This window comes from Hyperoodon ampullatus (assembly GCF_949752795.1).
Source record: "Hyperoodon ampullatus genome assembly, chromosome: 14".
NCBI lineage: Eukaryota > Metazoa > Chordata > Mammalia > Artiodactyla > Ziphiidae > Hyperoodon > Hyperoodon ampullatus.
The window spans coordinates 63,534,155-63,676,570 of record NC_136927.1 but is presented as its reverse complement, the minus strand read 5'-3'; the positions used below and the strand labels follow the sequence as shown (position 1 = coordinate 63,676,570).

The window sequence follows — 142,416 nt, the reverse complement described above, 5'->3', positions numbered from 1 at the left end:
CTGGCTTTGAAGCCTGACTCCGTCACTTACTGGCAGAGTGACTTAGGATGGGTCACTTCACCTCTCTGTGCTTCAGTTTCTTCACCTGGATATACTGAAAATGCCTATCTCTAAGGTTGTTATGAGAAGTAAATAAAGTATTGAATGTAAGGCACTTAGCAGAGTACCCAGCATATAATAAATAGTAAATGTTAACCTAAACATTCTTCAGACTTTTCTGAATTTTCTAATCTTACATTGGGTATATGATACTTTTATATGGAGAAAAAAAATAACTAATAAAGATTATTTTAAAAAATAAAGACTGGAATAGAGTTACCATATAACCCAACAATTCCACTCCTAGGTTTATACCCAAGAGAATTGAAAACATATGTTCATACAAAAACTTGTACACAAATGTCCACAAAAGTATTAGTCATAAAAGACAAAAAGTAGAAACAACTTAAATGTCTATCAACTGAAAAAAGGATATTCAAAATGTGCTATATCCATACCACAGAATATTATTCAGCAATAAAAAGGAATAAAGTACTGATACATGTTACAACACAAACAAAAACATTATCTCAAAAGACCACGTACTATATGATTCCATTATTAAATGTCCAGAACAGGTAAATCCATAGAGTCAGAAAACGGATCAGTGGTTGCCTGGGGTTGGGAGTAGGGGTGTGTGACTACTAACAGGTATAAAGTTTCCGGGGTGATAAAAATGTTCTAGAATTAGTGTGGTGATGGCTGTGTAACATTATGAATAGATTAAAAACTATTAAAGTGTACACTTTAAAAGGGTGAATTTTATGGTATATGAATTATGCCTCAATGGAAAAAAAAAAGGCTGTAGTCTTAAATCCCCATAGGTAGGTTTTTAGACCCTAGGTCTTCTCAGAGGAGTAAGGATGCTTCCTGTGTCTGGTCCCTTCATTATACAACCCTTGAGAGGTGGGCTTCCTCCCCTGGGCAAGCACCATAACGGCCCAGTAAGCTGGCCCCACCCAGGCAGAACGGATGGGGAAGCTTGGTCCATCATGGTCACATGGTAGCTCAGAGCAGCCGAGGCCCACTCCTGTCCCTTTCTAGGCAGCACCAGTCAAGGCTCACGACTAGAGTCGGTGTTGCCCGCCCACCCCGACCCCTGCTCCCCGCCACCCACCTACCTGCTCGTTCTTATGCTGGGTCATGTGGGACTTGAGCTGGAAGTAGGTACTGAACTTGCTGGGGCAGAACTGGCACAGGTAGGAGCTATCGATGAGGACCACCTGCTTGGCCTCCAGCTTGTCCCCCTCCTCCTCGCCTGCTGTGGGCAAGGCCTGGGGCTGCGGGGCGCTCGACAGGGTCTGGCCCAACCCTGTGGAGAAAGCCAGGGAGGGAAGTCACTGAGAAAGGCAGAGGGAGAGCCAGGACAGAGCCATGCCCCTCGGGAAGGACTCCCAGGGCACTTCCTGCGGGCTCCCCTGCATTCGCCCCGCCACCTACCACGAGCTCGGGGTTGGATGCTGTACCTGAGGCCCTGCACTCCCACTCAGCTGGTGCGCACAGACACAGCCAGTCCAGGGACCAACATACTGAATACTTACATTCCAGAAGAGCTATGCCTCAAGGCTCCCCTCACAGGCCTTCCCCTTGGACACTCTAGACCTCTCTGTGGTTGTTAACGACACTGACCGCCACCCTAGCTGCACCCACGATGCCTCCCAGCTCCTCGTTCCAGTTACAATCATTTGTTTAGTTGTCCTTCCCTCACTCTCCCTGAGGACGGGGGCCTCTGACCTCATGTCCTTAGGCCCAGTGGCCTGGCACACAGTAGGCCTCCCTCCATAAATGTTTGCTCAATGGTGGACCCTCTGGTGCCAGGCACTGTAGGAATTTTGAAAGAAACGGTTTCTCCTCTAGAGCTCACAAGAACTCAGAGGGCACACACAGGATGGCTAAACAACGCAGTAGGGTAGTTCCGACTGGCAGGTCATGTAAAAGTGGGCATATGTTGCTTGCACATTAGCTGCCTGTGGCTGGCGCTGCTCACCCCCAGGGCTGCATAGGGAGGCTCCAGCCAGACAGCGCCCAATGGCCACTTCTACCCACCTGTGCTATCCTCATCCTCCTGCCTGCTGGGGTTCAGGGCCATGACCTGTACAGTCACAGAGTTGCGAGAAACGGTGCCACCGCTGCGTCCTGGAGGCCACACCTTGTGGGTCTGCATGTGTTTCTTGACATTAGACTTCTGGGCAAAGGCACGGCCACATGCAATGCACTGGAAGGGCTTCTCACCAGTGTGGCTGCAGACACAAGGCTTGTCAGCACCTGCGTGTCGGAACGGGACTGTGGCCTCAGCCCGGGAGCTCACAGCCACCAGGAAGATCCAGGCAGAGCGTCCAGATGCTGCTGGCCACCATCCTGACACCATGAGGACAAGTCCTCTTGCTGAGGCAGGCAGACCAGAGACAGACAGACCCTGGGCTCTCGGTGACATTACTGAGCTGCTGAATCAACCAGCCCTGGAGCTGACCTTCTCTGTGGCCATCTCACATTGTGAGATAAAACATTTCCTAATTGTTTAAATAGGGATTTCTGGTTTTTGAAGGAGAAGACATCCTAGCTGTCACAGCACAGCACTCGTACCATTATTTAACATTTTCCTTCAAATCAATGTACTTTTTAAAAACTTAATAATTTAAAATGAAGTTTCCTGTTGTTATTATATATGGAAAACCACTTATAAACACAAAGTAACAAAAAATGCAATTATTTATAAAACAATATTATTAAGATTTATAGGTGCACCATCCAGTAAGGTAGACACAAACCACATGGAACTATGTAAACTTATTAAAGTAAAATAAAGTTAAAAACTCAGTTTCTCAGTCATACTGGCTACATTTCCAGTACTCAGTAGCCATATGCTTACTGGCTACCCTATGGACAGTGGCTATTGGGGCCTTTCCTTCTTTGCAGAAAGTTCTATTGACACACACTAGTGTAGACCAGTGGTTTTCAACAGAGATTGACTTTGCTCTCCCGGGACATTTGGCAATGTTTGGAGACATTTTTGGTTGTCACAGCTGAGGAGTGAGGGGTGCTACTGGCATCTAATGGTTAGAGGTCAGGGATGCTGCTAAACATTGTACCAAGCCTCAGGCAGCCCCCAGAGAAAAGCATGATGTGATCTAAAACATCTCAATAGGCTGGTAGACCCTGGTCTAGAGAGAAGCTGCTGCACACCGTGGCTGGAATCTCAGGCTCTCTCTCTCTCTCTGTTATAAAAAATGAGTAAGTACGTGAGAGGCATTAAAGACAGACTACACCAAACTGAGGCTTTCTCCTTTGCCTGAAAGAAACTGAAAAGATAATTTTCTCACTATGTCTTTCAAGTCTTTTCAACACCAATATCCATAAACCACCTAAAATCATCTCATGTCCCAATGTGCCACTCTGTGAGAAACACTGAACAAGTCCACCCCTCCACTTCACAATGGAAAACCCGAGGCCCAGAGGGGCTCCTTGCAGGTTCTTGGGACAAGGGGTGTCAAGGTTAGTGAGCAGAGAGCTTGTAGAGGCATATTCACACAGCATGGCTGTCCTCGAGGTCAGCCCTTTCTGCAGAAGTGAGACTGAGGCACGCCTCCCACCCACAAAGCCCCTGTCCATTCAAGTAAATTCCTCCCCCACCTCAGCCCACTTGGACCTTCCCCATCACAGTAGGCAGGCCCCACAGATCCTTCCCACTGCTCCTGAGAAAGAAAAGGGAAAAATCATCCTGAGCTAGACTGAAGGTCTGAGAACCATGACAGACCAGATGGGGTCTTGGTCACCACCCAGACGAAGGGGCTGAGAAAGGAGCATCGCTTCCATGTGAATCCCTCAGCCTACCTCCCCCCGGGAAACACCTGCCACACCATGCCTGGGTACCTTCGGATGTGCTGCTGCAGGTCGAAGTTTTTGGTGAATGACTTGTCACAATACGAGCACTTGAGTTTCTGAGCCTTTGGCTTCCCTGCAGCTGACCAAAAAAAAAAAAAGACAAAGAGGGAAGAAGGAGATGGTGAGCCTGAGGACAGAACTGAAGGTGCCAAGGGCAGCTTCCAGCCACTCTACCCCCTGGACTTGGGGCCAGACAGCTCAGACCCTGGGAGGTCTACACCCATGGACCGGCAGGGGAAGCAGCACAGGTGAGTCTCTCACAGTGCCTGGGGGAGAAAAGCCCAGGACACGCTCTGGCTGGGAGAGTAGAGCGAACCCCTCAAAGGCTCCCTTCTGCCCTAGGATAAAATTCAACCTCTCTGCTGTGGCCTATGGGGCTCTGCATCCTCTACTTCCCTCCAACCTCATCATTCTTACCATATAGCTGCAGCGGACTCCTTGCTAACCTTGAAAGACTTTAAACATGGTCCCACCTCAGGGCCTTTGTGCCTGCTGTTCCCCCTTCCCTAAAATGCTTGTCTCTCAGATAGTCACAAGACTGTTTCCTTCTCATCCCCAGATAGATAGGCAGCATCATTTTCCAGCCTCTCCCCAGTATTCTCATAGTACTCTGTTAATCTTCTTCCTAGAGTGACCCATAAATATTTATTTATTCCCTGTCTCTCCCATTAAACTGTGAATAATTAAGGGTAAGGAAATCATGGCCCAAGATGCTAGAGTTCCAGTTTGTTTGTTTGTTTTAATATTTATTTATTTTATTTATTTACTTGGCTGCACCAAGTCTTAGGTGTGGCATGCGGGATCTTCTTTGTGGCATTTGGGATCTTTAGGTGTGGCATGCGAACTCGCAGTTGTGACATGTGGGATCTAGTTCCCTGAGCAGGGATGGAACCCAGTCCCCCTGCATTGGAAGTGTGGAGTCTTAGCCACAGGACCACCAGGGAAGTCCCTAGATTTCCAGTTTTTGACACCAAGCCTAGCACAAAGATGCTCAACACGTTTGTGAAAGGAAGGAAAGTTGACTGAAACCCCCTGAAAAATTCTGAATTCCTCTGCCTTTCCCCACTATCACCACTTTTTGACATTGCCCCTAACCCCATGCTTACCATCTCCGAAGGGGTGGCAGACATCACTGCTTGCCTATTAACCACTCACCCCTTCTTCTTTCTTCATAAATCCCCTACGTAATGGGAACATCAATGTTCCCGGAAAAAGAGACATTTCCCAGCTTCCTTTGCAAATAGATATGGTCAAGTGACTAAGTGTTGACCAATGAGATGTAAGCAAAAGCATCATGCAGAACGTCTGGGAGTGGCAGATGCCTCTTTTATCCTTCTTACTTTCTGGAATATGAAACTGATGATTGGATCTCCAGCAGCCATTTTACATGATGAGGCAGCCTGAGAACAAAAGCCATGTTCTAGGGATGGCAGAGCAGAAAGATAGAAGAAATGTGGGTGCCTGGTAATTATATAGGCACACGATCTCCAGATTGCCTGCCTCTGGACTTAGTTCGCACAGAACAACAAAATTCTATCATTTTGAAGTCACTCTTATTTTGGATTTTCCGTTACATGCAACCAAACTTAATCCTAACTATCAAAAAAGGGAAGCCTGGAACTAAGCAGCCTGTGGCTAGGCCCACGCTGAGGAAAGATGCCATGGCAGGCTGTGGGCCCACCTTCGGGGAGTCCACTGGAACCTTTGGTCCGTCGGGTCTTCAGAGATGGTGGGGTGTCAAAGGTGGCCACTGCGCCCCTGGTGGCGCTGGTCATGGGGGCAGCAGAGTTTGGTCCTTTCGGTTTGAATCCTTGTTTGCCAGGACTGTACACCTGGGGGGTGGGGTATACTGGAGCCTCCACACACTGGTTTGGCACCTATAAGGACAGAACAGTCAGGGAGAGTGCCCTGGGAAGGGAGGGGAAGACCTGCCCCAGCCAGTGGGACCCTCACTGTGTCCCTGGCTGATCTTAGCCACCCCCAATCTACATCACCATCCTAACTCCTCCACCTTGCTCAGTCACCCCAGTCATTCCCAAGACCCCTTAGAACTTCATGATGCCAGCAGGCTAAGAAGGAGCTTTGGAACCAGGCTGCCTGGGTTCAAATCCTGACTCTGCCACTTATCATTTAACTGACCTTGGGCAAGTCTTTTAAACTTCTGGCTCAGCTTCCACATCTGTAAACTGGGGCTAATCATAGCACCCCTCTCACGGGGTTATGAGGATGAAACGAATTAACAAGTAAAAAGCTTAAAACAGTGCCTGGCATATAGTAAGTACCCAATCAACATTAGCTGTTGTGATTGCCATTATTAGTAGTAGTAGTAGTTTGCTTGCACAGGAGAACTAGGAAGTCAGAAGGGTCTATGCCCTCACCAGCAACTCCACTTCTTAACTGACTCCACCTGATGCCACACCAGCACACATCCCTCGGCCAAGAATTGACACTGAAGCCACAAGAAAATTACCAAATGAATTCTGAGCCACCCAAACTCAGTGACCACTAAGCTTACATCATGACACTGGGGTGTGAAGAGTTCATTTACTCATTCATCTATTCAGCATTCATTGGTCTTCCTGGGCTAGCCTATCCAAAATTCCATTTCCTATCCTTCTCTGCTTTATTTTTCTCCTTAGACATATCATTATCTAATAAATTGTACATTTTACTTACTTATCTTGTCTATTATCTGCCTAATTTTGTGAAGGCAGGGACTTTTGCTTTGCTTTTGTTTCTTCCTCTACTCCCAGGCCTAGAGCAATGCTTGGCACAGGGTGGGGACTCAATAAATATTTGTTGAATGAATGAATTCATTTACGTACGTATTGGGCATCTAATATGGCACCAGTAGGTGCTTCTGCTGGGTCTTGTCTGTCGGGCCTTGGAACCATTCCTACACCTGCCCATGCTCTCCCCTGAAATGTAGAGGTGGGAAGCTGGGAACCACATTCCCAAGCATCCTTGCCAGCACAGTTCTGAGCACAGATTAAGTTCTGCCCATGAGAAGCATCTGCATGAGATTTGGAAGGCAGAAGGGAGGTAGAGACCATTCTCCTCCGGCAGCTGTGCTGGGAGACAGGTGGGTTTGCAGTCATGAGTTTCGGAGTGGCTGGCTGAACCCTACGTTCCCCTCCTGACCACTAGCCCCAAGGACAGCAGGGCAGCTGGAACCTCAGCAACAGAATCCTACAGTTTCCTCGCCTCTGGGTACAGCAGCAGTGTCCTGGTTCTAAGGGCCAAGGAACACCAGCGACGCTGAAAATGAGTGGTGCTCAACAACCCTGACTTTGGCTCCTCCAGCCCTTCCATCAGCTTTGTAAGCACCCAATTTACTGTATTAAATCCCTTTGCCAGAAATACCTAGAGTGGTTTCAATTTTCCTGACCAATATGGAACTCAATAAATATTTGTCACAGTGAATGAATTCATTCATCGTTCAAGTCATTACTGAGCCATTACATGACTGCCACTGGGTTAGTTCTCATTATCCTCACAGCTCTGTAAGGGGAGTTCCCATTCTAGAGGAAAGGAAACTGAGGTCAGAGGACCCTATTTCAGATACCTCCTGTAGGTGTACCACAGGCCAGGCACTCTGCCAGGTGCTAAGGATGCAAAATCAAAGATGACTCAGGCTCTGTCCTCAAAGAGCACCCTCATCTACATGGAAAATAAACAATGGCAGCTACCCCTGTGCTGGCCCCCTCTGCCTATGAGACCACCACCGTCCTCTCAGCATCTCACTGACTTAATTTTTTTTTTAATTGAACAAGGTCCTTTTGCGTTATTCTCCCAGGCTAGGGAAAATCCCCCTGCAGGCTCTTATAACATCACATGGCTGGTGGAGGAATTTTCCCACTGGTCTAGCTCTCTTTCCATATAGATGCTACCTTACGTGGAATGTCTACATGGCTGGATTCTAGAGTGCGTCTGAGATAATGTGACCTCAAGTGCAGGTAGTCTCTTTATATCGTAACCATGCCCCCCAGCACGGGCGTCTGGCATGGTTCTGAACTCTTAGTGCTTTGAGAGTAGACTGCTTGTAGCTCAGAGCTCTTTAGCCGGGAATTAATATGGTACATATGGAACAGGCATACCTTGGAGTTATTGTGGGTTCAGTTACAGACCACTGCAATTAAGCGAATATCGCAATAAAGCAAGTCACACAAAAATTTTGATTTCCCAGTGCATATAAAAATTATGCTTACACTATCTTGTAACCTGTTAAGTATGCAACAGCATTATATCTTTAAAAAAACAATATATATACCTTAATTTAAAAAACTTTTTGACTTAATTGCTAAAAAATGCTAACCATCACCCATGCCTTCAGCGAGTCATAGTAATAACATCAAAGATCACAGATCACCATGACAAATATAATAATAATGAAAAAGTTTGAAATATTGCAAGGATTACCAAAATGTGACACAGAGACATGGAGTGAGCAAATGCTGTTGGAAAAATGGCGCTGACAGACTTGCTTGACACAGGGTTACCACAGACCTTCAATTTGTATAAAAGCACAATATCTACAAAGTGCAATAAAACAAGGTATGCCTGTACATTGACTGAATGGCCTCAATTCTTTACCTCTTCTAGTACCCAGGCCCTTTACAGTGTGACTTGCAGCTTTTCCCATCAAGAGGTGGCACCTATTTCCCTACGTCTTAAATCTAAGCTGGCCTTGTGACCTGCTTTGACCAATGGAAGTGACACTGTATCACCTACAAGCCTAAGCCTCAAGAAGTCTTGAGCATTTCTGCTTGCATTACTGCATGTCCACCACTGTGGTGAGAACAGGCCTGGCTAAACTGCTGGAGAATGAAAGATGCATGCAGCAAAGCCGGGTCACCCCACCAGACTTATCCCACACCGGGCCATTCTAGAGCAGCGGATGCCAGCCAACAGACATGTGGGAGAACCCAGCCAAGATCAGCAGTTGCCAAGCTGACCACCGTAGACATGAGAAAAATAAACACTTTTTCCTATATACCACTGAGGTTTGGTGGATATTTCTTACAAGGCTATAGCTAACCAATATACCTAGCTTGTTAAAAAATATGAGACACTCACATATGTAATTTTTTGGAATCTTTTCCCCAAAAGGCAGGTATTCTCTTGACTGTCCTGAGCATTCCCTGAGGGCAGCTTGTATTTCTGCTACAACCTCTACTTCATTCCAGTTTCTCGTGGTTTGCATTTTACATTTATACGTGTAACGGCTTGATCTGGTTTTGCCCTCCACGGTATCTTTAGCAGTTCTGGCACACAGCTGGTGTTCAGAAAAGGTTCAGGTTACCCATGATGACCATGACCAGTTTCTCCCCCTTCACCCCAAGCCCCAGCGTCTGCTCACCTCCAGGGGTGGGTAGGGCTGCATTCCCAATGCCTGGATCTCCACCGTTCCACTCCCAGTCAGGGGTACTGTGGCACTATACACCTCCACCACGCCATTCCCGCCAGGGTTGGGACGCCCGGGTGGACCCAGGCTCTGGGATGGGGTGGGTGGAGGCTGGGGGGGTGGAGGTGGAGGCAGTGGTGGAGGGGGTGGAGGAGGAGGTGGAGGCTGGGTGAGGTAGCTCGGCGCGGAATGCATGTTCAGGCTACTCTGAAATCAGAAGAGAAAATTAGTGTCACAGCCTCTTGATACCAGCTGTCTGATTTATCAGTGGGGAAGGACATTTGCCTTAGCCAGCCATGCGGAAAGAACAGCCACTCATAGGCAGCTCAGAGGACGGGGCTGAGAGGGGGCATGAAAACAAAGTCGGCATGAAAACAAAGTCATGGGAGAATTCGAGGAGCCATCAGTCTGGTGTTACTATCCCTTTTCTCCATGCAGTCAGCAAAAGTGGCCCAGCTTGTGCAGAAATGAGCTCACAGAGCAGGCCTAATGTTGTTGTCTTTAGAAGGGCTTGCTTGTAGGGCTGACTCTGAACTGGCATCTGAGAACGTGCCTTGTAGAAGGTTTCCTATGTTGATAAGGCTATTTTGCCCACCTGGGCACTGACCCTACAACAACACACCTAGACTGTTTGCACAAACAATGTGATTTATGGTGAACCCCTCCTTCCCACGTCGGGGTCCGGAATTTTGGTTTGTGGCTGGGTGCCTAGGTGACTGGTTCCCAATAAAAGCCCTGGCCTTAGAGTCGTAGGTGTGCTTCCCTGGCAGAAACACTGTGCACGTGTTGCTGCTCTTTTCTGCTGAAGGAAGATGCGTGCTGTACGCAGCCCTGCCACTTCCCTCAGAGAGAACACTTTGGAGACTTGGAAGAATGTCAATTTTCTCCAGACTTCAGCTGCTGGGTCTTTTTTCCTTGCTGATCCTGCTGTGTATCCTTTTACCTAATAAACCACAGCCATGGACACAACCATCCTGAGTTCTGGGAGTCTTTCTAGAGAGTCACCAAATGTGCTGGTGGCATGGATCCCCGAAACACAGCCAATGACTTCTAGAAATTGATTCTACAAAAATAATCAAGCAGGTGGGCAAAGATAACCATACGTGGATGGTATTCCAGTAGTTTTTATAACAGCAAAAAATGGCAACGACCTAAATGTCCTTCCATGGAAGCCTGGCTAAACAGAGGATGGTCCATCCACATGGAATGGAACAGAACCCTTTGTGGTTGTTAAAGTGATGGTGCTGATCAATATTTCATTAAAGGGTATCTCTCTTAATTGCTGTTCCTTGGGTTCCATAGTCATATATGTCTAGAGAAAAATTTGGGGTGACAAAATCAAAAGTATTTCTTTACTGCAGGAAGAACCCAGGGACAGAGCAAGGGAAGAGGCAGAATGCCTCCCTCACAGCCTGGTTTGACCAGGGATCCTTTTTCTATTGGAAAATCTCAAGGAGCCACTGTTCTAAGGAACACTTTGGGAATACTGATGTAGGGTTGTAGGCACAGAGAGAGAATGATGTTATACAAAAGGCAAAGTAAGAAAAGCAAGTTCCAGGGCTTCCCTGGTGGCGCAGCGGTTGAGAGTCCGTCTGCCGATGCAGGGGTCATGGGTTCATGCCCCGGGCTGGGAAGATCCCACATGCCGCAGAGCAGCTGGGCTGGTGAGCCATGGCCGTTGAGCCTGCGCATCCGGAGCCTGTGCTCCACAACGGGAGAGACCACAACAGTGAGAAGCCCGCGTACCGCAAAAAAAAATTTTTTTAAATAAAAAAAAGCAAGTTCCAGAACAGTGCATATAGCCTGACCCATTTATATAGATGTGTGTATATATATAGATATGTACGTATTTTTTTAAATTTAATTTTAATTTTTGGCCTCGTTTGGGTCTTTCGTTGCTGCATGCGGGCTTTCTCTAGTTGCGGCGAGTGGGGGCCACTCTTCGTTGTGGTGCACAGGCTTCTCATTGCAGTGGCTTCTCTTGTTGCGGAGCACAGGATATAGGGCGCGTGGGATTCAGGAGTTGTGGCGCACAGGCTTAGTTGCTCCAAGGCATGTGGGATCTTCCCAGACCAGGGCTCATTCCCACGTCCCCTGCATTGGCAGGCAGATTCTTAACCACTGCACCACCAGTGAAGCCCGATATGTGAACTCTTAGTTGCGGCATGCATGTGGGATCTAGTTCCCTGACAGGAATCGAACCTGGGCCCCCCACATTGGGAGCGTGTAGTCTTATCCACTGGAATGCCAGTGAAGTCCCTCTATGTGCATTCGAAGGTCAGGAAAGCCAGACACCAAAATCTTGGCAGTATTTTCTTTGGGTAGAGAGAGTAAAGGTGATTGACTGATTGATTGATTTCCCAATTTTTTCTTTTTTTTTTTTTTGGCAGCACCGTCTGGCTTGTGGGACTTTAGTTCCCCAACCAGGGATTGAACCCGGGCCCTTGGCAGTAAAAACATGGAGTCCTAACCACTGGACCGCCAAGGAATTCCCTGATTTCCCAATTTTTATTCTGTAAAGTTTCAAACCTACGGAAAGGTTGCAAAAAGAATACAATGAACAGTCTTTATACTTCATCTAATTCACCAGTTGCTACCATTTTGCCACATCTGCAATGTCTGTGTGTGTGTGTGTACACACACATACGCATATTTGTGCTTTGTCAAGCCACTTGAAAGTTAGTCACAGACATCACGACACTTTATTCCTTAAAACTGTACTCAGATGCATCTCCTAAGAACAAGGACATTCTCCTATATAACCACAATTCAGTGATCGTACATGGGAAATTGAATATTGATATAATACTATTATCTAAAATATTCAGATTCCGGAACTTCCCTAGTGGCACAGTGGTTAAGACTCCGTGCTCCCAGTGCAGGATGCCTGGGTTCAATCTCTGGTCAGGGAACTAGATCCCACATGCATGCCACAACTAAGAGTTCACATGCCACAACTAAGGAGCCCTCCTGCCACAACTTAGGAGCCCATGTGCTGCAACTAAGGAGCTGGCGAGGCTCAACTAAGGAGCCCACCTGCCGCAACTAAAGACCCAGCACAACCAAATAAATAAATATTTTTTTAAATAAATAAAATAAAATATTCAGATTCCTCCAAATTCTAATCTCCCCAAGTGTCCCAGTAAGGCCTTTACTGCTTCCCCCACGCCCCACCCAATACAGGATCCAGCCAAGAATTGTAAATTCAGTCAGTTGCCATGTCTCTCTACTTTCCAGGTTAAGAATAATTTAAAAAAAAAAATTTTTTTTTTTTTACTTTTCTATTGTGTACTTTCTAGTGTTTTTCTAATGCACATGGAACACTTCTGTTAAGAATAAAAATAGGAGTCAAAACAACTGGACTGTGGCTATGAAACCCCAAAGTCATGTTCTGGGTCCCAGCTGAATGTGGCAGCTTCCCCAACCACAGCAGGGCTGGCCAAGGGGAAGCTGACAGTCCTCCTTAGCTTGAGGGAGAGCTGGGGCCAAGCCCCCTTCTCTCTACAAGATTCTGAATCTGCAGGAGTCAACATGCAGGCCTAGACTCAAGATCCCGTGAGGAAACTGGCCACCTCCTTACCTGCACAGGCGGGGGGCCCTGGGGCATGGGCTGGTCCAGGGACGTGAAGGCCGACATGGCAGACATGAGCACATCATCGCTTACCAAGATGTTCCCCTGCACCAGGGTCTGGATCAGTGGGGATGGGGGCACGGTAATGTACGTGGAGATCTGGACAGTGAGAGGAGAGAGAGAGAGAGAGAGAGAGAGGAAGGGAGAGAAAGGGAGAGAAAGAACATGTCTGAGGCTGTGGAAGGAAGCAGATGGCATGACGCAAAAGATCTGGGTTCTGGAGTCCCACAGACCTGGATTCTATTTCCACTTCTGCTACTGCTCCCTGCCATGTGACCCTGGGAAAGTCACTCACCTCTCTCAACCTCCATTTCCTCGTCCATCAAATGAGGAGAATAAGTCACACCTTCGTGTAAGGCATATACCCTGTGACCCAGCAACAATCCTTCTGGGCCTCTATCCTAGAGAAACACTCACACCTGTCCACAGGGAGTTCACAGAAAAAGAGTACTCTGCACAGCCTTGTTTCTAATAGTGAAAAACTGGAAATAACCTTGATGTCCATCAGTAGGAGAATAGATAAAAAAATACAATATAGTCATGGATAGAATACTATAGAGACCAAGTAAGAGGTATTGCATGGAAAATCAAATTATATAATAACATGTACATTATATATTCTCATCTTTAAAAATCTAAAACAATACTACTACGTAATTCCTGTGCATACTTAAATAAGTATGTGAAAGTATAATAATATGCTCTCAGGTTAACAGCAAGGATGAAAGGCAGACCTTACAAGAGGGTGTCAAACATGCAGTGACTATTCCTGTCAGCAGATGTAAAGCGTGTTTTGTTTTGTTTATTTGTTGCCTTTCTTTCCTGGCATCTTCCTAAGTCGTCTGTCTGGAGGACCCCTGGGAACAGCAGCAACTGGGTCCCTGAACCCAGAGTCCCTGCTCAAACAGGATGTCCTTGCCCTCAACCAAGCAAGGACAACCCAGGCAGTTTAGGGACACACCCCATGTCACGGCCAGGAAAGGCAGTGACACGTATTTTTACAATGTCACATGCATTAGGCTGAGACAAAAAATGGGAAATCATTTTCACGTCCATCCAACTCACTTAGGCAGAGGGATTCGTGTCTGCCCATTACCAACTGATTGTGTTCTAAAGTTTTTTCCTTGCCCAGGACTGGAAGAATTTCCCTCTCTCCTACTGGAAAAAAAAAAAAAAAAAGGGAGTGGGGGGAGAGGGAACATTTTTTACTAACAAAACTCATAATCAAGGAGTGAGAAAACGACTGTTCCGTTAGAAGATGTCTATGGTAACTAGAAAAGTTTAAATGTACATGTCCTATGGATCTGGAGGTGAACGCTTTTATCTTGATGGCAGGAATTATGTCTATACAATGGGTGAAGATAATGTTTTAGAGGAATAAGGAGACAAGAGGAAGCCAGAGGGAAACCTGACCCCGTGACCTGGCATCCTGGGACAGGCCCAGCCCCCTTTATGAGGAGTCTTTAATCCCTCTGAGGTCCCACCCAGGGTGTCTTTGCTCCAGAACTGTGTTCCTGACTGAGAACTCTGCAAGCTTCTCCAGATACCCCCAGCCTGCCCTGTGACCTCCAGACTTGTATATCTGTCTGCATCTTCACTGCCTCCACTTAAAGGTCCAATGGGCATCTCAAATTCACCATGAGCAGCTGAACTCCTGACATCCCCCCGCAAACCTTCTCCTTGTTGTTTTCCCCACTTCGGTTAATGGCAACTCCAACTCTGGTCATCCTTGACTCCTCTTAATCTCACACCCTACATCCAATCCATCCACAAGCTCTGTCAGCTCCACCTTCAAAATATTTCGAAAATCTCACCCCTTCTCTCCACCTCCACTGCCACTATCCTGGTCAAGCCACCACCACCCATTGCCTGGATTTGTACAGTAGCGCCCTAATCAGTCTCCTGGATTTCTCTCTTGACTCCCATCAAAATCTACTGTCTACAGCAGCTACAGTGACCTAGTTAAAGTGTAAATCAGACTATATCCCTCTTCTGCTCAAAACCCTCCAATGGCTCCCATCTCATGCAGAGTAAAAGCCCATAGACCGACACGATTTGCCAGGATCCCCCTATTGCCTCTCTGACCTTATCACCTCTCACCCTCCTCACTCACTCACTCAGCTCTAGCCACTCTCACCTTCTTGCTGTTCCTGGAATAAAGCCAGCACGCTTCCACCTCAGGGCCTTTGCACTTGCTGATCTGGCCCCCTGGAATACTCTTCCCCAACGTAGCTTCATGACTATTTCTCACCTCCCTAGGTCTCTGCACAAATGCCACCTCTTCACAGAGCTCATCCCAAAGCACCACATACAAAAGGGCAAAACCTCCCATCCCTGTCTTGACATCCCCTATCTCTCTGCACTTATCCTGGGAAAAGTAAATCTCTACACATCTGTTTGGGTACTATCTATCTCACTCAATGCCATGAAGGCAGTGACCTGGTCTGTTTGTCCACCCCTGTACCCCCAGTGCCCACACAGTGCCTGACACACAGTGGGTACTCAAAAAAGACTTGACTAGATAAATGAACAAACGAATGGATAAATACCTGGCGATTGGCAGGAGGCGGGGCCTGCTGGACTGCTGTGGGTGCTGCCGAAGGTGTGTAGATGCTGTTGGTAGCCAGTGAGACTGTGGCCAGGGGTGGGGCACTCCCCTGGCACTGTTCCCGTTTGTGGGTCATAAACGCCGGCAGTGAGTTGAACTGCTTCTTACACTTCCCGCAGAGAAAGACATCCTCATCATCTAGGGGTCATGCCCACAGGGCAGCAGAGGGAGGGAAATAATGAAAAAAAGCAAGAAAAAAAGAGGGGGCATCACAGTGGGAAATGGTGAGGCCCGTGGCTGGACCATGAGAAAGGCAAACTAACGGCATTCCACGACTCAACGCGTGAGGGTCAAGCATCAACTCTGTGCTTCTTATGAGCTTTCAAACCATGCTGGCACCTGAAGGAATATCCAGCCAGGTTCGCCCAGGAATCAAAAAATTAGAAATCAGGAAATCGTAAGGTGGGTTTGCTTCAAACGTTGAGACATTCAGAATCTTTATCCTGCCTGAATTTATTCACCAGTCCCCAAATGGGCTGCATGATCACACTCCTCAGTGCCCTTGCATCCCCTGTCCTCCCTGCCAAGCTGCCTCTCTCAGAACAACTCATTCTGCAAGGCTCAGCTCAGATGTCACCTCCTCCAGGAAGCCCTCCTCAAGCAGTGTTCACAGTTCCTTCCTCTGGGCAAGTCTCTCTTATCACATTTTTCCCATCACCACCATATTTCCTAAGGGAAGGAAATATCTCTTATTTATCACCATAACTACAATATTTTCTGGGCACATAGGAGGCCTTCAGTGGATGTCTGCTGAATGCATGAAAAATTAAATCAATGATTAGCTACAGTTAACACCATCCATTATTGAAGGCCCACCACAGGCCACGCACTGTGCCAAGCTCTTGATATGTTGTGGCAGAAATGTCTAATTGTCATTCAATATTCACTCTTCCTTCTTAAAAAGTAATACAAATTTTAGTGAGAAACATGGCCATCTAGTTAAAGACCATATTTCCCAGACTTTTTTGCAGCTAGACATGTCATGTGACTGAATTCTGACCAATAGGAGAAGAGGAGAAGTATACTATCTACACAGCTTCCTCCTAAAAGGAAGGGGTATGACTTCTACTTCTTTCTTCCCTTCCTGTTGGCTGGAGTGTGGAAATGAAAGTGGGAGGTTGGAGCAGCCATCTTGGACCGCATGCTGAGAGCAGCAGAGCCATATGAAAGAAGGGGTCTGAGTCATCAGGACTTATGCAACAAAGAAATAAACTTTAATCTTGTACAAACCACAAGAAACTTGCACTTCTTATTTATGACAGCTAAAACCAAATCCCAAGTACCCTCACAAGATTCCTCTGAGGTAGGACTATTATCCCCATTTTACAGATGTGGAAACTGAGGGCACAGAGAGGTTAACTCACTTGCCCAACGTCACAGAGCCAAACTATGGGAACAAGGATTCAAACTCAGGTGTGTGTCTCTCTGTCCCCAGCATGGTTCCCAAGTACTCAAAAATCTTTGTAGAATGAATGGATGAACACACAGGCTCACACAGGGCTGTAAAGGAAGTTCCTTGCCCTCTCTGTGTCGCAAAGGCCTGGGCTGTAAATTGGAGAGATTCATGCTTAGCCTCATAGAGGGGAAGCTGAGAAATGACTTTGGGTCGAAGGTACAAGCATTGCTAAGCATCGGGGCTCCTAGTCATTCTCTGTCATGATCCCCACATTCACTAAGTGACTGAAAAAGACTGTCCTCAGAGCTAAGCAGAGAAAAGTCTGAGCCTGAAGATCCAGGCTGGGAGGAAGGGGAGAGGCTTCAGACATGAGAGGACAACCTGGGAACCACAATGGGCAGTTCACTCCCACACCCCCTCATCAGCCCCACCTGTTTTCACAGGAAGTTACTTACCCTTCCCACTGGTGAACCTGAGCAGATACTCACCCAGTGGCTGGATAGCAGGGGGTGCATTGACGCTCTGGCCTGTTGGATCAGGAACTGCTCCTTGGCCATCCAACAGTGACTGGACAGCTAGGACAGTCTGATTGTCCATTCCTGAAGAAAGAAAAGCAGCCTTTCTGGAAGGTGGGCCCAGCATCCCACTCTGACTTCACCCTTACAAGCCAGACCCATTGCAAGGTCCCCATGGCAAAAATGTGTGTCTGTGCCCTGATATGCTTTCTCTCCAACTTCTATTGCAGTAGAATCCAAGATTTTTGGCTGGGAACATGACCCCAGAATAAAGATTACACTTCCCGGCCACTCTTGCAGCTAGAGAATGTCTAAGTTCTGGTCAACGGGAGCTTTGGGGAAGTTTTCTTAAAAGCTGCCTGGCGAGGTGCCCTGGTGGCGCAGTGGTTGTGAGTCCACCTGCCGTTGCAGGGGACACGGGTTCGTGTCCCGGTCCGGGAGGATCCCACGTGCTGCGGAGCGGCTGGGCCCGTGAGCCATGGCCGCTGAGCCTGCGCGTCCGAAGCCTGTGCTCCGCAACGGGAGAGGCCACAACAGTGAGAGGCCCACGTACCGCAAAAAAAAAAAAAAAAAAAAAAAAAGCTGCATGGCATGTGACCCCCTTCTTTGTCCGATCCTCCATCCTGCTTCCTAGAACAAGAAGATGATGGTGGGAACTCTAGCCACCATCCCAGATCATGAGGACAAGGGCACTACAGGGCAAAAGACTGGAAAGATTCTGGGTCTCTGAGGACTTTGTAGAACAAAGCCACTGTCACAGCTCTAGACTGACTTTTTCTGGACTCCCACATGAGAGAAATAAACTTCTAGCCTGTTTAAGCCACTGCTAGGTGGGCTTCTCTCTTACTCATGGCTGAATCTAATCCAAAATGCAACAACCCCTCTGGAAATCATGTTACTAAGTCTTCCCCATCCACACCCCACAAATCCCACAAATCTGTTTGCACTTAGGCTTCTCTTGTTTTCCAATGTGTGCTTATTTTTTCAGTTCCTCAGTAAACAGCGTAATCTGGATTGTGGTCGGGGGGACTCTTGAGAAGCTGACCATGTCCATGTTTTCCAACCAGTTGTCACTGTTGAGGTTCTCAGTAGTACACTGTCCAGCCGTGTCACCAGCTGGAAGACAGGCCTTCTCACATCTAAGTGGCCACCAAGGCACACTGCCTCCCTCCCCAATAACCCAGAGGGCGCCTCCTTCTCTCTGTCCTCACAGCCGACCTCTCACCTGGACACCTGCCCCAGCTTCTAACTGAAAGGCAACTAGAACCATTAGCTCCTGCAGCCAAACTGAGTGCATACTTTCCCCGGTCACAGGGCAGGTTGTGTGCCTCCTGAGGCCAGCCCTTCTCTCCATCTGCTCCAGCTCCTTCAGAAGCCGTTCTCCACCAGCTGGCCCATCTCACACTGTGCCCACAACTTCTCCTTCCCAGCAGCGGCTACACACACTCAGGTTTCTCTAGAATGGCCTCCCTCAAACTCATGTTCTCATCTCTCCTCCCTTCAACATCAAGCATCCGATGCGAGTTGGCTACACCCTCCATCTCCTCTGTCCACCTCCCAATCCTCCTCCACCCACTCCAGTGGGGCTTAAGCCCCCATCATTCCACCAGAATCACCAAAGACCACCTGGCAGCAGCAGACATTCTTTCTTGAAACACTCCCTTCTCGGGCTCCAGGGCACCACCCTTCCTGGGTCTTCTCCTACCTCTCTGCTCACTCTTTCCCAGCCTCCTTTACTCTCTTCTCCTGTCCATCCCTTAAATGTTTCTATTTTTGAAGGCTTCCTTCCATCTGGCTCTCTCTCCTCTCCCTCTTACACTCTCCCTGAGAATCCTCACTCGCCCTCATTTAGTTCTCCCTCATATCTGGAGTTTCAAACCTGGGGTTCATGCTCCTCCAGAAGGAGCTTCCGTAAATCTTCTATCATCTAATGCAAAACTGTATGTCAGCATTTGTGTGCAAATCTGTACATGAATGTTCATAGCAGTTTTATTCATAATAGTAAAAAACTGGAAACAAGTCAGATGTCCTTCAGTGGGTGAACAGTTAAACAAACTGCAGTGCATCCATACCACAGAGCGCTGCTCAGCAATAAAAAGGAGCAACCTATTGATACAAGCAACAACTTGGATGAATCTCCAGGGAATTACAAGGAGTGAAAAAAGTCAATCTCAAAGGTTATATACTTTATGATTCCAATTACATGACATTCTTTTTTATAAATTTATTTATTTATTTATTTATTTTTGGCTGTGTTGGGTCTTCATTTCTGTGTGAGGGCTTTCTCTAGTTGTGGCGAGCGGGGGCCGCTCTTCAGCGCGGTGCGCGGGCCTCTCACTGTCGCAGCCTCTCCTGTTGCGGAGCACAGGCTCCAGACGCGCAGGCTCAGTAGTTGTGGCTCACGGGCCCAGTTGCTCCGCGGCACGTGGGATCCTCCCAGACCAGGGCTTGAACCCGTGTCCCCTGCATTGGCAGGCAGACTCTCAGCCACTGCGCCACCAGGGAAGCCCTACATGACATTCTTGAAATAATAGTATTTTAGAAATGGAGAACAGATTAGTGTGGTTGCCGGACATCAGGGATGGGGAGCAGGGGAAGGAGGTGGGTGGGGCCATAAAAGGGCAACATCTTGTAGTGACAGAACTGTTCTGTATGTCGACTGGTTATAATACTACAGGATAGTTTTACAAGATGTTACATTGTGGGAAACTAAATAAAGGATAAATGGAATCTCTCTGTATTATTTCTACAACTGCACGTGAATCTACAGAAAAAAAAGTATTTCAAAATAAAAAGTTTAATTTTAAAAAAATATTGGGGGCTTCCCTGGTGGTGCAGTGGTTAAGAATCCGCCTGCCAATGCAGGGGACACGGGTTCAAGCCCTGGTCCGAGAAGATCCCACATGCCGCGGAGCGACTAAGCCCGTGCACCACGACTACTAAGCCTGCGCTCTACAGCCCACGAGCCACAACTACTGAAGCCCGCGTGCCTAGAGCCCATGCTCCACAAGAGAAGCCACCGCAATGAGAAGCCTGTGCACCGCAACGAAGAGTAGCCCCCGCTCCCCGCAACTGGAGAAAAAGCCCACGCAGCAACGAAGACCCAACGCAGCCAAAAATAAATACATAAAATAAATAAATTTAGTTTTCAAAATATATTGGGACTCCCTGGTGGTCCAGCCTGGGTAGGACTCCATGCTCCCAATGCGGGGGGCCAGGGTTCAATCCCTGGTCGGGGGAGCTAAATCCCGCATGCATGCTGCAACTAAGATGCTGCATGCTGCAACTAAAACCCGGTGCAGCCAAAATAAATCAATGACTATTTTTTTTTAAATAAAATAAAAAATACTGCCTGTCAAAACTATGGAGACGATAAAAAGATTAGTGGTTGCCGGGGGTGGGGGGAGGGATGAACAGGCAGAGCACAGAGGATTTTTAGGGCAGTGAAGCTACTCTGTACGGTAATATTACAATGATGGATATATGTCATTATACAACTGTCCAATAGAATGTACACCACCAAGAGTGAAACTTAAGATAAATTATGGACTTTGGGTGGTTATGATGTGTCAATGCAGGTTCATCCTTGGTAACAAATGTACCACTCTGATGAGTTATGTTGATTAAAGGTGAGGTTATGAATGTGTAGGATCAAAGGTATACAGAAAGTCTCTGTACCTGCCTCTCAACTGTGCAAACCGAAAAGTGCTCTAAAAAAATTAAGTCTTTGAAAAAAATGCTGTCTATGTAAAACTCAAACCAAGTGTGTCATTCCCCACCCCTAAGTTTGCTCCTCTCCTAGTAACCCTCATCAGTAAGAAAAGGGTACCACTGTCCACCCAGCTAAAGCCCCTGGGGCACCCCTTAACCTTAAGGGATGCTTCCCTTAACCTATCTCCCTTCACACCCTGACTTCCGGTCCTTCAGCAAGTCTAGCCTATTCTGTCTCCCAAATATCTCTCAGATCCACTTTTCCTCCATCCCCATAGCTGTCCTCAGAGCCCAGGCCACCATCAGTTCCCAGCAGGACAGCCACAGTGGTCTCACCTCCCCATGGCCACTCTGACCCCTCCTGTCTGTTCTCAGAGCAGCCAGGGTGAACTTTATAAAACATACGTTAGCTTGTGCAGCTCTCCTGCTGAAAACCCTCTCTTAGTTCCACACTGATGCCAAGATAAAGTTCAGAAGCCTCATCTCTAGCTGCTCACATGAACTTCTGTGAATCCTAGACCTCTCTCCCCACCAGGGCTTTGCAAATGCAGTCCTCACTGCCTGGGTCATCTCTGGACCCCCACAGTTCTGCTGTCCTTCTCCTAGCCCAGGACACAGTCCCGGGAACTGATTTTTCCTTTACGTTCTTCATCACTCAATACAGGAACACATTCTTGGAGTGAAAATTCAAACACTGAGGAAGTCCATGAACCTAGAGAGAAAGCAGGCCTCACACCATCCTGTTGGCCTCCCAGAGGGAGCCACCAATGACCCTGGCCTTCCATATCCATCACCCATCACAGCACTGAACACCAGCTGAGGTTATCTTTACTGTTTACCTTTTCTATAATTCTATAATTTCTACATCCCTTACCGAGTATTCCTGAAACTTAACCTTCCCAGATGTGGGGAGGATTACACATTTCGTGGTGAGAGAGCTGATCCTCCAAGATGTTAAGAGACACAGCTGAGACCTCCTGGGGAGTTGCTGGACTCAAAGCCTCAGCCACATACCACTAGTCCAGTCTACTTTGTTTGCACTCATTATGTGTATACTCATCTCATCCCTCCAAGAGCATTCTTGGGTCTCTATCCCCCTAGCATCAACTCTGTGCCATGGCCCTGAATTCTCTGAGGCTTCCTTTCCAACTCCTAGCAAGTGTACATGGAGGCTCTCAGTGTTTGCCTGTCTCCAAAGCTCACAATTCCCAGAGCCTGAGGACCATTCACATCCTAGGATCTCGCAGAGCATGCGACAACCAGTCGGTGCGGTGTTTGCTTCTTTGGGTCTGGTAACTTGGCGTCCCGGCCAACCACACCGTTGGCACCCATCCTTTCTTGGTCTGGGTTTATAATACTCTGCACCCCATAATGGTGCACAAAGCAGTCACCCCGTGTTTTCTGGTTTCCGTCCAAGGCCTGGCCTTGCACACAGGTGGCGCCGATCCTTTCCTGGTCTGAATTGAAGACACTATGTCAGAGCGCGAGGCACACATCTGGCGCTCAATACAAGTTCTTAATGGTCAGGACCCCTGGCTCAGCCCGTCTCCCCCGCAGCCGCTGCTGCACCACGGTCCCCCTGGATGCAGCCCTACGCAGCCCTACGCAGCCCTCGCGTCCGCGGTGTAGCCATGCTCGCCTCGCGGTTCCCGTCCTGGCTTGCACACCATCCCCCGGCTGTTCCCTCCAGGAAACTGCCCCCCAGCCCCAACCGCGCGCCGCCCGGGCCCTCGCGGCGGCAGCTGTTCCGGTCCGAGGCTCCCCTCCCGCTGCGCCAGCCGTCTACGGCTGTTCCGCTCTCGGTGCTCTCCCCCAGGGCCTTCTCTCTCCCGCTGTGCCTGTCCGGTTGAACGCACCACCCTACCCCCCCACCCGCCGCCGGGCCTAGGCTCCCGCGGCTGTTCCGGTCCCGAGATGCCCCCCCCCCACCACTGAGCCTCAACTGCGCTTCTGTTCAGGCCTCACTGCTCCCCAACCCCTGCCGACCTCCGCTCCCGCGGCTGTTCCCATCCGTGGCCCTCCCGCCCCGCTGGCTGTTCCGGCCCGGCGCCCTCCGCCCCGCAGGCGCCACGCGCCCTGGGCCCCGCGCTGCGAGTTCGCGGCGGGAGGGGGCGCAAGGCGGAACAGCCGCCTCCCCAGTCCCCGCCGCCGCTCACCCTCCAGGGCCTCGAAGATCGTCTGCGCCATTTTGGAGCCGCCGCCGCTGGAGTCCGAAGCCGGGCTGCGCGAGCATTGTGGGAGCCGTGGTGGCGGCGGCGTCGGGGCCGCCAGGGGGCGCCCTCCTTCCTCCTCGGAGCCCCTCCACCATCCCGGAAAACCAGGAATGGCTCGCGGGACCCCCAGCATCGCGGGGCTCCCCCAGCCCCACCTGGATAACCCAGTTATTGGACACGTGGACCCCTATCTCTGCAGCATTTTGATACCAGCCAGGGTTCTTGGCTTTCCCCAATGAATGGAAGTTGACTAGAGGCCAGATAAGAAATTCAGTCAAGGCTTTATTGGGGCCCTTGCTGCAGCAGGGGGGAGGGAGAACAAACGACAGTTTCCCTTGCTTGCTTGTTGAGGGGGGGGCAAGCTTGTTCCTTATATGGGGTGAAGGTAGGGCTGTGTCCAGGGGTCAGGCAGAGGGGTGGCTTAGGTGTTTTGTCCACCCCTTAGGTGGTATTGTGTGCAAGGGGACATGTGCAGTACCCTGCTTTTGCTCCCAACACCCCCAGTTTTTGTTCCTGGTTCTTCACAAATGGCAGTTGGGTTTTTTTGTCTTTTTGTATCTTCTGGGTCCAGAATTTGCCCCGACTGTGCGTGCATGCACAGTTATTTTTAGTCCCATATAGTTTCTTTGTATTTTGTTGCTCAGGGAGACGGGTGTCCAGTTGCAAGCATTGCAGCATTGCAGCAAAGGGTCCCAGGTCCCAGTCTGTCTCAATTTGAACCCCTAACTTTGTGCACTGACCCCATCCCTGTTGCACACAGGCACCTCCCAACCCTGTTTTCTGGACCTCCAGCCCCACCACACTGAACCTGACTCCAACTCTGTGATACAGACCTCTGTCCAATTGCCTGAGACCCCCATCTCTGCAACAGGGACTGAATATTTCCACTGTAGACAGAGTAACAGGGAAGAGCAAAATCTGACTCCATGTTGGATCTGTTCTTTTACTTTAACCTTTGCTTTTGGATGCTTTTGTTACTATCATCACTAAGAGGATGCTGTCTATAGCTGTAAGCATACATAATGGCTTACCTCGGGGAACCCTGCCCCTCTGCCTGAATGTTAAAGTGCCTTTGTTCAGCTCACAGGAAGACATTCAGACCCTACCCCCCTGTGAATGGCTGCAGAAAAGAAGAAATTAACACATCCCCTCTCCAGTTCTGGCCAAGCCATGAGATAGTTTGAGTTTGCAAGACTTATGGCCTTTTTACTTTACTTTCTCACTCCCTCCCCCTCTCTGTTCTATAAAAGAAACTGGCATACAGACCCTGATAAGATGCTATTCTGGGATGTTAGTGTGGTGGTCCGAGTGCGGGTTGGAAAACAATTTCCAGACACAAGGCAGAATGTAAGGAAGGTAGAGTTTCTTAGAAGGGTTGCTGCAAGAACAGCAGTCTGACTTCCTGGTAGCCAGGGAACGTCGACAATGAGCATGGGCTGCCTGTCTGTTTTTATAGCCAGGGAACCTACAAGTCATCTGCTAACTGCGCAGAGTATGTGTACCTTCAGTGTGCTGAGCGGGAGAAAAATGGGGCAAATGTCTTTCCTTATATGGGATGGGAAAGGGACACGCTGCTTGGGAGGGCTCTGGGACAGTGCAATGGTCACATTGTGACACAGTGATAGGAGTCCTGTAATTCTTTGTTCCGGCAATATTGGCCCTTTGAGTTTATCTTGTTCTTTGTCCTTGGAGCACACCACATTCCCCCCTCTCTTTATTTATAAGGCCAATTTTTGGCCCTATTGGATATCCTGCTCATGTCTACCTACCTGCCTAGCTCCTTCTCAGGCGATCGGGAACCCTTTTAGTAAGGAGAAGGGGCGACGATCTCTCTGGCTGCTTCCTGCTGGGTGGGAGCTTTGTAGGGGCCCTGGGTTCCCGATGCCTGCTCTCTGTCAGGGTGTATTTACGGAGGGAGGTGAGAGCCTGCGGAATGATAAGATGGCTTGTTCCAACGTAGTCTGTGTGCCAGTTGGCTGGTACGCTTGTTGTAGCACCATCTGGAATTGAATCTTTTGAACCTGTCAGGAGATGAACTTAGATAATGTGCTAATAATGCAAGGGCCAAACAACAAAACAAAGGCTATCAAGATTAATGGTCCCAACACGGGCAACAATGTCCATATCTGGATCCCCATAGAGGAGAGGAGGCTGGAAAGCCAGCTGGGGCCCTGTCCTGCTCTCTGTTTTAAACCTTCTATGAATTTGATGTTCTTCTTTAGAATCTGAAGGTCTTCTTCAACCTGGACGGGGTATTAATATAGAAGCAGCATGTCTCATTTAGTAGGGCACAGACACCCCCTGCCTCAGCTGTTATAACATTAAGGGCCCTCCTATTTTGTAAAGCCACCTCAACCAAAGAGCCTAGGGCTGACTGCTCTTCCTTAATGGCTGCTACCGTAGCCTTCCAAGATTCCTGGACCATGATGGTGAGATTGAGAACGCTCCTCTCTAAGAGGGGTATGCCTGCAAACCAAAAGAGACTTCTAAAGACACAATGTATTATTTTGGGCCAATCAAGAATTGGGTTATCTTAAAAAAAAAAAAAAAGGGACTTCCCTGGTGACGCAGTGGTTAAGAATCCACCTGCCAATGCAGGGGACACGGGTTCGAGCCCTGGTCCAGGAAGATCCCACATGCCGCGGAGCAACTAAGCCTGTGCACCACAACTACTGAGCCTGCGCTCTAGAGCCCACGAGCCACAACTACTGAGCCCACACGCCACAACTACTGAAGCCCACATGCCTCGAGCCCGTGCTCCGCAACAAGAGAAGCCACTGCAATGAGAAGCCCGCGTACCACCACAAAGAGTAACCCCTGCTCACCGCAACTAGAGAAAGCCCGTGCACAGCAACAAAGACCCATCGCAGCAAAAAAAAAAAAAAAAAAAAAAAAGAATTGGGTTATCATAAACTTGTTGCCCCCAATCAGTGGTTCATTTTTGTCTCTCCCGGACAGGTCTTAAGGCCTCCTCGAGGAAGTACCCAAGGTTGGGAATGCCTCCTGAGGAAGCTAAATCCTTTATAGTCATAATGGTCATCTCTGGGACCACAGCAATAATTGTGCAGGAGCCCCTTCTAAGTGTGGGAAGATCCAGCTAGACCCTGTTACCTCATAGAAATGAAAATCTGGTGCCCCTCAAGGCTACCCCCATTGTGGGTCCCCAGAGCCAGGCCTTTTGGGAGTTTTCCTCTAGAAATAGACTGGGGTCCATGGCCTAGGATTATATTGGGAAGGCCAAACTCCGAGGAAGTAATCAGCTATACATAAAGGGGAGAATCCGGGCTCTGACTGATTATGAGTGTGATGGGGGAATCAGTATAACAAATTTCTGAATGTTAGCTGAATTATGTTATATTTTGGAGGAGGATCTTTCTGGGCGGTTAAACTAAGTAAGTGTCCGGTGGTCACACCGATCCCCACATATTTAGTTCCCAGGGCTGAGCTGTTTATGGGGATATGGTCTTCATAAATATATTTCTTAGTCGCATTTTTCCTTGAATTTCCCCAGCACAAAGTGAAATTACCTTCATGTACATCATATTTATTTTTGTCTGACCAGGGATTCCACTCCAGGCTAGTCTGATTGAAATTGAGGGTGTAGTTACAAAGAGAGTCATTTAGCCAGCCCAAAATGGGTCCCCATCCATCCAGGTTTTGGAAACAGAATTCTGCCTCATCTGCCCAAGCATGGGCTAATGTCCATATCCTGTTTTTCTCTTCATGAATACAACAAGCGGTCAGAACTACATGAATGTCTTGCCAGGTCAGGTCAAAGGCTATAGTGAGAGCCTGAAATTCCTTAATAAAAGTGGTGGAATCCTGACTGAAGGAACCTAATTTGTTTTGAATTTGGGAAATGTCAGACATGGGGAAGGGAACATGGACTGTAATAGTGCCCATGTCTCCATTTGCTACTTCCCTCAAGGGAGGCATATCAGAATCTGTTTCCTGGCTTTGGGCGGTCCTCGATCTTGTGTGGGGAGGGGAGAGGGGGCTTTCGCCCTGATAAGGGGGTGCCTGTCGGGGAGCTGTGGGTTGAGGTGGGGGGCGGGGGCTGAAGCAAAGGGGGTTGATGGGGTGGGGGCCAGGAAAGGTCGAGTAGAGGGTCGTCTAGGAGATCTGCTGGAGAGGGAGACACAGGGGGTCGGGGGGAGAAGGCGGCAACAGAAAGACACAAGCGGCATGAGTCCCTGAGATCCGGATTCTGACTAAGGGCCATAAAGGTCTGGACATAGGGAACCTCTGAGTCCTTTCCTTGTTTCTGGCAAAAGAGATCAAGTGGGAGGATCGTGTTATAAGTTAGTGAGCCATCAAGGGGCCATTGTTCTTGGGCCCCCAGTTTATACTGGGGCCAAGCCATGTTACAAAAGAAAAGAGGCCTCTTCTTTTTGAGATTTTCAGGGTCAAATTTTTTCCAGTTCCTGAGGATACAGCCGAGGGATGAGTCTGAGGGAGGCTCCCGAGACGTACCAGAACCCATTCTTAGCCCATATGCCGTAGAAAGGGGGTACTGAGAGTCACCGGCTGACAGAAAGGCGTCCCCTTTGTCCCAGTGATCTCTCCATGCGACTAAGGCACAAAATGGGCCGACTGTCCCAACAATTGCGTCCAACCGTGAGCGGTGACCCCTGAGCATGCGATTGAGGCACAAACCTGTGTGACTGAGCAACACCTAGGCTCCTTTAAGTCAACCTGGACTGAGAAAAAAGTGAAAGTAACAGAGAAGACAGTCTGAGGAATTTTGCCGGGAAGGTGGCGGCCAAGGGGAGGGAGCTCAGTGTTTTGCTTGAACCAGTATGTGCCTCACGGTGCACAGAAGTTGTCTTGCTGGGAGCAGATGCTCTAACAGCCTGATCTGCTCCCTGACCCCCTTATCCTTTCACGGGAGTCTTCAGGCAGCAGGCGCCCTAATGGCTTTTAAATGCCTGATCTGCGCCTGCATAATATCAATTGGCCTAGTCCTCAGCCAGAAGGAAGACAGAGGGACCCTCAGCCGTTCTGGGCGGCAGTTACTGGGGTGAAGTGAGCCTTCGGAACACACCAGGGTGTGTGGCCCTGGCCAGAGTTCCTCTGTTGCTCTCCTGGCAACTTGCCTGTTCACAGAGGGTCCCAAGAAATGAGGAGAGGAGGTGGGGGAGGAGATCCCCCCAAGAGATATCCCCGTATGGGCCACCAAAATGTCATGGTCCGAGCGCGAGTTGGAAAAGAATTTCCAGACACAAGGCAGAATGTGAGGAAGGTAGAGTTTCTTAAAGAGAAGGGTCCTGCAAGAACAGCAAGCTGACTTCCTGGTAGCCAGGGAAAGTCGACAATGAGCACGGGTTGCCTGTCTGGTTTTCTTTTGTTTGTTTGTTTTTTTTGCAGTACGCAGGCCTCTCACTGTCGTGGCCTCTCCCGTTGCGGAGCACAGGCTCCAGACGCGCAGGCTCAGCGGCCATGGCTCACGGGCCCAGCCGCTCCGCGGCATGTGGGATCTTCCCGGACCGGGGCACGAACCCGTTTCCCCTGCATCGGCAGGCGGACTCTCAACCACTGCGCCACCAGGGAAGCCCATGTTTTTTTTTTTAATAATTATTTTAGCCTCATCCAAAGCAACCATCACAAAAATCACAGTTTTCATTTTCTTATATTCACTACATATATAACTCCTAAAATTAAAAAATATATACCTGTTCCAATAAGCTCCACTGTCATTGTAAGACACTGCTAGCCACTGTTCCTGATAAATTGCCTCAAAGGCCCTCTGCCTAAAGGTGCATTTCTACCAGGAACCCCCCATCCTGTTCTGAACACCACTCCCCCCCTCACCAGCACCCTTCCCCTCCCTATTCCCCCCCTTGCACAGCTAACTCTGAGCAAATGTCCCCCACAGAGAACCCAACCCGTCTCCCAGACTCCATGTCCCACCTCTTTTCCTGAGAACCTTTGAGACCCAGGGCCCACTTTGATCCTCCCTTCCCATTGCCCCTCTGGCAAGAGTAAGGTTAGGGTTTCCTCCTTCCTGTCTTCTTTTAACGTCCCCATTGATCCAATGGCCACAGATTCTCATCATGTCTTCTCGGCAAGAGTTTCTCAGTATAACTTTCTTATGTTTTTTAAATTATTCAAGAAATATAGTAATACATTCACATTCATTTAATTAACTTAAAAATAGGTACTGAGGACCTACTGTAGGCTAGACACTGTTCTAGATGCTAGGGATGCAACCATGAATGAAAAGACAAAAATCCTTGCCTTCATGGAGTCATAGTCCAGCAAGTGAGATGGGCTATAAGCAAGAAAAAAAAGGAGACATGTTCTATGACTTTAAGTATTTTTTTCTGGGAGGAGGGGAAGCTACTTTAGGCAGGTCAGGGAAGGCTTCTCTGAGGAGGCAGACCTGAAAAATGAGATGGAATCAGATGGACAAAAGGGAACAAAAAGGCAGAGTTTATTAGCTTTATTATCTTGGGCAAGTGCAAAGGCTCTGAGGCCAAAATGAAAGGAAGCCAAGGACTGTAAAGGGGCAACTGAGGATAATAAGCAATGTATGGGTACAGGAGGATGAGGTTGGAGAGATAGACAAGGCTGCTGTGAGGGTGTGGGTTTTTTAATTTTTTTTAAGGGCTAAAGTATCATGTATTTCTCTGGCTGTAATACTCTCACAAATTTAAGTATGAGTCAAAATGATGTGTCTTTTAGAATTACTTTAGGTTACTTGTGAAAACTTTGTAACCACTAAAGGGCTGACATCCAGATATATTCACATTAAGTATAGAGATGTGGGCTTTGATTAAAGTTTCTTGAGTAGAAAGAGAAAATAATTTATGATCCTTTTTTTTTGACATTGGTTACTGCTTTTACTTTACATAGTACATGACTGGTCTTGCAGAAATATAACCGTGAAGAGGCCTGGTCTTCACATAGGATACCCGAGCTGTTCTGCATCAAATGTCCTCCAAGAAATTCTCTAATCATTATTCCCCTCCCTTTCAATATGTTATCTATTATTATGTATTTATTCATCCCTTACTGTGGACTAGACACTGTATCAGAGGGTGTGGGTTTTATTCTGAGGGTGATGGATTAAAAGATTCCACTAATCCAGACCTTGGAAGCTTTCCATGTACAGACAGTTCTTCACCTGCAATGGTTCAACTTATGATTTTTTAACTTTACAATGGTTTGACAGTGATATGCATTCAGTAGAAAAACTTTGAATTTTGATCTTTTCCCAGGCTAGCGATCTGTAATGATGCTGGGCAGCGGCAGCGAGCCACAGCTCCCAGTCAACCATGCAGTCACAAGGCTGAACAACCAATACACTTACAACTATTCTGCTCCCAGACAACTATTCTGCTTTTCACTTTCAGTGCAGTATTCAATAGATTACATGAGACATCCAACACGTTATTATAAAATAGGCTTGGTGTTAGATGATTTTGCCCAACTGTAAACTAACATAAGTGTTCTGAGCACGTTTAAGGTAGGCTACGCTTAGCTATGATATTCATTAGGTTAGGTGTTTCGACTTAATGATATTTTCAGCCATCGATGGGTTTATCCAGGTGTAACCCCATCGTAAGCCCAAGGAAGGGCAGGGCTGTATTTTGATACATCCAGGTGCATATACACATGTTGATTTTTATCCACTCTTCAGGCCTTTGCACATGCTGTTCTCTCTTACTAAAATGCTGTTCTCCCACCCCTACCCCTATCATGTGATACTCTTCAGCCATTGGAAGTTCCCCTTTTCTCTACCCCCTCAATAGGGAGCCCTCTAAGTGGAAGTGCTTCACCCATTCTGGTTGGATGGAGGCAACCATCAGAGCTTGGCACAGAGGCAACCTGGGAAATGCTTGTTGACTGACTACTTGACGGATGGAACAACTGAATGAGCTTTCAGGGATATAGACCCTACCTCCAGCAGGCTCTCCAGTCAGGCTGCCCCCTGCTCCAAACTTTCCACTCACCTCCATCTCTTCCTCCACCAAAATCTATCAGTCCTATGTCACATTCCCTTAGGACCAGCACCTTGGCACTGAACCGAATCCAATCATAGTTTAGAGACTCCTGCGGTAAGTAATGTGACAATTCCAGGGGTGGAGCCAAGCAGAGAAGAGGGAAAGTCTGGGAAACGCCCAGTGTTCCCATTCACAGTGAGTGCACCATCCACCCCAGAAAAGTTAACTTCTCCATGGTGAGAGGAGAAATTATGAGCAGCTTCAGCTAGACTCCCAGCCTTAAGGGGAAGAAACTAAGGACACACAAAGCAACGCTGGACCCTGACATCTTGTTAGGTTCATTGGTTTAGGTAGGAGGCAGAAAAGTGTGGTGGTTGTTATGGGATGAATTGTGCCCCCCACCATTCATATGTTGATATCTTAATCCCTACTACTCAGACTGGGTTTGGAGATAGGGCCTTTAAAGAGGTAATTAAGGTTAAGTGAGGGCACATAGGTGGGCCTTAATCAATATGACGGGTGTTCTTAAAAGAAGAGGGGATTTGGATGTACACAGAGACTGAGGGTTGACCATGTGAGTACACAGTGAGAAGGCAGCCATCTGCAAGCCAAGGAGAGACGCCTCAAAAGAAACCAAACCTACAGACACCTCGATCTTGGACTTCTAGCCTCCAGAATTGTGAGAAAATAAATGTCTGTCGTTTAAGCCACCCAGTTCATGGTATTTTTGTTATAGAGGCCCTAGCAAACGAATACAGTGGATAAGATCAAAGATTCTGGAGCAAGGGGGCTGAATTCTAATCCGGGATCCATCACTTATTAGCAAAATCATCTTAAGCAAGTTACTTTGTTTCTCTGCCTTAGTTCCCATCAGTTAAGTGGGCATAATTATAGTACTTACCTCATACGGTTGCTATGAGAATGAAAGGTTAATAAAGCGCTTAGGAAACAACTCCTGACACACAATGAATAATCTGTAGGCGCTCATTAAATAAATAAATTCAATTTCACTGGGCAAAGGTGAAGAAATAGGCCAAACCCTGAGGAACTCAGTTGTGTACCATTAAAAAGGGTCACCAGGGGACTTTCCTGGCAGTCCAGTTGTTGAGACTCCACGCTTCCAATGCCAGGGGTGCGGGTTCAATCCCTGGTCAGGGAACTAAGATCCCACATGACGTGAGGTGCAGCCAAAAAAGTATTAAAAAAAAGCCGGGGGGCACCAGGCAATGGTAAGTGTTCCCATATGGTGACTCTTTACCCCGGGTTCCCTTAGGGCAGAAATTTCTTAATATCTATGAGAAAGGGCTTAGCAAAAGAGTGCACTCAGGAAGTACTTGCTGAACCAAATAGTTTCCAAACACCCTTTCCTAATGCTGGGCCATATATCAGGGATTGCTGATTGATTCTTCATGGTAGTATCAGGTGATGTTTCTAGAAGCTCTGTTTGGTTCCTTTTCAAATTTTCCATGTTTTAAAAAAATAATTTTCTGTTTTCTGTAGCTATTTTCTAACTTTAAATCTTTTTTTTTTTTTTTGCGGTACGCGGGCCTCTCACTGTTGTGGCCTCTCCCGTTGCAGAGCACAGGCTCCAGACGCGCAGGCTCAGCGGCCATGGCTCACGGGCCCAGCCGCTCCGCGGCATGTGGGATCTTCCCGGACCGGGGCACGAACCCGTGTTCCCTGCATCGGCAGGCGGACTCTCAACCACTGCACCACCAGGGAAGCCCTAACTTTAAATCTTGTATGCACAATTTTTTAAAACCTGTGGCTGTGAATTACAGTACCTGAAGTCTGTGTTTATCTGTTCCTCCCATCTGTTGTATCTATTTTTTCTTCATGAAGGAACCCTTCTTGGGTTCCTAGTTATCTCTGACCGTGTGCTGGTTTCACCTTGAAAAATTATTTGTGGTGGTTCCCTGAAGGCAAAGATATTGATACATGTGCCCTCTTCAGAGAGACTTTGCATTTGCTTTTGTCAAAGGTTTAGGGGCACTTCCAGTCACTTCCAATGATAACTAGGGGCAATCCAGTTACTTCAAACTAGGTTCCCAGTTTATGGCTTGAGAATTCTTGGGCTACTGGGCTCTACTCCCTGGGGCACAAAAGGACTCATCAATGGTCACAACTCCCTAAGAAAGGGCTTTAAAATATTCCCCTTTCCTTTCCCTTCAACTGTTCTGCTCAGTATCAAGGCAACCTTTTCTGAACTCCCTTGGGGCTCGTGGTGTGGAGTGTGCAGCTTCATATCACATTAAACTCAAGGGTGAGACCCTTGGGGTCTCAGCCTAATGTGAGGAGATTCTTCTATTAGACTCCCCACCTTGGACAGGCCCTGGAATTTCACTTCTGTCCCTCTTGCCCTATGTGGTTGATGAACTGGAACCCACAGGTTCAATATTAGCAAAAGCCCTCATGTCATAAGTAGCTTTGGTGCTCCAATATTCCAGTCTTCTTGTTAAATATCTGGTTACCAGCTTTCACCTAATAATTGGTCTGAGCATTCCCCAGGCTTTTAAGCATTTCAGTGTTTTTCAGAGGATATTCTTATATTTTACCTAATGTTGCTATTTTCAGAGGGAAGATTAACTGAATAAATTAGTCCACCATTACCCCCCCCAAAAAGAAAATCCAGTTGTAATGATAAAATAGGCCCAGCATAATTCCTCCTTACTGACCTCTGACCACATCCTCTGACAATGACCCAGGCAATAATGTCACAGATAAATACCAGATGGCCCATGTACCAGGGGACACCCTCACAAATCACAACCACCACTCAGTGTGTAACTGTTATCCAGTACCAACTCCACACAGTGACATCATACATAAATGTCACCCCTCAGTGTTCTGGGAGATAATCCAGAACTATATTGCTCAACAAGCCTATGTTGGGCACCTGCCATGTGCTAAGTACTGGAGTTACAGCAGAAAACAAGACAGACAAGGTTTCTGCCCTCATGGAATTTACCATCTGGTAGGGGCAGTGGACAATGAACATGTAGCAAATAAATAATTTCAAAGAGTATAAAGTTCTATGAAGAAAATAAAAGAGGATAATGAGTCAGAGTGGGCAGTGCTACTTTAGATGGGATATCTGGGAAGACCTCTCTGAGGAGGTGGCATTTCAGCTGAAACCTGAACGTTGAGAAGGAGCCAGCTATGGGAAGAACTTGGGGGTGACGCATACTAGGCAGGGAAATAGAAGTGCAAAGGCGCTGAGGCAGGAGCGTCACGCTCGAGGAACAGCAAGGAGGCTAGTTTTGCTGGAGAGGAGTGACCTAGGAGGCAAGTGACGGGAGGAGGGGAGAGTGGGGGAGTGAGGTTAGAGAGGGAAGCAGGGGCCAGATCGTACGGAGTCTTCTCTTGGCGGGCCGTGGGAAGGAGTTTGGTTTTTAAGAATAAATGGAAACCCAAAGGGTGCCAAGTCATTTATGGGCTGAGAAGATCGCTATGATCAATGTTAACCAATCAGAACTGTCATGTGTGAAGATAAGGCCTGGCTCCCCGCAGTGCCACCCTCCCAACTCTAGGGAGGGTGGCTCTTCTTTCAGGAAACTTCCTTCCAAGCTCACAGGTGACACACCTCTCTCCAAGCCCGAGAGAAACGTGCTTTCTGATTGGACAAATCCAGGAGCATGTTTCTAACCTTCTTTAGGTCGAATCGGGCGGAGCCCACTGTGACTGATTACAAGCTCTCCCTCTCTTCCAATCAGACTGCTATTCGGGAGTGTGTTTGCGTCCCATTCCCCTGGTGAGATGAGTGAGTCCTGTGATTGGCTCTCCTTGTATGAGTGACAGCAGACGCATCTTATGGGCGCAAAGACGAGGCTGCGATGCCTGGCACTGTCCGGCGCTGAGGGTTGTGCAGGAGGAACCCGGAGCTGTCAGGGCGGGCGTCCTGCTCGGTGCCCGCCACCCCGCGCGCCGCCCGCACTATGGCCGCCCCGCCGCAGCTGCGGACTCTGCTCCTTGCGATCAACGCACTGTTGCGCAAGCGCCGCTACCACGCAGCGTTGTCCATGCTTAAGGGCTTCCGGAACGGGGCTGTGTAAGTCGGGCGGTGGGGCGGGGCAGGGGCTGAGGGATCGATCAGATGGGGTCGGAGAAGCGGGTTCCGGGGCCGGCGCCGCCGCGCTGTGCGCCCCTGAGCAGCCCTAGTGTGTCCCTAGGTCTCTCGGTGTCCAGTATCGGTGCAGTGGGAGCTGTATTTTGGGTTCCGAGCGCCTTCTGAGCCGGGGCTCCCACTACGCTGTTTCTGGGTCTTCCGTGCTTTGCAACCTGGACCTCTTGCCTTGACTGCCTCCCATGCAGCCCCTGTCTCCCTTCATTTGGGCCCAGTTTCCCCTCTCCCGCCGCTGTGTGCCCTTGGGTCTAATGGGAAGCTGGACTCTGGCCTCTAGCCAGCCGGCGGCCCTGCCTCTCTGTGCTCACTCCATTAAGCTGCGCGTGGGCTTTCATCCCGCTTCTCAATTCTCTTTTGTAAGTCCCTTCTGGCACAGGGGACTCCTGATAAGCCTCAGTCGTGATGTAAATGAAGCTGCAAATATTTGCTGAGCAAATGAAGACCTGCAGAAGAGGTCTTGGGGTCATTTCCCCTGGCTGGTGCCAGGACGGGAGCTCAGCTTCCTTTAAACTTCATGCATAACAGCTATCATTTATTGAGAGTCTACTGTGCCAGATCTGGGGACGCATCAGAGAACAAACGGAAGATCTGCGTGCTCTTGAAGTTGGCATTTTAGTGGCAGCATGGCATGGCTGTGTGGATGTGACCACCTTGGTTTGAATCCTGGTGCCCCTTACCTGCGTGATCTTGAGCAAGTCTTTTAGCCTCTCTAAGCCTCAATTTCTATAAAATGGGGCTGATAATAGTACTTATACTGTCAGAGGCTTGAGTCAGTATGTGTGAAATGCTTAGCACAGTGCCTGGTATGTATATAACTGTTGGCTGCTGTAATTGTTGTTCTATTCACATGGATGTCTGACTGGCTCACTCCTTCACCTGGTTCAGGCCTCTGATTGTCACCTCCTCAGTGAAGCCATCCCTGAACTTCCCACCTCCTTCCCTACTGAATTTTTCTCCATAATACTTACCACCATCTGACACTAAGTAGTTCACTTATGTATCCTGTTTTTCTACTGTCTTTCTCACTGGAAAGTGAGCTTCATGGTGATGCCAAAAATCTTGGCTCTCTGTGCACCAATGCCTAACAGAAACAGAGACAGAGATTTGGAGGAAAAGAAGAAGCTTTATTCTTTGCCAGGCAAAGGGGAAACACAGCCGGCTAGCACCTCAAGAACTGTGTCCCCCATCTCTGGGGAATAGGGCAAGGTTATATAGCCGGGACTGGTGGTCTGGTAGGTGATAAGGCTCAAAGTAATTAAGGTCTTGCATTATCGTTATTTCCAAACAGTTACAGCTGGCCTCAGGCAGCCTGGTAATTGGGTCTGTTTGGTAATTGGGTCTGTTGGCCTCTGGGTTGTAGGCCTGCGACCTTCTTTCTGAAATGCAGACGTTACAAGGGTTGATTTGCTACAAGGGAGTGCAGGGAGTGTAAATACCAGGTGGATAATGTAATTCACACGGGATCAGAGAGTGTTGGGGCAGGGTGTAATTCACACAGAGTAAGGGAGTGATAGGTACAGGATGTAATTCACATAGTGTCAGAGAATGTTAGAGGTTAGCTTTGTGAAGGACAAATCTAGTTACAGACACTACAGATTAGTAACAGTTAAAATAAAATAGGATTGATTAACTCTCTCAGGCCTGTTTATGCTGTTTCCCCAGGCTGTTCATTGTTACTTTATTTTCCTTGTCTATCAGAAAAGTCTAGTTTCTATTTTTGCTGCAACAATGGGGACAGAAAGTTTAATCTATTTTGTTCCTTGCTATAGTTCTAGTACCTGGTACATAGTAGGCTCTCAAATATTTACTGAATGAATGAATGTGCAAGGTAGGAATTGCCATTGTCCCCATTTTCTGGATGAGAAGACTGTGGCTCAGAGAGGAAGATTCATTGCTCATGGCCAAGTCACTTAGTCAGGGTCGGAGCCAGGATTCAAACCCAAGGATACCTGATCTCAATGCCAGGCTCTTGGCTTCCCTGGGCACCCAGAGTCAGGGAGACGGTGGTTCCCCCTGGGTCTGGCCAGATCATATCAGTCATGCTTTGGTGTGACCAGGGTGGGGTGGGCCCTGAGATAACATCAGTGGGCCCAGGCCCATCTGTAAGGACCTGGAGTCAAAGTGGGGAGACTGATGATTAAATTACCATGGCAATACCAGATGATCAGGAATGCTTTACAGAGGAGGTGATGGTGCCATTTTGAAGGCTGAGTTGGAATTTGCTGGGGGTGATAAGGGCATCTCAGGCAGAGGGAATGGTTTGAACAAAGGCCTGGAGGTGGAAAAGAATGTGCTGTTTGTCAAGAGAGGCCATCCATTCAGGGAGGCCGACTTGGATGACTGAGAACTGAGACGTATGAACTGTGTGAAATGTAACTCATTTTGGTGCTCCACTCCTAAATATATCAATGTGCATCTCTGAAAATCAGAGCATTTTCCTATATGGCTAGAGCATCATGATTACATTTAATAAATTAATCATAATCCTATAATATTGACTGCTGTCCAGTTGATGGACCAATGGTTCCAGTTGTCCCCCAAATGTCCTCTATAGCAAGTTTGTCTAGACCAGGATCTTCCAGGGTATCACACTGTACCTGCATATCCTTTAAATCCTTTTTAATCCAGGGCATCCCATTTTTCAAGATGCAGAGTGATCCTGTGAGCGGTAGTAAGTGGTTCCCACCTGAGTTTGAGGAGTTTGGGTAGGGGGCCAAGCAGATGTAGGGAGTTAGGGGCATTGTTCTGCTTGTGTCTGTGGTATAAGGAAGGACCCTTTTAGCCCTGACCAGCTGGAGGAGGCCGAGGGTCTCTTTATTCAGGGGAAGGAGTCATGACTTTGGAGGAGGTGGGGTAGGGAGCTTGCTAGGGCCAGGATGAGGGCCCTGCCCACAGCTAGGCAGTGAGAAAATAAGCCATTCAGTGTGGCCACCACTACAGTAACACTGCTGTCACTTGATCACATTTTTTATTTGACTTATTTTTTGAAAATTAGGTAGCATATTCACAAAAGGCATAAAAAGTTAGAACTTTTTAGAAGGTTACCTTGCTCTAACCAAGCATAGAGCACATATAGAGCCACCTCGTTCTTGTACAGCTGTGTGGTATTCATTCCACTGACTGCTGGGTCCATTATTTGTTTTCCCAGTAGTCCCCTGTGGATGGACACATGTTTGCTCCCAGTCTTCTGCTGTTTCAAGCAAGCCTCACAGATACTCATATGACAACAATCAGGGGCTCATGACAGTTGTCTCGAGGAGGCTGCCAAAGATTTTTAGACCTTGTAGCCTGGTAAGACTGGGGCCAGACAGCAGGAGAACTTGGTGGGGCGAGGGGAAGTCCAATAAAGAAGAAAAAGAAAGGCAGAGACACTAATATTGGTTGAATTAGGAACTTTTACATGCGCTATGTCCTTAACTGCCAGAAGCAACTCTGAAATGGAGAATACTTTTAACTGATGGGAGAAGGGAGGCTCAGAGATGTTAAATGATTTATCCAAGTGTATACAGCAAAACAGGGCAGGGCTTTGGCACCAAATATTATTTCCTTTGTACTACCCACTTTGGTTTGGTTTTTTTTTTTTTGGCCACGCCGCGTGGCATGCGGGATCTTAGTTCCCCCACCAGGGATCGAACCCGCACTGCCTACATTGGAAGTGTGGAGTCTTAACCACTGGACTGCCAGGGAAGTCCCTGTACTATCCACTTTGAACCCAGATCTAACTTGAAAGCCAGCATTATTTTCCCTCCCCAAATGATGTCAGCATTAGGGATGGGGAGGGGGCACAGGGAGTCAGAAAGAAACTGTGATTCAGTGGTGCTGTAGTAACTGTTTGCTTTTGTTTCTACAGCTATGGAGCCAAAATCCGGGCCCCTCACGCACTGGTCATGACCTTTCTCTTCCGGAGTGGCAGGTACCCATCCCCTCTGCACACCCTTCAAACTGGGAGAGAATGTGGTCACTCCTCAGTGCCAGGACTGTTGCAGTAGCTTCCTAGCCGGGTCTAACCTGTCTGCACCACCACCTCCTAAAGCACAAGTCTGATTCTATTATCCCATCTCGAAAATTCCCCTGACTCCTCGCTGTCCTCCAGAGAAGCCCAGCTTCCAGGTGTGGCCTTCAAGGCCCTCTGCAGCCTGACCTCAGGGACATCCCCCCTACTCCCCCACGTCCACCCTAGGGTGCTCTTGGCACCAAGACTCACTGCCATTCATTCATGTGCCACATGTGGTTCTACCTCCTTATGTTTCTCATGCAGTACCCCCCACCAGGAATGCCCTTTCCTCTTCCACCCCACCTTTATTTCCTTCCTAGCCACCCATACCAGTTCTCTGAGGATCACTTTTTCAGGAAAACTGTTCATGACCTACCTTCTGCTCTTGTTCAGACTTCCTGGCCTTCCTCTGATCTCCCATAACTTCCCTCAAGAAACTTCTCAGAAATCACTTTGTGGTCTAGTTTTTAATGTATGTAGCCTCATCTGGAGCTTATAAGAATCCACATGGGGGACTTCCCTGGTGGCTCAGTGGTTAAGAATCTGCCTTCCAATGCGGGGGACGCAGGTTCAGTCTCTGGTCAGGGAACTAGATCCCACGTGCATGCCGCAACTAAGAGTTTGCATGCCACAACTAAGGAGGCTGCAGGCTGCAACTAAGGAGCACACATGCCACAACTAAGGAGCCAGTGAGCTGCAACTAAGGAGCCCACAGGCCACAACTAAGGAGCCCGTGAACTGCAACTGAGGAGCACACATGCTGCAACTAAGGAGCCCGCCTGCCACAGCTAAGACCTGGCACAACCAAAAAAAAAAAAAAAGAATCACCCGTGGACACCCTACTACTCAGATACTCAAATCCAGCTTGCAAGATTTTTTCTTTTTTTTTTTTTTGGCCGTGCTGCACAGCATGCGGGATTTTAGTTCCCCCACCAGGGATCAAACCTGCGTCCCCTGCAGTGGAAGCATGGAGTCTTAACCACTGGACCACCAGGGAAGTCCGTGTAAGATCTTTTCTTTATGTATTTTTCCTTTTTATTTATTTATTTATTTTTATTTATAATTTTTGGTTGTGTTGGGTCTTCGTTGCTGCGCACAGGCTTTCTCTAGTTGCAGCGAGTGGGAGTACTCTTCGTTGCAGCATGCGGTCTTCTCATTGCAGTGGCTTTTCTTGTTGCAGGGTACGGGCTCTAGAGTGGGCAGGCTTCAGTAGATGTAGTGCGTGGGCTCAGTAGCTGTGGCTCGTGGGCTCTAGAGCACAGGCTTAGTAGTTGTGGCGCACGGGCTTAGTTGCTCCGCAGCATGTGGGATCTTCCTGGACCAGGGCTCGAACCTGTGTCCCCTGCATTGGCAGGCGGATTCTTAACCACTGCGTCACCAGGGAAGCCCTGTATTTTTCCTTTTTCAAATTTATTTTTTTTTTTTTTTTTTTTTTTTTTTTTTTTTTTTTGCGGTATGCGGGCCTCTCACTGCTGTGGCCTCTCCCATTGCAGAGCACAGGCTCTGGACGCACAGGCTCAGCAGCCATGGCTCACGGGCCCAGCCGCTCCGCGGCATGTGGGATCTTCCCAGACCGGGAGACGAACCCGCATCCCCTGCATCTGCAGGCGGACTCTCAACCACTGCGCCACCAGGGAAGCCCTCAAATTTATTTTTGTTTTAGTTTTTGCCCTCCGAATCATTTTTTTAAATTGAACTCATTCATTCATTCATTAAATACTTATTGAGCATGTGCCAGACACTCAAAGATTATTATTATTTTTTTAAATAAGTTAATTTATTTTTATTTATTTATTTTTGGCTGCACTGGATCTTCGTTGCTGCGCATGGGCTTTCTCTAGCTGCGGCAAGCAGGGGCTACTCTTCGTTGTGGTGCACAGGCTTCTCATTGCGGTGGCTTCTCTTGTGGCGGAGCGCAGGCTCTAGGGCGCCCAGGCTTCAGTAGTTTTGGCATGCTGGCTCAGTAGTTGTGGCTCGTGGTCTCTAGAGCGCAGTTCTGGTAGTTGTGGCTCATGGGCTTAGTTGCTCCGCAGCATGTGGGATCTTCCCGGACCAGGGCTGGAACCCATGTTCCCTGCATTGGCAGGAAGATTCTCAACGACTGTGCCACCAGGGAAGCCCCCAGACACTGTTTTTAGGTGCTGGGGATACAGCAGTGAAAAAAAACAGAGAATGATCACTTCCCTTGTAAAGCTTGCATTCTAGCAAGGAGTAGCAGAAAATAAACATAATAAGGAAAGTATATGGTATGTTAGAAAATTGTATGGGCTAGGGAAGGCCTCAGTGAGAAAGTGACATTCGAGTAAAGACTTGAAGGAGATGGAAGAGTTGGCCAAGTGGGTATCAAGGGAAAGAGTGTTTCAGGCCAAGGGAACAGCCAGTGCAAGGGTCCTGAGGTGGGATCATGCCTGGTGAGTTTGAGGAGGCTGCAGCAGAGGGATTGCAGGGGAGAAAACAAAGAAGGGAAGGTCACAGGGGTAACCTAGGCCCATCCTGTCCAGCTTTAGGTCATAGAGAGGAGTTTGGCTTTTCCTTTAAGTGAAACAGGAAATTGTTGTAAGAATTTGTATAGGGACATGCCACTATTTGACTTATCTTTTAATAGTGAGAGAGTGAAGGGTTTGCTGCTAGGGGTCAAGGGCAGAAGTAGGTGTAAAGTAGGAGGCTGTGGCAATAATCCAGTTGAGTAACTGTGGTGGCCCAGACCTTGATGGTGGCAGTGGAGGTGAGAGGTGTTCAGATTCTAGAAACATTTTGAAGGGAGGATTAGTGCCAACACTTGACAAGTGGGAAATCCAGCTTGCCTTAGAACCGTCAGCGCTGGGCCCATGTTCCTATGGGGTGAGAACCAGCTGACTCCTGGCTCTCCCCACTCACCTGGCAGACTTCCACAGGTCCCAGAAGACACACTTCAAGGTCCTTCTCCAGCCTTCAGGGCCCTTGCGTTTGCCGGCCCTGAACTGATCTCCCAGAATACACTGCTCCTCTCCCTGGTTCTCCTCACTGCCCCCTAGTGGTTTTTTAAAGATAAATCAAATCATCTGTCCTACTTAAATGTTCGCTTCTCTCAGGATAAAGAAAAAACTTAGCATGGCCCCGCCCCTCCCCCACAGCCTTTGCCCCACACATTTTCTGCTCAGGCCTTAATGGTTTCTCTCTGTTCCTTTACTCCCCATTCTCTGTCCCTCCTCGGGACCTTTGCATGTGCTGATCCACCGCCTGGGATGCAATTCCTCTCCCTTCCTGACCTCACTGACTCCTCATTCTTCACACCCCAGGATCATGTCTTGTCAAGGTCAAAGTTTGACCTTTGTGTTGTGATTATTCATTTCATAATTCCCTCTCCCATTAGATCATAAACCTCATGAGGGCAGCAAGCAGATCTCTTTTTTCTCAGACTTGTATCCCCAGATCCAGCACATAGTACATACTCACTCGCTCATTCATTTCTTCACATCTTCACTCCAAAAAAAAATATTTATTGAGCACCTACTATGTGCCAGGCCTTGTACTGGGGGCTGAGGATGAACAAGCCAGATGTAGACACCACTCTCTTGTAGCTTCCACTGGGATGGGGTGGGAGTGGGGCGAGATAATAAGCAAGTATATAAATGTCAGGTGGTGATAAGAGCTATGAAAGAAAAGAAAAGTTGGGTAAGGGAACAGAATACGATGGGCGTTCTTTTATGTAGAGTGGTCAGGGAAGACCTTTCGGAGGAGGTGGCGTGGAGTCAAGGCTGGAATCCAGTGAGGGAGCAGCCCCAAGGACATGGAGCGTAGAGGCCCGGGGTTGAATGAGCATCAGCCCATGAGCTCCTTGCCTGGGTCAGTTTTGCGTGCCAGGTGGGTGAATGCCCTGGGGGCGGCTGGGCCTGCACTGACGGTGACTCCCTGTGTTTGTGCAGCCTCCGGGAGAAGCTGTGGGCTATCCTGCAGGCCACGTACACTCACTCCCGGAACCTGGCCAGCTTTGTGTTCACTTACAAGGGACTCTGCGCCCTGCAGTCCCACCTCCAGGGCGAGACCTACCAGGTGCACTCATTTGTGGCTGCCTTCCTTGGGGGCGTCCTGGTGTTTGGAAACAACAATAACATCAACAGCCAGGTAAAGGCCCTCTCCTGGATGTGGGTTGGGGAAAGGGGTGGAGGTGAAGCGTGGGACAGGATTCAGGTATAGAGTTGGGGATGGGAGTCAAAGAAGACAAGCTCTTGGTTCCCTTCCATGTCCGAGGGTCTGTGGTTCACCAGTCCCTGTGTGACCTTGGGAAGGTCACTACCCCCTCAGTTTCCTGCTCTGTTAACCAGGTCCCTTGTTGGAATTCCATGATTCCCAAAATCAATGTGTGTGCAGCTCTCTGGGGCAAAGATTTAAAAAAACAAAACAAAACAAAACAAAAACACAAAACACCACTCTGCAGTGACGTGAGAAAAAACCATGACCCTGGAGTAAGATTTTCATAAAACAAAACTTACTACATTCGAAGAATTGTCTCTTATTCTGTAACTTGCCCTTTTTTCTGGGTTAAAGTTCTGTTTTTTAATGAGGTGATGAAACTAAATGCTAATCGTTGCTGCTGCTCCTGTTTTAGCATCCTTCTTGGGCATTATGAAAGTTGGCAGTCTTTCCAACTTGCCTCCCTCAAATTTCTTAAATATTCTTAAATTGTAAAAGTGGGGGCTTCCCTGGTGACGCAGTGGTTAAGAATCCGCCTGCCAATGCAGGGGACACGGGTTCGAGCCCTGGTCTGGGAGGATCCCACATGCCACGGAGCTACTAAGCCCGTGCGCCACAACTACTGAGCTTGCGCTCTAGAGCCCGCGAGCCACAACTACTGAAGCCCGCGCGCCTAGAGCCTGTGCTCTGCAACAAGAGAAGCCACCACAATGAGAAGCCTGAGCCCCGCAACAAAGAGTAGCCCCCGCTCACTGCAACTAGAGAAAGCCTGCGTGCAGCAACGAAGACCCAATGCAGCCAAAAATTAAATAAATGAATAAATAAATAAATTTTTTAAAAAGAGCACAAAATCTTTCAATAAAAGGTGATTTTCTTAAAAATAAATAAATAAATAAATAAAAGTAATACTTTCTTTTCACATTTTAAATAATGCAAACTAAGCACCCCCTATGTGCCTGGCACACTTCTGGGTGCTTAGGATACATCATGATAAAATTAGAAAATAAGCTGGAAAGAAGTTCCTGGGGCTTCCCTGGTGGCACAGTGGTTGGGAGTCCGCCTGCCGATGCAGGGGACATGGGTTCGTGCCCCGGTCCAGGAAGATCCCACATGCCACAGAGCGGCTGGGCCCGTGAGCCATGGCCGCTGAACCTGTGCGTCTGGAGCCTGTGCTCCACAACGGGAGAGGCCACAACAGTGGGAGGCCCGTGTACCACAAAAAAAAAAAAAAAAGAAGAAGTTCCTGTCCCCCACGAACTGTCCAGCCACTGTCCAGAGATAGCCACTTTTTTAAAATTAATTTTTATTGGAGTATAGTTGATTTACAATGTTGGTTTCTGCTGCACAGCAAAGTGAGTCAGTTATACATATACATATAGACAGTCACTTTAACTGTGTATTGTATAGCCTTTCAGAACTTGTCTGTGCTTGTGTCAGTGTACATAGTAGGAGTTTTCCACCAATGAGATCATACTACGTTTTTTTTCATGTAACAGTGTATCTTGGAGGCCTCTCTTGTCAGTCCCTTATCCTTTATAACATCAGTAGAGCCCTCTGCTGATGGGATGGACCAGCCTTGATTTCACAGTCTCCTCTGGATGGACATTTAGGGGCTCTTTAGCCTTTGACCATCACACACACACACTGCAGTCTACATCTTTGTTCAGACATCTTCCTGTACTTATGTTAGTCTCTCTGTAAGTTCCTAGACATGGAATTGTGGAATCTAAGGATATGAGCATTTTGTATTTTGGGAAAGTTTCCCCAATTTTGTTTTTTTGATAGAAATTTCACTTGTCTGTGAACTTCCAAAGTCTAGGAATCCTGGACACACCCATCTCCTTCCCTCTCCCCTCCTTTCCCTGACCCCTGGCAACAGCTGCTCTGACCTCCATTTCAAAAATGTTGTCATTTCAAAAATGTTGTCATTTCAAAAATGTTATATGATAGACATTTCTCCAAAGAAGACATACAGATGGCCAACAGGCACATGAAAAGATGCTCAAGCTCACTAATTATTAGAGAAATGCAAATCAAAACTATAGTGAGGTATCACTTCACACCAGTCAGAATGGCCATCATCAAAAAGGCTCCAAATAACAGATGCTGGAGAGGGTGTGGAGAAGAGGGAACCTTCCTACACTGTTGGTGGGAATGTAAATTGGTGCAGCCACTATGGAGAACATTATGGAGTTTCCTTAAAAAACTAAAAATAGAGTTACCATATGATCCAGCAATCCCACTCCCGGGTATATATCTGGAAAAGACGAAAACTCTAATTAGAAAAGATACATTCACCCCAGTGTTCATAGCAGCACTATTTGTAAGACATGGAAGCAACCTGATGTCTGTCGACAGATGAATGGATAAAGAAGATGTGGTATATATATATACAATGGAATATTACTCAGCCATAAAAAAGAACGAAATAATGCCATTTGCAGCAAAATGGATAGACCTAGAGGGTATCATAAGTGAAATAAGTCAGACAGAGAAAGGCAAATACCATATGATGTCACTTATATGTGGAATCTAAAAAAATGATACAAATGAATGTATTTACAAAACAGAAACAGACTCAGAGACATAGAAAACAAGCTTATGGTTGCCAAAGGGGAAGGGGTGGGGGAGGCATAAATTAGGAGTTTGGGATTAACAGATACACACTACTGTGTATAAAACAGATAAACAACAAGGACCTACTGTATAGCACAGGGAACTATATTCAATATCTTGTAATGACCTTTAATGGAAAAGAATCTGAAAAAGAATATATATACATATATATGTATATGTGTGTGTGTATAGCTGAATCACTTTGCTGTACACCTGAAACAAACACAACATTGTAAATCAACTATACTTCAATTTAAAAAGATGTTATATAGGGCTTCCCTGGTGGCGCAGTGGTTGAGATTCCGCCTACCGATGCAGGGGATACAGGTTCGTGCCCTGGTCCGGGAAGATCCCACATGCCGTGGAGCGGCTGGGCCCATGAGCCATGGCTGCTGAGCCTGCGTGTCCGGAGCCTGTGCTCCGCAATGGGAGAGGCCACAACAGTAAGAGGCCCGCGTACCGCATTAAAAAAAAAAAAAAAAAAAGATGTTATATAAATGGAGTCATTGTAATATGTAACCTTTGAGGATTGGCTTTTTTCACTCAGCAGCATTTCCTGGCAATTCATCCAAGTTATTGTATGTATTAGCTGTTCATTCCTTTTCATTGCTGAGTGGTGTTCCATGTTATGGATACACCTGTTGAAGGACACCTGGGTCGTTTCCAGTCTTTGGCTATTAGGCATGCAGCTACTCAGAACATTTTTGTACGTGTTTTTGGTGAACGTAAGTTTTCACTTCTGGGGTAAATACCCAGGAGTGCAATTGCTGGGTCATATGGTACATACATACTTAGTTTCATAAGAAACTGCTGAAGCATTTCCAGAGTGATTGTACTGTTTTACATTCCTAACAGGAATATATGCGTGATCCAGTTTCTTCACATCCTAGCTGGCATGTGGTTTATTACATTTCAAATTTTAGACATTTTGATAGGTGTATGGTGCTATCTCACTGTAGGTTTTTTTTTTTTTTTTGCGGTACGCGGGCCTCTCACTGTTGTGGCCCCTCCCGTGGCGGAGCACAGGCTCCGGACGCGCAGGCTCAGCGGCCATGGCTCATGGGCCTAGCCGCTCTGCGGCATGTGGGATCTTCCCGGACTGGGGCACAAACCCGTGTCCCCTGCATCGGCAGGCGGACTCCCAACCACTGCGCCTCCAGGGGATCCCTCACTGTGGTTTTAATTTGCATGTCCCTGATGGCTAGTGAAGTTGAACCTTTTTACATGTGCCTGTTTTCCTTCTGTGTAACCTCTTCAGTGAAATAACTGTTTGTGTCTTTTGCCCATTTTCTAACTGGATTGTTTCTTTCTTCACTGTTGAGTTTTGAGAGTTTCTAAAAATATATTCCATGTACTAGTTTTTGTCAGATACGTGTTTGTAAATATTTTCTCCCAGTCTAGCTTTTCTTTTCTACCTCTTCACGTGGGCTTTCACAGTGGGAAAATTCTGAGTTTTGATGAAATCCAGTTTATTAATTTTTTTCTTTTATGGATTGTGTTTTTTGTTGTCGAGCTACCTTTTAGTTTCGAGCCGTGTAAATATATTCATTTTTCAGATTTTTTAATGAAAAAGAATAATAAAGCCATAAACAGTCACATTTAAATGCCCGCTACGTAACCATTTCAAGTCACCCGGTGCGCAGGCGGCGCCCCAGGGTGGCAGAAGGTTCCCGGTGGCTGGGCCCACCTGTAACCCCCACCTCCCTGTCATTCGCTCCCTCAGATCAACATGTACCTGATGTCACGCCTCCTGTTTGCCCTGTGCCGCCTGGGCGTGGGGAAGGGCTACATCCCTGAGCCCAGGTGGGACCCGTTCCCGTTGCTCACCGGGCTAGTGTGGGGGCTGGTGCTGTGGCTCTTCGAGTACCACCGGCCCACGCTGCAGCCCTCTCTGCAGTCCTCCATGACCTACCTGTACGAGGACAGCAACGTGTGGCACGACCTCTCGGACTTCCTCATCTACAGCAAGAGGCGCCCCTCCGAGTAACTTGGCCCCAAGGTGCTCATGGAGGCTCCCGCACCCAAGTCACCATCGGCGGGCTCAGCTCGAGATTGGCTCCATCAGCGAATCATCCCAGGGGATCCGGCCTTTTCAAGACCCGGGGTCTCAGACTCTAACTTTTAGTAGCCCGGGGTTCCATTTGCCGAAGCGAAAGCACTGATTTTCAGACCCCATTAGGTACTCTTGAATGGTGGAACGAGCCCCCAGATCAGGCTGAGGAGCCTTGGGCGCGGTAACAGCTGTGCTGCTGACTCTGTGAGACCAGGGAAAGTCACACCCCACCCTGGGCCTCAGGGGTCATCGCACTCAGAGGAGGGCACTGAAGTCTCTTTCTGGTGGGTATGTTTTCCGACTGTTCTTCTGGAACCAGAGGGCTCCTGGCTGGTGGGCAGTGGGTTGCAAATGCGTTTTTAGAAAATATTCAGTTCCTCGTCTTAGGTGTTCTACTGGAGAAGCTCTAGCGTTTCCACTGTCCAATAGAAACACGATGTGAGTCATATACGTGATTGAAATTTTTTTAGTAGCCACATTCCAGTGGTTAGAACTCCGAGCTTTCACTGCCGAGGGCACGGGTTCAATCCCTGGTTGGGGAACTAAGATCCCACAAGTTGTGGGGTGTGGCCAAAAAAAAAGGGAGGGGGGAGAAGCAGGTGAGATTAACCTTAATCACATCTTTTAACCCAGTATTTCTAAAATATTATCATTTTAACATGTAATAAATGTAAAAGTTATGAGATATTTTACATTCTTTTTTCTTGTAGTAAGTCATCAAAATCAGGTGTGTGTTTTACACTTACAGCATTTCTCAATTTCAACCAGCCGCATTTCAAGTGCTTATTAGTAGCCACATGTGGCTAGTGGCTACTGTTTTGGATAGCACAGATATAGTATGCTCTACCCTCGCAGAAAATTCTAGTGGACAGTGCAGATATAGAGCTAGAAGACATGGGTTTGAGTCCCCACTCCACCACTGTGTAACCTTGGGGAAGGTTCTTAGCTTCTCAGAGGCTCAGTTTCTAGTAAAGTGAGGATAATCATAGTAATACCTGGTGTCCACATTGGACTTGTGTAACTACAGCAGCTGCTTCTACTAATTACATCCATGTAGTGAGCTCCTACTTCCTCTTGGGTGCTTTGCACTAATTATTTTTAACCCATTCAAAGACCTTGCAGGTATGTATTTTGATCTCCATTTCACAGATGTGGAAACTGAGGATCAGAGAAGAGAAGTTACTTGCCCAAGGTAATACAACTAATAGTATGACAGCCAAACCAGTGTTTGAACCCAGATCTATGTGATTTCAAAGCTCATGTTTTTTTCAGTGCCTTACTTTAAATTTAGAAACCTAAACTATGCTATGCAATTGTTAGCTAGTTATAGGGGTGCAAACTCAAATGCCTATAGGGGCCTGGCAAGTGGTATAAATGATAATGTTCTGGGTGCTATGCAGTTGGGAGTGACAGGGATGTAGGGAACTGGAGACTCGTGTGCCAGACTGATTTTTGAAAACCACCAAGCTGGACAGATCAAACAGGTCTCCAGGAGATTTGGTCCATGGACCCCCAATTTGAATAGTCATACTTCAATCTCTTTTTATATTTTGAAAATTACGGACTTCCCTGGTGGCGCAGTGGTTAAGAATCCGCCTGCCAATGCAGGGGACACGGGTTCGAGCCCTGGTCCAGGAAGATCCCACATGCAGCAGAGCAGCTAAACCCGTGTGCCACAACTACTGAGCCTGTGCTCTAGAGCCCGTGAGCCACAGCTACCGAGACCGGGCGCCATAACTACTGAAGCCCGCATGCCTAGAGCTCGTGCTCCGCAACAAGAGAAGCCACCGCCATGAGAAGGCCGCGCACCGCAACTGGAGAAAGCCCTCGTGCGGCAATGAAGACCCAACGTAGCCAAAAATTAATTAGTTAATTAATTAAAAAAAAGAAAATTACTAGTAGAAATATCCACATGAGTCACTGACCTTATTAAAATGCAGATTCTGATTCAGTGGGGTCGGGGTGGGGCCTGAGATATCTGTATTTCTCACAGGCTCCTGGATGATTGCTGCTGCTGCTGTTCTGAGCTACACCTTGAGTAACAAGGTGGTAGGGAATGATATGGGGCCAACCAGTAGCCCATGTGACAAAGGAAGAAACTAAGTCACAGAGCTGTTAGGTCATCAAGGTGGGATTTGGTCTGATTCTAACTGCGTGTTCTCAGGCACAGTGTTGTACTGCAGGCCTAGAGGAGGGGATCTTGAAGTTTCCCTAGTTCACTCCGTGGAGGCTGAATGAGATCCCAAGGTTATGGGCAGGGGAAAGGGTGGCCATCAGCAAGTGGGCTTTGTCGCAGATGCTGCAGTGCCCCACCCATATCCTGTCTAACTTACCACTTCAGTGCACACCAGCCACCCAACTGCCACCCTGAGTCTTTCTGCCTGAGGGCTCCTCACTTGCTGTTGGCACCTGCTTTGCCAGCCTGCAGCAGACCTGCAGTGCTAGAGGATTAACACATCCTGGGAGCAGCCCTCAACCAGTGACTGATGACTACCCCCACTCCTGCACCCCTCACCCAGTTGTCACTGGGTGGGATAACTCTGAGGTGCCTGCTCCACACTGGCTCCCAGAATACCCCAGCAAGACTGAGCTCTGGGCTGCCCACAGTGGTCACTTGTGTGATGACACCTCCTCCTTGTCTCCCTTCCTCACGCCCCTACCAGCGCTTTGAACCACTCCCCACAGAAACCACTTGCACTCAAATCCTTGTCTTGGGGTCTGCAATTAAGGGAACCCAAACTAAAACTGGCCTCTGGTGCAGCGAGTTGAAAGGCAGCACAAGTGGTGGTTAAGGACATAAGCTTTGGAGCCAGAGTGTCTGGGCTCAGTTCCAGCCTCGCTGGTCCCTTGCAAGTGACTTAACCATTCTGGGCCTCCGTTTTGTCATCTGTAAAATAGGCATTCTAATAGCGCACACCTCATAGGGTGGTCTGGAGGAGTAAATGATGTGATAGCATATGAAGTAAGCACTCGATAAAGGTTTGCTTTTATTTCCAACATATCAACCAAATGTAAAAGAAAGCATGGCCCTGAGGACTGCAGACACCCTGCTTTTTTAGCCTGTCCTACCCCACCCTCAGCTGAAGGTAAAAGCCTTGGCTGCCTGCCCTCCTGACGTCCCCCCACTGCCGCTGGGGGTTGGCCAGCTCCACTACCCACTGTCTCTGCTCTGTAAGAATAGGTTCCCCTCACAGATGGCATCTCTCTGGATCCTGCCAAAGCATCTGGTGCCTCCAACTGCTCACTCCAGGGGGAAGGCGGTGTGGTCCTTGTGCAGGCGCAGAGCCCTGGCTCCTAGGAGGAGTCCCACTCAGCTCCATCCTAGCCAAGCCTCCATTTCTGCAAGACCTGGAAAATGGGGATTGCCGGAGAGCTTTTGGCACACAGTAGGTGCTCCATAAATGCTAGTTCCTGAAACAGCACAGTGTTTTAACGTGTATGTATTAAGCACCTGCTACATTCCTATGAGGTCTCTTGACGATGCAAAACTATAAACAAAATTTTTTATTCAATAATGCATACACATAGTGCAAAACTTAAGTGGTACAAAAAGTGTGTAACAGGGAAGAATCAAGTTCCCCCTGTATCCCAGCTCCACCTACCTGCCTCCACCCCAGCCAGGGGTGCCACCTGTCAGCACTTTCTAGTACAGCCTTCCTGAGACACTCTGCACAACCACCCATCTCTGTCTTCTAAGAAACTTGTACATTGCCCTGTCATCTCAAGAACTCTTGGACATTTCTTCCTTGTCCTCTGCATGTTTGGTTTTCCTTTGATCAATAATCTGACATGAAAGTGAGTCCTGGACTTCCCGGGCGGTCCAGTGGTTAGGACTCTGTGCTTTCACTGCCAAGGGCATGGGTTCAATCCCTGGTCAGGTGACTAAGATCCTGCAAGCCTTGCGGCCAAAAAAAAAAATCAATGTTAGTATCATTTAAAAAAAAAAAAAGTGAGTCCTTTCTTTGAGCCAATTCCCGCCCCCCACAGCTCCACCCTCCAGTCCCCAAATATCTTGGGCAGATCAACCTGAACCACCCTAGGTGTCCCCAGCCTTGTTGTAGATGACTCCCAACACTCAGGTCCACAGAACTCCAAGTGAAAGGGGAAGCACAAAATCGAAGTGAATTTGGGGCCCTTCTGCTGCTCCACTCCCAAATCAGAGGTCATTCAGGGAACCCATGTGAGAGCGATGATTCACAGGCCGAGGCGCCAAGAAGCCGCCTCCTGTGATGCTCGCGGCTCCCGCCTTCCACTTCGCAGGCTCCAGAAAGGATCCTGGAGATGGCGTTTCTGTCCACGTTGTTCGCTTCTCCCACTCCCGTGAGTGTGTTTTGTGTTTATGAGAATCAGGCTTTAAACCTGACACCCTCCTAAACCAGTGCCCCACCTCCTGGAGCCAACAGTCTGTGACTGCAGATGGGTTGCTTTCTGTGACAAGTTAGAGGGCATTTATAAAAAGAAATTTATGTTTTTTCCTCCCCTTGTTCCAGATTCATAGGGATGGGGGGTGTCTTGTTTCAGCCTTGAAAAGCATTTTGGGTGAAAGGGTGTTAATTTTAACCAGAGGCCTCCGACAGGACTCACTCTTGGGAGCCGGAGGCCGCAGGAGTCCAGCTAGAGGACAGAGGGAAAGCTGGGCTGTCTTCTGACTACTGCTTTTAGAGAGGGCTCCCTGCTTTCTGTTACAGGCCTGTGTGCTCATGATTTCATAAATAAGACGGGACCAGGCAGCACTGAAATGCAGGTCGTGGGGTCTCTGTCAGAAACCTTGCTCCCCCTGCTTTTCTGGCTCCCCCTTCCTCTCCTCGTGGGCTGGACATCAGCTGAGAGAGGGATCAAGTTCAGACCACGTCAGCTCTTTTTTTTTGGCCACGCTGTGCAGCTTGCAGGATCTTAGTTCCCTGACCAGGGATCGAACCTGGGCCCCTGGCAGTGGAAGCGAGGAGTCCTAACCACTGGACCACCAGGAAATTCCCCACATCAACTCTTTTAAGACACTCCTTTTTAGGGTGTCTTTTTTTTTTTTTTTTTTTTTTTTTGTGGTACGTGGACCTCTCACTGCTGTGGCCTCCCCCGCTCCGGATGCGCAGGCCCAGCGGCCATGGCTCACGGGCCCAGCCGCTCCGCGGCATGTGGGATCTTCCTGGACCAGGGCACGAACCCGTTTCCCCTGCATCGGCAGGCGGACTCTCAACCACTGCGCCACCAGGGAAGCCCTAGGGTGGCTTTTTTATGTGGGTCATGGACGCTTTTGGCATCTGGTGAAGCCTATGGATCCTTCTCAAGAATGGTGTTTTTATAAGCTGTGACAAAGCGAAAGAGCGGCATGGACATATATACACTACCAAACGTAAGGTAGATAGCTAGTGGGAAGCAGCCGCATAGCACAGGGAGATCAGCTCGGTGCTTTGTGACCGCCTGGAGGGGTGGGATAGGGAGGGCGGGAAGGAGACGCAAAAGGGAGGGGATATGGGGGAAAAAAAAAAAAAAAAGAATGGTGTTTTTAAAACCCATAAAATGAAATAGGATTACAAAAGACAACAATTATATTGAATATTGAAATAATTATCAAAATATTTTTTAAATTTGTGATTTAATAATGTATGTTCTTTTTCTAAAAATTTTAAAATATTTATTTATTACTTATTTTGGGTGCACCAGGTCTTAGTTGAAGCATGCAGGGTCTTTAGTTGTGCCATGCAGACTCTTAGTTGTGGCATGCGGGGTCTAGTTCCCAGACCAGGGATCAAACCCGGACCCCCCAGAATTGGGAGCATGGGGCCTTACCTACTGGACCACCAGGGAAGTCCCTTGTAATGTGTGTTCTTTTTTAACACATTAGATAACAAGATCTAGTGGCAGGTCCAAAGCTACCATGATTTCACAGGTGCAATAAGCATAAATAGTATCTCAAGATCCCTGCGGCAGCTGTGGTATGGAAATAGCTGTGATGTCTCTTGGAGATAAAGTCCCAGGTTGCTACTAATTGGCCTCTGGTTTGTTGCCTACATTTAAGATTGAAGGAAATGTTACATTTCAGTTAGAGACTAGTGAAAATATAGATGTAATTTTTTTTCCTGTCCAAGTTTATGGAACTTGGGTTCATGGATCACAGATTCAGAACTCCTCCTTGAGAGTGACCCTCCCAGCCTGCCCCTGTGGCAGCTGACATTGTTTACCAAGCCCTGAGCACAGGAATAGTAAAAATAATGGCTAATATTGACTGAGTTCTTGCTAGGTACTAGGTACCTGGTGATATTGGAGGCTAGGATGGATTGATTGATTTTTGGCTGCACGTGGGCTTTCTCTAGTTGTGGCGAGTGGGGGCTACTCTTTGTTATGGTGCACAAGCTTCTCATTACGGTGGCTTCTCGTTGCGGAGCACGGGCTCTAGGTACACGAACTTCAGTAGTTGCAGCACGTGGGCTCAGTAGTTGCGGTGCACAGCCTTAGTTACTCCGCAGCACGTGGGATTTTCCTGGACCAGGGATCAAGCCCGTGTCTCCTGTATTGGCAGGTGGATTCTTAACCACTGCACCACCAGGGAAGTCCAGGGAGGCTAGGATTTAGCAATGAAAGAAGCCAGTTCCTGCTCACCTGGGGCTTACCGTCCAGGGAGGGAAAACTGACAAATGAATATACAGATGTGGTCATTTCAGAGTGGTAGATGCCAGGAAGCCAGTAGTACAGGCACTGTAATAGAGCGACTTGGGAGGAGAATGGCAGGGTCTGCTTTCCAGGGAGAACGGCGGGGTCTGTTTTTCCCTCCTCTTCTCTGAGGAGGTGCTGTTTGCTCTGAGACCCAAATGATGAGCGAGCCATGCAAAGATGTAGAGGAAAGGTGTACCCCGCAGGGGATCTGCCAAGTGCACAGGCCCTGAGGGGGGAACAGCTGACAGCATCCCAGGGCCTGGCAGGAGGTCTGCGTCGCTGGGACAGAGTGCCAGGCGGGGGCTCACTGGAGTGTTGGAGATGGAGTCCTGGAGGCTGGTTGGGCCCATCAGGCAGGCTTCGTGGGTCAGAGTGAGGGCTTTGGGTTTTCTTCTAAGTGTGACAGGCAGCCTTTGGCAGGTTTCAGCAGGAGAGTGATGTGATATGATTTACATTTTGGAAAGATCCTTCGAGCTGTGTGCGGAGAACAGAATGTAAGGGGCCAGGCTGCCAGCAAGGATCCAGTGAGGAAGCCAGGCAGTGGTCCTGGTGAGAGACCATGGCAGCCTGGACCGGGGGCGGGGGCTGCGGGGTGGAGAGAAGTGGGCAGATCTGGGGTGTCATTTGGAGAGCACCTCAGTGGCCCAGGGCTTTTGGGAGGGGGGAGGTGAGAGAGAGGGGTGTAGCAAATGACACCCCCCCAGCTGAGAAACAGGCCCTGACCTCGCCCCCCCTCGCCTCTGCAGCCCCCTGCGGCCCTCCACTGCCCCTCTGGGGGCGGCCACCCGCCCACCGGGCCCCTGGCATGCGAGCTTCCCAGCTGGTCCCGATTGTTGCTACTCCCCAGGGAGTCATGGGAACACACTCCCCCTGCCCCCTCCGCCCCCCTCTTCCCAGACAGGGCCAGGCCCTAACAATGCCCCTCAGCCAGCCAGTGGCCTGGACACAATGCCGCTGTTTCGGTTCATTGCCAGCTCCAGGAGGCCTGCTGGGTTTCCTGGCCTGTTTGGCACATACATAACTCCGGCTTCCAGCAGGGATTTTTTTTGTTGTTGTTTAAAAAAAAAAAGGGGGGGGGGGAGAGAGAATATCTCTGGCTCCTGCTCTCTGAATATCTTAATATATGATAAAGAGCCTTTCTCTTCTCATCCTGAGCTCTCCCTACTCCCCTCCCTGACCGCATTTGCCATGTGCCTGTCAACCCAGAGGCCAAATGCAGGTCAGCAGGTGTCAGAGAGAAAACGAGAAAAAGAAAGAAAAGAGGCTCGCTCCACCATGGCCAGCCTCAAATGTGCTGGTGAGGCTGGAGGTGATGAGAACAATGAGGGCCTCTGACGGGGCCCCGGCCCTGCGCTCTTCATTCACCTTATCTCCTGACTTCTAAGACGCCATCCAAGATGAGGCACAGAGTTATCTTGAGCCCCTAAGAAAGAAAAGAGCTGCCAACTAAAAATGGACATGCCACTGATTGTGTGATGCCCTTCAACTTCAGAGATGTTAAATATGAAAAAAAAAAGTCTGAGAGAGGACTTCCCGGGCGGTCCAGTGGTTAAGACTCTGTGCTTCCGTTGCAGGGGGCACGGGTTCGATCCCTGGTCAGGGAACTAAGATTCCTGAATGCTGCATGGTGCAGCCAAAAAAATTTAAAAATTAACTAATTAAAAAAAAAAAGCCTGAGGATCAGTGGAATATGGGATTGTCTCATCTACCCACTTCATTGCCCTCCAAATGTATTTTTCTTCTTATCTTTGAACCTAATAGAGTTTGGGAGGCAGTGCAGGGATTGCTGCTTGAAAACTCTCCTGTTCTGCAGCCTAACAAGAATTTTTTTCTTTTCTCTTTTGGAAAAATCAGGAGGAGATGTAGGCAAGCTGCTCCAGTGATTCATCTTTCATTCTTAGTAACAGCTGACATTTATTGAGGGCTCTCTATGTGCCAGCTACTGCCCTAAGCACTGTAATAACTCAGTTAATGTCCCAACAACCCTATCAGGTAAACACTGTTATCATTATTATTACCATCCCCATTTTACAGATGAATAAACAGAGCCCCTGTGCTCTAAGGGCTCCCCACCTCCTCACTTCCACACTGGTCAGGGCAGGCATAGCCACTGTGTCTGGTTTTCTCCCCTCTCCTTGGAAAAGCATAATCTCTCCGCAGAGGCTGGAGTGATGGAGAGAAGGGAAGAGGCACTGGGCCAGCCTTGGAGAGGAGAGGGTTCCCCAGAGCGTGAGCTCATGGAATAACGGGGGCTCGAGGGAAAGGAGGCTCGCCTATCAACTAGAGGCCTATCCACTTCCGTTGACCTTGAACCTTCTGGCCCAACCCCACTGAACATATGGACCAGCTAATGGCCGAGGACTTGGCCAAGGCCACACAGCCAGGCAGCTGCTGGCTGGCACTAAGCCCTGTGAACACCCACTTTCCCTACTCTGCCACGTCCATATCTTCTCTTTAGCTACCCACAAAGCAGAGGAGCTGTGCTGCTGCTGTAATGATGTCACTAATAGAGTTAACATTTATTGGCTGCTTACTCTGTTCCAGGCACAGGCATCAGGGATTGCAAACCCAGGTACCCAGAATGGCAGGGCAAATCAGGTCACCGAGTGAGGCAATCCAGGCAGGGACGCTCGTGGCCTGGAGGGTCAAGGCTCTGGCTAAATGGGGGACAGCAACTGCTCAGCACCCTGATGGCCTGCCTGGTATTGCCAGATACTACTGGGTTTTTGTTAAAGCCAGATATTTGAATTTTTATATAGCATTTCCCAATTAAAAAAATTTTAAGACTAATTCATAATTCAGGAAAAAAATAATCTGGGTAAATTAAATCATACCTGTGGGCCAGTTTGCAAACTCTGCTTGTCTTGTTTTCTCATTTAACCCTGACACCCATTCCGTCAAGGAGCCTTTGCCCCTTGTTCTATGGATGAGGCAAGCAAAGGTCTTCAGTGGGGTAAATCACTTACCCATCTGGCCAAGCCACATGGTTGGGGTCTGCCTGACTCCCAAGGCTTGCTCCCATGTTAGGCGGCCTCCCGAATGGGTAAGAGGCCTGTGTTCAGACACAGCCAGAACTGGCACAGTGACAGACACAGCCAGAACTGGCACAGTGACGGTTTACTCCAGGGACAGTAAACCGTCAGTCAAACAATTCAGTGTAGTGACAAGGGATCATTCAAGATGAATGTAACGTTGCAGACATAAAACTCCCCACCTCCTTCTGCCAGAACTCAACAATGGATGCCTCTGTGCCCCTTAATAAAATTAAGTCACGACAGAATCATTTCTCCTTATCATAATGGGATATTCATGTTTGGAGATTTTTTTTTTAAGCTATGAATGTACGTTTAGGGGAGGTGGTGTATGTGGAATAAATAGCTTTGAACTATTCGTGTCGCTTGTCAAACTTCTTAATGAGCGTATTGTGCAGATACATAGAAATAATTCTGACTCTCCCACTGGACTGTGAGCTCCAGGTGTCAGAGATGAGTGTTTTGCTTCCAACTGTCTCCCTAGCACCTGGCACAATATCTGACACATAGTAAGTGCTCAGTAAATATCTGTGGATTGAATGAGTGAGGCTCAGAGGAAGTAATTGACTTGCCCAAGGTCACACAGACTCGGATTCCGGTTTACATCCACCTGATTTAGAAGCCCATGCTATCACTCCTCTACCATCCTGCCTCTTGGAAAGATGTGTTCAGGTGGAGGATTGTGGGTCCAGGAGCTTCCACTCCTTTGGACTCCTCTGGAGTAAGGAGTTGGTGATGGTGGTGATGGAGGTGAGCACCTATTAATTAAGCCACTATCCACCATAATATGTTTTGGAAACCATACATTATAATCTTGACAGCCCTGAGCCTGGTTCTGGGGTATTTACAGAGGGTGGTGTGTATGAAGGGCAGGCCCTGGGTTTTACAGTGGGGGACTGTTCAATTCTGCTGTGTGACCTTGAGTTGCAAGTGCCCCTCTCTGAGCCTCCATCCCGCACCATGTGGATAAACAGGCTTCACTTATGAGAGTGTCAGGTTGAAAGGAGATCATCAGTGGAAGTGGCTGCCCAGTAATTATGGATTTTTTGGAAGCCTACCAGCCTGAGAACTGTTGAGAACAGCCTTATCAGGATCTGTCGGGCTTGGGGCCAAGAGGCTCTATCTATCAGGCCTTTGCTGTTTTCAAGTGGGTATTAATAGATACAGAAGGCCTGTATCTCTTCCTGGATTTCACATTGGGAATTCTGCTCTTCACTCCTTTCTGCTGCAGCAGGACAGGAGGGATTGTGGGAAGGAGGGCACCTGCTTCTACCTGGGAGGTTGTGTACTTGAATACTTTGGGCAGGGCAGGGCTTTGAAAAACCCCTGGCTTTGGCCTCACGGAGCCTGAATAATAGCTTTCTCATCCGCTAGGTAAGCTCATGCCTTTTAGGTCTCAAGTTTCCTCATCATAAAATGGGGCAGTAGTATCTGTCTTCCTTCTCCAGCAACCAGTACAGTACTTGGTACATAACAGGTGCCCGAGAAATGTTTGTTGAATGACTATTGGGCATGAGAGGGCTTTATAGAGTGAATGTTACTGTTGTTGAGACCCTTTGGGAATGTGTGAAGGAAGGAAATTCCCTTTGGAGTGGGAATGTTGCTGGCTTCTCTCACCCTCTTGTCAGGATCTGGTTTGGCTATGTAGAATGAGACCTACCATTCTTATGGGAGCTTCTCTAACTAGGGAGAAAGGAGGGGGACAGGCCAGGCCCAGGGCTGGGAATCCATGTTGGCCAGATTCTATCACTGGCTGGCTTCACTTCTGAATGGGCCTCAGTTTTCCCTTCTGTACCATAAGTGAGAGGCTTATTTAGTCTCTCTGGTCCCCTCTAGTGCTGACATAGTCCGGGATTTGCGATGAGTAATTTCACAAAATGCTTAGGAAACTCCTGCTGCGTTCCTAAACCATCTCATAGTTTATGAAACTCTATACTTTTCATCCACATGGCAACCCTGGAAGGCGCCAGGGCAATAAGCGCCCCCCCCCTTTTTTAAAAATAAATTTATTTATCTATTTTTGGCTGTGTTGGGTCTTCGTTGCTGTGCGCAGGCTTTCTCTAGTTGTGGCCAGTGGGGGCTACTCTTTGTTGCCGTGCGCGGGCTTCTCATTGTGGTGGCTTCCCTTGTTGCGGAGCACAGGCTCTAGGTGCGCAGGCTTCAGTAGTTGTGGCACGTGGGTTCAGTAGTTGTGGCTCACGAGCTCTAGAGCACAGGATCAGTAGTTGTGGCACACGGGCTTCGTTGCTCCGCAGCATGTAGGATCTTCCCAGACCAGGGCTTGAACCCGTGTCCCCTGCATTGGCAGGCAGATTCTTAACCACTGCGCCACCAGGGAAGCCCAATAAGCCCATTTTACAGATGAGGAAACTGAGGCTAAGAAGTGTCCACAAGGGGCTGTAATTCGAGGCTGCCCCATACATTTTGGTTATACAGGAATACCAATTTGTTCTCAAATATGAACGTGCATAAAAATTACCTGGAATGAGGGTGGGGGGTTGCATGTGAAAATGAGGATTCCTAGGCACTTAGATTCTAAGTTGGCAGGGCTGGGGTGGGCACATAGTTAACAAGCACCCAGGTGATTCTGAAACCGGGGGCCTAAGGGCTACTCTTGGAGAACCAGGGCCTTCTCGTTGCATTCCAGGTAGCCTCTAGCATCAGCCTCTATTTCTTTAATAACCCTTCTCAGCACCTGCTCTGGACCAGGCCAGTGCTGGGAAGAGGCCCTAATGCAGCTCCCAGTCTGATAGAGGCAGATAGAGAAATCCATTGCACACTCATTGCTAGAACAGAGGCTAGGCTGGGCAATGGAGGAAGTGAGCTAGCTCCAACAGTGGAGGGCTCCCTGGAAGAAGTGATCTTTATGCCGGGCCTAGGGATCTCATTCTCGACTGCATCTTAGCTACTTTTTTTTTTTCTTTTAATGGGTCATCCCCACCAGATGGCAGGCAAGTTCATAGAAATCATCAAACCTTTCACATCTCTGCCCTCAGTGCTGGCACAAAGCTTGGCACAGAGGAGAGGACAATATTGGTCAAATCAGCTGAACTGAGCAATGAGAAACGGCTGATGGAGAGGTCCCAGGGCCTCTGGATTAAATGCATTTTCATGCTCAGCACACTCACCTTCTCCCTTTGTTAGATCTAACATGGAATTTATTTATTTATTATTTTTAAAAATTAATTAATTAATTATTTTTATTTTTGGCTGCGTTGGGTCTTCATTGCTGTACGCGTGCTTTCTCTAGTTGCCCGAGCGGGAGCTACTCTTCATTGCCGTGCACGGGCTTCTCATGGCGGTGGCTTCTCCTGGTGTGGAGCACGGGCTCTAGGCACGCAGGCTCAGTAGTTGTGGCTCGTGGGCTCTAGAGCACAGACTCAGTTGTTGTGGCCCACAGGCTTAGCTGTTCCGCGGCATGTGGGATCTTCCCGGACCAGGGCTCGAACCTGTGTGCCCTGCATTGGCAGGCGGATTCTTAACACTGTGCCACCAGGGAAGCCCCCTGGAATTACTTTAATAGTGGAAATTCCACATCATATTGTAAACATTTTTTACCTATTTCCCTCCTTCCCTTTTCACTAAACTGTGAGTTCCTTAGGGCCAGGAGTCAAGAATGGGGCACAGAGCAGGCTCTCAAAACGTTTGTTGAATGAATGAGTGAATGAATCCGTTTAAGCAGAAGCTGTGCATGGGGTGTTGAAGAGATTCCAGCTACAGGAGGGCTTGTAGAAAAGCCCAAGCTGCACTGAGTCAGACATCCCTCCCCATCTTCTGCTTGGACTCTGGGTGAGAGGGATAGGGTGGGTGCAGGATTTGAAAGTGAATGGCATTGGTGGGGCAAGTTGAGGAAGGGAGGTGTGGCTGGGGTTTTGGAGGTGAGAACCCAGAAAAGAGGAGGGGCAGTTTCTAGAGATCTGACCTGAGTGTGTTGGGGCCACAGGTGGGGGTTCTGGGGGTCACGTGAGGTCAGCTGACGGTGAGATATGCAGAACGGACATTCTAGCTCCACTTAGAGGCATCAGCAGGATGGGGTACGTCGGGGAGTGGTTGGCTGCCCCCCTCCTCGGACAGGGGTCATCCCCTCTGGGGGCGGGGAGTGCGAACGCGCCTGGCACCGCCCCGACAAAGCCTGCGCGCGCCCCGTCCTGCGATTGGCCAGACCGCCTCGCGCCGCCGCCCCGTCCCGCCCTCCGCCGCAGGTCCGGCGCGCTTCAGCCAATAGGCGCTGTCGCCGTCGCCTGCGTCACAGTCCGGATAGCCAATGGTGGCAGCGCTCGGCGGCTCGTGGCTCTTTCGCGGCAAAAAGGATTTGGCGCGTAAAAGTGGCCGGGACTTTGCAGGCAGCGGCTGCCGGGGGCGGAGCGGGATCCGGAGCGGGATCGAGTCCTCGCCTCGGCCTGCCGCCATGGGCCCGCGCCGCCGCCGCCGACTGCCACCCGGGCCGCGCGGGCCGTGAGCGCCATGGCCGTGGCCGGGGCCCCCACGGGCGGCCCTTGCGCGCCGGCGCTGGAGGCCCTCCTTGGGGCCGGCGCGCTGCGGCTGCTCGATTCCTCGCAGATCGTCATCATCTCCACGGCGCAGGACGCCAGCGCCCCGCCGGCCCCCGCCGGCCCCGCCGCGCCCGCCGCCGGCCCCCGCGACCCCGACCTGCTGCTCTTCGCCACGCCGCAGGCGCCCCGACCCACACCCAGCGCGCCGCGCCCCGCGCTCGGCCGCCCGCCGGTACGGACACCAGGGACACTGGGCCAATTGCGCTACCTGGACCCCCGCGCAGACCCTGGCGGGGCGCGGTGTTTGGCCCGGCGGCAGCTGGGGCGGAGGAGGGTGGGCTGACGCGCCCGGGCTGGGCGGTGCCGAGCCTGGGTTCGTCCTCCGGGCCCCGCCCCGGGGTGCAGGGTGACCTCGGGCCAGTCCTTGTTTGCTGCTCTGTGCTCTGGGCCTCAGCTTCCTCGCCAGAGACGCTCGAGGGTCAGACTCAGTGATAATAATGGCCCCACGTGTATTCAGCTATCGCTGACTGCATGCCAGGTCTCTGGCAGACTTCAAGGCAGCTAAAACTCACATCCATGCTGTGAGCTCGGTGTTGTCACTGTGCCCATCTGAACTGTGTCCAGGGAGGGGAAGTGACTTGCCCCCTGGTCACAAGGCTGCAAGTGAGATTTGAACTGAGGCCTGCTGGCTTCAGACCAGAACGTGTGGCTGGGTGGTGGGCATGGCTGCTTAGGGAGGTCAAGGGGGGCGTCCTGGGTCCAGACCGTGGAAGAGCCACTGAGGTGACCCTCCTTCCTGCCTCGATGCTGGGACTGCCAGGTGCAGGCCTGGCCCTCCGGGCCTCTGGGGACAGGCCGCCTGGCTGGGAGGCCTTCTCTGCAGGGGCGGGGTGGCTGGGCCAGCTGCTGATCCCCTCCCTCTGCCTGTCCTTCCATCTGCCATCCTCCACCCTCCCAGACCCTGGTTGCCATGGAACCTCATTAATCAGGCAGGCAGACCCCTGGGCCCCAGTGGAAGTACTGGGTGGGTTGGGCCTCTGGGAGCTGCAGAGGAGGCCCCCGGTGCCAGGAGAGAGTAAATGCCCCAGGGAGGTGCCTTGATAAAGTGCTCCCTGAGCAGCAAGAGGCTCAAGACAGTTCAGACTGGGGGGCCCAAAAGAAGCAGCTGAATTACAGGGGGAGAAGGGAGTGGAGCCCTGGAGCTTGGTCCTGTGTGCTCCAGGACAGGGCGTGGAGACCAGTTTGACTGGCACAACCTGTGGGTGAAGGTGAGGCACGGATGGGCAGGATGGGGTCTCCGCATAGGGCTTGGAGCAGGTTGTGGGAGGAGGCAGGGCCCAGGGCAAGGAGGTGGAAGCCGCCCAACTGCTCATGGCCTGGGTGGCAGCTGGTCCCTGAGGCATCCCGGCAAGGTTCCCCCAACCCCCTTGGCCCCTTGCCCAGTGTGGCCTTCCTTCCGGAATCACCGAGATGCTAATAATAACAATAGCAGGCACCATTGTTTTGAGACTGTATTGTGTATTAGGCCCTGTGCCAAGCACTTTACCCAATTAACTCATTTAACCCTTTCAACAACCTTCCCCTTTTACAGATAGGGAAGCTGAGGCGTAGAGATGTTAGAACATTCCCTAGTAAGTCAGCTAGTGAGTGCTGGGACCAATCCAGATTTCCTGAGTGGTTAACTGCTGGGATGCCTTGCATACTGGAGATGCTAATAGAGGTTGAAGGAAGCCCAAGGTCCCTTCCTCCTAAATGAGTGAGAGGGATGGAAGTTGTACCAGGGGTGGGCCACCTGGCTCGTCTCCTGTACCCCAGCAACCTGTCCCTGTGGGTCCCAGCTTGGAGCCTGGACAAGTAGCCTCCAGTTTAGCTGATTGACAGGTACCTAGCAGGCCCAGGGCTGTGGGTCCTGCCCTTGGGGAACTGAGCTTCAGGCTCAGAGGGACAGCCAGGGACTGGGCTGAGGACGTTTGCCCTCTGCTCCACCCCCAGTGGTGTCAGGGGCAGCCTCACTGGGCCTGAGCATTCTGTTCATTCAACAGTTGTTAGTGAGCACCTATGAGGTTCCAGGCACAGGCAAGTAAGGGGCCTCTGCCCTCACAGTACTTAAGGGCCCGTAGGCGTTTTCTGCCGTGGGCAGGGATGAGGGCTGGTGCGGTCTTGGAGCTGAAGTCCAGAAACATAGGCCCAGCTTTTGCCACCCAACACCCCCGAACATTGTACCTGTGGGTAGCCACTGGCCATCTGAGCTGTGGCCTCCACTGACCCTCTGCTCTAGCATTTGTTTGGGGCAGTCCTTGAAACAAGTGACAGGCTCAGCTTCTGCACGAGTGAGCATTCATTGAGTACCTCCTGCATACAAGTCTCTGTGCAATTCAGCCATTCCTCCTGGCCCTTCCTGTCCACCTCTACCCTGTTGTCATGGCTGTTAAAAAACAAACTAAATATAATACACATTTACTACAGAAAAAGAGTTAAAAGGCTAGAAAGTTGAGGGGGACAAGATCCCAGCCCCATCCATTTTTCCTTTTTTTTTCCTCCTGAGCCTGCTTTTGTTTTTAAGGTGGTTATGACAACTTTCTTTTTTTAAAGTTTTAGAAATTGAAGTTTTTCCTTTATGTCTGTGTTCCAACAGCACATCATCCACACTGTAGAGATAAGGCAGCATGGTCCTCATGGTCCTCCCTCCCATACAGAGGTCACCCCTGAAATGGATTCTATAGTAATAGAAACTGAACCAGAGAAAATGGTTTCATGAGCTCTTTGTCCTCAAAAGGGATCACATAAATGCACTGCGTTATGTTTTTCTTGTCAATGTGTCTTTGGGAGGCTTCTGTATCAGCCTGCCTCACTCCGTCTTGACAGCAGCGTGGTATTCCAGAGGCTGGATGAACCAGTTTTTGTGTCCCCTCCCATGGATAGGTGTTTGAGTCATCCAGATTTTTTCACCAATGTTTTGTTTGTCTTCACCCCTGCCTTTTGGGTCCCTGTGCCTGCATCTCTAGATGCAGCAGCAGAAATGGGCATCCATCTGCTTGAGCCCTTGTTTTAGAGTGTGGCATTGATCTGCCTTCAGGGTGGGCACCCCTATGGGGAGCAGGAAGGAGGCAAGGGGTGCGGTTGGCTGGAGCATACTAGGGTTCAGGCCCTAGGGGAAAGGCTGGAGAGGGGGTACGTTCTGGTTCGGCTTTAGGGGGCCTGGCTTCCGGACTAGCCTCTGCCCAGCCCACTAAGGTTTAGATCCTGACTCCACCTCTCACTATGTGACCTCTCCGAGGTGCAGGCTCCTCAGGAAGTGGAAGTCCTCAGAGCACCTGCTGCAAGATGGTTGGAGGGTTTGATGACCGCACGCAGGTAAAGCAGTTACCTAGTGGTGCTCGGTACGCAGGAGGCACTCAGCGCGTGTTAGCTCTTCTATCCGCGGATCCCTGAGGGAATCCATGAGTGTGTGCGTGAGAGGGAGTGTCGGGGTCCGTCAGCATGTGGGGTGGCTCATTCAGCAAACGTTTGTTGACGCCCAGACCCTGTGTACAGAGACTGTTCAGACCCAGTGCCCGCCTCTGAGGGGCTCCCTGTCTTCTGAGTGAGACAAATGCATCGCAGAAATTTGTAGCGAGAGACCATGTCGGGAAGGGTTGGGTTTGAGGCAGTTCTGAGGGAGGAGAGGCTCAGTTTCTCTTGTGGGATCGGAAAGGCTTAGCTTATGGGTAAGGTGCCTGCCCACAGAGGGGGAAGCGTTGGTGTGAATTAGGAGGGAGGGAGGCAAGGGCAAACCAGGGAGGGGACCAGCATGAGCTAAGGCTTGGAGACACAGGTTTGTGAAGAAAGATGTCTCAGCAGAAGTTCTTGTGGAGAATTGGTGGCAGATGAGGATACTAAGGTGGAGGGGGACAGATGGAGGCAGGGAGACCAATGGGAAGACAGCTGGTCCAGGTGGGAGGTGCTGGTGGCTGTGGTGACAGGATTTCTTGGCAGCTAGATGTGATGAGGGCAGCAGGTGGGGCTGAACCAGGTTCTAGCTCAGGAAACCCTGTGGGTGGGGGAGGGGAGGGTACATCAGGATGCAGTGGAGATGCCTGTGAGACCTCCAGGGCAATCTCCATCCTCGAGTGGTGTAACTAAATCAGAGGGCACCTGGGCAGGGCTCCTGGCTCTGCCACTTCCTGCCCATATGACCGTGCGCTTCTCTGGGTTTCAGTTGTTTCATCTGTAAAATGGGGCCATTACTGTGCTGCCATATTCACAGACAGTCAGAAACCAGAGAGAGGCAGTGACTTACTCAGAGGACCTGTTTCCTAGTGGCTTAAAACAACAAACATTTATTATCATACAGTTTCTGGGGGTGAGGCATTCAGGGCTTACTTAGCTGGGTGCTTCTGGCTCAGGGCCTCTTCTGAGGTTGCTGCCAAAATGTTGGCCCGGCTGCAGTCGTTGGAAGGCATGACTAGGTTTGGAGGATTTGCTTCTGAGCTTACCTGTGTTGCTGTTGGGGGGAGACTTCAGTTCCTTGCCACTTGGGCCTGTCCTTACGGTGCTTGAGTGCCTGCGTGACATGGCAGCTGGCTTCCACCAAGAGTGAATGATCCAGTAAAGAGAGCAAGGAGGAAGCTCCAGTGCCTGTATGATCCAGTCTCAGAAGTGACACACATCCACCATATTCTGTCCATTCGAAGCAAGTTACCAGATCTGGCCCATATTTAAGGGGAGGAGAATTAGGCTCCATCTTTTGAAAGGAGGAGTATCAAAAAATTTGCAGATGGGCTTCCCTGGTGGCGCAGTGGTTGAGAGTCCGCCTGCCGATGCAGGGGACACGGGTTCGTGCCCCGGTCCGGGAAGATCCCACATGCCGCGGAGCGGCTGGGCCCGTGAGCCGTGGCTGCTGAGCCTGCACGTCCGGAGCCTGTGCTCCGCAACGGGAGAGGCCACAACAGTGAGAGGCCTGCGTACCAAAAAAAAAAAAAAAAAAAAATTGCAAACTACCGCATGCCCCTGAGAAGGTAGTGGTGGAACTGGGGCTGGAACTTCTGCCTTCCAGTTGAGTGTTCTGTCCTATGGGGTAGGATTGTGTCCCCTGGGACCTCCCCCTCACTCACACACTTGGGCATCCTGGGAGAGAGACTGAGGCAGGGGGCGGCCCGGGAGCACCAGGCCCTCAGCCAGGTCTCTTGTGGCCCCACTCTCCTGGTTACTGGGCATCCTCCCGTTGTTTTTGCCGTAGGTGAAGCGGAGGCTGGACTTGGAAACTGACCATCAGTACCTGGCCGAGAGCAGTGGGCCAGCTCGGGGCAGAGGCCGCCACCCAGGAAAAGGTACCCTCTGAGCTTGGGCTACGGCAGACCTCCTGGTTGGACCCAGGTTGGGGGGTGGTTGTGGACAGACAAACATGCTTGCAGACTAAGCTCTGGTCTGTTAGGCCTGGGCCTGAGCCAGGCCTCTGGGGGCGCCAAGGGGCAGCTGGAGTGGCCGCCTGGCATGGCTTCCCCAAGCCCTGGGGGGTGGGGAGTTCCCCGGCCGGAAGAGGAATACTGTGGTTGGCAGGCTGCCACAGGGCCTCCCTGCTTGGCCTCACCAAGGGGAAGGAGCCATCTGCCCCCCCAGCCCCATCCCCCAGAGCCTGGCTGGGGCTGGGGGGTGGGGGTGGTGCTGAGGGACCCTACCCTACCTGGCCCCCAGGTGTGAAATCCCCAGGGGAGAAGTCACGCTATGAAACATCGCTGAATCTGACCACCAAGCGCTTCCTGGAGTTGCTGAGCCGCTCGGCCGATGGTGTTGTCGACCTGAACTGGGCAGCTGAGGTGCTGAAGGTGCAGAAACGGCGCATCTATGACATCACCAATGTCCTTGAGGGCATCCAGCTCATTGCCAAGAAGTCCAAGAACCACATCCAGTGGCTGTAGGTACCAGCCAAACATGAGGGTGGGTGGAGGCCCGGGGCCAGGCCAGCCCGGAGGAGCTGATAACGATACCCACTGTGGCTGCCCGGATCACCATCTTACTGCTGGGAAAACCGAGGTTTAGAGAGGAAAGTTGGCTTCCCTGAGGTGATAGATGCAGGAAAGAACACAAATCTTACCTACATGTAGCTCAATGCAACTTTACATATTTCTTCACCTGGGTAACCACCATCTCGATAAGAATAAGGAACATTTCCAGCACCCCAGAAAGTTCCCTGGTGCCTCTCCCCAGACAGTCCACTCCTCATACCACCAGGTGACCATTGTTCTGGCTTCTGTTGCCATTGATGAGATTGTTTAACACAGCTGTTTTATTCTTGTTAATTCTTATTTTATTTTTCCCTTTTCGCCTCTTTCCCTGGTCATCCTACTCCCCTCTCTGACACATTTGTGTTCTCAGTTTTCGGTAGATATTCCATTCTACATCATTTTTTTTCTTTTCACTTAATATGTCTTAGAAATGCTTCCATGTCTGCATCTAATGCATTCTTGTCCTTTTACACGACTGCATGGTATTCCACGGCATGTCTGCCCTCATTTACGTATCCAGCCCCCTATGAGGGACACATGGGTGTTCACAGACATTCAGGCCCGACGCTGAACCCAGCCAGTCTGCCTTGGAGCCCAGCTTCAGCCCTCTGCTGTTTCCCAGCTGAGGAGCCAGGCCAAGAGGAGCAAGGGCTCGCCTGGGTCTTACAGAACAGAGGCAGCAGCAGACTGTTCTGCTGAGGGTCACGCCTCCTGGGAAGAGGGGCCGGGAGCTGCTAACCCTCCCTTTGCCTCCCGGCAGAGGCAGCCATGCAGCAGTGGGGATCGGTGGGCGGCTTGAAGGATTGACCCAGGACCTCCAGCAACTGCAGGAAAGCGAGCGGCAGCTGGACCACCTGATCCACATCTGCACCACGCAGCTGCGTCTGCTTTCCGAGGATGCTGACAGCCAGCGATATCCTTGAATTGCCTGGAGGGTGACCGTGGCCCCATCCAAGTGGGAATAGAGAGGCTACCCTGGGCCCTGGATTCAGGAGAGGGTTCTGGCTTTGGATACCAGTCCTGGCCCAGCATTTAGTCACTGTGTGACACTGGACAAGTTACTCTCTGAGTCTCAGCTTCATCTGTAAAAGGGGAAAATAATCCTATTCCAAAGTTGCACAGATTAAAACAAGAAAAGCTAGGATACCAATAACAAACATTTATTTAATACAATGATTCGGTACCTGGTTGTAGCTTCAAGGTTAGAGATATAAGTTTTTATTTGTCTTTTATTTACAAAAATAGAAACTTTATTTTAAAATAAGCTTTTTTTTTTAAGTGAATACCCAAATTACGTTTATACATTTTGGAGATAACTACTAATTGACACCAAGGTCATGGGTCAGAGTAAATTCTCAGTACCAAGCCTGTATTTATGTAATTTATATGAAATTATTGCAGGCAGCCATTATTACCTTGAGATCTGATGGGTAGAGAGTGGTCTCATTGTACAGATGTGGGAACTGAGGCTCAAGGGCATGAGATAGGATTGAGTGCCAGCTATGTGCCAGGCCCTGGAGTGGGAGATGCAGAGGACAGGAGTGACTCAGCGGGTATGGGCTCTGCCTTATGAGCTGTCTGGGTGGTGGCCCCCAAAGGCCAAAGGTCATGTGGTCCTTGACTCCACCAACCCTGGCCTATGTGACCTGCCAGGACCTTCGTAGCATTGCGGACCCTGCAGAACAGATGGTTATGGTGATCAAGGCCCCTCCCGAGACCCAGCTTCAAGCCGTGGACTCCTCAGAGGTGAGACCTGGGGGTCTAGACTGGACCAGGACAGGCTGGGCTGGGCTGGTAGTTAGCTGAGCCTCAGTTTACTCTGCCTGCTACCTTCACCCAGACCTTTCAGATCTCCCTTAAGAGCAAACAAGGCCCCATCGATGTTTTCCTGTGCCCCGAGGAGAGTGCGGGCGGGATCAGCCCCGGGAAGACCCCGTCCCAGGGTGCAGCTTCTGGGGAGGAGGACAGGGCGGCTGACCCTGCCACCACAGTGCCGCCACCACCATCATCTCCCCCCTCATCCCCTGCCACGGATCCCAGTCAGTCCCTGCTAAGCCTGGAGCAAGGTGGGTGAAGGGTGGGTGGGCAGGGCGGGGTGGGGCCCCCTCTCCCGGGTGGGTGGGCAGGCGTGACAGCCCCTCTGCCCTCCCCGCCGGGGCGTCCCCGGCCTGTGATGCTCCCCCGTCTCCCCAGAACCTCTGCTTTCCCGGATGGGCAGCCTGCGGGCCCCCATGGACGAGGACCGCCTGTCCCCACTGGTGGCGGCTGACTCGCTCCTGGAGCACGTGCGGGAGGACTTCGCCGGCCTCCTCCCCGAGGAGTTCATCAGCCTGTCCCCCCCGCACGAGGCCCTCGACTACCACTTCGGCCTTGAGGAGGGCGAGGGCATCAGAGACCTCTTCGACTGTGACTTTGGGGACCTCACTCCCCTGGATTTCTGACGGGGCTTAGGGGGACCAGGGCCTCCTGGGATGCCCACCCTGTCTCTGCAGCCCTGGAGCCCCCTGCCCCTGGCCGTCCTCCTAGTCCAATTGGAAACATTTAATTTATACCCCTCTCCCCTACCTCCAGAAGCTTCTAGCTCTGGAGTCTGGCTACTGCCAGGAGGCTGAGCAAGCCAGGAAGGGAAGGATTCTGTTTGTGGTGTGTATGTGCATGCACCCAACACCCGACACGTGTGTACACGGGGTGAGTGGTGTGTGAGCATGTGTGTGTGCATGTACCGGGGAATGAAGGTGAACACATCTGTGTGTGCACTGAAAACACGCCCCAGTGTGTCCACGTGTGTGTGCATGAGCCCATGTGTGCGCATGGCGGGGGCTCTAACTGCACTTTTGGTCTCCTTGCTCCAGGGGCCCCACGAGGCCCAGGGTGGCCACCTGCCCCCAGAATCCTGCGTGCTGACCGGGCCGGGTGGCGAGGCCTTGGCCTGCTCGTTTGCAGGACCGCGAGAGCACTTCTGTCGTCTTAAAGGTTTTTCTGATCGAAGCTTTAATGGAGCGTTATTTATTTATCAAGGCCTTTTTGGCAAGCTTGGGGCATCAGCAAAGGGTAGGAGGGATGCGGGGCTGATGCCGCAACTCTCTTACCCCTGAGCGAGGGCAGGGGTCCCTGAGCTGTTCTTTGCCCCACTCTGAAGGAGCTGAGGCCTGAATGGTTTATTTATTGGGAAAGTGAGGGAGGGAGACAGACTGACTGACTGACAGCCATGGGTGGATCGAGGGGGGTGGTCTCTCCCCACGGGGTCACTGCAGGGCCCCAGCTGCCCCCAGGATGGATGTGAGATGGGAGAGGTGAGTGGGGGACCTTCACTGACAGGGTGGGCGGGAGGGGTGGGGTGAAGGGCCTCCCCCCCAGCCCAGACCACAGGGGCCCCTCCTGTGGCATCTGAAGCGCCCCTTCCACCCCACTTCTTGCTCTGCCCCACCCTCCAATCTGCACTTTGATTTGCCTTCCTAACAGCTCTGTTCCCTCTGCTTTGGTTTTAATAAATATTTTGATGATGTCTGGGCCCAGTTTGGGGACTATGTACTGGGAGCAAATGTGAGGGTGGGAGAGGTCAAGGTTGCTGGGAAAATGCCCATTCTCTACTTCCCTCTCCCTGTCCCTGCCTGGCTTCATTGTATTTGAGCCTCACCACCCCAAGAAAGGTAGGCTTCATCACCTTTTTTACCCTAATTTAAAAACTGGTCCAATAAAGTAATAAATGAACTCCCTTCCTTTTTCCAGCCCCAGAGGAGCCACTCTGATCAGTTTGCTATGCTCCTTCCAGATGTTTCTGGACATTTGTAAACATGCAACAGATAATTACAACAGGCTGATTCCGTGTCAGGTTCTGGGGACACACGTTCCCTCCCCTCATGGAGCTCTCAGGACCTGCTGGAGGAGACTCAAACAAATGAGAGGATCAGGGAGGGCTTCCTGGAAAAGGTGGTGCTTGACCTAAAGCTGTAGGATAGAAGAAATTAACTGAGGAGGAAGAGGAAGAACCACACCAAGCAGGAGAGGGCCACATGGGCAAAGGCCCCCAGGGCCCTGAGGACCTGAGAGAAACCAGTGTGGCTGGAATCCTGAGGTGAGGGCCAAGGCGGAGAGACGTTCAGTCTTGGGCTTTATTCAGGGGACAAGGACCCTGGTGAGTCTGCGAGAGGAGTGACACACCCTGTTTTATAATTTAAAAGCTCCCTCTGGCTGCTGTGTGGCGGATGGATTGAAGAGGGGGCCAGAATGGAAGAGCGAGGGGGAAGAGAAGCCCGAGTAGAGCTTCAGAGTGGAAGGGAGGGTGACTGGGAGACGGTCCACGGACCTATTTAGCAGCAAACCCTTAGGTGGGCTTTCCCTGAGCCAGCCCCTATTTTAAGCCCTTCACTGTCAGTCGGCCCTCACAACAATCGTACGATGTGTCTACCCTTACCCCCATTTTGCAGAAGATACAGAGGCGCACAGGCGAAGCCACTTGCGGGTTTTGCCCAACAGGTGGCGCGCTTGTGCTTCTGCCGTTTGCTCTGTTGACCCTATAACGGTGCGGGACCTGCCCTTGGTGGGTGCGCGCAGCCCCTCCCGTTCTGTTCCTGGCTGTGTAGTACTCCACGCTGACCGTCATTCGCTCAGCCCTTACCCGGTGCAAATGACCCCTTGAGTGGCTCCTTACTCCGCAGTGGCCGCCTCTCCGGGAGGTGGGGAGTCGCGGAGGTGAACAGTGTTGTTGGAATTCTGCATTGCGCGGCTCTTGCCGCCCTAAAGGCTGGAGTTTGCTCCCCTTTTCCAGACGGGGAGGCTGAGGGCCTGGAGAGGGGATGGCGGAGGGCCGAGCTCTCGGACTGGCCAGCGCGGGGGCCGGGCTGGGAGGGGGCCTCGGCGGCCCTCCGGGCGGGGGCGGGGGCGGAGCCGCGGGGGGCGGGGCCCTCAGCCTCCGCGCCGGCGCCGATCGGCGGGCGCCCCCCCTTCCTGTGCCCCGAAGTCCGCGGCGGTGGCGTCCGGAGCCTGCAGCCGCATAGAGCCGGAGCCGAACGGGTGGCGGCGCCATGGCGTGCGCGGGGCTGCTCACCGTGTGCCTGATCCGGCCGCCTGCGCCGGAGCCCCCGCGACCCCCCGCGCCCGCGCCGGCCGCCGGGCCCGCAGGACACGCGCTCTTCCAAGACGTGAGTGGGGAGCGGGCCGGGGGCGCCGGCGCTGTGGCCCTGGGGGTGGTGTCTCTCGCGGTGTCTCTCCAGGTCTCTGTCGTATCTCTCCCTGTAACTCCCTGGACACTGTCTCTCACGGTCTCTCCCTGCCCCCGTCTCTGTGGCTCTCTCACTCTGCTTTTCCCTGTCTCTATGTCCGTCTCTCTTCCTCCAGGTCTGTTGGGGGCCCTGCCGCTGCCTCTGGGTCTCTGCCTCTCTCACTATCTCTCTCTGACCCTGCTGTCTCTGTTTCCGTGTGTCTCCCTTATCTTTATCTCGCAACCTTTGTGTCCCATTCTGTCTCTCATTCTTTCTCTCTTTATCTCTTCTTGTCTCTGGTTCAGTGTCACTGTCCCTCCTGCCCCACAACCCGGAACCACCCCATGTATGTGTCTGGCCGGGGGGGGGGGGGGCTGTCGACCCTTGATAACAGGAACAGTCAAGTGTCCGGGTTGACCCAGGCAGGGGGGCCTGGAAGAGGAAGCAGTCCCCTGACTCCTGACCTGGTGCTGACCCCAGAGTCCCTTAGATCCAACCCAAGGATCCCACAGTTGGTCGGGGCTGCCCACAGTCATTCTCTGTGGTCTGTGCACCCTCTCCTGACTGGCAGGTGGCCCTGCAGCCCCTATGGTCACCAGCGTGGAGCAGCCTGGCCCGACCTCGGTCACTGCCCTGAACCCTTTCCCCACCTTTCACCCCAGCCCTCAGCCCGTCCTGTGCCTCTCATGCCCCCACTCCCAGAGGTCCCCGCCAGTGGGAAAGGCTGTACTCCTGCCCCCTCCCCACTGTTCCTAGTGACTCAGCACTTGGCCACAGTCCTCCCGGCTGGAAGGGACCTGACCCTCCCACTTCCCAGATGGAAAAACCAAGGCCTGGAGGGTTAGGGTTATGTCCGAGATCACACATGGAGGCAGGGGCACACTAGGGTGTGGCCCTAGGTGTCCTCATTCTCAGCTTAGTACCCCTCCCCCACTCTCACCCCCCCTGTATCTCCAGGCTGCTGGGTTGCTGTGTGGACCCCGAGCCAGTGGCAGACCTTCTCTGAGTCAGGCTTCTGGCTAGGGATTACATTCATCCCTGAGCCTCACTGACCCAAGAAAACAGCCAGAGGGAAGAGGTATTCAGGACCTGGAGCTGATAGGGGCTCTCTGTCCAGGCTTTGGCCTGCCCCTCCTTGCCAGGCCTGCTGGTCTCCTATTTGCTGGGCGGCTTTGGGTGACCTGGGAGTCTCTGGTCCCTAGGGGAGACAGGGACCAAGTCTTGACTCAACTCCGCTCTTGCTGCTTCTGTTGCCCTTCCTTGTCTGCTTCTCCATGAATACAGTCTGTCCACCCTTGCACGTACACACACACACACGCACACAGGCCTGCCCAAGACCCTCATACTGAGTCGGCCTCATAGGAAGCCCCAGCCCTGGAAGGGTTAACCCTGGGCTGCTCCCCTGTGTGCTAGTGGGAAAACAGGTACCCACAAAGAAAGGACTAGCCACTACCTGCATGTCAGGGTCTTCAACAAGCTCACAGAGACACAACCCGGAGTGGGCAGAGTCTGGGACAGACCATAGCCACACAGCAGAGTTGGGGTTCAGGTCTGGGATGGGTGCCCAGGATACTCAGGCCGCATCTTGGCCCATTTCCCCACCTTCCTCAAGCTGGGACCGTTCGAGGGCTGATGCATCAGACAGAACTTGGGACTGACTCTGGGTGTGGGAGGTGAAGGTGCAGAGAGCTGGCTTGGAGCACCCCCACAGGCCAGGCCCGCAGGAGAAGTGAGCAAGCAGTGGGGCCCGCTGTGTGCTCTTCCTGGGCTCACCTTGCTGGAAAAGCTCCTGCAGGGCCGAGCCGGGCAGGGAGCTGGGACCATGCTGGGCAGGAGGAAGGGAGACGCAGGGGGCAGGCCATCCAGCTGGGGCTCTGTTGAGTTGGGTGGGAGCCTCTTGCCTCCCAGCTCACAGCTCCCATCCATGCCCTTTTGTCCTTTAGGTTTTCCGCAGAGCAGACAAGAATGGTGAGTGTGGTTTCCCCTGGGTCCCACAGTGGGGGCGTGGGTGACGGACATCAGGGAGGCCCAGGGGAGGGTTGGGGGTTTGGGGGCACTGTCTAGAATGGAGAAAAATCTTGAGAGGACCCAAATCAGGAGAATGAACCCAGGTGTCCTTCTTGGAGGAAGTGTTGTTTTGAATCAAGTTTGGCAGGATGGAGAGTGGAGGAAATGTAACTTAGCCAGAGGCTGGAGGTGGGGGCTTATTTTCATGCAGTGCCCTGGCACACTGGGGGGTACTTCTCGCATATGACCTTATGTTGTCCTCACACTGCAAGCTAGGTGAGAATTCTTTACCCCATTTCACAGACAAAGGAGCAGGGGCCCAGAGAGGTAAAACAGGCTGCCTGAGGTGGTGGGCCTTGAACCCAGGTCTAATGTGATGCTTGGTCCCAGGCTCCCTGTGTGAGGGGCTTGGAAGGGTGCGGTCATGGAGATGAGGCCCTTTGGGGGATTTTATCTTAGATTTTTAGAGTGCTCAGTCACTTTCCACATTACCAACCGCCTGGACACAGGGAGGGCTTGGGCAGGATGAAGCTAGGTCCAGGGAATCAGCTCCTCCTGCCCTGGGTGCTGGGCAGTCTCAGACTCTGGTCTGGCAAAACCTTGAAAGCTAAAGCAGGAGCCATTAGGGGACCCTGCAGGCAGGTTGCTGCGCATAGATGACTCAGAGCAGCCCACGGTGCCTTGATTGGCCAGTGGAGGGTCTGAGCTGAGACAGCCCGTCGGCCTTGCCCTCACTTTCAGCTGGGGGCTTCAGACCTGTTTATGTTTCGGCCTCCTTGAGAGAGGATTGTGTCCCCACCCCTTGCCCCTTCTCCCTGGGTCTCTTCAAATTGGTGGAGACCATTTGTTCCAACCGGTTGATCGGGGCACATGGTCTCATTTGGATCACAGCATCTTGTCTGGGGAAGTTCAGACCCTCCCCCAGCTCCACTCTCCCCACCCCGTCTGCTTAGAGACCTCACAGGTAATGCTCTCGGCCTCTGCTACATGCCCCCTGTGATGGGGAGGTCTTTCCCTCCTGAGCCAGCCTCCTGCTACTTACAGGGGCTCCACTCTTAGGAAGATCTTATCTGACTCCCTGTGGCTTCTCTGTGAAGGGCCTGGGTCCAGAGCACGGAGGTCCCCTCCACCCTGGAGCCACACTGGCCAGCATGTGGGGCAGAGACCCAGCCCCGAGTCCTCCAAGTGACATCTGGCCCTGCCATGATCTGACTGTGACCCAGGCTGTTGTTCATTTGTTTCTTCATTTGGCAAACATTGAGTCCGTACCCAGTGCTACTTGTGTACTGCCCTGACCCTTGGGTGCCTGCAAAGTGGGCCCTGTTGCCTTAAGTGGGCACCTCTGGGGGCCCCAGCCCTTTTGTCCCCAATGGCCAGGCCTCCCATCAAGCTCAGAATCCCATTCCACTTGGCTGGGTGGTTGTGAGATGCTGCAAAGCCTTCAGTGGGCCTGGATCTTGTGGCAGGGGTACAGCCAGGGTCAGGGATACTGACTCTGCTCTTTGTCCACCCACCCCGCCCAGATGATGGTAAGCTCTCATTTGAAGAATTCCAGAATTACTTTGCCGATGGGGTTCTCAGCCCCGGGGAGCTGCGAGAGCTGTTCAGCAGTATTGACGGGCATCCCTCTGAGTGAGTACTCAAGGGGGATGTGTGCGCCGCATGTAGATGTGAGGCCAGGCTGTCCCAACCCCACTGTGTCTTCTGCTGCTTTGGTTCCTTATGGAGGATGAGGGGGGCAGAGGGAGAGGGGTGCCAGGGCTCGGTGCCAACTTTACCCACCCACCTACCCCCTCCCTGGCTCCAGCCTTGCTCATCACACTGCTTCCAGCTGGGACCCCAAAATAGCCAGGCCTGAGTCACCACCTATGGTTCAGCCCACAGGTGCCCCCTCTTCCAACTCCCGCTTCCTGCAGGGACCAGAGGATGCCTGGGGACAGCTGGCCCCCGCCTGCTTCCACCCATGGATGCAGGTGCTTCCACATCTACAGGCCTTAGTGCGAGTCTGCTTGCCTTCTCTCCTGCTTCCTCATATGGGTGCACACACATGCACAGCTATCCCTCCCTCTCACTTCCCTTTCCCCCATCTCCTTAGAATAAATCCTAGGCTCCCATGTCCTCCCATGTTCTCAGGCTTGGGCTGGACCCTTTGTCTGCAGTGCTACCACCTAACCACCACCAGATACTGCAGTCAGATTTCTTCTCCTTCAAGGCTTAACTTAGGCAGCCCCTTCTCCAGGAAGCCCTCCCTGACCTACCAAGTAATACTCCATGCCTTCTCTGCATTTCCGCAGACCTGGGACCTGGCTCCCCCTTCCCAGCTCTAACCACTCCTCTCTGGCCTGTGTTCATATCTGCCTCCCCGGCCTGAAACCCCCTTGGAGGCAGACAGTGGGACTGAAGTTTCGCCCTCAGAGAGTGTTTGGTGGGCTGATAGTACCCGTGCTCCCCCTGTCTGTCCACTGAGCAACTTAACCTGGGGTGGGGTCAGAAGTTGCCTCCTTGTCAGCCTGAGCTGGGCAGGAAGAGGAGAGGAACATTGGCTTCAAAGTCCCAGTTTACCAGGCCCAAGTCAGCGGGTCTGAAGGGTGCCTTCTCTTTTCCCTGTAGCAATTTGGAAACGGAGAAACTGTGTGGTGAGTAGGCCCATGGGAGCCCTTGTCTCCCGGGACTCCTGGGCATGTGGGTGTGATGAGAGGCTGTTGCTGGTGTCCCATGGAACAGGATCGGCTGGGCTCAGGGTATGAGGCCTGGTTGGCTGCTGGGGAATTCCAGCTTGTAAAAGGGGGGGTGGGAGTCCGGGAACCTTTGAGCACCTCCTCTGCCCTCAGACTACTTCTCTGAACACCTGGGCGTCTATCGGCCTGTGCTGGCTGCACTGGAGTCGCTGAACTGTGCAGTGCTCACTGCCATGGACACCACCAAGCTGGTGAGTGGAGGGGCTGATGGTGGGGGGCCCAAAATGAGGGCAGGGGGTGTCTGCTGTGCTGTGGCAGCCTCCACCACTGGGCTCAGGGCTGTGGAGCTAGACGCCTGGGTTCTAATCCCAGCTCCCACTTTCTGGCTGTGCATCTTTACCTCTCTGGGCCTCAGTTTCTTCATCTGTAAACTGGGCATTATAATAGAACCTACCTCCAGACATTTGTTGTGACAATTAAACGAGAATGAAGGCAGGGATTTTTGTCCGTCTCGTTCTCTACTCTATTCCCAGCACCGAGACCTCTGCCTGGCACGCAGTAGCCACGTCACACCTGGAGCTGCTGCTGCTACTGCTTTTATTATTGACCAGACCTAACTGTTGTGGGGTATGAAGGCCAGCTCCCAGCAGGGATGGGCTGTGGGGGAGGGCACGCTCACACACATCCAGAGGCTCGTACTGGTGTGTGGAGCTTGGTTGGGGGGCAGCCTAAGGACATGCGTGAGTAGGCAGGCATGTGTGCACCCATGTGTTTGTGTCTGTGTATGGACATGTGTGCACAAGCATAAACAGTGCTCACGGCCCGGGCTCCAGGCCCTTGGATGGTATTTTAAAAACACCGAAAGGCACCCCTCCCTTTGTGTTCTTTTTAAGAAATGTCTCCGCCTAAGGGGGTGAGGAGGGAACAGTGAGCAGGCCTGGGATCATGCCTGACCTCACTTTGAGGCTCTCAGCAAGTTGATGATCATCTGAGGACAGGGCTTCCCCTTCTGGTTGCTTTCACATGGGATTTAGTAGTTTTTCAAAGGGTCATCCCTTGGGGCCTGGCATGGGATGGGAATCCAAATGGTATATGATGAGGGGTTGGTATGTTATGATGACTTCCATATCTGTGGCCTGGACACAGGTGGGGGCATCGCCTTCCTTGTTGCCATGGAAACAGGGCCCTGGGGGTGGGCCCCTAGACTGGCATTCTCTGAACTGGCACTGGTTAGTGGGGATTCAAACTGCAGGTCAAAGTAAGGGCCCCAGGGGTCCTGACCACCTCCTCCTGGCCCAGAAAGGGGTAGAGGGTGACCCATCACCACATGACTCTGCCAGCTCCAATCACTGAGCCTTTTATCCGGCACTCAATGCCTCTGATAGAGCTGCAGCTCAGCCTGCCAGGTGTCTGCCTCTGCACCCCACCCCATCGTGGCACCACCCCCTCCAGTCCAACATGAGTCAGTTGAATACTTCATGCACCAGCCTGGAGCCACATTCCTGGTACATGGCCCGGGTCATCCAGTAGCATTGGAAGGAATGCAGTGAGGCCATCATGGAGCCACCTGTCCACACTGCTGTGCCACGCCCGGGCTTGGCCACCAGGCGAGGCTGCAGTGCCCCATAACCATGCCGCCAGCACTGAGCTTCCAGCTCCATCTCCAGGCACTCAGTGAAGCCAGGGAAAAGCGTGGAGCCACCGGCCAGCACCACGGTGTTGGGCAGCCGTGTCCGTAGTGTTGCGGGCATCCTCTGCAGTGCCTGGAAGGCCAGGGTGGGCAGTCCCGGCTCAGCCTGGCCTAGCAGACCCGGCTGGAAGATAGGTTCGGGGCAGCGGAAGCGCTCGCTGCTGAGGCAGACAGAGCACCCATTGCCTAAGTAGAAACTGACAGGATGGTGGCGGGCAGGGTTACGGAGGTCACCGTCGAAGTCCAGCGACACATAGCAGCAGCGCTTCTTGAGCTGTGTGATGACCTTGCGGGGCAGGGCATGCAGTCGTTGATCGGGGCAGGCTGCCACCAGCAGGTCCCGCAGGTAGCGTGACAGAGTACTGCCTGCCACGTCCAGCCGGAAGGTGGCCTCTTGCCACGCGTGGCACACACCCGCGCCCGCCTCCAAGGCCAGCCCGCTGAACGCGCCGACAGAGCAGAGCGCCAGCAACGCGGTGCTGGCCATGTGGCACGCGGGCACTGCCAGGGCCTCCAACAGCATTTGGGCCACCCTCTCGCGGCCCGCGGGCGGAGCCGACGGCGAGTCGCTCACCAGCACCGGCCGCTGCTCTGGGCACACCCGCAGGCCGCCAACCAGCAGGCGCTCCCACAGCCCCTCCAGCGCCTCCCAGTCCACCACCACGCCGTGCTTGATGGGGTGAGCCCGCACCCCGCCGCCCGCCAGCTCGCAGCCGGGCGCCCCGGGCAGCACGGGCCGGTCCCAGCTGGGCATCAGGCTGCAGCTCTTCAGTACCAGGCGCGGCTGCTCCTCGCCCGCGAAGCCCGCCTTGGTGAAGCCCGAGCCCTGGTCCACCACCACCGCGACGCGGCCCAGCGAGGGCAGCCGGCGGACCCGGCGACTCTCGGACAGCGACGCCACCTTCGGGCCGGCCACGCCCTTCAGCCCAAAGCTCCGCCCCCGGCGTGAGAACCCCGCCTCAGCTGGATTTGATGGTGGCCCGCCTTTCAGCTCTTGGCTCTGCTTCATGGGCCTACGTCCCCGCGTTTCTGAGCTAGAGAACTATCACTCTCGTTCCTTGGGCTCTGCCCTCTGGTCCTGAAGTCCCACTCTTTTGGCCGGAGTGGAGGTCTCTTTTCAGCTCTTGGCTCCGCCCCTGGGCCTGAGGCCCGACCTTTGGTTCAAGTGTCAGTCTCCGCCCTAACTGGGCTCTGGCTCAGTCCCTCTTGGTCCTCCTCTGGCTCAAGGCCCCACCCCCTCTCTGAAGACTCACCTGGGTGGTGTGGCTCCGCCCCCTAAGTAAGCCCTTGCTGAGGTGGATGATGAGAGGGCCGCTTTAAGAGATTGAGAAGCTTCCAGGAGCAGCTCTGAGAATGAAGGGGCCTTGTGGCAATGTTTTCCAGACGTATATCCCCCTTGGGGACCCAGGAGTCCAGCCCGGCCCTTGAGACCCTGGCTGTCTCCCGGCACTTCTCAACTGGGCTTGACCAAAGTATTGTAGTTCCTGGTCGTGGAGTTGGGAGGGGGTGGTCAGAGAAGGAAGGAAAAGCACTTGGACTCATTGTGACCTCAGTTCTCAACACCTGCTGTGCTTTCGCAGCCTCTACCCTGATGAAAGCACCCCAGACCCATCCTCTCTCCTGGGACAGGGTCAAGGGCAGTGATTTTGACATCCAGGGGTCTGGCCTCAGCCACTCAGCCCAACCAATTTGATTCCTTCCCCAAACCACTTCGGATTATCTCATGTGCTCTGGCCAAATGTGCGGCCCCTTCCCTCTCAACGCTGAAGAGAAAGCTCTTAATCATGGATCTCCACACACCCTGAAGACCTCTGTGTGCTTAGCCTTCAAGGGCCCAGGTAGCCCACAAAGGGATCCTACCTTCAGGGGCTTACAAACGTGGACCTGAGTTGGTGACTCAGTTCTGAGGCTGACTCACTGTGCACTGAGCAAGTCCTAATCTCTCTCTGGGCTCAGTTACTTCCTCCGAAAGGCAGTCGTCCTCACACAAAGGAAATAGTCCACATCTTGTCTCTGCAGGGTCTCTTTATTCTCTTTAGGACCATTCTGGTTGCAAGTTGAAGACCCATTCCGGTGAGCTTAAGCTAAAATACGGACTTTTATCACAAGGATCTTGTATGTCTTATGGATACCAAGGCAAGGGTGAAATCAGGTTTTAGGAAAAGACTGGAATCAGGGCCTGACTGCCGGCCTGTGGGGGATCCAAGATGTTCACTGGCTCTGCGTTCTGGTTATATTCTTCTCTAGACTGGCTTCAGCCTGTGCACATTCCTACAGGAAACATAGTCTCCTACAGCTCCTAAATGACAGACCCAGGGAAGGGGCTGATAGGACCAGCTTGGGCCAATTGCTTATGCCAGGAGGTGTGGCCACATTGAGGAACGTGGTTACCCTGATTGTAACCATGTGGATGGTAGGAAAGGGTCAGTTCTCACAAAGCAGCAGGGGAGATGCTATGGGTAGTACAGCCTCCAGCCTGATGCAGGTGATGTGGTGTTGACACTGACAAAAGTGTCTCTTCAGCAGAAGCTGTGCCTGTGGTTTTAGTGAACTGGGACCTTCACCCCTGATGCATCTGCCCCCAAAGTGGGCATTCTGATGTTGGTCTCCAGTGGAATGCAGGCTGAAGGTTTGGCAGGGCTGGAGGGGGTAGGGTCCGGAGCTGGCTTTGGGACCCAGGAGAGAGAGAAGCAGCTGGGTCCCGCCCACAGAAAGCGTGCAGGGCCTCTTGTGGGTGAATTAGGGAGGTGAACCTCGAATTGAAGACCACAAGTGGCAATACGGCCAGAGCAGGGGTGAGGGTGGAAGTCACTAAGAAGCCCTAGAGGCGAAGACCGAGGCTGGGGGTCTGGACCTGTACATCCCAGTAATAAGTTTGGCCGTTTCCCTGTGCGCAGCACAGAACCAGTGTAAGCTTATGAGTGGGAGCGTGAACTGCCCTACAGATCAGTGGTTTGGAAGAAGCCTTTGGTTGCAATGTGGGCAAGAGGATGGGACAGGGTCATTTGGGAGACAAGTGACTGAGGTGCCTTGAGGGTTACCAAGCAGAGTGGGTTAGGAGTGAGGGGTCAGAAGACCAGGGACCCCAGCCTCTCCTCCTGGGTGCTCTCACAGGCAGAACGTGAGTCTAAGCCTCAAACTATGCTGACCATGACACCTTCACACTTCTTCCCCAAGGTGGTGGCTTTTTGCCTGGGACCTTCCCTCAGCTTAAGAAGGACCTGTGAGTGCTGGAGACTCTTGGAGCTGCCTGGCCTCTGCTGGAAGCAGGCCCCTCCTCCTAGCGTGGCCAAGCCTGGGTTTGCCCAAGCTCTCTTCCATTGGGCCTGCAGAGCCGTCAGGATCTGACCCGGGCCTGGAGCTGGAGGGGAGAGGAGCGGCCTCCCTCCACTGTGGCAGGGTGCCCCCCACCCCCCGCCAGCCCGGAAGAGGGGTTCTGACTCTTGGGTCACAAGAAAGGAGGAAGCAAAAACAGCCTTGGCTCCAGGCCATGGCTGTGGCTCTGCCTTCAATACGCCTGTTCTCCCCTGTCTCGCTCAGGGCCTCAGTTTCCCCCACCCCAGCTCTACGCCCCGATACCTCAGACGGGAGGGCTACAGAAGCCAGGGTTGCTATGCGCTCTTTATTGGTATGGGTTGGGGTCCGGAGGTCCGGGCCACGCACTCAGTGCCGTGGGCGAGGGCAGCGGCGCCGCTTGCTCGGCTGCTCCTAGGCAGCTTCGGCATAGCCGCCCGCCTTGCTCTCGGTCAGCAGACGGGCGTTGAGCCACTGCCAGCCATGCGCGGCCTTGGCCCCGCCCCCCGCGGCGGGCCCGCCCCCGGGCCCACCCGCCACGCGGCGCCCCTCCTCCTGCAGCCTTGCGTCCAGCAGCAGCAGCTTGACTAGGATCGTCTTCGTTACGTGCCCACGCGCGCCCTCGCGCCGCTCAGCGCCGTCGCCCGCACCTTGCAACGTGGGCGCCGCCACTTGGGAGCCCACGGGGCCGTCCGCCGCGTCCTCACCGGGCCGCCCGGGCCGCGCGCCGGAGCCCGCCGTCGCCTCGGCTAGCTGCTGCCGCTCGTCCAGGAGGAAAAGCAGCACGATCTTGGTCTGGGGGTGGGGGTGGGGCAGGGGCGTGAGGGGAAAGAGCGCGCCCCACCTTCCTATCGGGGACCCTCACCCAGCCGGGTTCTATCTCCCAGGACCCTGCCCCCTCTACGTTTCCGGGACTCCTGCCATCCTCCCAGCCCGGGCAGGGGGAGCTGGGGCAGGCAGGCACCCTGCCCTCCTCGCCCAGGATCCTGCCTCCCCTCTGGAAACCCTCACCCCCGCCCCCACCAGGCTGACCTCCTGAGACCTCACTCCGGTTATGTTTATGAAATCCGCTGCCTGCCCTCCCAGCCTCGATGCTGAGACCCTCACCCACCCCGGCCCCGGTCCAGGGCCTCTGCCCACTTGAGGAGGGGGAATGGAAAGGGGGCATAAGGGAACTCCCTGTGCCCAGAGCCCCAGTGGCACCAGCTAGGGCTGATTGGCCATGCCAGGCCCTCCACCCATCTGTCCACCGTTGGGAGAATCCCCTCGTGCTCCCCCTCCTCGTCCCAGCATCCCCTCCTGTCCACCTGTCCAGGGTCCCTGAACTCCATCTGCCCCTTTCCCCCCTGGGACTCACACTCGGCTTCTTCCACTTGAGGTGGTTGAAGAACTGCTGTTTCCGCCAGGCCTTGTCCATGTCAGGTGGCCTCTCCTTGCGGGCCTGCTTGGGCACTTTGGTCCTCTTGTGGGAACTGTTGTTTCCCATGGCAGGGCTGGTCAGCACTGGGGGGCCCGGCCCACGCTGCCTCTGCCCTGCCCTCTGGCTGGGGGTCCCCTGCCCCGGCTGTGTCCCAGGGAGGCCACATTGTGACCTCATGGGTCGACCTTACCAGCTCCAGGCTCCGAGCTGCTCCTCCCAGTACACACGGGCCAATCTCGGCTCCATTTACTCTGTCTGTGACTTCTGGCCTTGGTTTCTCAGCTGTAAAACTGGGCTAATGATGATAAGTGAGGCGATGCTTGTAAGGTGCTTAGTGGTGAGGAGAGGAGTTTGTGGGACCTGGGTTTGAATTCTGACTCTGCCGCTAACTAGTTGTGTGACCTTGGCCAAGGTAATCAACTTCTGTAGGCCTCAGTCTTTTCATATGCAAAACGGGGTCAATTATGTTTCCTGTAAATGATTAGGAGGATTAAATGAAACTCTGCTTCGAAACAGGGCCTGAAGCAGAATGGGTGCTTGTGTCAGCCAGGTTCTTTGGTTGTAAACAACAGAAACTGATCAGTCATCTTAAGCACCAGCAAGGGAATTGATTGGGAGGATTTCAGGAAGCTCAGAAGACGGCCAGGAAGTCTAGAGATGAGGCCTGGAGAAGCCACTGGCCTGTCTGGGAATGAGAGGTCCCCAACCCCCTTCTGTCCCTGCCCGTGATGGCTGAATTGAGGCAGGTTATGGGCAGAAGACGAAGCCCTTGACGTAGGTGCCTCTGGAGCCCCTTGTCGAGGGGGGCACCGCAGCTCCCCAAGACTCCCACCCTGTACTGTGTGTGTAGGTGGAGTGGGCAGGTTTCTTGTTAGAATTCTGTTTGACCATGAAAACAATGGCAGTTCTTTATTGAGAACTTATGTGCCAGGTACTAGGCTGACCCCTATGTAGGAGATAACTCACTGGAGCCTCTCAACAGCTCAGCGAGATGGCTATTACCATCCCTGTTTTATAGGTGAGGAAACTGAGGCACAAGGAGATGAAGGTAGCTGGGTTGTCTCTGAGCATTCCAGGTGGGCAGCACAGGGCCTGGCACATGGTGGTCCTCCCTGTCTCTGCCTGCCTTGGCAAGGGCTGGGGGGAAATGGTGGTGTAGATGGGGATCAGTGCTGGGATGTGTGTGTGAGGCCAGCGACCTGAAGTCTTGTATCTGCAGCTCCTAGTAAGAGGTGCTCAGTAGGGCTTCCCTCGTGGCACAGTGGTTGAGAGTCTGCCTGCCGATGCAGGGGACACGGGTTCGTGCCCTGGTCCGTCCGGGAAGATCCCACTTGCCGCGGAGCGGCTGGGCCCTTGAGCCATGGCCGCTGAACCTGTGCGTCCGGAGCCTGTGCTCCGCAATGGGAGAGGCCACAACAGTGAGAGGCCCGCGTACTGCAAAAAAAAAAAAAAAGAGGTGCTCAGTCAATGTGTGTTGCATGGATGAGTGAATGAATGAATGGATGAATGAATGAATACTAAGCCTGTGAGTTTGGGGCCAGCTGGTGAGTATGGCGCCATATCACACTGTCATTTTGCCTCGTGGGTCAAAATTGCCCTGCCCCACCCCACCCAGCCCAGTCTAGCTGTGCCGGCGGCCTCACTGGCTGAAGGTGGGAGCCCCAACAGGGAAAGGGCCTTGAGGGCCAGAGAATGGCAGATGCTTCTCTGTGAGCTGGCCTCATACCTCCCAGTAAGAGAGGCCAGGCCCAGACAAGGAGGGGGTCCAGGGTGTGCTCCCCACTGAGTCCCAGTGCCTTTCTGCTTATGCCAGGTCTGCATGTCCTCTGCTCTTTAGGCTGCCACTGTTGCTCTGATGAGCAGGGGGTGGGGTGCAGGGGGCAGCTCCCCGTTCAGAAATGTATGCTTGGAGCCAGGAGATGCTGACCATGCCCCCTCTGCCCCCAGGAGTATGAGCGGGCCTCCAAGGTGGACCAGTTTGTGACACGCTTCCTATTGCGGGAGACGGTGAGCCAGCTCCAAGCCCTGCAGAGCTCGCTGGAGGGGGCGTCAGATACCCTGGAGGCCCAGGCCCATGGCCCACGGTGTGTGAGGAGCTCTGCCCACCTGCGGGTCCAGTGCATGAATGCCCCTTATCTCCATGTGTCAAGGCCCTCAGCTTTTATCATGTTCCATGTTCTAGCATCCTGGAGCCCACATTCTTGTTCCCTGGCAGGGAGGCCAAGAGGGGTGAGCAGGGGTGGCTGGCTTTGAGGCTGGGCCTCAGTGTCCCAGGAAGCCTGTCTTACCCACCCAGGCCCGTGCTGGGGCCCCAGTGCCTGGCCCCGTGAGTCTGGGAGCAGTGGGCTGACCCTCCACTCCCCTCAGGTCAGATGAAGAGAGGGTGGAGGTGCAGAGCAGGCCCCGAGGCAGCCGGCGGGCAGGGCGCAGGGCCCTGCGGAGTGTCAGTCGGTCACTCACCTGGTCTCCTGGCTCCTCTGACACAGGTGGGTGTGCCTGCGGTGGGATGGGAGGGCACGGCATCCCCCAGGGCCGCAGTGTTTGCTCCTCCACTTTCCCTCAATTCATCCCAAGAAACCCCCAGCCTGAGGGGGCCCGTGCCTGACCCCCAGGGCAGAGCTCAGAGGCTGAGATGCACTGGCGACTCCAGATCAACCGTCTCCAGGAGCTCATCGACCAGCTGGAGTGCAAGGTGAGTGGCCGTGTGGCCAGTGCCCCGTGTCTGTGGACCTTTTGGGAATCCACCCAAGCCAGGCACACGCCAGGGACCTGGCCCACGCTCTGCATCCCTCACAGGCCCCCCGGCTGGAACCCCTGCACGAAGAGGAGTTTACCAAGGGGCCCAACTCGGTGAGTGTGTGCGAGGGGCAGGCGGCTGGGTGTGGGAGTCCGGGAGGAGATCCTGAAGTGAGGAGGTTCATGGGGCCAGCTGCCCTCAGCCTCTGTCTTGTACATATGCCCCCTTCTCCAGGCTTGACCCAGCCCTTGTCCCCTGGGCCTGGCAGGCAGGTGCTGAGTTCTGGCCCTTGCTCTGTGACCCTGCAGAACTCTGTCCTTCCATGGGCGTCAGTTTCCCTTGTCTACAGTTCTGAAAGCTGGGTCTGGAGCAGTGTGGACAGAGGCTAAAGGGGGCAGGAGGAAGTGGTGCCATACTGCAGGAGAGTGGGACAGTGGCTGGATCAAGGCAGCAACCTTGGTGATGGGAAGAGGAGGATGGAGTCAGGGAAGCTGGGGGCCAGGCTGGGGCAGGAGCCCGACCTCAGGGTTGGCTGGGTGTGGTGCAGGACAAGAAGGGCGGGGTCGTCCTGGAGGCCACAGCAGTCCCTCACCCCATGCCCTGCCCTACCCCACCCCAGCTGACCAGGCTGCCTCTCTTGCCAGCACATCCTCGTGGCCCAAAGGCAGGTGCAGGTGGCAGAGGAAGCCCTGCAGGACTTCCACCATGCCCTGTGCTGCTACGTGGACTTCACAGGGGCCCAGAGCCATTGCCTGCAGTGAGTCCTCAGCCGGGTGGTGGGCCGGCCAAGGTCGGGGTGGGGGGTGAGCACGAGGAATGCTGGGACTGAGCGTCCTGGGCCAGGGCTCTCGTTAGACACCCCTGGCTAGGTGGGCAGAGGTGGTGGCAGCCCAGGCCTGGCCTGGCCGTCTCTTTGGCCCTGCAGTGTGTCTGCCCAGAAGATGCTGGACAATGCCTCCTTCACCCTGTACGAGTTCTGGCAGGATGAGGCCTCCTGGAGAAGGTATGAGTGGTGGTCTAACAGCTATTGTTTATTGAGTATGTGCCCTGGAGTGAGTCAAGCCTGGGTTCAAATCATCCTCTCCTATTCACTGGCTGTGTGACCTCAGGAGAGTTACTCCTCTGAGCCCCAGTGGCCTCCTTTTCAAAATGGGAGTGATCATAGTTCCATCCTCTTATCACCCAAATGAGATGACATGTAAAGAACTGAACACAGTGCCAGGTACAAGGTAGGTGCACAATGAATACACACCTTTACCACTGTGTCACACCCTATGGCATAGGGCCTATGCCACACACCTTGTGTGTTATTTCATGTAATCCTCCCAGTATCCCAGTGAAGTGGACACTATTGTCCCCATTTCACAGAGGAGAAAACTGAGGCTCAGAGCCACTATGAGGAAGGACTCAGATCTGAAACCAGGCAGCAGGACTGGGTGGGAGTGGGGAGCTTTTAACCATGTGGTCCTGATCCTTGGGGACCAGCTCCAGCCTTGGTCCACTCTGCGGCCCTCCCCAGGCACCAGCAGTCCGCCTGCAGTAAGGCCTTCCAGCGCATCCTCATTGACCACCTGCAGGCTCCAGACACCCTCACCACTGTGTTCTTCCCAGGTGGGCTTCAGCTCCCAACCCTCTCCACAGCCCTGGGAACTGGGGGGAAGGGCAGTGGGCACCTGATGGCCTCTGACTCCCCACCTCTGACCCTCAGCATCCTGGTGGATTATGAATAATAACTGAGCCTCACCTGCATAAGCCAAGGACCCTGGAGCCCTGCCTGCCTCCTTCTGGAGCTTCTGGACTGGTCAGCTCAGCTCAAGACCAAGAACGCTGCCACCTCCTATACCTGGGGCCTGGCTCTCAGAGGCCTCCCCTCCCAGAGCCAGCTGGCGGAGAATCTCTCAGCCCAGGGATCAGAGACTGGGCTGCTTGCTTTGTATTTCTTTCTTTAACAGTGTATTTTATTGCTCATAGCTTTGGCCTCTGAGGCACTCTGGCATCTGTCTAGCTCAGGAGGCCTGGATTCTGGTCCCCTCTGCCCCTGCCTTGCTGTGTGAGCCAGGGCAGGTCCCTTCCCTCTCTGAGTGGGCCTTGGGCTGTCTGGCTACCTAGTGGGTGCCTGCTTTCTTCTTGCTATCTTGGGGCCAGGCTTCTGCTTTTCCCCAACCAGCAGCAGAACCAGGGCTGATGCTCAGGGACTGTCCATACCCCCGAACTCGACCCCCGAGGCTGGGCTGGATCAGTCTGCAGTCTGCAAGGACCTGGGTGTCCCCATCACCCTCCTGGGCTGGCAGGCTCCTGACTCTTTCAGCACCTGCGGCTGCACCAGAGCCCTCTGCAGGATCCTGGGTTGGTTTGCATGTCGTTTGCATATCATTTGCATGCTCATGCCCACCCATACTAAGGGCACTATGGGAAGCCCCAAGGTGACCTTGCTAAGTAGCAATAATTTGGCTCCAGAGTCACCTGCTGCCCCCAGATACCTCTGAACCCCAGCCCAGGACCCCAGCACAGCGGCAATAAAGGCAATAGTCACCTCTGGCATCGTGTCCTCTCTCTCCCTTGGCAAGAAGGCCAGGCCCCCATTCCTGCTGATAGTGGGAACTTAATCACGGCCAATCCAGGTTTTCTCAATTCAGGACCCTCTCACCCCACAAACCCTGGTTCTAGGGTCGTTCCTGGGAAAGGAGAATGGACATGGGCTCTGCCTTAATCCACCCCAAATCCTGGGGGTTCTAGCTTCACCCCCCCTTCCTTTGCCAACAGGGTGTGGCATGGAGCTGGGGACAGGCCACAGAGCCCTCTCAGGGTCCCAAATAGCATGGCCGATCCCTGTGAGAAGACCTGTCCCCAGACAGAACCTCCCCCGCCCTTCCAGGCTGGATTTGTCACCACCCCTACCACCTGACAGAGCCATAGGGCTGTTCCAGGAGAGCAAGGGCTGAGTCCTGCCAGCTACTGGTGGAGCCTCCTGTGAGCCATCCTGGGGGAAGGGACTTGGGGCGTGGAGGGAGGTGACCAACACGGAGGGAGGTGAGAGGTGGCTCCACAGGATGCGGGCTCTAACGGGGAGGCACATGGCACCACAAGAGCAGAGGCTGGCCTCTGACCTCGTCTGGAGGGTGTTAGGGTCAGGAGTTTTTAGGCAGAAGAAATGCATAGGTTCAGGCTCTGAGGGGGAGGAAAGCTTGCCTCAGAAGTGAAGGAAGAAGCTCAGAGGCGGGCTGAGGCCAAGGCGGGGAGGCAGCAGGGCCTCAAAGGCACTTCGTCTTCAGGAAGCTGTGGTAGGTTTGAAGGGGTGACTGGCCAGTGGGCTGAGTGACATTTCACCACTGCGCTTGACTGCCCTGGTGGTGCCAGGTCGTGGCTCGGCCCTGAGGCATGGCCAGGAAGGCACCTCAGGGTAGATGTCCTAGTTTGGGAGGTTTCTCCCCAGTGACCCCTGTAGGATTTCAGACTTGGCAGGGACAGACAGAGCTGCTCCCACTGGCCTGGCCACCCAGGCCAGAGAACCAGCACGGGCGTCCCTGGGGGCTCCTTGGCCAGCACTACACCAGGCTTCACCATGCCACCCCACTTCCTAGACTCTCGGCAGTTCCTAGAAAGTGCTGCCAGCACCTGAGTCTCTCAGGTCTGGGTGACTGGAGGAGGTGTCAGTATGTCTTTGCTAGAGAAGAAGGCCATCCAGGGGGACATAATCCTGCTTTCTGTCCTGTGTTCTAATTCCTTCCATTCTGTTTCCTTTACGAAAACAGTACCAACAGCAAACCCTCAAAACTAAAAAACTTCCCATTGCCTTCTTTGAACAAAGATGCTGAAATTCTTAAGCTCAAGCTGACACATCTTTTTTTTTCTTTTTCTGCGGTACGCGGGCCTCTCACTGTTGTGGCCTCTCCCGTTGCGGAGGACAGGCTCCGGACTTGCAGGCTCAGCGGCCATGGCTCACGGGCCCAGCTGCTCTGCGGCATGTGGGATCTTCGTGGACCGGGGCACGAACCCGGGTCCCCTGCATCGGCAGGCGGACTCAACCACTGTGCCACCAGGGAAGCCCAAGCTGACACCTCTTAAGTGGGTGCCACCCTTTGCCTGTCTCATCTCACCCTGCAATGGAGTTCTGAAAGTTAACACTTTTTTTTTTTAAAGATGGGCTGCATCTTCCCTTCCTTGCTGAAGGCTTGGAGGTGCCAGGAAGGGTCCTGCACGTGGAGGGGAGAGTGTCAGTCCTACAGGGTTGGGGAAGGCCTCTTGGAGATGGTGATGTTGGGTTTGAGCTGTGAAAGAATAGTGTAGCAGTCTCCAGACAGATGTGAGGGGCAGACAAGCAGGGCGAATGTTGCAGAGAAAGGGAGCAGAAGGAGGAACTGCAGAGTGTAAGGGATTGGAGGTGAGTGGGGAGGCCAGGCCAGAGGGAGTTTGAATGATGTCTTGCAGGTAACGGGGAGGCGGGGGGTTGCCAGACAGGGGAGTGCTGTGGGCGGGTGTGGAGCTGGACTGCAGACAGGAGCCTGGAGTTACAGCTACAGGGAGAACAAAGTTCTGAGCTGGGGCTATGGGGGTACTGAGGGACCCAGGCCTTTAGGTGTGTCTACCTATCTCTCGCAAGCCCACATTCATTTCCATGCTGCCATCCCCCCAGGGCCCCAGGTCTTGGCCACCATCATCTCTGGCCTGAAAGACTATGGCAGCCTCTTCACTGGGCTTCCTTTCTCTACTCCACCCCGCAACAGTCCACTCCCCATAAAGGAACAGAAAGAAGGGGTTTTCAAAACATCACCGTGGTGACCATACTCCTCTGGCTAAGACCCTTCAATGGCACCCCCCTACCTTTAGCACCAAGATCAAGTTTGATTTCTTGACTTGGCATTCAAGGCCCTTAGCAATCAATACCCACTCGCATTATGTGCAGCCTCATCCCCCTAAAACACTCCAGCTGAGCTGGGCTGTTTGCAACCTCAGTCCCTAGGTTTGCAACTCCCCTTTAGAACTTTGTTCCCTCGCATCCTCTACCCCATCCACTCTAGAATTGCCTCCTTAGGACTTCCCTGGTGGCGCAGTGGTTAAGAATCTGCCTGCCAATGCTGGGGACACGGGTTCGAGCCCTGGTCAGGGAAGATCCCACGTGCCGCGGGGCAACTAAGCCCGTGCGTCATAACTACTGAGCCTGCGCTCTAGAACCTGCGAGCCACAACTACTGACCATGTGCCTAGAGCCCATGCTCCGCAACAAGAGAAGCCACCGCAATGAGAAGCCTGCGCACTGCAACGAAGAGTGGCCCCTGCTCGCCGCAACTAGAGGAAGCCCACATGCAGCAACAAAGATCCGACGCAGCCAAAAATTAAAAAAAAAAAAAAACACCACTGGGCACCTGCTTTGCGGCAGGTGCTGGGGATGGCAAAATGTCCAGGGCTGGTGACAGCACCCAGGTCAAGGCCAGGCAGAGTACCGAAGCTGGGAGGTCACCCACTCCCCGCACCTGCCTCCTCACCTTCCTCCCACCTGTGCTGGTGACTCACCTGCATACATCAAAACCTGTCCTAGGCACTGGGTCAGTGCCAGGCCAGGTGCTGGAGAGACAGCAACAGTCTAGGTGGCTGCCACTGCCCTCCTGCTCTGAGAGAGAAATATGCACACCAAATCCCCTTAACACAGACCCTGATGGGTCGAAACAAAAGGCCTTCAAGAAGTTATTCTCAGGAATTCCCTGGCGGTCTGGTGGTTAAGACTCTGCACTCCCACTGCAGGGAGCATGGGTTCGGTCCCTGGTCGAGGAGCTAAGATCCCTCATACCACGTGGTGCGGCCAAAAAAAAACAAGTTATTCTCAAAACAAATACTACTTGAGGAAGACATCAGGTTCCCAGCGGGATGCTGGGACAAAGGTGAATCCTCAAGGACATCACATATTGGCAGAGAGAAAGAAAAGCAGGTTGTGATGGCAGCCTCTGTTTACAGGGGCTTCCTGGGTGCTAAGCCCTATGCTAAGGGTGACTCCCATATGATCACATTTCACCTCAGAACAGCCCCGTGGTGTAGGCACCATTAGCATCCCCAATTTACACATGAAGAACCAGAAGCTCAGCAAGCAAGTGCTTGCTCTGAATCACACAACTGGATCTACTCTCTGGTACCAAGAGCTACTTGCCGTCAAACGTGAACATCGCTGAGCAAAATTTCAGGCATCCTCTGGTAATGGAAATGCTGGAGGACGGTGGCAGCTTTAACAAAGGAGGGAGTGAGGCCAAGCCCTGGGGCTGCAGGATGGCAGACGGGGCAGCAAGAAGAGCCATGGAAGCACAGCACGAGGTGGAGGGTGGATCTGATGTGGGCTTTTCAGAGCTCAGCCCTTGGAAGGTAGGTGGTGTGGGTGCTGAGTACTCATCATTTCTGCAGCTCCCTAGGAGGCACCCAGAGAAAGTCAGTTGAGTTCATGGGGCAGATAGGCAGCCTCAGAAAAGGTTGGTGCAAAGGGGAAGGCAAAAGGTGCCGGAGTGTGCACTCCAGGTGGGAATCTGGCTTGTGGATGGAGGCAGCAGAGGTAGCAGGTCTGATTCTGTCCACAAGAGAGCGCCTGGCACCAGGCAATGAAGCCGCCCTGGAGAATCGGGGGTGGTTTGTTGCTGGTTCCCCGATGGTCTTGGGAGAGAGGCTGTGGAGGACGGGATACATCCAACTCACTGCCTTGAAATTCCAGCACCAGAAACAAGCACAGAAGGGCAGGATGAGTTCAGATCGATGCATGTCTGCTCATTCTGAGATTGTATCATCTCAGGCCAATTATTTCCCTTTATACTGAGTAAGTTTCTTGACTGCCTTCTTCGTAAAATTTGAAAGGGCTCTTCCCTCGAAACCTGCCTTCCAAAAGGAACAACTCGTTCCTTTTTTTCCATCTCCTTCTCATACAGTAATGCTTCACTCATTTTGATTCATCTAATCTGCCATTCAGTAGTGCACTATTTATTTCAATGATTAGCTACATTTTCAGAATTCTATCTTCAAATCTGCCTTAGTGTCTTACTTTTTGCTAATTTTTTTCCAGCACTGTCTTTAGAGGTTTCATAGTTATTTTATATTCTGTGTCTGATAATAACAGTACTGAAGTCCCAGGGTTCTAAATCATTTTTTTTTTCCTGTTCAGGAAGCATTTTATTGTTGTTCCAAGTTTAAGAATTTTCACTGACAGAAAATCAACACTTAGAAAATCTGCATTGCTTTGCTCAGCTTCTGAATCTTGGTTTTTGAAGACATATTTCTCTCCAGTACGGACAATCATTCCACCCGTGATTGATGGCTCAATATTAACTTCCAGTTTTAACACTTGGCCTTTACCTAGAAAGCTCTTCAGGACCGTTTTTAATTCAGCAAGAGTGGCTTCATCTAAAGGAGGTACAGTGGGAACTGCAAGGTACTTCTCCACTCTGGACACTCATCATAGTAGAAAAGTCAGAACTATGGCTCCAGGGGTATTGTTCAAGCGACCATTTTCAGCAAGCAAATTGATCCAACCGGATGTGAGGGGAGAGAACCTTTATTTTTTTTTTGGCCGTGCTGCGCATGGCTTGGGAGATCTTAGTTCCCGACCAGGGATCGAACCCAGTCCCCTGGCAGCGAAAGCGTGGCGTTTTAACCACTGAACCGCCAGGGAAGTCCTGAGAAAACCTCTCTTTTGCTATCATGTCATTTAGGCTTTTCATCTCAATGTAACACTTTACATAGGGATTCATAATAGAAGCAGCCATTTCAGGTTCCTTCAAGATTTGTGCTACTCAACGATTCTTTTGCTACTTGCTCCAGTTATTCTGTTTAGATGCAGCAGAATAAAGAGCAGTGGCATAGCGACCTTTGATACCATATATCTGAACACAGGCTTGATGGTGGCCTCACAGGCTTGATGAATGGCCTGAGCACAGATGTACTGAAGCATCGCACCTGCCGGGAGAGCCAGGGCACTGCTGGGGCAGCCTCTTCTCCTGGGCAGCTGTGGGTGAAACCTGAGTTGATGAGAGCTGAGTTAATTTTTTTTCCTGCTGACTGTTGCTCATAGTGGCTCATTTGCTTGGACATGAACTTTAGTGACTATCTTGGACAATTTATACTTGGTTGATATGTAATGATATGATTTTTCTCTGGAGGATTTGCATTTTTGCTTCTGCCAGATACCAGGAGATACAAGCCTGGAATCATCTTAATTTCTCAGTCCAGGGATTCTTTGACCTCTGGAGTAATGAGAATCTGAACCTCAGCTCCAGGAGAGAGCAGACGTAAGAGTAGTCTCTGGTCAGTTTTTCTCTTGCTTCCAGCAGGACCAGAGAGATGTTCTCTGCTCAGTTCCCTTTGCAGACAGGTCAATTTTCCCTGCTTGCCTTTTCAATGAGGCCAAAGCCAGTGCCCTGGCTTTAGGGAGAGGTCCCCGTTTTGTTTCTCTAGTTTGTACAGGCTCGAAGCTTAGTGCCACAGTCCCCCTAGAGGTAATCCCTCCAATTCTTGACTTCTTGGAATTTCTTTTGCCCCCAAGCAGCAGTTTTCCTCTACTGTACCCAACTACCTTTGTGGTTTCAGCTTACTCTTTTTTTCTGTCCCTTGGGGATTTCCTAAACTTTCTCATCTGTGACCTCAGCAAAAAAAGTCAATTCATTAGAATTTATCTGGCATCCAGGTGTTTTATGATAATGGCAACATTTTCAGCCTATTTAGATAGCAAATTTAACATGGTATTTTACTATATTATCCCAAGTCCCTGGGATCATTTTTCCAGGGCTAAGGCAGACTGTGGATGGTTGACTTGTCTACCAAATATGCTTTTGTGCTAGACTGACAGTCACGAGGCTTGAGATCCTGTAATTGCTGAGTGGTGGACTGCAGCGTCAGGCGGCTATTGAGAAAAACTGGCAGTTGGCACCATCTGCACGAAACAGCTAAACCCACACCTTGCCTTCTAGGGGCAAGGCCAAGGTCATCCTCCTCCCTACCCTGAGATCTAGTAACCAACCATTCCCTTTGCATTGTGGGGGCCTGTGAAGTGGATGGTGCCAACAAGCCTCTTGCGCAAGGCTGCTCAGAAGTAGTTCTAGGGCTGAGGCCAGAGATGGGTATGCGGGTGACAGGAGTGAGGCTGGGGCCAGTTCCTTGGGAAGTAAGGCCTCAGGTCACTGGTTAGGAAACTGGACTGACAGCCCAAGACTTCATATGTACAGGTACGCACAGGTGTGCCTGCAGCAACCTGTGTCATGTCACAGCTGGTCAGACCACCTCAGAGCCATGCAAGTACTACTTGGGTCCTGTCGGAGGAACAACAAGCTGGTGGGCTTTCAGGGAAAGCAGTTTAAACACAGGTTTCAAGCACCCAAAAAAAAGTTCAGTTCTAGAAATCCCACTCTGGAAAATTATCCCAAAGAAATAAATCATGCTAAGGAAGATGTTCACTTCAGTATGTTAGGGAAAATTTGAAAGCAATCCAACTGCCCAACAGGAGGTGAAGAGTTAAATTATGGCCTTGAGGGAATTCCCTGGCCGTCCAGTGCTTAGGACTCCGGGCTTTCACTGCAGAGGGCCTGGGTTCAATCCCTGGTTGGGGAACTAAGATCCCACAAGCCGCATGGCACAGCAAAACAAACAAACAACAGAAAATTATGGCCTTGATTAAATCATACAACCATTAAGCAAATAAATGCGAAGGCAACAGTGAACGTATGATTTAGCCTCAGTATAAAAAGGAAATGAATGAATATTCCCAAATCCAGCTATGTTAAAAAACTTTGAAGGAAATAAGAGTTATTAGAAAAAAATACCTACGGATCCACTACCCTATTTTTCAGACTTTCTGTGGTTGTATTTTCCTCATTAAAAGATCGCTTAATGGTGAAGAGCTAACAAGGAGTTGGGAGTTATCTGTAGCTGTTGTTGGCATTTGGCTTCCCAGAGGTCCAGAAGCTGGAACCGCCTTCTTAGCAGTACCTCCTGCGTTCATTCCCCTGGGTGCTCTCAAGCCATAGCAAGAACCAGTGGAGCCCCACCCCATCTCTGAAGATCGAGGAACAAGGCAGAGGGGACGTAGAAGCCTGCCGGCAGGACGTCTTACAGAACTATATGCACCACCTTCCCTCCTAGTCCCATTCCAGCTTGAGTCAGAAAAGGAATATAGCCTTTTAATTGACTACTTTAAGTAGAACAAACTAAATACATATTTAACAGTTTTGGTTCATTTATGAAGTACATTAAATAAGTCATGCACAGAGTTAAGTAACAAAAGTTCCTATCAGAGTAGAATGACAAAGCACAGAAAAACCGACTCTACCGCATCCCGTGGGTGGTTTCACATTCATCATCCCCCTTCAAAAACCACGCTTGGATCAATTACAGGAAAAGATCTGTAAAAAATACAAACACATGGAGGTTAAACAATACACTACTCAATAACGAAGTGATCACTGAAGAAAGCAAAGAGGAAATCAAAAAATACCTAGAAACAAATGACAATGGAGACACGACGACCCAAAACCTATGGGACGCAGCAAAAGCAGCTCTAAGGGGGAAGTTTATAGCAATACAATCCCACCTTAAGAAACAGGAAACATCTCGAGTAAACAACCTGACCCTGCACCTAAAGCAATTAGAGAATGAAGAACAAAAAACCCCCAAAGTTAGCAGAAGGAAAGAAATCATAAAGATCAGATCAGAAATAAATGAAAAAGAAATCAAGGAAACGATAGCAAAGATCAATAAAACTAAAAGCTGGTTCTTTGAGAAGATAAACAAAATTGATAAACCATTAGCCAGACTCATGAAGAAAAAAAGGGAGAAGACTCAAATCAATAGAATTAAAAATGAAAAAGGAGAAGTAACAACTGACACTGCAGAAATACAAAAGATCATGAGAGATTACTACAAGCAACTCTATGCCAATAAAATGGACAACCTGGAAGAAATGGACAAATTCTTAGAAATGCACAACGTTCCAAGACTGACTCAGGAAGAAATAGAAAATATGAATAGACCAATCACAAGCACTGAAATTGAAACTGTGATTAAAAATCTTCCAACAAACAAAAGCCCAGGACCAGATGGCTTCACAGGCGAATTCTATCCAACATTTAGAGAAGAGCTAACACCTATCCTTCTCAAACTCTTCCAAAATATAGCAGAGGGAGGAGCACTCCCAAACTCATTCTACGATGTCACCATCACCCTGATACCAAAACCAGGCAAGGATGTCACAAAGAAAGAAAACTACAGGCCAATATCACTGATGAACATAGATGCAAACATCCTCAACAAAATACTAGCAAACAGAATCCAACAGCACATTAAAAGGATCATACACCATGATCAAGTGGGGTTTATTCCAGGAATGCAAGGATTCTTCAATATACGCAAATCAATCAATGGGATACACCATATAAACAAATTGAAGGAGAAAAACCATATGATCATCTCAATAGATGCAGAGAAAGCTTTCGACAAAATTCAATACCCATTTATGATAAAAACCCTGCAGAAAGTAGGCATAGAGGGAACTTTCCTCAACATAATAAAGGCCATATATGACAAACCCACAGCCAACATCGTGCTCAATGGTGAAAAACTGAAACCATTTCCCCTCAGATCAGGAACAAGACAAGGCTGCCCACTCTCACCACTCTTACTCAACTTAGTTTTGGAAGTTTTAGAAAAAGCAATCAGAGAAGAAAAGGAAATAAAAGGAATCCAAATTGGAAAAGAAGAAGTAAAGCTGTCACTGTTTGCATATATACAATGGAATATTACTCAGCCATAAAAAGAAACGAAACTGAGCTATTTGTAATGAGGTGGATAGACCTAGAGTCTGTCATACAGAGTGAAGTAAGTCAGAAAGAGAAAGACAAATACCGTATGCTAACACATATATATGGAATTAAAAAAAAAATGTCATGAAGAACCTAGGGGTAAAACGGGAATAAAGACACAGACCTACTTGAGAATGGACTTGAGGATATGGGGAGGGGGAAGGGTAAGCTGTGAGAAAGCAAAAGAGAGGCATGGACATATATACACTACCAAACGTAAGGTAGATAGTGGGAAGCAGCCGCAGAGCACAGGGAGATCAGCTTGGTGCTTTGTGACCACCTGGAGTGGTGGGATGGGGAGGGTGGGAGGGAGGGAGATGCATGATGGAAGGGATGTGGGAACAGATGTATATGTATGATTGATTCACTTTGTTATAAAGCAGAAACTAATAAAAAATAAATTAAAAAAGAAACTAACACACCATTGTAAAGCAATTATACTCCAATAAAGATGTAAAAAACAAACAAACAAACAAAAACAAAACTTTAATTGCAAAATATTAGATGCTAACAAGTTCATAAAAATACTAATGTACAATTTAATGAAAAATTATAAAGTGAAAACACATAAACCTCCAGATTAAGAAAGAAAACAACTTTGGCAACCCCAAATCCCCAAGAAGTGAGTAGTGTAAGCCATAGTAATGTTTAAATAATGCCAGCCAGACTTGTAATCCTGTCCTAATAGTTGATAAAGATGATGAGAGCTCACTCTGCACTCTACATCATCAACATCCTCCATGCCACACACCCAGAGGAAACTATTCTCTAGAATTCTGGGATAATCATTTTCTTGTTTTTCCTTATCGTTTTCATACTTATTTATGTGTCCTTAAATAAAATACCAAAATACATTCCTTTCATGCATCCCTGAACAAAATCTGTTCCTGAAAATATTGTGAACCACAAATTTTCAGACAGAGGAAACCTACATTCCATTATTTTAAATGGGGAAAATTCAAGTTCTCTCTAAATTACCAGAACACACAAATATTAAATACTTAAATAACAATCCACCAGAGGTTTCTATATAATGTCAAACATTTAAAACACTACTTATCTAACGATTTAAAAGTCACTGGTGAGTATGTTTGTGTGCTATGCCCCAAAATGCTGCCCAGTATAGACAGTGCTTACTCAAAGTGCTGGTCTGCAAACTGTTATTAGTCCATGTTGAGATAAGGAGCTTATGCAGAATGCAAGCAAAACAACTACATCTCTACGTGAGCTGCTTAGTGTAGCAGTCTCTTCCTAGAGTGAAGCAAACGGTGCCTGATCCATCCTGTGCAAGCTCCTCGTATCATCCGAGACCAGTAACAAGTAGTTTTTGTTTTAAGTTTTATTTATTATTATTATTTATTTATTTATTTATTTTTTTGCAGTACGTGGGCCTCTCACTGTTGTGGCCTCTCCCGGTGCGGAGCACAGGCTCCAGACACGCAGGCTCAGCGGCCATGGCTCACGGGCCTAGCCGCTCCACGGCATGTGAGATCTTCCCGGACCGGGGCATGAACCTGTGTCCCCTGCATCGGCAGGTGGACTCTCAACCACTGCGCCACCAGGGAAGCCCGACAAGTAGTTTTTGGAGTGGTTTTGGTCCACATTAAGTAGCTCACTTGTTTAGGATATTACGATTTCCTTCTACAATGCATGCAACAAACGTACTAAAAGAGAAATAAACAATGAAATAACAATACTAAATATGTATAATATGCATAAATAAAGATACTGAAAGATACTGTTTAAGTCAGACAGATTGATAGTGCCCTGAGAAACCTGAGAGGAGGAAACCCTAGGATCCTTGACCTGTCGTGACAATATAATGTATCATCCCAATTGTCCTCATTTTCGAGAGTAAGAGAGGTGCTGGTAATAGTTATGACAGGACGACAGCCATAGTCACCCGAGCTAGACCCTCAATGCAAAGCACTGTTTCTACACAACAGCAGCAAGACCTGTGGTCCCGGCTGGAGAAGAGCCGACTCAGGACCCCGCTCTGCACTCTGCACCCTCTCACGTGCAGAGCTTCGATGGAAGGTGTGTGATTTGGGGGGTGAACTTAGGGTAAGTGTCTGTGAGCTGTGACAGGAAGTATTTGTGAAGGTTCAGACGGTGAGAGATACCTGAGAATTAGCTTGAGGTTCCTTTTAAAAGAATTGTACTATAAGTATTTGACGTTCTGCTGTGCTGGATATTCCACACAATGGTGCTAATCTATGGTTGGCTCAAGAGTCACCTCTGTGGGTAGGGTGGGGGAGAGGAATCCCTTAGCTACCAATGTCTTTGCCTCCATTTTTTTGGTATTCTTTTTGAGACTAATGGCTGTCTTCTGTGGAACATGCTAGGTTTGCCATAAGAGGAGTCATTCTCCCTGGGGAAAACTGGGAGCTTGAAGTGGGTGGGTGGGGAAAGAGTCTGATCACAGGTGGCCCCTCATTTAGCCATGCCTTTGGATAGGGTGCCTTTTCAGTTACTAGGTCAATGTGAGGGAACATTTTTGGAGGAATAGCTGTGGTGTCCTGGATGTATCCTGGATTGAGAGCTCAACAATTGTTCATATCTCTGCTGCTTCAGGGTGGGAAAAGGCAGGAAGGCACAATCCAGCTTGCTACAGTAAAAGTTTTCATTTTTTTGTCCAGGCAGAGGTTAATAAATGGTCATTTTCTAGATAGGGAATGGGGAAAAGGGCATGGAAGCTGAGGTGAAGCTTTTTAGGGCTACTGTGAGGAATGAATGCGATGTACGTGAGAGTCCCAAGTACATTCAGCCAGGCTGAATTTAACATCCAAATATTCTTTGGTCATCACTCAGCACTTATATACAGTATAGAGTTGAAAACAGAACAAAATGACAAACATTCTCATTCTATGTGGGGAAGACAGTATTTCTTGAACATGCCAAATACTGAGTCCTTGACATATTTTTTATAATTACCAAGGTCTTTCTAATTCCACAATATAGTGCCATCTTCCTTTTAAAGTAAAGTATAAAAAGTCTCAAAAATAAAAAATAACAACAACAACAAAAAAGATATATCAAAAGCCTCCCTTGTCAACTGAGGTGATTCTCCCCTTACCATTGCTGAGAGAATCTGTGTTCCCGGGACTGTGCTGCCTGGAGACCAACTCACTCCCTGTTTTCCTCATCTCTGTGTTTTCATTGTATCGTCTTTTCCAGTAGTTGAGTTCTTCACGATCTGATTCCTGACAGCGCCTCAGGACTGCCATGGAGCGCCTTGTGTTCTCTACCATTTCCATAATGCAGTTCAGGGCCTGAGCCAGGCAAGAAGTCAGGCAGAGCCATGGGATAAGGACATTCATACAATCAACATTGAAAATCAAGGACCGGTAAACAAAATATAAAGAATAAAGGTTTAAGAAGCTTACAGATTTAGCAATATCAAGTTTATATTTGAAAACCTTTCTTATTATTTCTCTTTAAATATATACACACAATTTTTAAGATTTCAAAATAATACTTGTTGGACTCTTCATGGTTGAAGCAGCCAGTTTCATCACAATATGGTTCTTTAAAGAGTATGGTGAAAACACATTATATCTCTGCCTAAAGCAGGAGATTTATATAAGAATGCAATCAGAGAATTACGTTCAGAGACAACATCACTCAGGAGGGAAAAGCTACTCTATGTATATTTCAAGCAGGTATTACATCTTCTCTTCCCTTTTTAGTGAGAGGGGAAACTCTCTTTTCCAATGGGGCAGAGTTTACATTCTGTGCCAGTGTACTAATTCTCATTTGTATTTGGAGAAGCTCCATTTATTTAACACTCCATTTATTATACCAGGCCCTGTGATAAGCACCTTGCATATCATTACAACCCCCCATGAATTCAAATAATATAGCATTATTTTTTTTAAGATATAAAAGTTAAGGCTAAAAATGGTGAAAGAACCTGCCCATCACAGAGGTAGAAGTGGCAAAGCTGGGACCTAATACTCATAAGCCTATGTTTTTAACCATTATACTACATGGCTTCACTTGGTTATGACCTCAAGTGATCACCCCACTACAAAGATTTGGGAGTTACTCTTAGCTCTCTAGCTGGCGCAGTAGTAGATAAATCAGCTTTTATTGCAAAGACATTGTAGCTCTGGTTAGTTCACTTCAAGCATACACACTCTTACTCTCAGTAACAGTAAGAATTAAAAGTAACAAGTAGTTAGGAAAACTATACACTGTAAGATTCTTACATGATCAAGATGTTTCCATTCATCAGCCCATTCCCTTTCTGTCAAACGGTGGTCTACCAACTCATCTTGATAGCCTCCATTTAGACCTATTAGAAATTAGATTAAATTTGAAGATAGAGGGAAGAATACAGTAAACAGAATTCTACCAAGTAAATACACATAGATTCATACCAACTATGAGCACACTCTTAAGGCCAATGACTCACAATGATCTAAAACCACAAAATGACATAAAACCAACAAGAAATCACTACTCAGAATGTATTAAAAAACTCCTACAAATCAATTATGAAAGACAAATAGCCCAAAAGAAAAACAGGTAAGAGAAATAAATAAAGAGGTATGGCCCAGACAAAAAAGTACAGATGATCCATAAACATATAAAAAGACATTCAAACTTACATGTAGTCACACAGGGTAAATAAAATCCTCACTAAGATGGTTCCACATCTATATATTGGAAAATATTAAATTGTCAATCATACTAAATGTTGGCAAGGTTGTGGCACAATGCAAGTGCTTAACCACCACAAACAGAGCTGGTGCTGTACAAGCACTTGGAAACAACTTGGTATTAACCAAAGTATAATTTTTTGCATGGTTTTTGATATACGTTACTGAAATTTGCATGAATGCAATGACTGTGTGAATCAAGGATATACTGAATTATCCACTACCTTGAAAATCTTGTCACACGTGGCAACACTGCTCATAGTATCTCAACTGTCAATGTAACACACCTGTTATCAGTCTGAATTTATAGCTGTTGTATTCATAGTGATTCTGTATTTGTGCAACCATCTGCTTATTTCATCATATCTTCTTGTGTAGTCATGCCTGAGCACTAATATATTGTAAAATACTTTCTTATGTATTATACTTTAGAATATTGATCCTAAAATTATGGGACTACGGTAGGCTATAGTATCCATAAATTTCATTTTAGGAGAGTGTTACAGTTTATTTGTTTCAAAGCTGGGGGTGGGAAATTATTTGGTAAGCACTACTGTACTAGGGCATACATTTTCAAAAGAGGACTGGGGAAAATTAAAGAATCTATAACCAGCCTGGAAAACAAATGATTGACTATAAAATAAACCTTCAAGGTAGAGGATTAAAGGTCTTTCAAGTAGAACACTTCCAGATGAAAAAACCTTTTTCTAAAATTGTTAGAAATACAAGGAAAATCTGACCAAAATACAGTTCTAGCTAGTTTTTAGCATACTTCTCTCTTAGAAGGTAAGAATTCAACTGGCAAAAAATGTGTATGAATATAGAAGAAATCAATAGGAAGGTGAATTTTTAACATAAGAACCATACAGAACAGCTGCTAAGGGAGCCATCATAGCATACTGGGAATGTACCCAAGCTCTCGGCATCAGAGAACTGTGGTCAGAATCTTGCCTCTGCCACTTGCTAGCTATGTGATTCTGGCCATATTTCTGTCATCATGTATAAAAAGGCATAAACTCCATGGAATCCTATGTGTGAGGATTAAAAGAGATAATGTACATATACCACAATCTAAGTACTTAAGACTCAGTAAATGTTGGCGGCTGAGAGCACCACTGCTGTTGGGGCCCACACCATTCAGCTACTACTGCATGAAGCCAGGGCCCTACTGTGGTCTGAGCCTCTGAAAGATGCTAGTGAGTCTAAGTCAGAAGCGGGGACAGGCAAATGTTTTGCAACTTTCTATTCCACTGGGCAACCCACAAATGGAAATGCAGGGCCAATTCTGGAAACTAGCAGCCCTTTGGTTCTCTGCTCTGACATATCTCAGCAGTTAAACTACAAAGAACATTCTACAGTAAACTTATTTGAGTTTTGACAAGGAGCCTGTTCAAAACTGATCTCGGGTGAGGTCTGCTAGGGGCCTTTTTGTTTTTTTCTTAAATTTAATGGTTGCTGAGGATGCATATGCCAGGCAGTCCAAATGTGACAATTACCCAGCACAGGAGGTGGTGTTCTCTCCATTTTATTTTATTTTTTAAGAATTTTTGGGGTTCTTTTTTGGCTGCACTGGGTCTTCCTTTTTGAGTGCTGGCTTTCTCTAGTAGTGGTGAGCAGAGGCTACTCTTTGTTGTGGCGCAAACACTTCTCATCGCGGTGGCTTCTCTTGTTGTGGAGCATGGGCTCTAGGTGCACAGGCTTCAGTAGTTGTGGTGCATGGGCTCAGTAGCTGTGGCACGCACGCTCAGTAGTTGTGGCTCGCGGGCTCTAAAGCGCAGGCTCAGTAGTTGTGGCACACAGCTTAGTTGCTCCGCGGCATGTGGGGTCCTCCCGGCCCAGGGATTGAACCCGTGTCCCCTGCATTGGCAGATGGATTCTCAACCACTGTGCCAACAGGGAAGTCCTTCTCCATTTTAGATATGTGTAATCTGAGGCACAGATAGCCTAAGCAACTTGCATAAGATCACACAGCTAGTTAGAATGCAGAGCCAAGATTTAAATTTAGGTATGCCTTACCTCTGACCTAAATGTCTCTGTACTTTCACCTCTTAAGACCACAGGTTTTACATCTCTCTTGCTTAATTTTAAAAACTTTTTATTCTGAAATAAACTCAGACTTACAGAAATGTTGCAAGAATAAAGAATTCTCACACAACCTTCACGCAGATTTCCTAAACGTGAATATTTTTACCTCTTTCGCTTTGTCATTTTCTATTTTTCTTCTGAGCCATATCAGAATAAGTAATATCCCTTTATTCTTAAATGCTTCATTGTGTATTTCCGAAAATATGTTTAGCCTACTTCTATCATATAATGACAATAGCAACAAGGTATGAATTGAGATCAATTTCAAATGAGAATACTATAACTCTAACATTCTTTTTTATGTCTAATATTGTTTTAGCTTAGTGGACAAAAGCAATGACGATAGTAATTTGCTTTATCACTGAGTAGGAAAGAAACCCATGGATTCAATCTGAATTTAAATCATTACCAGGCTGCTTATGCCACTTACTAAGATTGTGGTGTCTATCACGAACTTCTCGAAGTTCTAGCATCTTGTTGGGTTCACGATATAGGTGGGAAGTTGCAATATCTTCTAAGGTATAGCGCTGAAGAGGTGGAGGACTAGGATAGAACTGGCCCCCAGGATTCATGAGGTGCACAGTAAGGGCAGGACTGTGCCGGGGAGCAGGGCTAATGGTACACACTCTCTTGGCAGCAGGCTCAGGAGGAATTGTATCTCTTTCAAAACTGCTCTCTTCCCGCCTGTAGAAGAATGGGAAGTACATGTCTGAGCCTGTCAACAAGTGTTCATGCAAACATTGCCCGAGCACCTACTTTGTGCTATGTATTGTGCTATGCACTTTCACAAACAGGAAGATGATAAGAAAAGGTGTGAGATGAGGCATGAACTGAAATGTCTTCAGGGGCCAGGCAGATAATGGAAATTACTGATTTATCCCAGCATGAAAAGAGAGGTCAAATCTATCCATAACCAAGCAGAAACATCTCAACCTCATGAAGCAAAGGAGAAACTAAGATGACAGCATTTTCTTATGTGATAGGACTATGGAGGATTATGGGTTCAACTATATTTAGAAATGTTTCAAGGTCACATTTGCTACTGTGGAAGTCAGTATGGGAAAGAGTCAATTCTCTACACGGGAGAAAAAACGCTCACAGAATTAATATGCTTGTGAATTGGTAGGGTTTTTAGTCATTTGCTTCAATTGTAACAAATTTTCCACTGTTATTAAAATGTTGCTTCCTTGAGAAACCATAGAAAATAGAGGTAGATACTCATCCATAAATTTTGAGGATAAATTATATTAATATAATTTCAATCTTCAAAGTAAAGCTGATTCGTTAACTGTTATACTTTTACAAGACTTCACGTATCAGAAAAAAATGCCTTGAACAGATTATATTTCTCATGGTTCTGGAGCAGTGGACCCACAGAATGCTCAAAAGCAGAATTTATTAGCAGGGGTATAGAGTCATCTAAAGAGTTGAGAAGCATATTGCTGCCTGATGTTGGGACAAAGCAAAACTAAGAGTCCATCCCTGCATATCACCCCAGTAATCAAGTTCTTTTTCTTTCACAAGTAAAGGGAAAGCTCAGAGTGGTCCCAGAAAAGCAAGGACGACAAAGCTCTTCTCTGCTCACCTCTCTGGACTGGGCCTCTTTCCATTTCCATGCACCTCCATGAGCAGCTCAGAAGAGTCAGCAGGGGATGCAATACTTGTGTTGAGCAGAAGGTGATCATGCTGAGCCAGGTACCGGGATGGTGTCTGCTTGGCGGCTCGAACACAGTGCAGCAGTTCTCGCTGCAGCAGAGGCAGGTTCGCCTTGAAAAGAAGAGGCAGGGGCTGGAAGGCAGTTTTCCCAGGGTGGGGCCCTATACACAGGGCTCAGCACCTCAAAAGGCTTTTACAAACAAGATGACACAAAACAAAAGCCCTTCACTCTCTGTCATTCTCATTTTCATATGCCCCCTTCTGAATAAAGTGACATCCATTACACTGAACTTGAATTACTGTTAACTTGTCTCTTGTCCCCACAAGATGTAAATCCCCTTAAGGAAGAAACTGTGCTTTATTACCTTTGTGGCCTACTACAGAGTCAAAGCTCAATAACGCTTTGTTGAACATAATTATTTAAAAACTTAAACATTTTTGAAGACTTCAGTTAGTTAGCGAATTAGTAATGCCTACATGGGAGTAGGAGGAATTCAGTCTTTCCTTTATCATTTTAAGTCCAGGTTTCTCTCTTGTGACTCTAAGCCATTTCTGATAGCACTACTGAACCTTGCCTTCCTGTTCTCTATTACAGCTGCCATGGAATTCCGGAAACAGTGACTATTCTGGCTTAGTTGGAACATGGGGTTTTGAAAAAAGTAATAGGAGTGATGGAAATGAAGGCAACAAACCTTAGACTAGTCTAGGATCTGCGTGTACACAGGTAACCCGCGGGCAGAATCTAATACTTCTTATTGTGGTGCTCCATTAAGCATGCTTCCTTATTTTGTAAAAGGATAATTATTTATGTACTGATTATTTTTCTTTCTCCTCACACTTAAACCTCTAACAGGACAAATCATACAAAAAACCCTGTGCATCTTTAAACTTAACTGTTAAGACCTTCATATTTAAAATATACTTTCCCCATATTTATTTTATTAAAAAAATATTTCCCCCCAAATTTAAAAACAACTCAGACTGAGCCCATAATAAGTCTTTATCCCAAGGGAAACAGATGAGAAAGCAAAAGGAGAGTTTAATACATGCAAGTAGTCATCCCTTTACCAACAGTTAATTTAGCAGGCTCCATAATTAGTGACTGCTTTAAAGCAGAAATAAATTGACAAAAACCCAAATGCTAGCCAAAAAGCGGCCAGAACAAGCTACCTCATGCTGTTTTCCAAAATAACAAGAGTTAAGAATAGAGAATTTGATGATATAAAACACTTTTAAGTCTGTTCTATAACCTCAATCTTGTATCAACTGTAAAAACTTAATTGAAGGGGCTTCCCTGGTGGCGCAGTAGTTGAGAGTCCGCCTGCCGATGCAGGGGACACGGGTTCGTGCCCCAGTACGGGAAGATCCCACATGCCATGGAGCGGCTGGGCCCGTGAGCCATGGCCGCTGAGCCTGTGCGTCCGGAGCCTGTGCTCCGCAACGGGAGAGGCCACAACAGTGAGAGGCCTGCGTACCGCAAAAAAAAAAAAAAAAAAAAAAAAACTTAATTGAAAAAAAAAATCATGTCAGATCTTTACATTTGTGACATGTGCCCTCTGATGAATTTTTAAATATGCTAATCATTTCCTATTAACACAAATTTCCCAAATCTCTCTGATTCTGGAGTCATGGGGGAAATAATTATCTACTGGCTCTGATACACAGAAAAGAGACCAAGATAGAACACACAGCTGTTTCAAGGCTGAAAAAGGCACCACAGACTGCTCTGAGAGGCCAAGGTGTCAATGCCATCAGAACAGAGCCCAACACAGGCTGGGCACTGAGACCTATGCATTTTCCTGCATGTCTAGAATGCTCTAATTTTAAAAGTTTTAAAAAACCAGAATCAGTACATCAGCTAAGATGACCCACCTTTTTGATGCATTACATTTTCTTAGGAAATAAAGGTAAAGTAAAAGAAGGTAAAAGGGGAATATTTATTTTGTCAAGACAAAACTGAAGATATTATGTGAGTACTCATATAAAAGAGAGAAAACAAATTTCTACAAATACTGTACTGACAAAAGTCAAAATACAGGGACTTCCCTGGTGGCACAGTGGTTAAGAATCCGCCTGCCAACACAGGGGACACAGGTTCAAGCCCTGGACCGGGAAGATCCCACATGCCGTGGAGCAACTAAGCCCGAGCGCCACAACTACTGAGCCTGTGCTCTAGAGCCCGCAAACTACAACTACTGAGCCCACAAACTACAACTACTGAGCACGCACGCCACAACTATTGAAGTCCGTGACCCGCAACAAGAGAAGCCCCCGCAATGAGAAGCCCCCACACCGCAACGAAGAGTAGGCCCCACTCGCTGAAACCAGAGAAAGCCCGCGAGTGGCAACGAAGACCCAACGCAGCCAAAAATAAATAAATTAATACTTTTTTTTAAAAAGTCAAAATACAAAAAAACTGAGCTCAGTTTTTTTTGTATAGTCCACTACTAATGAAAAGAATAGAATTCATTGGATAGGGAGGGATTAAGGATAACATTTTTAGCTTATTTGGGGTTGAAAGTTAGTGTTCCAAATTACCAAATCGATTACAAATGTTCATCTCCAGGGCTTTGCAAAACAATGTGGTGGGCTGGATACGGGTCACAAGTTTCCATACTATGCCTGGTCTAGAATACACTGTTATCTGACTCTAGTCATTCATTGCTTTCGACCTATTTTATAGGACTGCAACTTACACATAACTGGTTGCAAAGCAAAAAACTTGTTGTCTAGAAACATGCATAAAATTACATGCATAGAAGTTCTAGAGACTTCCCTTGCCCACTGTGGAAGAAGCCAATTTGACTTTTGTTTGCATATTCTTATCAATAATCCTGACCTATAATGTCTGTTCTTTGGCTTCTCCCCTGAACAGGTTATAACACCTTACAGATTCCCTCACTAATAATGAATTAAATAAAATCTATTTATTAAATAAAATCTGTATGAGTTATAATGTTACCTGTTTTTAAAAATTGTTTCATGGGAAAAATAGTAACTTTACAGTGGGAAAGCATGGTGGACGCCACCTTTACCAACTGACCAAAGTCCACATTACCAATTATGAGACAAATTAACATCTATGTCTCCTGATAGCATGCCGTAATACCCCCTACCTGCTATTCCTGTCTAAAATGCATAACCTCATTCTCATCATAAGAAGTATCAGAAAAATCCAAATTGAAACATATGATATAAAATAACTATCCTGTACTCTTCAAAACTGTCCAAATCATAAAAGACTGAGAAGCTGTTCTAGATTAAAATGGACTGAAGAGATATGACAATGTAATCCAACATGTAATCCTGAATTACATACAAGACCCAAAAAAATGACGTTTTGTTAAAAAAGACATTTGTGGGACATCTGGTGAAATATGAATAAGGTCTATAGATAATAGTGTTATAAATATCAATGTTAATTTCTTGATTTGATAATTATACTAAAGTATCAGTATTTAGATGTATCATGTCTGCAGCTTACCCTGAAACATTTCTGAGGAAAAAATAAATGGAAAGAAAAGAGAATAATAATGCAGATGTGATAAAATATCAACATTTGGAGAATCTGAATTTTATTGTACCATCGTGAAACTTTTTTGTGAGCATGAAATTATTTCAAAATAAAAAGGTTTGTTTTTTTTTTAAAGGATCATATTATATATAAATTTAACACTGGCTCATCTATCAGGTCTGCATAATAATTTTAAACAGTGCCCCCAAAAGTTATGTTCCAGGGGACATTAATTCCAGAGGACGTAATTAGAAACTAGACTAACTGGGGGGAGGAGAGAAGTAAACACTGCCTTCCCACATGCTCCTGTCCTAAGGGTTAGTCCTAACTTACAAAGGCCTCTGTTTTGAGAGCCTCCTCCCATAACACACACTCTTCACCCGCTGGCCACAACCAAAAGACTGTGTCCAGTTACGTCCTCTGCTAAGAGCCCAACCTCCATGCCATGCGCACCTCCATCCCACTCTACTCCTGTTCCCTGCCTCCCCACCTGCTCCTTGTGTGTGTCACCAACAGTGTCTGCATACAGAGCACGACTCAAGGCTTTTGCAAAGCTCACCTCATCAAGCGTAAAGCTTATTCGCAAACCACTCACACTTCTGTAGCAGCTCCAAATAAAATAAAGATATAAAATGTGGCAAGCTGCCCTGATGTAGATCATAGAACAGGGATCAGTAACAGATCTTGAGGAAATGTTGAAGATAAATTACATTCCAGTAGTTATCTCATAAAAATTACCTTGAGGAATGGAATAACAAAAGGACGAAGAGGAAAGTTTGTAGCCTCTTGGAGCTTGCAATGGAATTCTTCAATTGTTACTGTTGAGTTCTGAAAAGATAAATAGCACTGTTCAACTTCGAAAACTGGACAGTGTTCTAACATAAATCTGATAGTGCTGAACCCTTTGAAATAATAAGGAAAAGAATAACTCCAAGAGCACTATTATAAACTCAAATCCCTCTCAAAAGTTAACCAAATTCTGTTTCCTTTATGAAAGAAATTCAGCCTCCTTGATTTTCTTCTCTACTACCCCAAATCTAACAAATTCCCCTCTATGCTCAGCAGCCTGGGCAGAATAGGGCATTGCCTTCCTCTTGTGAAGAGAGGCACTCAGGTTCCTTGTATTGAGGCGTTCATCACAAGTCACCTCAGGTACAGGTAACCAAGCTTACAGTGTTTCCAGCTGAACAGTTCCCAAATCAGTCCAGGATATCAACTTAATGACTCACAGCCTCACGTCTTCAGAAGTTCATTTCTTCATTGGTTCTGCCTACCTCCTACCATCAGTTCCCTAAATCTTCTAAATCGGAAGTTAACAACAAAAAAAGACGCCTTCTACCTTCCAGTGGTCTGTCTGCAAATCAGAGCACCTCCAAATGCGCAGATTTCCACTGGCTAGATTTTAGTATTCCCATGAAAGTTATTAGCACTTCCCCTGTATTTTTTCAGGTCTTTCTTTAAACTAAGGTTCTCAGCTCCTTTGCTAAGAGGAATGTACCAATACAAATATTTTCTTCAAAGTTCACAAAATATTTTTATTTTTACTTCAATTCCCTAAAACACAGCAAAATAGTAAGTTCAAATCAAAACAAAATAAAACAGCAATCTGAATTCTTGCTTGCCTGAAAGAACAATGATGACTTCTAGGATTTATTTTTATAAAATCATCAGGTGTTCAAAGATGTAACATGTACCACACAAATTATTCATCAGCAAAATATTGTTTCTTAACAAGAAGAAATGGAAAACATATAGGTCCTCAACACAAAACTGCATTGAAAATTGTAATACCATCATACATCAGAATGCTTAAGTTGGGGGGCAGATTTGTATGCATTGAAGAAAGGTGTCTATAATATACTAAGTGAAAAACCAGAAAACATAGCAGTATATTCCAACAATCTATTTTTGAAAATAACACACATACATTTATATAGTATTTTAAGTGTCTGGAAGGACAATTACAACAGTAGTTATTTCTGGATGTGAAATTATGTTGGATTTTCCAAATGTATCATACAATATTGAGAACAAACTAAAATATTTCCCTTTGGGAAAAAAGAGTGTATCAAATTTAACCATGTTAAATGAAAATGTTTGTACAGTTTACCCCATTTCATACCAAAAATGTTCTTTTAAACCTTAGCTGAGTGCTTGTTTTAAGTAAATGACAGGTATACAATGCAACCAACTCTACCTGCAATCGGGAATAAAAATTAAGTGTAAGAGAATGCTATTCACTCCCTACTACAAATAATGCAATCAGGCCTCAAACAGTAAACACAAATAGATTAAATCTATGGAAAGACTGAAGGAAATGACTAAGTTTTCTTATGGATGGACGAAGGAGGGAAAAGATTAACTTAAGTTAGAGAAACGGACTGAAGGTTATATATACTATAGATGCCAGGCAATCCTCTATCCCAGAGGGAAGATAGGACATTGTTCTGTTATCCTTCCCTCTCATTCAATTACTTAATAAATAAGAGCATAGTTGTTTGTTTCCTCATAGTCTAGTGGGAAAACTGAAAAGTAAGCCATTCATTACAGTATGATCACAGTACATGTGTGCAGGACACTACTGGCATGCAGACTTAGGGGGACAAGGAAGGCTTTACAGAAGTGCCATCTGAAGAAGTGAAAGTGCAGCCTTGAGAAAGATGCTTCTGAGGAAGACAGAATGTAAGAATGCAAAGTATTAGGGGAATCTAGTCCACAGGATCCTAAGGGAAACATTTATAGAGATCTTAGAAGACAATGGGTATAGATAGGCCACCAGACAACTTTTTTTTATCTTTTAAGATTTTGAAATAATGATAATCATAGGAAGTTGTAAAAAGTAGCAGATAGGTTCCTCTGTATCCTGCACCAAGGTTCCCCCAATGTTTATATTTTATATAATTATAGTGCAATATCAAAACTAGGAAACTACTATGGTAATATGTGTGTAGAGTTCTATGCCATTTTATGGCATGTGTACATTCACGTTATCACCACTGAAATCAAGACCAAGAAGTATAGAAACCTTAGCTACCTTTAGCCTCCCCGGTTTATAATAATAATTGTCTTAAATATTGCCTTTATATATACTGACAACCATAACAGACAAGGTTATAATTTTTGCTTCAACCATCAAACATAATTTAGACAACCCAAGAGAAGTAAAGTCTGTTGTATTTACCTATATTTTTACTCTTTCCGTTTTTCCTTCACCTATCCTGATATTTCAAGATTCCTTCTTTTATCGTTCCTTTCTGTTTCAAGAAGCTCTTTTAGCCTTTTTTTTTTGTTCCTGGCCGTGCCCTGCAGCTTCTGGGATCTTAGTTTCCTGATCGGGGATTGAACCTGGGCCCTCGGCAGTGACAGCCTGGCATTGGACCGCCAGGGAATTCCCTAGCCATTATTTTAGTGTAGGTCTGCTGAAGACAAATTCTCTCAGCTTCACTTCATGTGAAAATACTTTGATCCTTCTACCCTTCATTCAAGAAGGATATTTTTGATAGATGCAAGATTCTGGGTTGACAATATTTTCTCCCAGCACTTGACAAATATGCCACTTCCTTCTGGCATCCATGGTTACTGATGCTTTCTCTGTTGCTTTCAAGATTTGGGAGGATGGGATGGGATGTCTTTTTGTTGTTGTTTTTTTTTTTTGGCCACACCACAGGGCTTGTGGGATTCCAGTTCCCTGACCAAGAATTGAACCTGGGCCCTCAGCAGTGAGAACTCGGAGTCCTAACCACTGGACAAGGGAATTCCTGGGATGGGGTGTCTTCTTTGAGGTCTGCTCAGCCTTTTTGAATCTGTAGGCTTGGATCTTTTGTTAAATTTGGGAACTTTTCAGGCATTATTTCAGCCCCACGTTCTTTCTCTCCTCCTACTGTGACTCAGATCTTTTGTTAGACGCTTTGAAATCCCTGAGGTTCTGTCCATGTTTTTTTACTTATTTTCTGTATGTTGTTTAGACTGGGTAGTGGACTTCCCAATAAATAGACTGGGTAGTTTTCTATCATTCCAGCTTCAAGTTCACTGATTGTTTCCTCTGTTCTCTACAGCCTACTGTTGAGTCCATCACTGAGTTGTTTTTTTTTTTAATTTTTAATTATTTATTTATTTATTTATTTATTTGGCTGCATTGGGTCTTTGTTGCTGTGTGGGCTTTCTCTAGTCATTGTGAGTGGGGGTCGCTCTTTGTCGCGGCGTGCGGGCTTCTTCTTGCGGTGGCTTCTCTTGTTGCAGAGCATGGGATTCAGGCACGCAGGCTCAGCAGTTGTGGCATGCGAGTTCAGTGGTTGTGGCACACTGGCTCTGGAGCACAGGCTCAGTAGGTGTGGCTCACGGGCTTCATTGCTCCGCGGCATGTGGTATATTCCAGGACCAGCACTCAAACCCGTGTCTCTTGCATTCACAGACAGATTCTTATCCACTGTGCCACCAGGGAAGTCCCCATCACTGAGTTTTTAATTTCATTATTATATTTGTCAGTTCTCAACTTTCCATTTAGTTCTTCTTTATATCTTCTATTTCCTTGCTGAGGCTTTGTATTTCTTCATTTGTGTTGATAACTGCTCACTGAAGCATTTTTATGATGGCTGCTTCAAAGCCCGTCACATATTTCAAAAATCTGGGTCATCTTAACTGAGGTTTGTTGGTTACCTTTTCTCATTCCACTTGAGATGGTCAGTTCTTGGTATGACAAGTGATTTTCTGCTGTATCCTGGATGTTTTGGGTTCTATGTTGTAAGACTCCAGATCTTATCTACATCTTCTATTTTTGAGGCATCCTCTGATAGTGTGCCATTGGGAAGAGAAGAATCTTTGATGCTGTCAGGTGGGGTATAATCCCAGGCTCCCCACTCAACCTCTGTTGATTTGTAGAAGGAAAGAGGGGTTCCCTACTGCTGGGCAAGGGTGGGAGCTCAGGCTCCCTAATAGGCCTTGTACGGGAGGGGGAAGGGTGTACATTATTGTGGTTGTTTTCCTGAGGTGTTTGACTGCCACAGAGTGATTTTTGTCCAAAAGTTTTGTATCTTGCTTGGTTGCTCCTTTCCTAGTCCTTTGGCTAGAATGAGGTGGGGGTTTTTTTTGTGGGTTTTGGTTTGTTTGCTTTTTGTCTGTGCTCATTAGTATTTTCATAATACTGGCTTCTCCAGACCACAGTCCAGGATATATGATGACAGCACAAAGCCAAGGGAACTCACTGCTGTGTACTTGAGTCTCAAGGTCACTAGCCAATCTGCCTTCTTCTCTCCATCTTTCAGAGTCCTCTTACTTTTGTTTTATACATAACGTCCATTGTTTTTTTGCTGTATTTGTCAGGAGGAATAGGAAGAAGTATACCTTTCTGTTATACCTCTGAACCAGTCTTGATATACTACATCATATTCCATTAAACTGAGGTACTGTCATTTACTCAGGCTTTTATAGAACATTTAGGTGGTTCAAATTTTTTTGACATTATAAATAATGTTAGTGCACATTGTTTATTATTTTCTTAGGATGAATGTCAAGGCGAGATACTGGTAGGTCAAAGGAACTGTCTAGTTTAAGGTATAAAACTACCTTCCAGAATGTGTATTCTCCAAATAAGTAGCCAGAGTACAAAACATTTACCTTTACCTTGAAGTGGAAATTGCCACACTTGCTTCCTGGTACAGTTAAGGACCACCAGCACTTTACCTCTTCTCTTACACACCAGAAACACCAAATGCAAACAGGTGAACTAAACTCTTGCTACCTAACTGTGTGGCCTTTTCTGACTTTGCTAACGAAGTCTCCTTCACATGGAATGACTGTTCCATTTACATATGCCTGCCAAAGTCTTAATGATTCCTTTCATAAATACAAGACCAAATAAGGGCTTCCCTGGTGGCACAGTGGTTAAGAATCCGCCTGCCAACGCAGGGGACACGGGTTCGAGCCCTGGTCTGGGAAGATCCCACGTGCTACGGAGCAACTAAGCCTGTGCACCATGACTACTGAGCCTGCACTCTAGAGCCCGTGGGCCACAACTACCAAAGCCCGCATGCCACAACTACTGAAGCCTGCACACCTATTGCCTGTGCTCCGAACAAGAGAAGCCATCGCAATGAGAAGCCCTTGCACCACAACGAAGAGTAGCCCCCACTAGCCACAACTAGAGAAAGTCCGTGCACAGCAACGAAGACCCAGAGCAGCGAAAATAAATAAAGAAATAAAAATAAATCTATAAAACAAAAAAGACCAAATAAGGCTTTCACGGATACAGAAATATAATAATCTAAAGGTGTTAATTCTCCTCCAAATTAGACAATGTTTTCAACAAGGTGGTAGAAAAAAAAGAGAAAAAGAAAAAGGAAAAAGGAAAGAAAAGAAAAAAGAAAAAGAAAGGAAACGTAAGAAAAGGAAAAATAATGGATTGGTAAGCTCAAATGCAATACACATAAGGCAATCATTTTATCTATGAATAATGGCAGTTTTATTTATATTTCTCCAATCCTTATATATTTTTAAAAATATTTTATTTGTTTATGTATTGTTTATTTATTTTGGCTCTGCTGGGTCTTAGTTGGGGCACGTGGGATCTTCGTTGAGGCACGCAGGCTTCTTATTTGGGCATTCGACTTTTTAGTTGTGGCATGTGGACTCTTAGTTGCAGAATGTGAACTCTTAGTTGCTGCATGCATGCAGAATCTAGTTCCCTGACCAGGGATTGAACCTGGACCCCCTGCATTGGAAGCATGGAGTCTTATCCACTGGACCACCAGGGAAGTACCTCTAATCCTTATATCTTATTTGCTAGGCTATAATATTCAGGATTACAGTGAAGAGAAAAGAGATCCTATCTGGTTCCTAATAGCAGAGGGAAAGCTTTTGAAATTTCACCACTTAGCATAGGCTTGCTAAAGTGTGTTTATACATACAACTGTCATCAGATTAAGGAAGTTCCTGCTATAATTGGTTTGCTGTTTGTTTTTTAACAATGAATGGATACTAAATTTAATAAACATTCCACACCTTGTATTGTCTCCAAAAATATTTGTAGTTTCAATATCAATTGCTATAGACTATATGTTTTTTTTTGTTTTGTTTTGCGGTACGTGGGCCTCTCAGTGCTGTGTTCTCTCCCGTTGCGGAGAACAGGCTCTGGATGCGCAGACTGAGCGGCCATGGCTCACGGGCCCAGCCGCTCCGCAGCATGTGGGATCATCCCGGACCGGGTCACGAACCCGTGTCCCCTGCATCGGCAGGCAGACCCTCAACCACTGTGCCACAGGGGAAGCCCTAGAATATATGTTTTTGTAAGCCCTCAAAATTCCTATGTTGAAACCTCATTTCCAATGTGTTGATATTTGGAAGTGAGGCCTTTGGGAGGTGGCTAGGTCATGAGGACAGAGCCCTAGTGAACAGTATTAGTGCCCTTATGAAAAAGACACCAAGGAGCTCTCTTGCCCATTCCGCCCTGTGAGGAAACAGTGAGAAGATGGCCATCTATGAACCAGGAAGTGGGCTATCATGAGAAACCGCAAATGCTGACACCTTGATCTTGGACTTACCAACCTTCAGAACTATGAGAGATGAATATTGGTTGTGTATAAACCACCTAGTCTATGGTTTTTTTTTGTTTGTTTGTTTGTTTGTTTTTGGTACGCGTGCTTCTCACTGTTGTGGCCTCTTCCGTTGTGGAGCACAGGCTCCGGACGCGCAGGCTCAGCGGCCATGGCTCACGGGCCTAGCCGCTCCGCGGCATGTGGGATCTTCCTGGACCCGGGCACGAACCAACGTCCCATGCATCGGCAGGCAGACTCTCAACCACTGCGCCAACAGGGAAGCCCGGTATTCTATTTTAAGAGCCTAAAAGGACTAAGACGCTGATCTGAATGAAAATCTCAGTATGTGAGATTATAAATTGGTATAAAACTTGGGAAAACCATTTGACCTTATATACTAAATTTATATACATGTATACCCTATGAAATCACAATTCCATTGTTCAGTGCAGTGCTTGCACACATGTACCATAAATAAAAATGCTCATTATTTGTAATGGCCCCTGTACCGAAAAGAGTTAACACAGCTGGTCTACAACTGCTAACCTTAGGAAAGCCTGCTTGCAAGGTAAAAAATTGTAACACATGCTACAACGTGGATAAACCTTGACAACATTATGCTAAGTGAAATGAGTCAGCTACAAAAAGACAAATACTATGTGATTTCACTAATAGGAGGTACCTGGAGTAGTCAAGTAGAATGGTGGCTGACAGAAGCCGGGGAAAGAAGGAAATGGGAAATTACTCTTTAATGGCACAGAGTTACAGTTTTGAAAGATGAAAAGTGTTCTGAAGGTGGACGGTGGTGAAAGTTGCACAACAATGAATATACTTAATACCACTGAATTGTACACTTAAAAATGGTTAAGATGGTAAATTTTGTGCTATATGTATTTTACCACCTCTTCATGATGACACAATTTCAAAAATATGATAAAAAAAAGAAACATTAACCCAAGAACAGCCATTTAAAAGAGATGATTGGCTACATCTATGTATTCCTTCATAGCTAGAAAATAATTCATTTTCTCTGTGTGTGTCTGTGTGTGTGTGTGCACGCATGCACGCATGCAAATGAGCTGTCATTTTTTTCTTTTACTCTTGAAATTTAACAGACTCTACTTAAAGTAATTTGCTGCTGCAATTGGCATAACATTCTGATGGCTACTTTGCTTCCAATTATGTTCAAACTCATTTTGACATTTAAGGCCAGTTTTATTAGTCTAGAGCCAGAAAGACTTTTCCATAATGCTCTCAAATTTGACCAATAAAGGGACCCCACTCCCACCCCAAACAAACAAACAAAAAGTTTCCCTAACGGATGGGGGTACTGTTTTTACAAACTCTGATTGATGCTAAACACCACTTTTCCTTCCATGAGTCTGGAGTTTCCTAGGTGCTACGCCAAGAGTGCTTATGTGCCCAGACCCCAGGAAAAACCTTGGGCATTGAGGGTTTAATGTGGTTCCCTGGGCAGAAACATCACACACAAGTTGCTGTATTTTCACTTCTGGGGGAAGAGTGAACTCTGTGTGACCGTTCATACAGGAGAAAAAGGAAGCCTATATATGGATTCCTCCGGATGCCAACTGTGTTTCTCACCTTTCTGATCCAGCTGTGTATGCTTACTATGCCTCTGTATTAAACCTTAGGGACTTCCCTGGTGGTCCAGTGGTAAAGAATCCGCCGGGCAATGCAGGGGACGCAGGTTTTATCTCTCATCAGGGAACTAAGGTCCCACATGCTGCAGGACAACTAAGCCCACGTGCCACAACTACTGAGCTCGTGCGCCTCATCTAGAGCCCGTGTGCCACAAACTACAGAGCTCACGCGCTCTGGAAGCTGCGCGCCACAACTAGAGAAGAGAAAACCTGCATGCCACAACTAAAGAGAAGTCTGTGCACCACAATGAAGAGCCTGCACGCTGTAATGAAAGATCACGCATGCCTCAACAAAGATCCTATGGGCCGCAACTAAGACCTGATGCAGCCAAAAAAAAAAAAAAATCTTAGCTGTGAGCACAACTATACGCCAAATCCGGACAATTCTAGCAAATCTCAAGACATGGGGGTGGTACTGGGGGAACCCTGATGCTGCCTCAAAATATAAACAACTCAAATGTCCATCAAAAAGTACAAACTGTGGTATATTCCTACAATGAAACATTATACAGCAATGACAATGACTCACCTACAGTTATACAAAACAACAGGGATAGAATCTCAAATGATGAAAAAGTCATTTATTGCATTTTGCCTTGTATGAAAGTGGTTTCCTCTGTACAATACTGAGTCATCTTTTAAAGCAGCAGTTCATAAGCATTTTAGTCTCATAATCCCTCTAATTAATATGGGTTACATCTATTGATAATCACTATATCTGAAATTAAAGCTGAGAATTTAAACAATATTTATTATTAACTCATTTCAAAATAACTGTACTTATCTCAAAAATGTAGTATACACACTTGGTGCAGCATGGCGTTGGCTGCAGTATTGAAGTTAAGCAAGATTGCACAAGAGATGCAATTTGCTGCCAGAAGTGTGTTTTTCTTCAAAAAGGCAATAACTTCAAGCACTTGTGGTGGATACAGATTTTTGCTGCAACTCTGCAAATGTAGGCGAGACACTACCCTGGGACCAGCTGGCCTGTGGCCCTTGGGTGATGAGAGGGGAGTGCATTGCTGGGACACATAGGACATTTCCTACAGAGGACCACTTCTCTAAGGCTGAGAAACATAACTAACTTATCACATACATAAAAATACAAATAGCAATTTAGACAAAATGAGGCAGGGCCTTCCCTGGTGGTCCAGTGGCTAAGACTCTGTGCTCTGGATGCAGGGGGCCAGGGTTCGATCCCTGGTCACAGAACTAGATCCCACATGCTGCAACGGAGAGTTTGCATGCCACAACTAAAGACCCCGCATGCTGAAACTGAAAAAAAAAAGATACTGCATGCTTGCTGCAAGTAAAAGATCCCGCACATGGCAATGAAGGTCCCATGTGCTGCAACTAAGACCTGGTGCAGCCAAATAAGTAAACATTAAAAAAAAATGAGGTGACAGAGGAATGTTTCAGACAAAGGAACAAGATAAAACCCCAGAAGAAGAACCAGTGATGTGGAGATAGGCAATCTACCCGAGAAAGAGTTGAGTAATGATCATAAAGATGATCACAGGACGTGGGAGGAAAATGGATGCAGAGAGCAATAAACTAGCAGTTTTAACAAAGAATTAGAAAATATAAAGAACAACCAAACAGAAGTGAAGAATATAATGACGGAAATGAAAAATACACTAGAAGGAATCAACAGTAGACTAAGGCAGAATTATGGATCAGTGAGCTGAAACACAGAATAGTGGAAATCACTGCCATCAAAAAGAAAAAAGAATGAAAAGAAATGAAGACAGTGTAAGAGACCTCTGGAACAACATCAAGCGCACTAATGTTTGCATTATAGGGGACCCAGAAGGAGTAGAGAAAGAGAGAAAGGGCCCGAGAAAATATGTGAAGAGATAATAGCTGATAACTTCCCTAACCTGGGAAAGGAAATAGTCACCCAAGTCCAGGAGGTACAGAGCCCCATACAGCAGCAGTCCCCAACCTTTTGGGCACCATGGACTGGTTTCATGGAAGACGATTTTTCCACAGGGGGCGGGGTGGGGGATGGGATGGTTCAGGCATTAATGCGAGCGATGGGGAGTGGCAGATGAAGCTTAGCTCACTCTCCCGCCACTCACCTCCTGCTGTGCGGCCCAGCTCCTAACAGGCCACGGACTGCTACTGGTCCATGGCCCAGGGGTTGGGGATCCCTGGCATACAAGACTAACCTGCAGAGAAACACACCAAGACACTGTAATCGAAATGACAAAAATTAAAGATAAAGAGAGAATATTAAAAGCAATAAGGGAAAAGCAACAAATAACACACAAAGGAACTCCTAATAAGGCTATCAGCTGATTTTTTTCAGCAGAAACTCTCCAGACCAGAAGGGAGTGGCACAATACACTTAAAGTGATGAAAGAGGAAAACCAAGAATACTCTACCCAGCAAGGCTCTCATTCAGATTTGGTGGAGAAATCAAAAGCTTAACAGACAAGCAAAAGTTAAAAGGATTCAGCACCCTAGACCAGCTTTATGACAAATGCTAAGGGAACTTCTCTAGGCAGAAAAGAAAAGGCCACAATTAGAAACAAGAAAATTATGAAATGGAAAAGCTTACTGGTAAAGGCAAATATATAATAAAGGTAGGAAATCATCCATATACAAAGCTACTGGGGAGGTAGTTAAAAGACAAAAGTAGTAAAATTTCTGTATCCACAATAAGCAGTTGAGAAACACACAAAATGGACTTCCCTGGTGACACAGTAGTTAAGAATCTGCCTGCCAATGCGGGGAACATGGGTTCAAGCCCTGGTCTGGAAGATCCCACAGGCCGCAGAGCAACTAAACCCATGCGCCACAACTACTGAGCCTGCGCTCTAGAGCCCGCAAATGGCGACTACTGAGCTGTGTGCCACAACTACTAAAGCCGCACGCCTCGAGCCTGTGCTCTGCAACAAGAGAAGCCACCACAATGAGAAGCCCGTGCACTGCAACAATGAGTAGCCCCCACTTGCCACAACTAGAGAAAGCCCGCATGCAGCAACAAAGACCCAACACAGCCAAAAATAAATAAAATTTTTGAAAAAAGAAATTAAATAAGCAACTTAAAAACTCCCAACAAACAAAAGTCCAAGACGAGATGGCTTCACAGGTGAATTATACCAAACATTTAACGAAGAGTTAATACCTATCCTTCTGAAACTATTCCAAAAAATGGCAGAGGGAGGAACACTTCCGAACTCATTCTATGAGGTCACAATCACCCTGATAAAGATATTACAACAAAAAAAGAAAATTACAGGCCAATACCACTGATGAACAGAGATGCAAAAATCCTCAACAAAATACTAGCAAACAGAATCCAACAATACATTAAAAGGATTATACACCATGATCACCACAAATTAATGAATGTTATACACCCATTAACAAACTGAAGAATAAAAACTATATGATCATCTCAGCAGACGCAGAAAAAGCTTCTGATAAAATTCAACACCCATTTATGATAAAACTCTTCAGAAAGTGGGCAAAGAGAGAACATACTTAGCATAATAAAGGCCATATATGACAAACCGACACCTAACAGCATACTCAAGGGTGAAAAGCGGAAAGCATTTCCTCTAAGATCAAGAACAAGACAAGGATTCCCACTCTTGCCATTTTTATTCAACATAGTTTTGGAAGTCCCAGCCACAGCAATCAGAGAAGAAAAAAAATAAAAGGAATCCAATCTGGAAACGTAAAAGCAAAACTGTCACTGTTTGCAGACGACATTTTGCTACATACAGAAAATCCTAAGGATGCTACCAGAAAAATACTAGAGCTCATCAATGAAGTCAATAAAGTTGCAGGATACAAAATTAATATACAGAAATCTGTTGCATTTCTATACACTAACAACAAAATATCAGAAAGAGAAATTAAGCAAACCATCCCACTTAACACTGCATCAAAAAGAATAAAATACCTAGAATACATGTACCTAAGGAGGGAAAATACCTGTACCCCAAAACTGTAAGACACTGATGATAGAAACTGAAGATGACACAAACTGATGCAAAGATATACCTTGTTTTGGATTAGAAGAATGAATATTGTTCAAATGACCATACTACCCAAGGAAATCTACAGATTCAATGCAATCCCTATCAAATCACCAATGGCATTTTTCACAGAACTGGAACAAAAAAATTTTTAATTTGTGTGGAAACACAAAACACCCTGAATAGCCAAAACAATCTTGAGAAAAAACACTGCTGGAGGAATCACACTCCCTAACTTGACTCTACTACAAAGCTACAGTGATCAAAAAAGTATGGTACTGGCACAAAAACAGACACAGAGATCGATGGAAAAGGATAGAAAGCCCAGAAATAAACCCATGCACTTATGCTCAATTAATCTACAACAAAGGAGGCAAGAATATACAATGCAGAAAAGACAGTCTGTTCAATAAGTGGTGCTGGGGAAACTGGACAGCTATATGTAAAAGAATGAAATTAGAACATTCTCTAACACCATACAGAAAAATAAACCCAAAATGGATTAAAGACCTAAATATAAGACTGGATACTGTAAAACTCCTAGAGGAAAACATAGGCAGAACACTCTTTGATGTAAATCACAGCAATATTTTTTTGGATCCATCTCTTAGAGTAAGGAAATAAAAAAATAAATCAACAAATGGGATCTAATTAAACTTAAAAGCTTTTGCCCAGCAAAGGAATCCATATACAAAATGAAAAGACAATCTACAGGCGGGGAGAAAATACTTGCAAACAATGCAACTGGCAAGAGATTAATCTCCAAAATATACAAACAGCTCATATAGCTTAATATCAAAAAAACAAACAACCAAATTAAAAAAAAGTAGGCAGAAGACCAAAATAGACGTTTCTCCAAAGAAGATGGCCAACAGGCACATGAAAAGATGCTCAACACTGATAATTACTAGAGAAATGCAAATAAAAATTACAATGAGGTACCATCTCACACTGGTCAGAATGGCCATCATTAAGAAGTCTCCAAATAATAAATGCTGGAGAGGGTATGGAGAAAAAGGAAACCTCCTTTTTCTTTGACATTCCCACTGTTGGTGGGAATGTAAATTGGTGCAGCCACTATGGAGAAAAGTATGGAGTTTCCTCAAAAAACTAAAAATAGAGTTGTCATATGCTCCTGAGCATATATCTGGACAAAGCTATAATTTGAAAAGATACATGCACACCTATGTTCACAGCAGCAGTATTTACAAGAGCCAAGACATGGAAACAACCTAAACGTCCATTGACAGATGAATGGATAAAGAAGATGCAGCATATACACACAATGGAATATTACTAAGTCATAAAAAAGAATGAAATAATGCCATTTGCAGCAACATAGATGCATCTAGAAAGAGATTATCATACTAAGTGAAGTAAGTCAGGCAGAGAAAGACAAATAGCATATGATATCACTGAAATTTTTTTTTTTTTTTGGCTGTGTGGCACAGCTTGTAGAATCTTAGTTCCCCAACCAGGGATTGAACCATGGCCCACAGCAGTGAAAGCAGAGAGTCCTAACCACTGGACTGCCAGGGAATTCCAATTATCACTTAAATGTTGAGCCTAAAAAAATGATATAAATGAATTTGTTTACAAAACAGAAATAACTCACGGGCATAGAAAACAAACTATGGTTACCAAAAGGGAAAGTGGGGAAGGAATAAATTAGGAATTTGGGATTAACAGGTACACACTACTATGTATAAAATAGATACGCAACAAGGACCTGCCTGCTCTATAGCACAGGGAACTATATTCAGGACCTTGTAATAACCTATAATGGAAAAGAATCTGAAAAACAATATAACTGAATCGCTTTGCGGTACACCTGAAACTAACACAACATTGTAAATTAACTATCCTTCAATTTTTTAAAATGGTTAAAAAATGTAGTAAGGAGAACGGCACTGTTTGTACAGTTTTGCAAATCTCTCTGCTATCTAGCTTAAGAAAAGAGAGCTGGATTCTCCTAATCTGCTTCTGCATTTAACCTGTTTCAACATCCTATGTCATGCAGCCTCTAGAAAATTCCACAATACAGTCATGAGAGAATAAGAGTCAAAAGGCAAGTAACATTTTAGTATGATTATGAAAATGTTTTTGACCTCCTGGACTTCCAAAAAGGGTCTCGAGAAATCCTAGGGGTCCCTAATTACACTTTGACAACTGCCTGGTAAAAGTTTAGTACTGTGATTCATCTTTATCACGTACAGAGAGTAACATGCAGGAGCACAGTGTGCTTTTAGTTGAGGTACATCTTGAGGAATTCAATTTACAAACATTAAGAACTGGAAGCTCGTCCCTTATATACACTAATAGTCAAACCCCTCCCAGCTCTCAATGTAAGAAGATCACTACCTTATATCATGGATTCGCCACTCAGTATGGAAAAAAAAACTTTGTTCCTTGAAAATCCTCAAGAAATTGTATTTGCATGAGGAGCTGAAGAATGTAATCCCTTTGATACTATTTATTTAGACCACAAAACTTGTAATTTCACAAATTATTATCTTGAAAATTAAACCATTTGTCTTTTTTCTCTGGTTTGGAAACAATGCACCAGGCACTGAATATATTAAGGAACAAAACTTAGTTGGACCTCAGTGGGCCTGTTGAAACTCACTTTTAAGAGAAATTCAAAGTTGTTTATTGGAATTCAATTGATACCATAAGAAACAATATGGTAAACGTTATAGATTTTGCTTCTGTTTCTTTGATAAACATTATCCACAACTGAAATCCATGATTCAACATTATTATACAAGTTAAACTAATCTAGACTGTAGAATCTGCCACACTGCTACAAGTTAGGGAATGAGGAGAAGTATGTACAACCTCTCTGCTGGCTTCAGTTTTCAGCCATATACTCAAGCAGCGGTCGACAGTGATGTACTTACCACCAGGGCTAGAACGAGAGTCCGCACCTTCTCCCCAATCTCAGGTGAGATGTCATTGCCAAACTGTTGCAGAGTGGTGAGGAAACGTTTCAACTTGCTGAGCTGCCGGGCACCACAAGTGGCTGGCAACTGTTGATTTGTTAGTGCAGATGATGTGGAAGAGGCAGGACCATTGCTGAATCTCTGTGGTGGTGATGGGGCACCATTCAGGGTGGGAGGAGAATGGTTGATGCCGTTGCTCACTAAAAGAAAGACTTGGTTTAAGTGCAAAACATAAGGATCTCTGTTCATTTCTTCTTTTTTTGCATTTGCCTTCATTTATTCATTTGAATTTTCTAAATCACATGTTAAAAGAGTACACAAGACACGTTTTCAGCCCTCAACAATGTCGCTTTATAGTGAGACAGGTTGCCAGGTAAAAAATGGTAACAGAATAACAAAGTGTTAGAAGAGTATGAGTGCTACAAGGGCAAAGAGAAGGGACATCTAAATTCTACAGGTGCCAAGGGGAGGGATGGGTAGATTTTAAGACTTCTTGCAATGGGCTGCATGAGAGGAGTCTGGTAGAATATGGATTTCCAATGACTGGACACTAATGCCCATCTTTTATGTGACAAATCCTTCCCAACCTCAGGTTCCCAAAGAATCTAAGCAGTCAATTTAAATATAGCATCTGGGGGCTTCCCTGGTGGCACAGTGGCTAAGAATCCGCCTGCCAATGCAGGGGACACGGGTTTAAGCCCTGGTCTGGGAAGATCCCACATGCCACAGAGCAACTAAGCCTGTGCGCCACAACTACTGAGCCTGTGCTCTAGAGCCCACGAGCCACAACTACTGAGCCCGCATGCCACAACTACTGAAGCCCGAGCACCTAGAGCCTATGCTCCACAATAAGAGAAGCCACTGCAATGAGGAAGCCCGCGCACTGCAATGAAGAGTAGCCCCTGCCCGCCACAACTAGAGAAAGCCCGCACGCAGCAACAAAGACCCAATGCAGCCCAAAATAAATTAAATAAATCAATTTATATTAAAAAAATATATATAGCATTTGAACAAGATAATCAGAAAGCAGAGAGTTGTGTTAATGTGAGAAATGTTTTTTTCTAGGCTATAGGTTTAGTGACCTATTCCTGCAATGAGATATGTATCTCTTTTTTTTTTTTTTTTTTTTTTTTGTGGTATGCGGGCCTCTCACTGTTGTGGCCTCTCCCGTTGCGGAGCACAGGCTCCGGACGCGCAGGCTCAGCAGCCATGGCTCACGGGCCCAGCCGCTCCGCGGCATATGGGATCCTCCCAGACCGGGGCACGAACCCGTATCCCCTGCATCGGCAGGCGGACTCTCAACCACTGCGCCACCAGGGAGGCCCCGAGATATGTATCTCTTTGACCACTCAGAATATTCATGTCCATCAAAATCAGTTTTTCTCTGCCTTGACAGTGCCAAATTCTTGGTCATTCAATATAGCATTTTCTAGATACCATATGGGATACTTCCATTCTATATTTCTGCTCAAATTATAATACATGTGATTAATTACGGTTTTCCTATTTGCCTGTTGTTCTTTTTTCTTTTTTATATAAATTTATGTATTTATTTCTATTTTTGTCTGCGTTGGGTGTTTGTTGCTGCATGTGGGCTTTTTCTAGCTGCGGCAAGCTGGGGCTACTCTTTGTTGTGGTGTGCAGGCTTCTCATTGAGGTGGCTTCTCTGGTTGCAGAGCACGGGCTCTAAGTGCGCAGGCTCAGTAGTTGTGGCGCACGGGCTTAGTTGCTCCGTGGCATGTGGGATCTTCCAGGACCAGGGATTGAACCTCTGTCCCCTGCATTGGCAGGTGGATTGTTAACCACTACAGCACCAGGGAAGTCCCTGCCCATTGTTCTTAACAGTCACTTCTTGTAGTTTTAATTTGGAACACGACTCTAGAGCTATGTTCTTGGAGGAAAAGCTCCTTCTTCCCTGATGAATGAAATAAAATTACCTAGTGCCTAAGTGTCAATAGATTTTTCATTTAATCATATCCAGGCTTGAAAATTTAAGAAAGTAAATCTAAGTCTAAAAACATATCACCTGTATGAAGAAGCATTATCTGACAAGCTCGGCTGCTCCTACTAGATTTAATAACTTTGCTCTGTGCTGCCCGTGTACATGCTTCCAATGTTTTACTTACCAAATTATACTTCTTTCTGTATTTATACTGCCTTGAAAGACTGTCTACTTCTTGATTAAACACACATCTGTGTATATCATAATTAGCTAAGCTGTTATGAACTGTGTATGCTGTATGTGTATGGCTCACTGCATAAAAGGTTAACAGGCTGAGAAAAAGAGGGTGTCTCTACTGTGTCTTCCAATAAAGGACGCTAGAGCTACTGGAAAGGAAGGCTGAACACTCAACCTCAGCAATACAGAAAATCAGCTGCAATGGTGTACCATTTCTTTGTGTTCACAGAAAGGTCCATTGCCATTGGAGAGCTGCCCTCTTTTGAAGCAACCTGTAAAAATAATACATTACTATGCTTTTTGCCACCATGACACTTACATGGGCTGTTTTACAATTTCTTCAGTGAAAGTGTATGATCACATTTTCTGAAATAAAACATATTCATCCCTAAATAGTCAACTATGGGGGTCAAAAGGGTTGACCACACACACACACACACACACACACACCCCTACTGTCTATATCTTGAAATTTGAATTACAGCCTGGGTTTAAATCTGTTTCACTTCAAGATAGTATCTTTATCTAAGGCTGTTTAACTTTGAGATAAAAAATACAATTTAAGAAAAAAGGGTATCAAACTTCATTTCATAAACTTTGGCTCAAATTGTTACAGCTGCCAGTTACTCAATTTCAAATGTTTTGGGATAATAAATAATTAAACCTTCTTTTTTAAATTGAGGTTTTAGGACTCAATTTGCAGAGTTACAGGGTTTGGGGAAATTCAGCTTTAGTAGATACTACCAAAAATTTTTCTCAGAAACAATGTATGATTGTTCAAGTTGCTCCACACATACTCACCAAAACTTGATATTCATTTTCATTCTGAACATTCTTGTGGGTGTATGTGGTACTACATTGGGCTTTAGTTTGCATTTCCTTGGTGACTAGTTAGGCTGAACAACTTTTATTTATTGTCTAATATAATTGTTATGGACTATATTGTATCCCCCTCCCAGACTCCTATGTTGAAGTTCTGACCCCCAGTACCCCAGAATGTGACTATATTTCGAGATACGGCCCTTAAAGGTTAAATGAGGTCATCTGCCTAGGTCCTAGTCCAATATGACTGTTGTACTTCTAAGAAAAGGAGGAAGCACCAAGGATGCACATGCACAAGGAAAGGCTATGAGAGGACAGAGCAAGAAGGCAGCTATCTGCAAGACAAGGAAAGAGGCTTCTGAAGAGACCAAACCTGCTGACACGGTGATCTTGGACTTCTAACCTCCAGAACTGTGAAAAAGTTAATTTCTGTTCTTTAAGCCACCTAGTCTTTGGTATTTTGTTACAGCAGCCCTAGTAAACTAATAGAATAAGCAATTTTTTTTTTTGTAAAAAGCCTTACTAGGACAGTCCTGGAGTAGTTCAATCATTTTATGAAACTTACTTTGAATCCTATTCATCAATATAATAATTTAAATTCATTATTTTAGAGCCAAAGAAATTAAAATAGATACTTACAAGCCAAAAAGTATGAAAAGAAAATATTTAGACTACTACATTTCCAAGTACCTAAATCAGCTATGTACTATTCTCAGAAGGAAAAAGCAACTTAGAAAAGAAACAACCAAGATACATGTGTGTGTGTTAACAGCCATTTTGAAAATGTTGAGTAGTACATATAGAAGGCTTAATGGCATTCATTTAGATCCAAATATCACTGTGAACCACAAACCCAAGTAATTCAGAGGTCTCACATGCTGTAGGAGTGAATGACACTGGCCTAGGTCCTCCAGGATTTATTGGTGGGAGGGGTGGCATGGTGGGAGGTGAGGATCTTGACTGTATCTTCACTTCCACAGGCGATCCAGGGATTGCTGGCACCCTTTTGTCAGCACCAACTGTAGAGAATAAAAGGAATGGAAATCAGAATTTTCGATAAAAGAAAACTAGTCACAACAATCTGAAATACCAACATATTTACCTAGAGGACTGAGAAGTGAAGAAGATGCTTACTTAGTATAATAGGCTGAATTAGGCCCCCCAAAATATGTCTACCTCTTAATTCCTTGAAGTGTGAATGTTTCCTTATTTGGAAAAAATGTCCTTGAAGATATAATTAAGTTAAGGATCCTGAGGGGAGGAGATCACCCTGCATTACCTGCGTAGTTCCTAAATCCAGTATGAATGACGTCCTTATAAGAAGAGGAGAAAAGACAGACACTCACACAGAGGGAAGTCTACTATGTGAAGACACACAGAGTCCCACAGAAAGAACGCACGTGACAGTGGAGGCAGAGATTGGAATGTTGCCATCTACAAGCCAAGGCAAACACCTGTCGCTAGGCGACAGGTATAGAATAGATTCTTCCTCTGAGGCCAAGAAGGAATCAACCCTGCTGATACCTTGATTTTGGATTTCTGGCCTCTTGAACTGGGAGAGAATAGTGTTGTTTTAAGCCACACAGTATATAGTACTTTGTTACGGCAATCCTAGGAATCTAAGACAAGGCAGTAAGGTCAAGGGATGACATGACATGAGAGTTCACAGTGAGGATAGTGGCTGAGAAAGGAAGAAACCAGGTTATAAATTCAGCTTATCTCAACGGCATTCTTTTTGACTTCTTACAAATTAACTGAAGTAGTAGGGGGAAAAAAAGCTAATGTGGGACTGTCCAGACAAGTAAGCATCAACTGCATGCCATGGAGATAGAATCAGTCAGTTGATTATAAATTACTATGAATGATGAAATACATGTTTATACATATCAACTCTTCTAAGTAAGAAAAATGAAGTGGAGTCAACATCTCTGATACCAGGCATGTCATTTATGATGTATATTGTCCAAAAAAAAGAAAAGTAGAGTTGACCCTAAGCGAAGCACAGGCTACTTAGGCTCCTTCATCTACGAGAACAATTCATAATAAGCAGTGGTCTGATAACACTCGACGGCAACAAAGCCCAGAAAGTCAGATTAGGTAGATTAAACTTGATGTTAGAACTAGGTCTGAGCTAATATGAAGAAGACTTGATAATGAAGAGTAATGTTCTAATATCTTCAAAAAGTTATTTTTTCCCATTAAAGAGAACTTGTTACCTACTTTGTTAATAATAGGGCCAGGGCTACCATAATCACCTTTAAATATTGAGCTATGTTCCTCTCAGTAATTCCAAGCTTTTCCTTTAAGTACCCTGTGTTTATTCTCCAATAACTGCTGAATTCAATGTAACGTACAAGAAATGGAGACCAAAGGTTCAAATGAGAATGTTCAATCAAAGTTTTCCTTCACTGAGATCATAGTTATAAACACAATACATTAAAAAGGATTCATGACACTGGCAACAAGGCGCATCTTGGCACATTCAAGGGCACTTTCTCAAGAGGAAAACATCCCCAAATATTATTTTTATGCCTTCGTTTGCAGTGGTCACATTTTGGGAAGAGATATAATGAATATATAAAGTCAGTCAGGGCAGCAATGCCCCCAAGTTACAAATCCCCTGACAAAAATGTGTAGTGCTTTGAGAGCCATGTGAGCACACTCTGCCAGCCCTTCCCATCTATGTCCAGGACACTTTCTTTGTAAAATGGACGGTCATCTCGTCTGATTAGTGAACTAATTAGCTATTGTGTTTGCCTTTTTCTTCTTGACAGTGTTTTCTCAATGCCCTTCAGAGAACAGTTGACACGTTTCCAGCTCTTCCATCTGGGGCCCAGCTTTCTGGAGGGTGGGGTGAGAAAAGAAGGAAGGAAGTAACAGTTGTCTCACCCTGTTATGTGTTGTGTATAGTGTGCAACAACCTAGGGGGAGCCTTTCTTCAGACCACCTGCCTTTACAGCAAGGGTGCCAAAGGCCCGAGGAGGGCTTATCAGTGAGATGTGTTTTAGCAGTCAGCACTTGGCAGAATGAAAACCTCAAGAGCAGCCCAACTGCAGAACACTGAATTATATACCAACTGAAAGCTTAGAAACTGGGGAAAACCCAGACTCCAGAGTACGGCTTACATTAGGTTAAAACTACCTATCTCTTATTCACGTCACTACTCACACACCTGCAACACTAGTATCATGCCTCACGTTTCAAGCAACAACCGTTGTCTAGTAGGAAAAGTATGGGTACAGAGACTGAGAGGTTTGGTGTGAAGCGTCATTCTAATGACGATTTTATCACTGAATAATAAAATCTGTATGAATTTTATCAAATCACTTCACCTTTCCAGGCCTCATTTTGATGGAAGTATTAGAGATAATGCCTAGGCTAGTGCTAGTTTATAAAGAAGGTACTCAATAAAGAAGAATGATGATTAGAAAACATGAAGACTAGTGTCAAGTCCTCATTTTATCACTTAACTAGCCTTATGACTATGTCCAAGTTAACATGAACATTTGTTCCCCAAAGAAAATGTGTATACTATCAACAATCCATGTGACCTCAGAGATACTGTATGGAATGATCCAAGAAGCAACAGTTGCAAAAGTACCAAGTACAATGTAAGATGATAGTTTTGTTGGAAGCTGGGTGGCAAGAATGCACTTCATGATGTGAGAGCTCTATCCTGGTTTACAAACTGACAAATCCAGCAGTTGCTCAGATGGTAAATAAGGAGTACACTCCAAAGCTGGCATTTTAACCCTCTGCTTGGTGGCCAATACATTCCTTTATGCTATCACGTTTAAAGTGACTTCATTTCTGAATTTTTTTAAAACTTAGGTTTTATAAAACATCTACCTGAATCCCTTGAAAAAAACCAACGAAATTTTGAGCTCTTTTCAATTCCAGAGACACTTAAAGTTCAAAGAGAAGAAAATTTTTTTTTCTTAAATGTGACTTCAGCCCATAAACACCACTGCTTGAATCAAAGAGACAAAGTAGGACTTCCCTGGTGGCGCAGTGGTTGAGAGTCCGCCTGCCGATGCAGCGGACACGGGTTCGTGCCCCGGTCCGGGAAGATTCCACATGCCACGGAGCGGCTGGGCCCGTAAGCCATGGCCGCTGAGCCTGCACGTCTAGAGCCCATGCTCCGCAACGGGAGAGGCCACAACAGTGAGAAGCCCGCGTCCCGCAAAAAAAAAAAAAAAAAAGGCACAAAGTATTCAGTCTTAGAAAATTAAATTAACCCTTAGTTTTATCAGAAAGGTTCAACTTGATCCTCAACATAGACTCTAAGGTTCAACGTAACTGATAATTTAATCACTCTATAACTGTGCTTTGGTTATTTTAAATATTTGGAAATATACGGAAATATAACCACATGAATTTGCAGGATCACTGATGCTTCAACACCTAACAATGTAAAGCCAAACAACTTGAGCTAAAAAAGAGGGACAAACATGGAAAAATAAGTCTGGTTAATTATTTTACCCCTTCAGTGTGCAAGATGCTATGGATGTCATAACAATAGAAAACTGATGAAAGAGAGAACAAAATAATAAACAGTGTTCTGTGTGAGGGCAGTGTGATTTTTCTTCCCACACAGGAATTTGAAGAATCAAACATGAAGCAAAAGAGCAGAATTATTCTCTAGCTTTAAGAGAAAGTAATACTAAACACAAACTTAAATATCCTAGGTAAGTACTACTTGAGAAAAATCTTGTAGGATAAATTGCCCACAAACGAGGGCATTTACAAATCATTATGAACTGCTTTTCCATTACAGTTTTTTAAAAATTACTTTGAGGTTGACAAAGGAACAATAAATAGAAGAGGTATAAATAGGAGAGAAGAAAAATGCACTTGTGTGAGGGGAAGGGCTACCCACAAACAACTGGAAAGAAGGGGAACTCCCAGGGCTGCAAGTGTGAAGGATGCTTAGGTGAAAGAAGGTGAGCTTGATGTGAAGGATGCTCTATCACTTACCTGTGTGACTATGGTTTTCTTCACCTGTCTCTGAGGGTAATACTTATGACACAGGATTATTGGGAAGGGATATGTATGTAATATACGTAATAATGCCTGGTGCAACGTAGTAGACACTCTTACATGTTTACCTGAATCAGATGAACTATCTACTAGAAGGAATCATTTTATTTGGCCATTGAGATACTTATCTATGCTTAACTCTGCGTAGAAGAAGATATGGTCAAGTGCTCCTGATTATCATCTCTGAGGAAAATAAGCTGAGTGTAGATCTTTCAGATGCACAGTACAGAAATACTGATCATTCCAAACAGGGTGTCCAAGAAAGCCATTACCATTTCTTTAAAACAAATCATATTCCTAACTTAGAAATCATCGTGATGGTTTAAAGAGAACTATTTTGGGGGGCAGAGGCTAGGTAGATAATTCTCTTTTTGTATGTATTATAAGTATACATTTATATGGTTCAAAAATCAATATATTATATAAAAAGAAATACTCCCTGCTTCTATACCTATATACTCCACATCATACATAACCATTTAAATCTGTTTCTTGTGTATCCATCCATTCTTTCTCTGTACAAATGAGCAAATGCAAAAATAAATTCTCATCCCACTCCCATTTATACAAAGACAGCATAATTACATTAAACTGAGCATCCCTAAGAATGGCACCATGCCTTCTGCAATGCCTCAGGAAATGGGATCTATTCCCTTACTCCCCTCAATCTGGCCAGGCCCCCTGAGTTGCTCTGGCCAATATATTGTGATGGAAGTGTAACAGTCCTGGTTCTACATGTCTCGCAATGCTAACCCTGCCATGAAAGCAAATCCAGACTAGGCTGTTGGAGGATGAGACCACATGGAGCAGAGATGAGTTATACCAGCTAAGGCCAGCGGATCCCCAAACATGTAAGATCCTAACCTAATGAGTCTGATCTGTAGTTAACTGCTTGCAGACATATGAATCAATGAGCAAAAGCAAGAGCAGGAGAAATTCCCGACTCGTAGATTCATAACCCAAAAAACCCCCAAAATTATTGTTTTAGGCCACTAAGTTTTAGCATGGTTTCTTATAGCAACAGACCAACAGGCAACTGATCCATACCACATACAAACTATACTACTCCTTGGTTTTTTGTTTCTTTTGTTTTATAATTTTACAGTATGTCCTGAAATTCTTAATTCCACAACCTTTTTTTTTTCTTTTTAACAAATGCATGATGGAGGTAAGGGATAAATTAGGAAATTGGGATTGACATATACACACTATGATATATAAAATAGAGAACTAAAAAGAACTTACTGTATAGCACAGGGAACTCTACTCAGTACTCTGTTATGACCTATATGGGAAAAGAATCTAAAAAAGAGTGGATATATGTATATGTATAACTGATTCACTTTGCCGAACAGCAGAAACTAACACAACATTGTAAATCAACTATACTCCAATAAAAACTATTAAAAAATCCAACAAATGCATGATAGTCCATTGTGGGGGTGTACCACAGTTTATTTAAACAATTCTCTACTGGTGAATTGGATTGTTTCCAATCATTTGTAGCTGAATTCTGAGGTGCTCTAGATCCCATGCTACTGACTGACCTGTGCCAGACTTTGGCAAAGAGATAAAGAAGATAGGGCCCTGAGATACAGGAAAGACAGATACATTTAAATGTGTACAAAATACTAAGAAAATAAAGAAGTAGAAGCATGCCTTACTCATGAAGGCCAGGGATGTCTCTACAGACCATTAAGTAGTTTACTGGGAAGGCTACATGGGCTTCCCAGGCAGCACATATACAATATGACAATAAGCATGAAGAGTATAGTTTGAATGGTGCCCCTAAAGTTGGGATCAGAACCAAGGGAAAAATCAGGAAAAAGATTTTCTTGACCACAATTTCTCTTTAAACACTGCCAAGAATAGGTAAATGTACTAAATGTGTAACTGTCATATAAGAAGCATTTCCAAAATTGACTATTTTAATCTGTTAAACATAGTGGAAAGAACATCAAAATTACTATTGCACTTACAGGCTTATAAGGCTGGTTAAACTGATTATGGACATAGGACATGCTTAAGGATGAGCATTTCCCATCCTTGTAGCTCTGCCACAAACCTGACAACGCATCGAAGTTTCTAACAACATCCAGGCTTCATATGCAGAGATGGCCAGGAATAATTGTTTACAATGACAGATAATTTATTATTCAACAAAAACTGAGGGATAAGGACTCAAGAAAAGAAATTAACAGAAATATTTTACAAGGGACCTTGAAGACAGAGCCCAACTAAAACAAAAATAATGCTTTACCATATACTACAATAGGGATTGAAAAAACAAACTTTTCCATTCCACATTCATAAATACATAGGAAAAAAAATTTTTTTTATACAGCAAGTTCTTATTAGTCATCAATTTTATACACACCAGTGTGTACATGTCAATCCCAATCGCCCAATTCATCACACCACCACCACCACCATCCGTGGCTTTCCCCCTTTGGTGTCCATATGTTTCTTCTCTAGATCTGTGTCTCAATTTCTGTCCTGCAAACCGGTTCATCTGTACCATTTTTCTAGGTTCCACATATATGCGTTAATAGACGATATTTGTTTTTCTCTTTCTGACTTACTTCACTCTGTATGACAGCCTCTAGATCCATCCACATCTCAACAAATGACTCAATTTCGTTACTTTTTATGGCTGAGGAATATTCCATTGTATATATGTACCACAACTTCTTTATCCATTCATCTGTTGATGGGCATTTAGGTTGCTTCCATGACCTGGCTATTGTAAATAGTGCTGCAATGAACGTTGGGGTGCATGTGTCTTTTGTATTATGGTTTTCTCTGGGTATATGCCCAGTAGTGGGATTGTTGGATCATATGGTAATTCTATTTTTAGTTTTCTAAGGAACCTCCATACTGTTCTCCATAGTGGCTGTATCAATTTACATTCCCACCAACAGTGCAAGAGGGTTCCCTTTTCTCCACACCCTCTCCAGCATTTGTTGTTTGTAGATTTTCTGATGATGCCCATTCTAACTGGTGTGAGGTGATACCTCACTGTAGTTTACATTTGCATTTCTCTACTAATTAGTGATGTTGAGCAGCTTTTCATGTGCTTCTTGGCCATCTGTATGTGTTCTTTGGAGAAATATCTATTGACGTTGAGGTCTTCTGCCCATTTTTGGATTGGGTTGTTTGTTTTTTTAATAGTGAGCTGCATGAGCTGTTTATATATTTTGGAGATTAATCCTTCGTCTGTTGATTCGTTTGCAAATATTTTCTCCGATTCTGAGGATTGTCTTTTTGTCTTGTTTATGGTTTCCTTTGCTGTGCAAAAGCTTTGAAGTTTCATTAGGTCCCATTTGTTTATTTTTGTTTTTATTTCCATTACTCTAGGAGGTGGATCAAAAAAGATCTTGCTGTGATTTATGTCAAAGAGTGTTCTTCCCATGTTTTCCTTTAAGAGTTTTATAGTGTCCAGTCTTACATTTAGATCTCTAATCCATTTTGAGTTTATTCTTGTGTATGGTGTTAGGGAGTGTTCTAATTTCATTCTTTTGCATGTAGCAGTCCAGTTTTCCCAGCACCACTTATAGAAGAGACTGTCTTTTCTCCACTGTATATCCTGACCTCCTTTGTTATAGATTAGTTGACCATAGGTGCGTGGGTTTACCTCTGGGCTTTCTATCTTGTTCCATTGATCTATGTTTCTGTGCCAGTACCATATTGTCTTGACTACTGTATCTTTGTAGTATAGTCTGAAGCCAGGGAGTCTGATTCCTCCACCTCCGTTTTTTTCCCTCAAGACTGCTTTGGCTATTCGGGGACTTTTGTGTCTCCATACACATTTTAAGATTTTTTGTTCTAGATCCATAAAAAAAGCCATTGGTAGTTTGATAGGGATTACAATGAATCTGTAGATTGCTTTGGGTATTGTAGTTATTTTCACAGTATTGATACTTCTAATCCAAGAACATGGTATATCTCTCCATCTGTTGGTATCACCTTTAATTTCTTTCATCAGTGTCTTATAGTTTTCTGCATACAGGTCTTTTATCTCCCTAGGTATTTTATTCTTTCTGTTGCAGTGGTAAATGGGAGTGTTTCCATAATTTCTCTTTCAGATTTTTCATCATTAGTGTATAGGAATGTAAGAGATTTCTGTGCATGAATTTTGTATCCTGCAACTTTACCAAATTCATTGATTAGCTCTAGTAGTTTTCTGGTGGCATTTTTAGGATTCTCTATGTATAGTATCATGTCATCTGCAAAGAGGGAGAGTTTTACTTCTTCTCTTCCAAGTTGTGTTCCTTTTATTTCTTTTCCTTCTCTAATTGCTGAGGCTAGGACTTCCAAAACTGTTGAATAATAGTGGTGAGAGTGGGCATCCTTGTCTCGTTCCTGATCTTAGAGGAAACGCTTTCAGTTTTTCATCATTGAGAATGATGTTTGCTGTGGGTTTGTCGTATAAGCCTTTATTATGTTGAGGTAGGTTCCCTCTATGCCCACTTTCTGGAGAGTTTTTATCATAAGTGGGTGTTGAATTTTGTCAAAAGCTTCTTCTGCATCTATTGAGATGATCATATGGTTTTTCTTCTTCAATTTGTTAATATGGTGTATCACATTGATTGATTTGCGTATATTGAAGAATCCTTGCATACCTGGGATAAATCCCACTTGATCATGGTGTATGATCCTTTTAATGTGTTGTTGGATTCTGTGTGCTAGTATTTTGTTGAGAATTTTTGCATCTATATTCATCAGTGATATTGGTCTGTAATTTTCTTTTTTCGTAGTATCTTTGTCTGCTTTTGGTATCAGGGTGATGGTGGCCTCATACAATGAGTTTGGGAGTGTTCCTTCCTCCACAATTTTTTGGAAGAGTTTGAGAAGGATGGACGTTAGCTCTTCTCTAAATGTTTGATACCATTCACCTGTGAAGCCATCTGGTCCTGGACTTTTGCTTGCTGGAAGATTTTTAATCACAGTTTCAATTTCATTACTTGTGATTGGTCTGTTCATATTTTCTCTTTCTTCCTGGTTCAGTCTTGGAAGGTTATACCTTTCTAAGAATTTGTCCATTTCTTCCAGGTTGTCCATTTCATTGACATAGAATTGCTTGTAGTAGTCTCTTAGGATGCTTCGTATTTCTGCGGTGTCTGTTGTAACTGCTCCTTTTTCATTTTTATTGATTAGAGTCCTCTCCCTCTTTTTCTTTTTTTTTTTTTTTTTGCGGTACACGGGCCTCTGACTGTTGTGGCCTCTCCCGTTGCGGAGCACAGGCTCCGGACGCGCAGGCCCAGCGGCCATGTCTCACGGGCCCAGCCGCTGCGTGGCATGTGGGATCCTCCCGGACCGGGGCACGAACCCGTGTCCCCTGCATCGGCAGGCGGACTCTCAACCACTGCGCCACCAGGGAAGCCCTCCCTCTTTTTCTTGATGCATCAGGCTAATGGTTTATCAATTTTGTTTATCTTCTCAAAGAACCAGCTTTTAGTTTTATTGATCTTTGCAATTGTTTTCTTTGTTTCTATTTCATTTATTTCTGCTCTGATCTTTATGATTTCTTTCCTTCTGCTAACTTTGGCTTTTGTTTGTTCTTCTTTCTCTAGTTTCTTTAGGTGTAAGCTTAGATGGTTTATTTGAGATTTTTCTTGTTTCTTGAGGTAGGCTTGTATAGCTATAAACTTTCCTCTTAGAACTGCTTTTGCTGCATCCCATAGGTTTTGGATCATCGTGTTTTCACTGTTATTTGTCTCTAGTTATTTTGTGATTTCCTCTTTGATTTCTTCAGTGATCTCTTGGGTATTTAGTAATGTATTGCTTACCCTCCGCATGTTTGTGTTTTTTACCTTTTTTTTCCCTGTAATTCATTTCTAATCTCATAGCGTTGTGGTCAGAAAAGATGCTTGATATGATTTCAATTTTCTTAAATTCACTGAGGTTTGATTTGTGACCCAAGATGTGATCTATCCTGGAAAACGTTCCATGTGCACTTGAGAAGAAAGTGTAATCTGCTCTTTTTGGATGGAATGTCCTATAAACATCAATTAAATCCAGCTGGTCTACTGTGTCATTTAAAGCTTCTGTTTCCTTATTTATTTTCATTTTGGATGATCTGTCTATTGGTGTAAGGGAAGTATTAAAGTCCCCCACTATTACTGTGTTACTGTCAATTTCCTCTTTTATAGCTGTTAGCAGTTGCCTTATGTATTGAGGTGCTCCTATGTGGGTGCATATATATTTATAATTGTTATATCTTCTTCTTGGATTGATCCCTTGATCTTTATGCAGTATCTTTCCTTGTCTCTTGTAACATTCTTTATTTAAAAGTCTATTTTATCTGATATGAGTATAGCTACTCCAGATTTCTTTTGATTTCCTATCGCATGGAATATCTTTTTCCATCCCCTCACTTTCAGTCTGTATGTGTCCCTAGGTCTGAAGTGGGTCTCTTGTAGATAGCATATATATGGGTCTGGTGTTTGTATCCATTCAGCAAGCCTGTGTCTTTTGGTTGGAGCATTTAATGCATTCATGTCTAAGGTAATTATCGATATGTATGTTTCTATGACCATTTTCTTAATTGTTTTGGGTTTGTTTTGGTAGGTCCTTTTCTTCTCTTGTGTTTCCCACTTAGAGAAGTTCCTTTAGCATTTGTTGTAGAGCTGGTTTGGTGGTGCTGAATTCTCTTAGCTTTTGCTTGTCTGTAAAGCTTTTGATTGCTCCATCGAATCTGAATGAGATCCTTGCCGGGTAGAGTACTCTTGTTTGTAGGTTCTCCCCTTTCATCACTTTAAGTATATCATGCCACTCCCTTCTGGCTTGTAGAGTTTCTGCTGAGAAATCAGCTGTTACCCTTATGGGCGTTCCCTTGCATGTTATTTGTTGTTTTTCCCTTGCTGCTTTCAGTCATTTTTCTTTGTCTTTAATTTTTGTCAATTTGATTACTATGTGTCTTGGTGTGTTTCTCCTTGGGTTTATCCTGTATGGTACTCTCTGCGCTTCCTGGACTTGGGTGGCTATTTCCTTTCCCATGTCAGGGAAGTTTTCGACTATAATCTC

General features: G+C 47.6%; 7 protein-coding genes and 1 pseudogene across 13 annotated transcripts in view; 3 read left to right on the top strand and 5 right to left on the bottom strand.

Annotated features, from left to right (window-relative positions):
- Positions 1-23,388, bottom strand: part of ZNF341 (zinc finger protein 341) — a gene marked incomplete at its 5' end in the record, with an annotated part of 42,059 nt that extends 18,671 nt beyond the window's left edge. The window contains 9 exons of one of the 3 annotated variants that reach the window (XM_079719737.1): positions 1,161-1,351; positions 2,086-2,279; positions 3,910-4,000; positions 5,603-5,798; positions 9,281-9,532; positions 12,906-13,055; positions 15,506-15,702; positions 17,449-17,559; positions 23,343-23,388. In XM_079719737.1, the coding sequence (XP_079575863.1) occupies positions 1,161-1,351; positions 2,086-2,279; positions 3,910-4,000; positions 5,603-5,798; positions 9,281-9,532; positions 12,906-13,055; positions 15,506-15,702; positions 17,449-17,559; positions 23,343-23,373 (1,413 nt within the window). Of the gene's footprint in view, positions 1-1,160; positions 1,352-2,085; positions 2,280-3,909; positions 4,001-5,602; positions 5,799-9,280; positions 9,533-12,905; positions 13,056-15,505; positions 15,703-17,448; positions 17,560-23,342 lie in introns of those variants that run through there. The other 2 variants (XM_079719738.1, XM_079719739.1) reach the window with 2 other exon arrangements.
- An 11,892-nt stretch (positions 23,389-35,280) lies between these two features.
- On the top strand, positions 35,281-48,975 carry PXMP4 (peroxisomal membrane protein 4; the record flags this gene model as incomplete). Of its 3 annotated transcripts, XM_079718796.1 has the most annotated exons (4): positions 35,281-35,393; positions 39,319-39,381; positions 43,368-43,566; positions 47,975-48,975. In XM_079718796.1, 4 exons carry the CDS (start codon positions 35,281-35,283, stop codon positions 48,236-48,238), a joined length of 639 nt encoding a protein of 212 aa, XP_079574922.1. In that variant the 3' UTR covers positions 48,239-48,975. The 3 variants fall into 3 exon arrangements, with proteins under 3 accessions (XP_079574922.1, XP_079574923.1, XP_079574924.1); XM_079718797.1 differs by lacking the exon at positions 39,319-39,381; XM_079718798.1 differs by lacking the exon at positions 43,368-43,566 and having other exon boundaries at positions 47,975-48,112.
- A 13,476-nt stretch (positions 48,976-62,451) lies between these two features.
- On the top strand, positions 62,452-71,969 carry E2F1 (E2F transcription factor 1; the record flags this gene model as incomplete). Its single annotated transcript, XM_079719964.1, has 7 exons — positions 62,452-62,712; positions 67,699-67,789; positions 68,154-68,373; positions 69,225-69,377; positions 70,096-70,210; positions 70,305-70,530; positions 70,658-71,969. 7 exons carry the CDS (start codon positions 62,452-62,454, stop codon positions 70,903-70,905), a joined length of 1,314 nt encoding a protein of 437 aa, XP_079576090.1. The 3' UTR covers positions 70,906-71,969.
- Positions 71,970-73,488: 1,519 nt separating this feature from the next.
- On the top strand, positions 73,489-89,228 carry NECAB3 (N-terminal EF-hand calcium binding protein 3; the record flags this gene model as incomplete). Of its 2 annotated transcripts, XM_079719818.1 has the most annotated exons (13): positions 73,489-73,605; positions 75,609-75,633; positions 77,196-77,304; positions 78,283-78,308; positions 78,504-78,601; positions 86,702-86,838; positions 87,122-87,240; positions 87,367-87,446; positions 87,551-87,604; positions 88,136-88,248; positions 88,417-88,494; positions 89,011-89,102; positions 89,200-89,228. In XM_079719818.1, 13 exons carry the CDS (start codon positions 73,489-73,491, stop codon positions 89,226-89,228), a joined length of 1,077 nt encoding a protein of 358 aa, XP_079575944.1. The 2 variants fall into 2 exon arrangements, with proteins under 2 accessions (XP_079575944.1, XP_079575945.1); XM_079719819.1 differs by lacking the exon at positions 87,551-87,604 and having other exon boundaries at positions 88,154-88,248.
- On the bottom strand, positions 79,814-80,527 carry ACTL10 (actin like 10; the record flags this gene model as incomplete). Its single annotated transcript, XM_079719820.1, has 1 exon — positions 79,814-80,527. One exon carries the CDS (start codon positions 80,525-80,527, stop codon positions 79,814-79,816), a length of 714 nt encoding a protein of 237 aa, XP_079575946.1.
- On the bottom strand, positions 83,749-84,820 carry LOC307062566 (uncharacterized protein C20orf144; the record flags this gene model as incomplete). The annotated part of the gene is made up of 2 exons (XM_079718304.1): positions 83,749-84,129; positions 84,692-84,820. 2 exons carry the CDS (start codon positions 84,818-84,820, stop codon positions 83,749-83,751), a joined length of 510 nt encoding a protein of 169 aa, XP_079574430.1.
- A 5,450-nt stretch (positions 89,229-94,678) lies between the features above and the next one.
- On the bottom strand, positions 94,679-95,536 carry LOC307062565 (ATP synthase subunit O, mitochondrial-like; annotated as a pseudogene). The gene is made up of 2 exons: positions 95,144-95,536; positions 94,679-95,010 (listed from the first exon to the last, which is right to left on the bottom strand). The product of its transcript is annotated as an ATP synthase subunit O, mitochondrial-like (transcript).
- A 1,215-nt stretch (positions 95,537-96,751) lies between these two features.
- On the bottom strand, positions 96,752-137,411 carry LOC307062564 (protein CBFA2T2-like; the record flags this gene model as incomplete). The annotated part of the gene is made up of 10 exons (XM_079718303.1): positions 96,752-96,762; positions 102,383-102,578; positions 103,518-103,603; positions 106,486-106,739; positions 107,641-107,822; positions 111,964-112,053; positions 127,308-127,549; positions 131,226-131,369; positions 131,630-131,663; positions 137,370-137,411. The coding sequence occupies 10 exons, from the start codon at positions 137,409-137,411 to the stop codon at positions 96,752-96,754; spliced, it is 1,281 nt and encodes a 426-aa protein (XP_079574429.1).
- Between the last annotated feature and the right edge of the window lie 5,005 nt (positions 137,412-142,416).